The 121,896-nt window shown below is 35.9% G+C and overlaps 1 protein-coding gene, 1 long non-coding RNA gene and 1 pseudogene across 3 annotated transcripts; 2 read left to right on the top strand and 1 right to left on the bottom strand.

Annotated features, from left to right (window-relative positions):
- Positions 1-7,286: 7,286 nt before the first annotated feature.
- Positions 7,287-78,497, top strand: GCLC (glutamate-cysteine ligase catalytic subunit). 2 transcript variants are annotated; one of them, XM_074237209.1, is made up of 16 exons: positions 7,287-7,462; positions 43,294-43,406; positions 44,875-45,057; positions 49,675-49,788; positions 52,905-52,963; positions 53,100-53,233; positions 64,835-64,909; positions 65,467-65,583; positions 66,931-67,069; positions 69,591-69,703; positions 70,834-70,926; positions 71,589-71,693; positions 73,070-73,151; positions 73,250-73,353; positions 73,441-73,561; positions 76,634-78,497. In XM_074237209.1, the coding sequence occupies exons 1-16, from the start codon at positions 7,313-7,315 to the stop codon at positions 76,843-76,845; spliced, it is 1,914 nt and encodes a 637-aa protein (XP_074093310.1). In that variant the 5' UTR covers positions 7,287-7,312; the 3' UTR covers positions 76,846-78,497. The 2 variants fall into 2 exon arrangements, with proteins under 2 accessions (XP_074093310.1, XP_074093309.1); XM_074237208.1 differs by having other exon boundaries at positions 73,070-73,169.
- Positions 7,469-20,880, top strand: LOC141523763 (uncharacterized). The gene is made up of 2 exons (XR_012478580.1): positions 7,469-16,817; positions 19,868-20,880. It is a non-coding gene; the product is annotated as an uncharacterized LOC141523763 (long non-coding RNA).
- Positions 78,498-101,973: 23,476 nt separating the features above from the next.
- On the bottom strand, positions 101,974-102,794 carry LOC141489669 (peroxisomal 2,4-dienoyl-CoA reductase [(3E)-enoyl-CoA-producing] pseudogene; annotated as a pseudogene).
- Positions 102,795-121,896: the final 19,102 nt, after the last annotated feature.

Here is a 121,896-nt window from a genome sequence, read left to right as displayed (position 1 = left end):
CAATACCCATTGTACATATGAAGTCACCAAAACTTATTTCCTCATTAGCTATATTGCTGTGGAGTGGAAGGAGAAGGGAGAGAGGAAGAAAGCAAGAAAAATAAAGTGAAAGAAAATGTGCTTCAATATGTACTTGAAGTTCATTAGTTTTCTCTCTGGAGGTAAATAGCATTACTTAATGTAAGGCCTTTGAAATTTTTATGGATTATTATATCGATCAGAGTAACTAAGTCTTTCACAGTTGATTATTATTACAATATTTCTGTTTAATGTCCTCCAGGTCTACTCCCTTCACTTTACATCAGCTCTCATAGGTCTTCTCAGATTTTTCTCAGGCTCTCCCTTTTGTCATTTTTATATGTCACAACTTGTTCAACCATTCCCCAATTGGTGGGTTTCCCATCAGTTTCAATTTCTTTGCTATGACAAATGAAAATAATTTTTCCATACTTATTTTTCTACATGAGTCCTTTTTTTTTTTTGATTGCTTTGGGGATAAGACCTAGTAGTGGTATTGCTGGATCATAAAATAAAAATAATTTTCTAAAAGACAAACTATATAATAAACTTTAAGTCCACCATCCAGTTCTTTTTTTCAGTCCTTTTTTATTCTACTTCCAGAAGGAAGAGGTGAGGGAAGGAGGCTGACTGGGTAACAACTGGAGGGAGGGCCTATTAATTGGACTTGGATTTGGGCCTTACCTTTCATTCCTTCACTCAATAAATATCTATTAAGGCTCCTCCTTTGTCCAGAGTACTGGGTTGACTCAGGGAGAAATAAAAAGTTCAGATAAGGTTCATTCCCTACACTCAAGGAGTCCTTAGATAACATAACTACAATACACAACATTCCTTGTGATGATGTATTAGAAAATTACAAAAAAAAAAAGAAATATAGGAAATGTGGGATGAGAATGTTATTTCTCCACTAATCTTGTTTACTTTGAGTTCTGAATCCAATAAAAACTTAAAATTAACTTCTTGAACCTCATTTTCCTCATCTGTAAAAATGTAAAAGAAAAACCCAACACAACAATTTATATACTTCATAGGATTACATAGGAGAAAAATCAGTGTATATATTTGACAGTATTGTGAAAAATATAAAATGCTATAGAAATTTAATATGTAACATAATATATATAAATGATACATTATATAAATATAATATTTAAAAATATAGAAATATGTAGGGAACTTTCTCTACCAATCCAATATACTTAGAAGCTTCCTAAGGAACAAAGAGATTGAGGGATTTTTCTGTCTTGAAATTCAAGTGTCCAAGGTAGGATTTGAATCAACTTCTTTAGGTTAAATAAAGTTTGTCAAGCATTATACCATAGCACCTCTCCTGTAACAAAGAACAAAAATTAAAATCACCACTAGCATAGTTCCTCCACTCTTTTTATCCCTATCACCAAGTACTTACTCTCTAAGAGAATAATATTATTATGCTCCAGGCATGCATGAATGAAAAATGCAGTAAACTTTAGAATATGAGACCCAATTGTTGGTTAATGTCATTAATATATATGGAAAATTTCTGCATCTTAGACTTGATACCCCCAGAAGCTCCAAATAGGTATATGACATAGACATAAGGGATGACAACATAAACAAATTGGAAGAAAAAGAAAGCAATTACCTGTCAGATCTATGGATGGGGAAGAATTCATGACCAAACAAGGGATAGAATGGATCAAAGAAGATAAAATGGACAACTTTGGTTACATAAAATTTAAAACAAAATCAATACAGCTAAAATTAGAAAGCAGGTAAATGGAGGGGGGAGATATTTGCAGCAAGTTTCTCTGATAAATATCTCATTTCTAAGGCAAAAAGGGAAATGATTTAAATGTATAAAAATAAAAGTCATTCCATAATTAAAAAATGATCAAATTATATGAACAAATAATTTTTGGAGGAAGAAATACAAGCTACCAATAGTCAATATCAACAGAGAAAGCTAAGCCATACAGTGGATAGAATGGTGGGCCTAGAGTAAGGAAGACCAGAGTTCATTTAAGCCTCATTAGCTATGTGACCCTGAGCAAGTCATTTGTTTTCTATTTGCCTGTTTCCTTATTCCTTTCCCTATACAAAAAGTGCTGTAAATCATTAACAATAAGAAAAATGAAAATTAATAGAGTTCTAAGGTTCTAGATCATATCCATCAGATTGGCAAAATTGACAAAAAAGGAACATGACACATGATGGTGGGGCTGAAATCTGGTCCAGACATTTTGGAAAGCAATTTGAAACTTTGTTCCCCAAATTACTCAATTTTGCATATCCTTTGATACAGTGATGATATTTTGGGATCTATGCCCCAGAGAGAACAATGAGAGAGGAAAGGGTACTAGCTGTACATTTATCCTAGTTCTATTTATGTTAGCAAAGAACTTGAAACTGAGGGAGTGTTTATCAATCTAGGAATAGCTAAACAAGTTTATGGTATATGAGTTAGATGTAATATTATTAGAGCTATAAAAAAATTAAAGGAATGGTTTCAGGAAAACCTGGGAAGATTTATATGAATTGAAATAGAGTGAGGCAAGCAAAAAACCAAGAGAACAATTAATATAATAACAACAATACTATATAGACCAACAATTTTGAAAGACCTAAGAATTCTGATCAACATAGAAACCAATCAGGATTTCAGAGGACTCATGATGATAGAGAGGTGATGTATTCAAAATGTAAATTGAGACATATTTTGGGGGAGACATACTCAATGCAAGAATTTGTTTTTCTTTACCTGATATATTTGCAATACAGATCTTGTTTTTTTGTTGCTTTTTCAATGGGGCAGGAAAGGTCAGGGGGAGAAAGAAAACTTCATTGAAAAAATGAAACTGAATTTTTCTTAAAAATTTCTGTCATTGGGGCAGCTAGGTGGCACAGTGGATAGAGCACCGGCCCTGGAGTCAGGAGGACCTGAGTTCAAATCCGGCCTCAGACGCTTAATAATTACCTAGCTGTGTGGCCTTGGGCAGGCCACTTAACCCTATCTGCCTTGCAGAAAAGAAAAATTTCTGTCATTAATTCAGTCAACATATTTAGGGATTACCCAATATGTGTGGCTAGAATTGTACAAAATGTTTTGCGAGATACAAAAATTTAAAGCATTGAGTATTCACTCTCTTCTCCCTGACCCAAAACTGAGAGAAGGCAAATGGGTGTTGAAAATATGAACATTCCTGAAACTTAAAAAAAAAAGCATGCAAGTATGTCCTTGTTTCCACACACACTCTCCCCATGTTGTACGTCAAGGAATAACTGCCATGACTCTTATATGATCATGTCTTTTCTTGTTAGCCAGGAGGCTAACTGATCTGTTAGGAGATCACCAAAACTCAGGTACTAGTCAGGATTTCAAGGAACATAGGAAAAGCTAGATATTAGGGTGATCACTTTAGCTATCTTTGGGGCTTATTGAATAATACACAAACAATATCAATATATTTCCTTATGCAAGATGTATACCAGAAAACTTTTGTCTGACCCTGGAAACTTTAATGTACCTACAAGGTAAATTTTTTTTTTAGGTTTTTGCAAGGCAAATGGGGTTAAGTAGCCTGCCCAAGGCCACACAGCTAGGTAATTATTAAGCTGTCTGAGGCCGGATTTGAACCCAGGTCCTCCTGACTCCAGGGCCGGTGCTTTATCCACTGCGCCACCTAGCCGCCCCACAAGGTAAATTTTATCTATAACAAATAGTTAAAACTTCTGAGGTTCCACAGGGTCTAGGGGCTACAAGATTTTATATTGAACTAAACAGAGAGAGCTGATTGTCTTTATAAATGTACCAAACTAGAGTAAGCAGATAAAGTAAATAGGGATTGTTAGCATTCCTTTGGAGCAAAGGGTTTTACATATTCATCAATCATTCTAGCTGTCTCCATCAGAATTACCCACCCAATCCACCCTCTACTCCCACCCCTTACCCCTCCCCGCCCCGGGGAAGGGTTTGATTTAAGTAGCTTGCAGCAACCCTCTCCCTAATGTAAGGGGACAGTTTCAGAAAAGGGAGGTGTCACCCTAAAGTAACCTTTATCAGGGAACAAATTTAAGTTCTAATCATGAGTTAGTCTAAACATGTCATTTTTGGATGAATGATAGATTTCCTTTCTACTGGTCATGGAGTGAAAAAGACTTGAGTTACATTTAAATCAAACAGCAGCTTGGTTCCTAAAATGCTTCCCTGAAGACCTTTTTTAAGTCAAAAACATCAGCATATTTCCTTTTTCTCTCCTTAATCTCTTACACTTTTGTGCATTGACCATCCTCTGGTTTCATTCATACACAAGGCCGAACAATGAATGCAGCACAAATAGGAGTGAGAAGCTGCTGCCACATAGTTTCTGACTGTGTTACCAATCTCAGGCATCCAGGATATCAGTACAAAATAATACTTTGAAGTGCATCTATTGGAGAACCAAACTGATTTGCATATAATATTTAGAAATGCTTTTAAAGTTGGATTAATCTTTTATCTCTGAACGATATGACTGTTGAAACTTTTTTTACAGTACTCATGTTTATTTTATGACTTGACATTTTTACATTTCTGAGGCATGTGCTTTGGAGTCCTTTTAATGCCCTCTCACTCCTGGCCTATATTACATATTTTATAGTTTACTGGTAAAATCTCAGGCCCCATGTCTAATAGAAAAACTAACTTTACTGTGGGAATAAATAGTATTTGTAATCTTATGGGCTGGCTACATTTTTTAAGGGCTTTGTGGTCCCCTTAGCTAACAAGGTGCTATTTTTTAGCAAATGTGTTAGTGTTCCAAATCTTGTACATATTGATAATATTAGTGAATTTCTGTATTTCACCTTCACTTAAAACCTAAAGATCATATATTAAAATTAAATATACAGGAGCACAGACCTGAATTGTTTTCTCTGGTGCAAAATATTTTTTAATACCAAAAAAAAAGCCGAAAAAAAAAAAGACTTGAGTTCAAAATCCTGTCTCAAATATTTACTACCTGGGTAACCTTGGGCAAGTCACTTTATTTCCATCAGTTTATATAAACATTGACCAATATTGTTTTGAGACTTTGCTCTCTCTGAATAAATCCACCATTGATGGTAGCAATGAAATCTGTATATGGTGGAGATGGCACTGATGTGATACAAAGAAGGGGATATTAAATTTATTCCACGTCACCAAAAGATTCTAAAATGAAAAATGCTTTTAAATTAGGGGAGAAGGTGGGTCACAAGAAATGATAAAAATGGAAAATTCAGAGAGGCATGAAAAGATTTACTTGAACTGATACATCATGAATCAAGAAAACATTATTACACAATGAGTACAGTATAAACAAAAAGAACATCAACAAAAAAAAACAGCTCTGTGTAATTTTAGTTGTTAACATTGGCTCTGAGGAAGAGAGGAAATAATGAATCTCCTTCTTTGCAGAGGAAAAGGTGTATAATATTGCATATTACAGTCAGACTTGATGGTTAATTTTTGCCAAAGTGCTTTTTTTCTTTATTTTTTATTCTTTGTTAAAAGGGGTGAGTCTCTGGGGAAGAAATGGAGAACATATAAGAAAATAAAGGCAATATGAAAAATCATATTAAAATACTTATGAGGAACGGTAATACATGACATCTCAGTGGGTCTATGATTTTAATTGTAGGTATTTTCCCAATGTGAAGATGATAACTCAGTCTTACTTTCTCATTTTATGCAATTTTTGTTCATGTCCTCCCAGAATTTTCTATAGAGGATATTTTTATTTTTTATCACATTATAAGTTTTACAAAGAACACTGGTGCTAAAGTCAAAGGACCTGAGTTCAAATTCTAACTTTCTTTATATTCCTGAGCAAGCCTCAACATCCCTGATGTTTATGTGTCTTCATTTATGAAATTAAAGGGTTGGACTCCATATCCAGATCTATGATTCCACAAATTTCTTGCATAAAATAATCTTCTAGTAAATTCTTTAGCAACTTAACTAAACATTCCCTCCAGTCCTCTATCAGAAAGCTATCTCTAGACTATAATGAGGAGCGGTGGGTTCTGGTCTCAAATTCTGCTATGACTTTGGACAAATCACTTAAATGCTCTTGGCAGGGTGCCTCCCACCCCCATTTTGAAATAGATACTATTGACTCATGTAACACCCACTTCCAAGGTTGTTGTGAAGACAAAATGAGTTAGTGTTTGTAAATAGTTTTGCAAACCTTAAAGTAAATGTCTATTATTATTATTATTAGTGCCGTACATATGTTCCCAGCCATCTGTAGTGTGGTAGAGAGGCAGCTGAACTCTAAGTCGGGTGGTGTCAAATCCTAGTTCAACCATTACCTATGAAATCGTGGCTACCCAGGAAAATTCAGCTCAAAAGTTTCCTCATTTGAAGATAAGATGAATTAAATGGTGGAACTGAGAAATAGCATGGGGTGGCTAGATGGCTCAGTGGCTAGAGCACCCCAAAGGCTTCAAGTTCAGATCTCAATCATTTATTAGCTGAGTTACCCCGGAGGCAAAACACTTAACCACAGCTTGCTTTAGTTTCCTTTTCTGTAAAGTAAGGCTAATAATGCACCTGCCTCCCAGGATTGTGGAGAGGATAAAATATGATCCTATTGGTAAAGGGCCTGGTGCATGGGTAGGGCTGCATCTCACAAGGCTGCCATCTGCATTTAGGTGTCCAGACTGCGGGTTCTGGGGCAATTCTCACTTTAGCTCATTTAGCTCGAGATATTCTGGATTAGTTTTTCCTCCGTTTGTTTGCTTTGTGCTTTCATAATTTGGGTTTGCTCGGGCCAGGGGGAGGGCTGCCCTTCTTCCCGGGCAGACCCTCACCACCCCCGCCCATTTCCTAACCACGCCTCCCCTCTTTTTTTTTTTCCTTTTTGAAGTCAGTTTCAGGCTCCGGCGCTCCTGTCCCCGCCCTCCCTAGGCCCCGCCCCTTCGCCGCCTCCCGCCGCCTTTAAAACCCGGACCGGCGGATCCCGCACGGGAGCCTCGGGCCCGCCGGAGTCGGCTACTGGGCATGCTCCGCGGCGCCGCAGGTTTTGGTCACAAGTAGGAAGCGGCTTGTGCTCCACAACCGGCAAAGGGGAGAGGTTGCTCCTGCAGCCGCCGGCGTCGGGACGCGGGAGGACCGGGAGGCGGAGGAGGCGCCGGCAAGCCGCGCAGCGAGCCTCCCCTTCCGCTTCGCGCCCTCGGCCCCGTGGGCGGCCGGACGCCGCGGTCCCATCCCCTGGCCGGGAGGGCGCGCGCAGACAGGGTCCGCGGGGCGCCCCTGCCCGGGTCGGCGGCCGCAGCACCCGGGGCGGCCATGGGACTCCTGTCCCAGGGCTCGCCGCTGAGCTGGGAAGAGACCAAGCGCCACGCGGACCATGTGCGGCGGCACGGGATCCTCCAGTTTCTGCACATCTACCACGCCGTCAAGGAGCGGCACAAAGACGTGCTCAAGTGGGGCGACGAGGTGAGCGCCGCCGGGAACCCGCGGGAGGGGTCGGAAGTGGGGGTACCCCGACCCGGAGCCCCGCGCCCCGCCTCCTGCCTCCCCAACGCCTACCTATTGCAGTGCGGTGCAGCAAGCATTTCTTAAGCTCCTACTATATGCACGGTGGTTGAGGGGCGAGGGGAGACACAAAGACCCCCCCCAAACCCCAGCCCAGCCCTGAAGAGGGTGGAGGAAAAGGGGCCCCGGGAGCTCCGGTCCTCTGCCGCCACCTCCCCTACCCGGCCCTGGCCTCGGCTTCTTTGTTCTGTTGGCCCAACTCTTCTAGGACACCTCGGAAGGTGTCACCTTGGGGCTGGGCATCCTGGGCAGCCTGTCGTAGGCGAGCCCAGCCCCTCTTCTGGCCTGTGGCATCTCATCCTCCTTGGCGTCTCCGTGCTTGCATGATGAGTGTCTGTGTGTGTGTGTGTGTGTGCGCGCGCGCTCACATGTCCGCACACTCCCCTAAAGAGGGGTAGGTCGGATCTGCCCCCCCCCCCCCGCCCTTCTTCGGGCTGCCCTCCCACCCGGTCCCTTAGCGCCAGTCTTGAAAGGGTTAAGTCATCCACATCAGAGCCGGGTTGTGCAAGGTGATTCGCTTTTTCTGAATGTGAACACCGGTGTCCGTAGTAAAAACCAAGTGACTGCGGGGACGTGCCCCGGGGGTTGCCCCTCACTCTTTACAGCCTGCGTTCAAAATTAAAATAGAGACAAACGCCTAGCTTGGCTTCCTTGGGAAGGAGAGCTGACCACAAGATTATTACAGGCGTCACCCCTGAATACAACCAAACGGGGCATGACTTATGGGTATCACAGTGATGCCATGGGGCAGGGGGGCTAAAGGTTCTTCAATGCCTTCCTTCAATTTTGTGCCCCTTTGTGACAAAAACTCCACTCTCCCGTCCTTCAGAAGCCCCTCCCCTGCCTTCTTGCCTCCCTCTTTATTAATTTACCATCGGTTATGCACTGATAGAAACCAACTTCAGATTTCAAAGAAGTTTAAAAAAAATTCTAAGAAAGATGACTCACACGGGAAGACATGACTATGTGACTTTTGGCTTATCTGTAGAGATTGGGGCTTTTTCTGTCTTTAAGGCTTATTGACAGCGCTTTGTAAACATCAAATTGAGCGCAGACTCCATATATTTATTTATCTGTCAATAGTATAATTCACCTAATGGAACATTGGGAACTAATTTGCCATTCTCAGAAACTTGACTGGGTTCATCAGTCACTTAACCACAAGACGGGAATCGCTCTCTTAACAAATAGACATGGTTTGCTGTTCTCCTTGAATTGTAAAATCCACGTTTAGGTTTGGAGTGAAGTTATGTCTTGGAGCTGATCCACTTGAAGTAAAAAAAAAAACCACAAACCCTTTAATTAGCTGTTTTTGTTTTTAACAACCAAATGATGAAACCTGCTTTTATAGTCTATTGGAAATGCAGTCTAGAGTCCACCAAAAAACAGGCAACAAATCTTCCATTTGGCTTACCCTTGGGATTTTTTTAAAAAGTGCTAATGTTGCCTAGTTTATGTTGAAAGGAATGGTTGAGAACTCCTGCTGCATCTATAATCTCTTGTAACAACTGTTCCCGACTAAACCAAAAAAATGGCCACTTATAACTATTTGATGCCCTCACCTACCCTAACCTTGTGAAACTGGCAGTTTTTAGTCAGTTTGCTGCAGAGCTATAGAAGTTTAATTGTTAAGAAATTTAATGTTTTGATCTATTCTTTTTTTGCTCTGAAGAGAAAAAAGTATGCATTGCCAACGTAAGCAACATAGTCATTTGCTTTTATTTGTGTGATGTTCCTTCTGAATTGAGGTCTTGTGAACGATAACAATGGAAAAATCGATTTTTTTTTCTTTGAGGATCAGAGGGAGAGACAATGTTGGAGTAATTTGAAATACTTTAAGAGCCTTAAAAATGAGGAATATCAGTTATTGATAAATGCTAAAGTAATAGACAATAAAAACCAAACTTGTAAAAATTGTAAATTTATAAGTTTCCTCAAAAAACATAATTTGTAATATGTGATACCAGTTTTGGGGGAAACATAACAAGATATTGCAGATGGACTTGGAATTTATTGATTTATGATAGACTCTTTAGTATTGTCATCAAATGGGGGGGGAAGAGTAGATTTATGCTCTTTGTATAAGAAATAGCTACTCCAGTATCTGTTGACATCATTCCCTTTCCTATCCTTATTTCCCCCACCCACTCCCATAGTGCTTTTTCTATTAACCAATTTCCTTAGAGTAGTAAGGCTAGAAATGAATATAAATAACTTGGGGGAAGAAAGAAAATCTTTATTTTAATTTAATGGGCTCTTTTACTCATTGCCAACAATGTAGTATTGTTTCAATTTCAAAATGTTATTTTGTCATTTGAACTTTCAGATTTGGAGATTTAGTGCAACTTACACACTATATATAACTTCTATAACTTCTCTCACACAAGGAGTATTTTCTGAAGACCTTCAGCTACAAGAAACACATTTGTTCTGCTCTTTTTTGGACATCTACAAGTTAGAAAACTTAGTTGAGATGAAATGCCTTCTATAATTTCTCTATACATTGGTCCTGGTTCTTCCTGGAATCAGACAGAATTTTTAATTGAGACAACCCTTCAAGCATTATCTGCTTCCCTCTGCATCTCTTTCTTTGCTTTCCCCAGGTTAAACATGTTTCAGTTTCTTCATGTGACCTGGTTTTCAGACCCTCTTATCTTCTTGGTTGCCCTCTTCTGGCCATATTTCTTCCAGTTTGTCAATATTTATAGAGTACAATGTCTGAAATTGTATGTACTGCTTTCAGATGTTTTCATCAGTATTACTTTGCCCATGGGACTCTCAGCTTCTCTTCTGGGCATTTTATTACAAGAGTATAATAAAGTCTAATTCAATTAAAAATACATAGATTTCTTTAAACTATATGAAATGTAGTAAAGCAATTGACATTTTTTAATGAATAAATAAGTGGATTTGTTCTTATAAAAAAATTTCCAGAAAATGTACTATAGGAAGCTAAATAGCTTTAATGATAGAAGAAAAAAGTAGGTTGTGTTCTAGTAAACTAAGTTAGTCTATAAGGGTGTTACGACTGTTTAACAACCTGTTAAAAACTAAAATATACTTATAAAAACCTTGCTCTTTGAATGAACTTTGTGCAAGAATTTGTGGTGTGACCAGTGCCAAAGCTGAGGGATGACTTCAGAATATGTTCATTATAATTTAATATTTTCAACTGCATATGGATTTTATGCAACCTAATACTACATCTGTTGATTCACATTGCTTTTATAGTCAACTCTCAAGTCCTTCTCTGCTATAATCCAATTAGAGCATTTTCCTTCCCTTTTCTTTCCATTGTCATACTTGTACAATTGAATTTGAAACTCAGTAGATGACCTTATCTTAATTGAGGCATTGAGGGTGCTGCAGTGAATAGATAGACAGCTGGTCCTGGAATTAGGAAGACCCACATTCAAATCCTGCCTCAAACACTTAGCATCGGGTCCCTGGACAAGTTTCTTGCTCTTGGTTGCCTCATAACATCTATCTCCCATGCTTGTTTTGAGGATCAAATGAGATAATGCTTGTTAAGAACTTCTCAAACTTTAAAGTTCTATATAAATATTAGCTATATTAAATTTTATATTAGAAGGAAATTATTTCCATTTTTCAATGCTATTAAGACCTTTTTAGATTTTGAATCTCTCATTCTGTATATTTGTGATCCCTCCTTGTCTGTACCATCCAGCAATTTGATAAGCATGCCATGTCTATTTTAAGTTATTGATGAAACAGTAGTCAAAACATTATCTAAGGCTTACACTCTGTTTAGAAAATATGCTAGTTGGAGTTTAGAGGCTAAAGAATTAGTTCTAGAAATTCTTGCTCTAATTGAAAAAATAAAGCTTTACTTAAATTAGCTGAGGCAAGAAAGATATATCCTTTTTTTTTCCTGGTAAGTCTAGAATGGAAATCCCCCATTTCCACAGTATCTAATTATTACTCTTCCTTTCAACTCTATTACATACTGCCCTTCATCTATATGATAGAAACATTTTACTGTCTTCATGTAATGGTTTAATTCTTCCTGTTCAGTGTATCTTGTACTTTTGTTTTCTTGATTATAAATTGTACAGAAGGTGTCATAAAGTAAATGTAATTCTCTCTGGCAGTAGCACAAGCAAGAAGTCATCACTTATGGAACATGCCATCTATATCCAGAGAAAAAACTATGGAGTCTGATTGCAGAACAAAAGATAACATTTTCATTTTGTAAAACTTATTTTTTTTTTCCTTTTGCATGGTTCCCCCCCCCCCCCCCCTTTAGTTCTGAGTCTTCTTTCACAACATAACTAATCTGGAAATGTGTTAAACATGATGCTACATGTATACCTATATCAGATTGCTCACTGTCATGGGGAAGGGGGGGGAGGAAGGAGGAATAATGCGGAACTCAAAAGCTTACAAAAAGATGAATGTTGAAAACTATTTTTGCATGTAATTGGAAAAAATAGAAATGTTAAAAAAAGTCATCACTTAGGCAATTTCTGGTAGATGGAAATATCTGTATATAGGTGTAAATATCTACATTGGAAAGAGATTTGATCTGAAGTCATAGAATCTGAACTTGAATCCAGGCTCTGATTCTTATTACTTGTATGATCTTAGTGTCGGCATCTGTAAAATGCAAGAATTATATTATTAGGTATTTTTAGCCCAGAACCTGCAAACTTGTGACACACTAGACTTGGAATCAGGAAGCTTGATCATGAAATCAAATACAGTCTCTGATACTAGCTGTGTGAGCTTGGACTAGTCATTTAATTCTCTTTGTCTTAGTTTACAGCTGGAGAAGGAAATGCAAACCATTATTTTTTCCAAGAATACCCCAAATGAGATCACAACTGAACTTGAACAGTTTTGATGACTGCATTTCAATGTAATTGACTTGTTTTGTAATCTATGTATTTAATTTTATGTATTTTAAAGCAATATTCTAAGAAGAGATCTGTGACAATTATAAATTTTGTGATTATATGCTTTGTCCATTTTCTATTCATGATTCAGAGTTAAATGAGGAAGACTTCCTAGTTAAGGCGGTTTTTATGGAGAAGAAAATATTTCAAAGGTAGCCAAAAATTGAAGATGTGGGCAGTAATTCAGGCTTAAAAATTTGGAGTTCAGTCATTTGCTTGATTGGGAGGAGCCACTGTTCTGAAGTAATGAGAAAGGAGGTTGGTGAGATAAAGAAAGACAGGTGGAGTGTTGGGGAGACTGGAGACAAGTGTTCAGTGTTGATATGTTCAGCTGACTCTAGATGAAAACAAGATGATTTCCACTAACTTTTTTTTTAGTAACTGTGTTTATAAGACCATAAAAATCATAAGCAAAAATGAATATTAATATGATCAACCTCTGGTAGAAAGGGAAGACCTACATCTTTCACTCTTAGTATCAAGACAACATAACAGAGAATTTTATCTTCTGCACATTTGATAGGTGATGATTAATTAAAGTCTGATATAACCAGAATAAAGTGTTATTAAAATCTAAACTCATAATAATTGGTTATTAGCAGCTGCTAATCTTAAAAGATGATATTCAGGCAGTCCTCAACTTAGAAACAGGTTATATAAGTCAAGGTTTTTGTCTTTTTTTTTTGGAAGTGGGGACTTTTTCCCCCATAGCAACTATATTATAAAGAAGTGAGGGGTGGCTAGGTGGGTGGTGTAGGGGATGAAGTACCAGCCTTGGAGTCAGGAGTACCTGGGCTCAAATCTGGTCTCAGACACTTAATAATTACCTAGCTGTGTGGCCTTGGGCAAGCCACTTAACCCCATTTGCCTTGTAAAAACCTAAAAAGAACAACCCATAAAAGCCTTATCCAGTATACTCTAAAAATTGGCAAACCTGGGTTTTAGTTGACTAAAAGAATGTAAACTTCTTGAGGGAACAACCTATATTTTTTTCTTTGAATGCTTAGTTTACAAAGTTGCTTAAAAAATGTTTATTCATTTGATCTATTCACTCTTTCATTTGCTAGACTAGTGACCTTGAACAGGTTAACTTTTTATCTTTTTCCATACCTCTATCAGAAGTAGTAGTACTAGTATTAGTAGTACTGATAATAATGATTAAGATGATGGTAATATTTGTATAGCCAGGACACTGCTAAGTTTCATTTGAGCTTCACAACTCTTGCAAGGTAGGGCTATTGATATCCCCATTTTACAAATGGGGAAACCAAGACAAACAAACAAGGGTCACATATATAGTAAGGGTCTGAAGCTAGCTTTGAACTGGTCTGCCTGATTCCAGGCCCCTTATTGTATCTGCTTACCTGTCCTTTTTGAAGATAAGAATAAATGCTATTTAGGAAAAGAGTTCTAATGTTATCCAAATCTAAGGTATTATGGTTTATTAACAAGAATGGTATTGATAAATTAACTATTATTAATCACCCTCTATGGAAGTGCATTGGGCTTATATTTAGAAAGACCTAGGTTTAAATCCTGCCTCAGATAACTTAAAAGTCATGTGAATCTGAGCAAATTGCTTAACTTTTCTCAGCCTCATTTCCTTATCTGTAAAGTGAGGATAATAATTCCTCAGGGCATTGTGGTGTGACTTCTAAGGAACATAAAAATGTTTTATTAAACATTGAAATGAAATGCTTGTTATTATAATAACAAATAACATTTTCTATGGGAAAATATGTTTGGTTATTGAAATCAGAAAGTCAAAACATCCCTTTTCCCCCATGTCACTTGGGAAAGATAAGACTTTTTTCCCCCAGGCTAATGGAGATTTTATAACTTGGAACCTTTCTAAAACACATTATTCATTATCTTTCATTAATATTCATAAAGATATATTATTGCATCTTTACTGTGTATATATATATATGCATATATATATATGTATATATATATATATATATTCTACATTTTGCTTTTGAGTTTGTCTTTCAGAGCTGTCCAGATGACAAGCTGCTGTTTTCACTATTATTATACTCGCCTTCCCTCTTTAAAAATCTACTTCTTAAATCACAGAATGACAGAATTTTGAGTTGGAAGGGACCAGAGAGACAAAAAGAATTCTGTATTATAACATACCTAACAAGTATTCTGGCCTTTGCTTGAAGACATCCAATGAGTAGGGGGCCTTCTGTCTTCCAGGGCAGCCCTTAATTATCAGAAAGACTGGGTGACATTAAGCCTCTATACACTCTTTGCCACATCCACTAATTGTTCTTGGTTTTGCTTTCTGGCATCAAACAGAACCTGTTTAATCATTTTCATGAAAAGCCTTCAACTATTAGAATTCTATTTTTCCTTTAATTGTATATATTTGTTTGCAGTGTCTTCCCAATTAGATTGTAAGCTCCTTTAGGGCAGGGGACTGTCTTTTGTCTCAATTTGTATCCCCAGCTCTTAGGATAGAGCCTGGCAATATAGTAGGAGTTTAATAAAGATTGCTTCATTTATTGATAGTTATGCTAATTCCTCCTTTTCTTCTCCTTTATGTAATCCAGGTTTAATACTCCTACTTCCTCATTCTCCAGTTTAAGACACTTTTCCATTCTGATGGCCCTCTTCTAAGATGTTCTCCAATGTCTTTCCTATACTGTTGCCTCAAACCAGTACAGTGCTACAGAACTGCATCTCTTACAATGTAATTCACTATCACTTTGGCTTACAGTTTACTGAAATCTCGATCTTCAGGCAAATTGCTTTCTACCTTTCCATTCTTTACACTTGAGAAGATGTCTTTTTTGAAGTTAAGATCTAATTTTTTTTATCATTTTATTAGATTCAACCCTGTAATTTAGCTTGTCAGTAATTTTTTGGGTCCTGACTGGCTCTTCCAATGTGTTAGATACTTCTTCTAGCTTTGTTTTTTTTTTTTTTGTACTTTGATTAGAACACTGCCCTATTCCTTTATCCAAATCACTGACATGTTGTTAAATGTTGGGCTAAGCACATTCTCTGAACATTCCACTAGAGACCTCCTTCCAGGTTGACATAGAATTATTAATAACTTTGCATTCAGCAAGTTCCACATCTAATATGGATTATTATTTAGAGCAGTAGTATCAAACTCAAATAGAAATGGAGGCCACTAAACCCTCTGAGGATCCCTGTGGACTGTACATTATCATATACTAACATCTATATTCTATTGAATTTTTATTTAGTTTGTTATATATCTCCTTGTTATATGTTTTAATCTGATTTGAGAGTGGTCATGTTTGACACCTGATTTAAACTGCATCACTATACTTTTGTTTTTTTCCTCATAAAAACAGGAGTTTTTTTTTTTTTTTACCAAATTCTTTGCTAAAATTTGGGTAAGCTATGTCATACAGAGAGGCTAGATGGCATGTTGGACATAGCAGTAGACCCAGAGTCAGTGAGGATAATTTTAAATCTTATCTCTCAGACACTCAGTAGCTGCGAACCATGTGGCTAATCATTTAACCTTTGTCCAACTTAGTTTCATATTTAAAACAAAGACACTGATAGTAGTTTCACATATATAAAACCAAGAATACTGATAGTTTTATATATAAAAAATAAGGATACTGATAGTGTTTATTTTTCAGTATTATTGAAAGACTCGAATGAGATAATACTTGTATTTTGTAAACCTCCCATTGTGTATATAGATTTTATATATATATATATGTTTATACACACACATATATATATTCTCCTTGTTCTTTTTTCCTTCTATGGTCATTCTTTTTTTTTTTTGCACAGAAAACCTGCAGTATGAAAATAGAAAGGCTCTGCCTTCTCTTTGTTGTCCTTTTTGATCCTCCCCCAATATATCTTTTTAAAAAATCTTTTTTGTTGTACTTAGCTTTTCTCACCAGCCTCAGCTGATTTCAAAGTTTAGCACCTCTGACACTATTCTTAAAAAGGACTATGCCATACTTTTATATTCACCCTCTATTTGGAAGTCTTTGCTAACATACTTTTTTATTTTTTTAATCTTGTTAGTTGACAGTTTTTGGTGTTTCTTCAAAATCTTCAGACAACTCCAGACAACTCTTCATTATATTCTTTTCGATTATTCCTGGGGTGATTTTTAAGAATTTTAGCCCTATCTTATCTTTTCTTCTGAATGCTTTGACAGAGTTTTTTCCCAAATAAAAAGTCCATGTGTAATTCTGCTTCTCTGTTACAGGTTCTTGAGTGAACTAGTCACTTTTGCCTTAGTCGTGTGCTCTTAAACTCGAAATGAGAATCTGATCCAGAATAGGATTTCTTCAAAGACTCTTGACATGACTGAAACGGCTGAATAACAACAGGTTCACAAAAATTAGACAGTCCCTCAAGGAACTTAAATGCTAATGAAGGAAGTCAGTACATAAAGAACATGTGGGGAAGGGAGAGAGGTACCCAAGTGGGACCTTGGTAAAGAAAACATCCTGAAGGGTAGGAGTGATGGCTACAGAGAAACACAGGAATAAATAGACCTGGTTGACCTGGACACTTCAGAGTTCAGAGTCAGGAGTGTGCTATGGAGAGGAATATCAGAGTTCTGAGTTTTTCTACTTTCAAAGAGTAAAATTAAGTCGTTATTAGGCCATTTTACTTTTGAAAGAGAGAGAGAGAGAGAGAGAGAGAGAGGGGGAGGGAGGAGTGGCTAGGTGGCACAGTGGATAGAGCACTAGCCATGAAGTCAGGAGTACCTGAGTTCAAATCCGGCCTCAGACACTTAATTATTACCTAGCAGTGTGGCCTTGGGCAAGCCACTTAACCCCATTGCCTTGCAGAGAGAGAGAGAGAGAGATGGCTCCAGATGATGGAAAGTCCTTCAGTGAGTCTGTATCAAGCTTATAATCCATTTCCCAAGTGAGATTGTATCATCCCCATTTTACAGTTGAGGAGAATGAGGCAAACAGGATGACTGACTTGCCCAAGATCATAGGTAGTTAAGTGTGTGAGGTCAAATTGGAATTCAGGTTTTTCTGACTCCAGATCCAGTCCTCTACTTCGTGTGCTATCTAGGTGCCTATTATTTTCCAGTGATAAGATTCCTTCTATTCTTCCTGCCTTGATTTTTTTTTTCCATCTAAAAGCTGCCCTGTCATGCTTTTCTTCCTGGTACTCTATTTCCTCCCACAAGTATAATTTTACCTTTTACCTTTTACCCTTTTACCTGTCCTATTCCTTATGAATATGATAGACTCATCTAGAGCTACATTTCAGTTTTGCATTTGAGCAAAATCTACAAGGTCAAATTCTCCCCTTTCTGTTAGGACATCAGATTAATTTGCTCATCTAAACTTTGGGTATTTGTGTATAGTTTAATTATCTACTTATTTTTGGAAGCTGGTCGTTTTTGTTCACTTTGTTTTCATAAACTTTGTTCACATAGTTACTGCTCTCCTTTATTCATAGCTTCTTAGCAGGAGGTTCTTAACCATTTTTTGTGTGTTAGGACCTCTGTGGCAGTGTGAGGAAGGAAGCCTGGGGATTGATTCATTCTGAGAGTGTTTTAAAATGTATCAATATAAACATATAGGCTTTATATGATATAGACATAGCCTTTAAAAGGAAACTAATTATATTAAAATGAAATTTTTTTTATCAATCTTATTGAAAAAATGATGATATCCAAAAAGAAAGAAAGAACTTAGAACAGAATGTCTCTGTTTATATTTTAGTTATATAGAATAAGTGGTGACCTGTCCAGGAAGATCTAGGTTTGAACCCTACCTGTGATCTGTACTGGCTCATTGTGCTCTAGACAACTCCCTAAGGTTATAAGTTATAGAGAAGGTGCCAACCTGCATTGGTAAAGGCAGTTCCTCTATGGGAGTTACTTTGCCATGTTACACGTTATCCCACTAAAACAGGGCTTCCCAACTTTTTTTTTTTTGCAAGGCAAATGGGGTTAAAGTGGCTTGCCCAAGGCCACACAGCTAGGTAATTATTAAGTGTCTGAGACCAGATTTGAAGCCCCAGGTACTCCTAAACCAGGTACTCCTGACTCCAGGGCTGGTGCTTTATCCACTGCACCACCTAGCTGCTCCTTCCCAACTTTTTTGTTCCACAAACTCCAATAACAATAATTTGTTATGAGCCCCCAGGGTTATTTAAATATTACACTACTCTTCATGTTCTTTTAGATTTATTCATAAAATGCTTATGATAAGTATAGCAATAACTTTCTAGAAAAGTTCCAAATTAAAATTTATATAATTACAAAATTCAAAATCATATTCTACTTAAAATTATGAAAACTCTAAATATAAAATCACAAAATGATTATGAGTATTTCATGTGGGACAGTCTATGAAAATTAAAAGAAGTAATCCAGTAAGAACTCCATATGCTTATGGTTTTCTGCAAGATTGTATATTACATTTGTTTTGCAAATTTTGTTGAATAATATTTTAGTGAAATAGGATGCTTAATAAATATAAATCTAATTTCAACATTGGACATTTTTATTTGAAGTTTTATGCTATTTGGCTCAATATCAGAGAGACATAGTCTTAAACCTAGTTCTGGATTGAATTTATTTCTATATCTTGATTTAAAGCGAGAATAAAGTGAAAATGCTTGCTCACAGAAATATTTGGTATAAAACAATAGATGAGTTTTACAAGTTCTCTTCCTAAGAAGAAAAAATTTCTAAAAATTAATGTTCTTTTCTTTGTCAGCTAGTACCAGCTACAGTATTAGAGAAACTACTGAATGAAGGACTGGTGTTGCCTACCAGTTAATTTGAAAATCTGCCAGGTAGAAGAATTGGTAATATAAGTAGAAGAATAAGTTTAAATCAGAAAGTAAACTTAATAGTGCAATGAGAAGCAATGTGTAAGATTTGTTTCTCCAAAAGTTTATGGTTTTTAATGTACATGCATAACAGTCATGGTTTTTCAAAATGCCTGGCATCTGTGCTGCAGGATTAAAAGTTTTGGAACATCTTGATTATGTGACTATCTAAATAATGAGATACCATTACAATTACAGGTAACAGGACTAAGGGAGCCACTCTGGTACAGTATACAGAATTCAAATGAGAATTCTGTTCAAGTGCTCTAAGCATTTTTTTTCAGCTTAAATGGTATTCTTTGAAACCCAATTTTAGTGGCAATTAAAAAACTATAGAAACTATGGAAATTTCTTGAGCAGAAAAGCGACATACATGGCCAAACTGGTGGCCTAGGCACCATACTTAACAATACTTCATCAAAGTGGAAATTAAAATGTATTTTTAGAGATTTAGATGTATCATTGGTGATTGTTAGACATTATTGAAAGCACCAAAGGATTTGTCTAAACTTGTTGAACTTGAAAGAATTATTCACAAAATACTAAAGGCATTTCTGTTTACTTCATACAGGTTTGATTATACAAATGTATTCCTTATTCTCCATAAAAACGCTTATTGATGTTGTTCCTAAGGACTTGACTTTCCTAACATATGAAGTTTTGATGATAAAGAATTTTAGGTTGGTAGCAGAACTAAGTGTTATGTTAAGACACTATAAATACCCTACACAATTCTGTGTGCTGCTTCCAATTGGTGGAATTCATGATCAAGAATACATGAGGATTTAAAAAGTAAGGTGATGGAATGTCAGTGTCTGGGCCTGATGGCAGGGAGACTGCTAGCAGAAGGTTCACTGCTTATTAATAAATAGTTGTTGGATTAGTGAAAAAAATTCGACTTTGGAAAGGTGAAGTGAAGAAGAAAAGTGAAGGCAAAATGCCAGCTTAGATTTTTGTAGCACTTTGTAAACATACTTTTTTTTCAAAAATGAGCTTTTGATATAAGTGGAATATTATCTTCATTTTACAATTGAAGGTAATAATTAGAGAGATTAAGTCACTTGTTCAAGTTTACCTTGATAATAAGTGGCCAAGAGTGCCAGGATTTAAACCTGGATTTTAACATGTTCTTGCTCTGTTAGAGGAATTTAATTTTTTGGCAAATTAATCTCTCAGCTGATATAATTCAAGTCAACAAGTATTTTGTGTTAAATGCTAAACTTTTATGCTAAACATGAAGAAAGGTTCAAGGGGAGACCCTAGTCCCTGCCATATCTCTTTTCAAATGTTTTTAAGTTGCTATCCCCATTTTTCAAAAAGGTGACAGCCACTGGATAAAATAGTATTGATTTGAACAAAATTGGCCTAAAAGCTCCAGGATGTATCAAATTAATCATATGCTTCATGTCAAACTTTGCAAACTGTTTTAAATAAACATGCCATGCTATGGGTACAATGGTCATGGAGATCAGGTCCCTTCCAGAGTGCCACTTGAAGAAAGAGAAGGAGCTGGTATACCTCTTCTGAGTAAGGAAGATAATAGACCTCTAAATTATTGGATTGTGAAATTCTTTTTTTTTTTTTAAGACATACTTGAACTAGCAACACCTCCCTGAATCTGGATGTCATTCATCTGGTCACACAATTAAGAAACATGATATAGAAAACAAAATGTCCTGAGCAAAGGAAGATGTCATAAAGTATCCATGCCCTGGAAGCTCATATACTTGAGTCACAGTAGAGCACTCTGTTCAAGTTCCTAACGAATCTGTTTATTCTTCTCTCCCACAGTTATTACAAGCTTTATTGTTGAGTTTATTAATGCTCAGCAAATTAGGGGAGAGAGTGCTGCAGGGTTGGTACTGGGGTGTGGCGGGATGAGACATAGCTAAAGGGAGATCTTGTAGCTCTAAGAAGAATCATCTGTTTTCACCAGCAAAGGAAGAAACAGAACTATTAGGGAATCTTGGAAAGAATTTAATCTGATTCTGTATCCCTCCAAATGGCCATCCAGCTATCACTGGAAAACCTCTAGGGGTAAAAGGACCTTGCCACTTTATGAGACAGATGATTCTACAAATCCATTGGATATGTTCTCCCTACATCCAAGCTCCAGTCTACTTTATTTTTGACATTTATCTCAGGAAAGGAGATTCCAGGACATGTTGATATATATTTCACTTTCAAATTAGATTTATTTACAAAGGCCAAATGAATAGCCTGTACATAAAAGAGAAACTTAGTTGTATTAAACACTTTGGTTCTTCTCAGCCTTGGGCACCATATGTGCACATCCACACACACACACACACACACACACACAGACCCTATTTAAAAATTTCCAACAGCTATGATTGGAAATCTGCATTTTTCACCCATTATTGCTAGCCCCTATTCTCAAGAGAACAAAGCTGATTACTCTGTATTCTACCTGTCGGTCCTCCAAATACAAGACTTAGCCTCTGTAAATCTTTATGTACCTTTGAGCATTGTGCTTGAGCTCTCAGGATTCAAAAGCAGGCAAAAGACAGCCCTGCCCTCAAAGAGTTTACAGTCTAACATACAAATAAAGATAAACAGAGCAAGCTCCACAGGCTAAGTAGAAAGTAATTAACAGAGGGAAAGCACTAAGAGGGTTAGGTGAGGGCAGCTAGGTGGCGCAGTGAATAGAGCACCGGCCTTGGAGTCAGGAGTATCTGGGTTCAAATCCGACCTCAGACACTTAATAATTACTTAGCCACGTGGCCTTGGGCAAGCCACTTAGCCCCATTGCCTTGAAAAATCTAAAAAAAAGAGAGGAAAAAAAAGAAAAAGGGTAAGGTGAAGACTTCCTGTTAAAAGTTGGAAGCCAGGGAAGTCAGACAGTAGAACATTTCATGCATGAGGGACAGCTAGAGAAAATGCCAAGAGCTGGACTTTCTTGTTCAAGGAACAGCCAGGGGGTGGCTAGGTGGTGCAGTGGATAAAGCACTGGCTTTGGAGTCAGGAGTACCTGGGTTCGCATCTGGTCTCAGACACTTAATAATTACCTAACTGTGTGGCTTTGGGCAAGCCACTTAACCCCATTTGCCTTGCAAAAACTTAAAAAAAAAGTCTAAACTCAAGGAACAGCCATAAACTCATGGAACAGCCAGGAGTCCCAGGTCAGGACCCCATGTCTTCTCTAAGCTAAACATCTCTACTTCTTTCAGACCATCTTTGCAAAGTCTTTTACCAGGTCTTTCACCAAAGCAGATATAATTAGAAAAAGGACAATCAACCCTACACATATCCAAAGTGTGTGGGGGGGGGGGTTAAAAAAAATTTTCAATTAACCAGAATGTTAAGCCCTGAGGAATCTGGCTTGTCAAGGGTATTTGCTAGGACAAAACCCTCTCATTTGGATTACAGGCTTTCTGTCTTTGCTACATTTATTTGGCAGGATTCAAAGGCACCCAAGGGTGCCCTGGACTCTCCTTTCCTGGGGTTATAGGCCAAGAATAAGATAGATGAAATTAATAGTAATCTGTTATAGGAACATCATAACCATATTTACAGTTACAACAGACCAAGAGAGCCATGCAGATTCTGTGGTTTGTATTGTTTATTATGGTGTGACATTTTAATACAGGAAGTGAAGGTCCAAGAAAACTGGACTTTGCACAAAGGTGAGCTTATCGATAAATAGCTGTGATGTTAGTAATAAAAAGCTTGACTTTTCCCCCTCCTTATTTATCTTTAAAAAAACAAACAACTAAGCTCCAGTAATCTTTGACATTCATACGTGTTCTTAGTCATTTCTATTGTTCTTTGGTACAGTATACTTTTGTGTTTTTATAAAAACCTTTTTGAACCCTAAGATTAAAAGGAGTCTAAAAAGAGTCATTTGAGGGCCTTTGGTTTCCCATTCTCAGGATTCCAAACACTGACTTTGTGAAAAAAGAGAAAGGAGCAACATTTAAAATCTAATCCACTTCCTATGATTTCTCTCCCATCACATTCAACTGAGATCAGTGTATACCATGGAAACAATGTAAATACTAAGAGACTGCCTTCTGTGTGGGGTGGGGGGAGGGAGGCAAGAATAGGGGGGAAAATTGTAAAACTCGAAATAAATAAAATCTTTCTTTAAAAAAAATCTAATCCACTTCCCAATGGAATCATTCACATAAGTTTATATTTATATAACTGCGTGTGTGTGTGTGTGTGTGTGTGTGTGTGTATGTTATGTATGTATGTGTGGATACACACACAAACACACACAAAAAACCCTAATTAATCCTAACTCATGTTCCCTCCCCCCCATTAATACTGTGATGGCCCCTCCCTTATCCTTTTGATTTCTGGCAACTTCTGAATGTAACTGGGAGCCAGCAAGACTTAAAAGGTTTGAACAAACTAGATATTACAGAGTTCATATATTGACTGCAAAGAAAAGCGCTCCTTAGACTTGCCCATAGTATTAGCTATACTCTCAGAATGAGGGCTTGAGGAATTGTCTCTGATTTCTTAATCCATGGCAAAAGAAACTCAGCAAGATTATATAGGCAGGCATAAATTTGGGGTTTTCTTGACAAAGATATTGGAGTGGTTTGCCATTTCCTTCTCCAACTCATTTACAGATGAGAAACTAGGTTAAGTGACTTACCCAGGGTCACACAGCTAATAAATTCTGAGACCAGATTATTTGAATTGAGAGAAAATGAATCTTCCCAATTTCGGGCCTGGCATAATACCCATTGTTCCACCTAGAGGTTTCACTTATTTACAGTCATCTCTAGAAACTTCAGTAAGTGCTGAGAATATTACTATATTACATGTTCACATTTGATGTTTATGAAGAATAAATCATTAAAAAAATCTTAAGTTTTATTCTGACTAAATTGATAAAGGTGGGGAAGTAATTGAACTCATTTTCCTTTTTTTTAAATTGATATTTTATTTTTCCAATTACATGTTATGAAAGTTTTTTTTTTTAACATTCATCCATTTGCTAATTTATAAGTTACACAATTTTCTTACCCCCCTCCACAGTGGCAAACAGTCTAGTGAATGCTGTACATGTGCTTTTGTGTTTACATATTAATCATTTTTTTTGCATGAAGAATTAGTTCTAAGGGGGGGAAAAAAGAAAATCATGGGATAGGAAGGAAAAATTTAAGAATTTTTAAAAAGCTTTAACTCATTTTTCAAAGACTTCATCTGCAGTATTTTGTCAAATATAGTAGAGTTTTAGTTTCTTAGATAATTGACTTGTTAACTACCTAATTTTCTGAAGATGCTGACTCAGTAAACTCTACTATATTTGAGAAGTGGGGGGGAAAAGAAGATAAGTCAAGTATTCTGTTTCTGGGATAGTTCAGTTATATAGTACTGTGATCTTGAACCAAGTAGGATCTTTGAGACTATCTAGTTCCAGACTCTCTTCTTAACATGGGAGGGAAATTGACAAAGAATTGATTGACTTGATCAGCATAACAGAACTTCAGAGAAAGAAAAATGGTAAGGGATCATTTAAATCATACTCAGATTTCATAACTACAGCGATGGTGATGACCCCTAGTCTCCAAGACTAGGTCAACAGACTACAATTTAGATAGGTCCTACTAGACTGGAAAGGCTAGCCACCAGGTAATGTTTTTGCCAAAGATAGGTCATGAAGACTCTTTTTAGTTTTTTGGGGGGTTTTTTTGCAAGGCAAATGGGGTTAAGTGGCTTGCCCAAGGCCACACAGCTAGGTAATTATTAAGTGTCTTGAGGCCGGATTTGAATTCAGGTACTCCTGACTCCAGGGCCAGTGCTCTATCCACTGTACTACCTAGCTGTCCCATGAAGACTCTATTAAAACATGGAAAGCTTTTGATCTTTCTGGATAAATGGAGGAGAGTACCCATATTGAAATCATAGCTTTTTTAAAGTATTGAAAGAAATTCCAATTGAGATATGGAGGGAAGAAAGGAAGTATCATTATTCTGTTCTGTCCTTTGGAGGGAGGGGAAGGAAAGAAGGAATCACAAATTTAAGCACTTAACTAAGGAGAATTTTATAATTAGATTAAAGAAAAATGCCAGCCCCTTCCCTCCAGAAACTCCCATTCTAGTAGGGAAGACTCCACATAAAAGGGAATTGAAAAGGCAGATGGGAAATGCAGTGATAGGGCAGGAGGATATTTGAGGTTCACAAATTCTGGAGCATATCCAAGAAAGAAATGAATAGTAGCTGGCCTCCACAAAATGGAAGTCCCAGGAAAAGCTTGCCAATGGGTAAAGAGGATAGATGTGACAGAAGAATGTTCCAGGATGAGAAAACCTCAGAGGATAATAATATATACCAGGGCAAGAGACCCTGAGTGCTGAGGTAAGAGCTGGGAAATAGGTAGCAGCTAAGATTTAGTTTTGAAGTTTGGGAAGTTAGTAATAGAGTATGAAAGGGGAAGATGGTGAATTTTTGACAGAGGACCTAGTTTCAAATCTGGTTTCTCTGCCTTTTATTATCTAGGTGATCTCCGTCTCTGTGAGTCTTGGGTTCTACAACTATAAAATGGGATGTTGGATTAGACTAGATGACCTAGGATCCTATCACCCTTTGAATCTGCATTTCTGATTCCTATTCCCTATTTTCCCTAGGGTCTGTTAAACCAATTATAGTGCTTGACTGCAGGTGCCAGGAGAATGAGAAAAATAGGGAAGGTTGAAGTTCCCAAAGCAGTTGTGAATTATCAAAAGGGGAATGGGTTTGAATCTAGATACGCAACTTTTTTTTATTAAAATCAGGAAATGCCTTTTTCGAATCTTAAAGAATAAACCTTAGAATTTGAAGTGTCACTCCTTCATGGCTGCCCCTTCTTAACAATAACAATCTTTTTCTAGTGAAATCCTGGATTTTCAGCACTGAGCATTGCTCCATAAGCTTTTCTTGGTCAGCAGGCCAACTTGAATAATCTGACTGAATTGCCTTGACACTATTAATCTGATGTTGGCAAGCGAGCCCTGGAGAAAAGAGCCTTGCATTTTTTGCGACCATGGATGAGGCTTTTAAATGAAAATCTAGTTGATATCACTTGATGGTTATGCAGTCTTTATGAAAACTCATTCTCTGGTTGGCATCACAGCTTTATCTGCCATTAGTTTTCATTCACAACCCTGAGCTTGGGATCCAGGAGAACATTTACTTCAGATGGTGTAGGAAGGGGGCACTTCAAATCAAAAGTCTTACTTTGGACAAAATTGAATGGATTTTGCACTAGCATTCATTTTAGTTGGATGCTTAACATTAAATCTGTCTTCTATGTATTTTAATTGAAACTGAAAAGCACTTTTAGAGGTTGTAAAGGCAACTGGATGCTGAAATGGGTAGAGTATTGAAGACTTCTTCCTCAGGCCAACTGTAGTTTCAGACCCTGGACAAGTCATTTAACCATGTTGGCCTCTGTTCCTCTTCTTTAAAATGAACTGCAGAAGGAAATGGAAAATCTCTCTCCAGTATCTTTGCCAAAAAAGCCCCAGATGGAGTCACAAAGAGACAGACCTTAGTGATCTACCACAAAAAAAACAATTAGTATAGACTTGGCTTAAGGATGCTGTACATGTCAAATGCTAAATTCTTGGAGATTTTATTTCACCTGATTGAAATCTAGAATAAGCCTTTTTTTTTTTTTCAGCCAAACTATTCCTAGTCTAACCCTCACGTTGTATCTTGGTTATGCTACTTGTAATAATAAGAGAAAATGCAAAATGTAATTAATCCAGGAGCTCAAGGTCAGCTTCCTATCAAGCTCTAGTGTATACATTTTGTGATTCATAGTTTTTCAAAGGAGGCATGTTGACTTCACACTTCTAGTTGCCATCCTTTGCACAGTTCCTAACATGATGATAACCTCAACACTCTCAGGAAAAATGTTTAAATCTCTGTTTGAATAAAAGAGCCAGATCATTAATTGTGCTTTTAAAAATGATCTGTTTACATAATTATAGTGCATTTTAAACTTTTAACTTTTTGTTTTACTGCATTTAAATGCTTGGTATCTTTAGTTTTACAAATATTCAAGAAATCATATCTTTTGTGATGGTACGTGAATAGAAGTAATGCTAGTTTGCAGCATTTGATGACAAGAAATCAGTAAATTTGTTTTATGGAAACTTTGTAGTGTCTATTTCAAAGTTGACCCCCTAGGACCCTTTAAGTTCTGTGGCCCCATTCTTATAGGACCTGAATGAATAGTAGCCATACCTGCTTATTATCGTATCTTTTTCTTTAGAGGTCCATTCATTGTTCCTATTTCTTAATGTAATATTTTCATGTCCTAGTTCTAGACCAGGAAGAAACTCAGTCTATAGAGTCCTTTTAAGCTAAAAATGAGATAACAAAGACCCAAAGAGTGACTTATAACACAAGGGTTAACCTGGATTCAAACTTCAGTGCTCTTGAATACAATGTTCTTTCAGCTACCTAAAAAGGCAATTGATTTTAATATCACATATGACCTATCTTCTCTAAAAAGGCACTGATTTCTTTGAATTTTAAATCTCTCCCCATTTAAAGATCTAGTTTATGTTTTCCTACAGTGGAAAGCCCCCAGGGTCTTTTCAGTGTGTAAGGCATATTCATATTCTGTTGATAACTTTAACTCCATCTCTGGTTGGTTTGACTGCAAAAACTCTTCATTTTTTACAAATGAAATTGTTCCTCATTTTGCCTGTACTGATGAAGAAGATTCAATCTAATTCCCCTTCCACATGTAGCCTTCCCACTTCCTCTTCTCACTAGAAATAAATGTCTGGGTGTGTGGGGGGGGTTCTTTACACCTCTTCCTCTCCTTCCCTCCCCCCAGTTAACCATTTACCTTGTCTTCTCCACCTGATGCTGAAGCTACCATTTCTGCTGTCTCATTGTTCATCAGCTACTCTCTGAATAAGGATTCCCCCACCCACTTACCTTGGAAGCTTCAATCCCCACATCCTAGAGCCCCAGTTTCACAGCCTTCCAACTGCCTCTTTAACAACCCCTTGCCCTTTGATGTGTAAGGGAGAAAGAGTAATTTCCTAGTACACATATCAGAAGAAAAATGGGGTAGAGAAAAGAAGAAGGGACATGTTTGTTCCCTTTTTCTAAGTATACTGTTTTTAATGTCTTAAGATGTTATACCCCTTTCTTATCCTTTTTTTGGTAATGGAATACTTCAAATGGGGGTTCCCGTCAAGCATAGCTACTTCAGTTCTCGATGGTAAAAATAAAAAGTAAGGATAAGGTCAAATAATTGTGGTGATTCTAAAATTTCTTCTTGGGTCCTATACACATCTGTTTAATTTTTTTTTTTAAATAGCCTTTCCCCTTGAATGTTTAAACTGTAGATGGCAAGATGTTTAATAAAAAAGATATGGAGAGATGTGTATATAACTTGATTAACCTTAAGTGCTGTATTTTTATCTTTTATCTTCTGTCAAAAGTTTTAATATGAAGTTTAAATAAGATGATGTCTGTAAAATACTTGATATAGAGATGTTATTAGGTTTTTAAATTTTTTTTCCAGTATATCCATTGGGTGGGTAGGACAACCACTTCTTACCTTTCTTTCACTATTTCTGATAAGCTTTACAGTTAGTTATTTAGTGAGTATACCTTGCCAGTGCTCCTTGAAGCATTGCATTGGAGTAGAGAGGACTCTGGATTTTGAGTAAAAAGAACTGGGTTTGAATCCTGGCTTTGGGCAGTGTGACCTTGGGCATGTAGCTTTTACCTTGGGCCCAGGCCCAGTTTCCTTTTCTGAAAATCAGGGAATTGGGTCAGATGACTTCCTCTCCCCTCAAAAACCCTACAGTCCTATGTTTCTGCCTTCTTGACTTCCAACAAAGCTCACTTGACTTTAGAAACAATGAATAGCTATAGTCAAGATGAGCTATGTGTCAAATGGACCAGAAGGGAGCCTGAGCACTATAAGTAGCTCAGTGACAGTAATATTCATTTCTATGGAAAGATGTGTTCAGGGTACCAGAAAACTGACCTATACTCCAGATTTTGGATATAAATTGAGACTTTTTCTTGAATGCATTATAAAATAGAAAGAACACTTGGCTCTCGAGGCAAGAGGACCAGGGTTCCCATCCCACCTCCAATGCTTGCTTGCCGTATGGCCTTGGACAAGGTCACTTTAACTTGCTTGAGCATCCTGTCCTTCCTCCCTTAAAATGAGAGGATTGAATTAGATCACCTCTGGTTCCTTCCAATTCACTTATAGGTGATTTAAAATCTGCTCTTAGCACTTTACCTCCCTAGCTATTTATCTTCTATTGACAGTTTTAGATGATCAGAGTATTTTTAAGGTAAGTGCATTCAGGACTCTCAGAGATTTATGAGTTTAGGTTAGCACAGTTGTGAGATTCATCACAGCATCTTAATACAGCAGCCTGGTATGTGGCAGAAGATTTGGGGGTGGGGAGATAGACCCCAGGAGTGTAATTGCCTGATAATAGGAACTTATGTTTATGTAGGCTTTTAAGGCTTAAAAGGCACTTTCATGATAACAGCCATGAAGTTATTCCAGTATAGGCTAAAAGATTAATTGACCTCCCCTGATAGTTAATTTTTGTTGTTTAAAAGCAGGATTTAAATCAAGATATCTTGACTCTGTGCTCAGCACTTGTTCCAGTAGGGCATAATGTTTATATCTAGTATTGTAAATAAAAAATAGTTCAAAGGAAATTAATTCCATCAATCTACTCAGAAAATAACTTTTTTTCTTTTATCTGGAAATGAGAGCCCCTGCTTTGAAAGAATATTTGTAGCTAGCTTCTCAAACAGGTGGGACTGGCTTGATGATCTTAGTAGTGTACACTGGACTTGGCCACATCCAGGACAGTGAGTTACTTTCTGATAAATTTAAATTGGTATATAAAGTATCTCATGAAGATTTACTCATGATAAATATCCATTTCACTTGGGATTCATATTTTCTAATTTATTTTGAATTTTGCAATTTTTTCCCCCTAATCTTGCTTCCCACCCCCCACAGAAGGCAGTCTGTTAGTCTTACATTGTTCCCATGGTATACATTGATCTAAGTTGAATGTGATGAGAGAGAAAACATATCCTTAAGGAAGAAAAATAAAGTATAAGAAATAGCAAAATTACATAATAAGATATATATATATATATATATATATATATATATAGTTTTTTTTTAATGAAAGATAATAGTCTTTGGTCTTTGCTCAAACTCTACAATTCTTTCTCTGGATACAGATGGTATTCATTGTTAATGCAATTTATGGCTGCCTTTTTTCTTCAATTTTTTTTCTTAAGAATTTTCAGCTAGGCTTTTTATTTTTCAATAATCTAGACATCTAAAAACATTTTATCTTCCCCCAATTTTGAGTTCATGTAATTAAAAATCATAGATTTTTTCAAATATTAAACTTTGTTCTGAATTTCACAGAACTTTTTAGAACTCTTAAGGAATCACAGGATCTCCTGTTCCCCTTTTCATAATTAGCAAAGTGAGGCTCAAAAGATTAGATGACTTACCAAAAATCACTTGGTTATTTAGTGGCAGAATTGGACTTAGAAATCTGTTCTTGCAGTGTTTTTGCCAAATAAACTGCTAAAAAAGTCTTAACATTTTTTCTTTTTTGTTATAGAATTAATATTCAACACACATACATTTCAGTGTGCAAAGAACAAGAGTACTGTGTATGAAACTGAGAATTTCTGTAATAGACAGCTTTTTTTAGTGTATATTAAATTTAGCAAAGTAGTCCCAAAATTACTTTGTTTCTTTTTTGCTCTCTTATATGTTTTATGCTTTATTGATCCTCTTTTTGCATTTTTATCATGTACCACTAATACTCTCTCAAAATAGAAGTCCTCCTCTTCTAATCAACAAAAATCAAAATCTTGATCATGACCTGAAAATGTATGCTTTTTTCTGTACCTCAAGCCTATCTCATCTTTCCCAGGAGGTGGGAGGCAGGCTTATCAGCTTTCTTCTGACATCATAGGATAGGGAGAATTATAATTCATCAAGGCAAACACATACATAGCAGCCCAGGCTAACTGGAGTGTGCATACCTGAGTCCCCCACCTCTGCCACAAAGGGAGAGAGGTGGTTCTTTGTTCATTTCCTATTTGGGACCAAAATGTATCATTGTAATCATACATCCTTAAGAAGGAAAATATCACAAGCCAATCTATTTTGTCACCTAATTTTCTCAAACTAATTATTAGACTGTGGCACATTCAGTTTTGAAACATTAAAAATAATAATATCACCTCACATTTGTATCATGCTCTAAGGTTTGCAAAATATGTCAGTTGATTTGCTCGTTAGAACAGTCCATACAGGAACTGAGGCAGAAAGAGGCTAAGTGACTTGCCCAGGGTCACACAGTGAGTCTAACACCATATTTACTTGGGTTTTCTTGACTCTAGGAGTGGGTCCTGTATTTATCTACTCTGCCACCTAGCTGCTTCCTAAGAGGTACCAGCTGATTTGGGGGAGGATGGACTGGCATACCTTTGTTTTATTTTAAAATTTTTTCCCCAATGACATGTATTAATTTTCAACATTCTTTTTCTGTAAGATTTTGAGTTTCACATTTTTCTACTTCCCTCCCTCCCTTCCTTCCTCCCTTCTCTTGTCAGTAAGTAATCTGGTATAGGTTGTACAGGTACAACTATGTTAAATATATTTCCATATTAGTAATGTTGTAAATGAAGAATCAGAACAAAAAGAAAAAACTGAGAAGTAAAAATATAAAACATTTTAAGAAGTGGAAATAGCATGCTTTGGCCTGCATTTAGACTCCATAGTTCTTTTCCTGGATGTGGTTGGTATCTATCATCACAAGTCTTTTAGAATTAGCTGCTCGAGAATTGTCCTGCTAAGAGCTAAGTCAATCATAGTTGACCATCACACAATGTTGCTGTTAATGGTTTTGCTTACTTCTCTCAGCATCAATTCATGTAAGTCTTTTCTAGATTTTTCTGAAATGATCATGTTTGTGATAAAGAATGGTTGCAAAAGACTTGGGAGCAAAATGCTAGGAAGCACATCTGATAGGATATTGAAAATTAGTAAAAAATTTTGATATGTACAATTGATTGCTTCTTGTCCTTCATTATGGAAGAAGACCAAAGTGATCTCACTATGTTTGAGACAAGCAGAACTTAGTTGGCATACCATGATTGTAACTGGAATACTATGGAAGAAATAATTAAAAGTCATGTTATAGAGTCTAGGTAAATCCCAATGGTGTCACTTAATACTATATACCTGTGTACTTTGAATCAAGACTTTTCACTTTGGATTGTGTGATATTCAAGGCTTAAATCTTACAAACCTACTTCTGATTACTAGACAGAAGAGTTCTAGAACAAATCCATTGATATGTTGGTTTAAGAAAAATATCAAAAAAAATTCACATTCATATCGTATCTCTAATCTTGGTAAGAGACCTGACTGTGAAGTTAGGGTTCTGCTCTGCTATTTATTACCAAATAAAATGACTGAACAACTGCTGCTTATTACATGAGACTTTGGTCAGGTGGTTTTGCTTTTCTCATCTGTAAAAAGAAGTTGCTAGACTACCTGGCTAGTTTCTTTTAGTTCAAATTCTAAGGTCTAAAGACTCTAAAGAACTATATATGAGCTGTAATTTTCCACACAAAGGGAGAATTTTCTTTAAGATTCTTGTGAAAAGTTGGAAATTGTGTGTGTGTGTGTGTGTGTGTTTTGGAGTCAGCATTTTGGATGGGATTTTTTTAAAATCTTCAATTAAGTAATCATGGGGGGGTAATTTGAGGCAAACTTCTAGAACTAACCCATTCCATTTATGTCATTTTGAATATTCTCATTGTCTTCCATACAGTTATGCCTGGTTTATTTTGTTCATTTGTTCAATTATGATCAACTTTTTGTAATCTCGTAATGGAGTTTTCTTGGCAAAGATACTGGAGTAGTTTTTACCATTTCCTTCTCCTGTGGATAAGACAAACAGGTAAATGACTTGCCCGGGGTCACACTAGTGTGTGAAGGCAGATTTAAACACAGGTCTTTTTGATTCTAGGTCCCAGTGTTCTATCCACTAAACCATTTAGCTGTTTCGAACCTGGCACATGGAAGTTGTTTATTTTTTTAAATACTGGGACTTTGGCTTACTTTAATTCAACAGTTTATTAAATCAAGGGCATAGCACTATTTCAAGTTCATCCAAATCTTTCTTTTTTTTTTTTTTTGCAAAGCAAACGGGGTTAAGTGGCTTGCCCAAGGCCACATGGCTAGGTAATTATTAAGTGTCTGAGACCGGATTTGAACCCAGGTACTCCTGACTCCAGGGCCGGTGCTTTATCCACTACACCACCTAGCCGCCCCCATCCAAATCTTTCAACAAGTAGACCCTTGCTATGAATCCTGTCCAAGCCACCTCCTGGTGGAGGTAGTGATAGGTGGCTAGCACTTATAGAACTGCTTGAATTAAGATAAAGATGTGTAGAAGTACAGTATTGCAACTTCCTTGAAGGCAAGAATTAACTTGCTTTTCTTGTTTATAGTTTCAGTGCCACACATGTGTGTTTTGTATACATATACAAATCTATACACACATTCACATGCACACTGTTTCTTAATGGGAAAGGGAAAGGGTATATATATAGCAAGGTGGGAAATCAAGATTCCATTCATTGGGGCTAGAATAGGAAACAGACCAGTGGCTAAAGCATAAGGGAACAGTGGGAGTTTAGAAAAATAGGTTTAAAAATTAATCTGGTGTTCTGGCAGATTAATGAATCATCTGGGTTTTAAGGTGTTAAGGTTCTGTCCTAAGGATAATAGGAATAGGAATAAGAAGACAAGCAAATTCTGTATTTATGTTATACCAAGACTGGTCCTTCCCTAAGCTCTAACCCTCTAAAAGGGAAATCTACATTGACTTTCTTCCATCTTGATCTGTTCGTGAAAAACAGTGGATATTAAATTAATTTATGGTATGCAATATTCCAGGTATCCTTGATTCCTTAGGTTTAGATCCTCCCTATCAATTTACAAATTACAGCTCCACTACAGGTTAGTAAATGATATTTGAGAAGAGCTGTAGCTTTAAGGGAAAAAAAAACAAACCTTTATCATCAACTAGCCTCTCCAAATTTAACTAAACTTATCCTTGTAAGACACACATACAATTTTCCCTTGGGCCCATGCTTAGACTTTTTTGCTTTGGTAGAACAAACCAAGACATTACTGGCAGCCCTCCTTTTTTCATGTCTGCTTCCCTAATGAGGCAATGAAATTGGATGGTGCAGCAAAAAAGATTTGGATTCCTAGAACTTGGATTAGAATCCTGGTTCTTCTGGGATACATCACTTTGCTTTTCTAGGCTTCGGTTTTTATGATCTGCAAAATGAGGAAGTTGGACTAGCTGACCTCTGAGGTCCCTTCAATTTTAGATGTGTGAGAGTAAAATTTCAATCTTGAATAGTTAAATGATGAGCTGTCTTGAACTTTGTCCTGAATTCAGCCAGTATATTTTTAGCATCTGCTGAATCCCTAACACCCTTCTAGGCACTATGATCCTGAATTTAAAAGCATACTTTAAATTTAATCTTATTGGCTAGTTTTATAGCGAGGATGAAGTTCTTCATGCTTGTCCAAGCATGCATTTAATTACCTTAGCTGTACTGGATGTCCAGGTTGCTGCTCCCAGCAACAGTATAATTTGAGGAGCAAAGCTGGAGAGGAATTGACTTTGTGTTTGTTTAGTGTCTTTTAATCCTGCCAGCATATCTCTGAGGTTTAAGCCCTACCGTCATTAAAACAAAAATCTAGTTCTTATCTCAGGTTGCATATGATATTACATAGCTATTGTATCATATGATAGTTTCACTTTTAAAAAAAAGTCAAGACTGAGCTCTTAAAATGTCACATTCTTTGTTAACCCAATTATTGGGAATTTTGGTGGGGAAGGATGAGGAATTAGGAATAGAGTTTTGGGGTAGGATGAGGGATTAAGGTAAAGTCTGCCCCTCCCCTTTACAGGTGAGTTGGGTGCTTCAAGAATTAGAATGTTTGTTTAACTATTTTTCTTTGTTATAAAGCAAGTTCCTATGGATACCAGGAAGAGTTAATAGGATTTTAAAAATGAAGTTAAAAACATAAAGCATTTAATTAAAAAATTAAGCCATTAAAGGAATAACATTTTATTTTTTCCTTGTATAAAGGGAATGGGAAGATTGAATGTAGCAAGCTAAGTGACTTTTGTGTTGGAAATTGGACTAGACCCAAAATAATTTTATTCCTCCAAGAGTTTACATCATAAAGGAGTATAAATAAAAAAAAAAAAGACATAGCCCCTGGCTATTGTTTTGAAGGATTTAACATTATTTTGGTAGAAGACTAATAAGTAGTTGGGTGACTTACCTAAAACTACATAACTTGTAGGTAGCAAAACAACCTTAAATCTGTTTCTTATAGCCTCCTAAAACCAGCCTTTTTTTGATAAGGCAGGATAATCTGAGAAAGGAAGAGATGTCTGTCAGAATGAAGGATCAGGAAGGTGACACCCCCAGCTTGGTTGTTGGAAGCCAAAGATTTCAGTAGTCAAGAAATAGATATGGAAAATCTGTTATGGAGATAAATGGAAAGAAGAAAGGGCAGAATAAGAGCAGGGAACCAAGGGAGTAGTCCAGTTTGGCAGGAAGGTGGAAAAGCATAATAAAATCAAGGAATTTTTGGTTAGAGCCAAACTGTGGAGGATGTGGGATGACAGGCTGAATTTGTATTTTATTTGGTGACAGGCTGAATTTGTATTTTATTTGGTGGGGAATAGAAAGTTACTCAGTGTTTTCTGAGCTGAGGAGTGGTCAGATTTGCACATTAGGAAATTACCTTTAACAGTAGTGTGAAGGATAGATGGCAGAGAGAGAGAGTCTAGATTCTAAAAGACCAACTAGGAAGTAAGGGATGCTGAACAAGGCAAGGAACAGGGAGAGAAACAAATCATTCAAGCCTTTATTTATTAAGGATCTATAATGCTCTTGAAGCTATGAAACAAAGACACATGAAACTTACTCCCCTCAAGAAGCTAATTCACCTTAGACGGCAATATCAACATCCAGGTTCTGAGGTACTGAAGAAGGGTAGTGCTTGAGTCGTGTCTTGAAGGAAGCCAAGGTTTCTCAGAGGCAGAGGTGATGAGGAGATAGGGGATAGTCTAAGGGATGACCAGTGCTACAGCCCCAAGATGGATAGGGGATGTTATATGGGAGCAGCAATCAACAAATGAGAGCAAACCAACAGAGCGAAGTAATGTGTAGGAAACTAGAAAGGTAGGTTGCCAAACAGGGGAGTTTATTATATCTAATTCTAAAAGCAATGAAAAGGAAAGAGAGATCTAAGAAGTAAAAAAAAAAAAGAAAGAAACCCCAAAACCCCACGATTTACAATTAGTTGAATAGAATAGGTGAAATGAAAATCAGTAGGAAAAGTGTCAAGGGTGACAAAGTTTTCAATATAGTTTATTAGCAAAGTGGAAGAAATGAAGAAGTTAGAATGAGGAAGAAATTTAGGAAGGCACCCAAATTGTGTTTTGTTCATGTTGAGTTTGAGGTGACAGTGGGAGCTCCAGGTGGAGCCTCAAGAGTATTGAGGCAGGGAAAGGACAGAAGGTGATACTTTTGGGATCGTCAATTGGGAAAGGGATTAGGATTAGGTGCAAGAGGTCAGAATCCCAAGCAATGAGTAGAAACTGCTAAGAAGCAGATTTAGATGGTAAGAAACACTTTCCTTCTAATTAGAGTTGTCCAGAAGTATCTTCAGGTGGGGGCTAGAGGGCCACTTGTCCTGGTGTATTATATTATAGTGAGGATTTCTTTTATGTGTACGATGAACAAGGTGGATGCTCAGATCCTTTTCAACTCTGAAATTTGACATTGATGCGATATAGGCTCCAATAACTTGAAGATTTAAAGTCGATTCTAAAGGAACTATGTAGTCTTCACAGTAAAGACATAGTTGAGGTTCTCTGTAAGCCAAGATGTGCCCTTGAGAGAAGCTTTGTAATAACCACTTTGAGGAATGTGAAGAGGGAAGGAACACATCATCCTGTGATAATATAGTATCCTTTAAAATTAATACACTTAATTTACTACTGGGAGGTAATGCCGTTGGGGAAAGGTGCTTCTTTTAGGATAACTGGGATGGCTGATAGATATAGAGAGATCTCATTGTGCCATTTGATTCCATTTCTGACCAAAGAATGTAATGTTGGTGTTCAGAGATGGGCCTATTGTCTACCATTTTTCCTTATTAGATTTAGTTGTTTAGGTGAATTCCAATATTCTCTTCTTCCTGCAATGTCAATTAACAAGTATTTGTTTTCTCTCCCTCCAAAATGAGACCTTTGTAGTATATATACATAGATAAGCAAAACAAATTCTGATGTTTGACTTGACCAAAAATACTTCTCATTCTATACCTTAAAGCTGATCTCTTCACAGAGAAATGTAGCATAAGTATAGTATGTGTCACTAAGGGACCATGCTGAGTCATTGCAGTAATCAGAATCCTTAAATCTTTCAAATTTGTTTGCTTTTACAGTGTCATTGTATAAATTGTTCTCCTAGTTCACTTTATCAGTTCATTCAAGTCTGAAACCATTTCTTTCATTTATTTGTTTAGCCATTACCCCATTGATAGGCACACCCATCTTTTCCAGTTCTTTATCACTACAATAGTAACTGCAACAGATATCTGTACATGTGTTTTTTACTTCTTTGCTCCCTTTGTGACATTAAGAAATACTAATACTTTGTTCTTGCAAAATCACATCAAAGGCAATGGAGAAATCTTTGAGCTTTGAGAGAATGAAATATGTTGTAGACAGGGTTACAAAGGAGTAGTGGAATAAAGGTTGACATCAAAGATTCATATGAATGACGAAGATGATGGACTGGTCACGTGGCAAGAGTGAGGGATAAAGATAGGCAAACCTGAGTGTGTTTCATTGATACCCTTGCATTGTCAAGAGAAATCAGGAAAGACCTACAAGTACAGGGAGGTAGACGCTCCCTCCCTCTCTTTATGGGTGGATATAAAATCACACATCAGGGGCTGGCATGGATGGGCTGGAGGAGAATATCCCATCAATGAGGTCATGTGATGGTTGGGGGTAATAATTTTGTTTTATTGAATTAATGAGGAGTTCCCTTTAATTTGTTCTGCTCTTAAATTTCTCTTTGTGCACTTAATCTAGCTAGATTGTCAAGGTAAATTAATTTTGGAAATTTAATGCCTTAGAGAAATAATCTTAGTTACAAAGGACCTCTTCTTTTGAGGAAACTTTGTTTCAGGTCTGCCCTTTATTGTTAAACTGGTACTTTGTGGGGGATTTTTCTTTTCTTAATTGGTGAGGAAAGGGAGAAAGGGCCATGAAAAGTGGTAGCAAGACAGACTTACAGTTTCTTCATTGAAGCTGAGGAGTCAAGCCCTTTTTTTGCCCCATCTTAGTTCTAAAATTGTTTTATGGGTGTGGCAACACAGACCCAAGGTCATCTTGTCCAGTATCCCATAGTTAGCATGTATCAGAGGTGGGATTTCAATCTGAATCCTTTACTTTGAGAGTCAATACTTTTTTTTTTAGGATTTTGCAAGGCAATGGAGTTAAGTGGCTTACCCAAGGTCACACAGCTAGGTAATTATTAAGTTTCTGAGCCTGGATTTGAACCCAGGTACTCCTGACTCCAGGGCCCGTGCTTTATCCACTGAGCCACCTAGGCACCCCAAGCCAATACTTTTTTTCACATACTTGTCTTTCTTTCTTTTTCTTTTTCTGCAAGGCAGTGGGATTATAAGTGGCTTGCCCAAGGCCACACAACTAAGTAATTACTAAGTGTCTGAGGTCAAATTTGAACTCGGGTCCTCCTGACTCCAGGACTGCTCTATCCACTGTGCCACTTAGCTGTCCCCATACTTGTGTTTCTTAAGTAGGGATCTGGAGAAGTATCTTGAGTTCTTAAAAATTTGAATGCTACAGAGAAGATGAGCGTGACTCCTTCCCCAGTCACTTAGCATTGGGGGCAGCTAGGTGGTGTAGGGGATAGAGCATCAGTCCTGGAGTCACGAGGACCTGAGTTCAAATGCAGCCTCAGACACTTGACAGTAGATGTGTGACCTTGAGCAAGTCACTTAACTCTGATTACCTCACATCCAGGACCATCTCCAGTCTTTCTGGCCACTGGACCCAGATGACTCTGGAGGAGAGTGAGGCTGATGACTTAGCACAGCACCCCCTCACTCAAATCCAATTCACATACTTGTCATGGTGTCACCTTCCTTGATGATCCCTTCTTTGAGAATGAAGGACAAACATCATCATCATCATCATCATCATCAAACAAAGGCATACCAAAGTACAAATACCTAAAACATTTAAATTACAGTTCCAGATGAATGCCAAGAAAAGAGCTTTTTATTATTATAGAAGGCAATTAATTCTGTGCTTCCTTTGTTAAAAGTGGAATATTTAATAATGTCAAGCAGATTTCCAAAAAGTATTAAGCTATCTTCATGTCTATTTATCTGTATGAATTTGTCTTTATTTTTTGAAATACTGAGTTTTTAATATTAACTGTTCTGAAATTAAAATTGATTTTGCTTTGTGTCATAATTATAAGTAATGTCTTTCAACACATTTTTAAAAACTTGTAAGCATCTCCCAAACATTACCTTCCTTGAACTTTATTTCAACCATTTGAAGTATGTAATGCAGGTATAATTTATTCCCCTTTTTGATAGATGAGGAAACTGAGGCTCATAAAAAGAAAAGTAATTTACCAGGAGACACATCTAGTAAATGGTGAAATTTAAACACAGATTTTTCTTGATTTGGAGGCCAAAACGATCCACATTATTCAACACCATTTGATTTGTGTTTTGACTAAATGAGCCAAGTTTTGAGAAGGGTTTAAAAAACAGATGAGTTCTCATTCCCACCCAGTCTAACATTGAACTTTGGGCCAGAATGATTTGGGAAAATAAAAAATATTTCAGAAGGCTAACAAAATAGGAAACTCTCCAACATTAGAATTAAGGCAAGTTCTTCCTCCTAGGGAACACAATGAAGCCACATAAAATAATTTGCATGATAAATGAGAGCCTTGTGACCTACCATTCAGAGTAATTTTGGCTGGGTTACAGACTATTGAAATCCTCCTTCCCCTGCTCATTTATTGCCTGTTTTATGTACAGGAATTTATTTTATTTTATATTTTATTTGGGTGGGGGGATGGGGGGGATAGGGCAGAAACGAAGATAAAGAGTACAGGCAAAAACCTTTTTTTTTCTCCCCAAGAGTTTTGACAAGATAAAGTTACCTGCCAGAGCAGTGATTACATGCCTTTCATAGGAGTGGTATTTTCTATAAATGAATCCTACAACAATAAAGAACTTAATAGTAGGTTTGGGTTTGGAGTTAGATTGGTCTTTAAATTATTTCACCATCCAGTTTCAATTAAAAGCAATATAGTGGGAAAAGTACTAGATTAGAGATTTTTGACAGGGTTTCAAATCCATAACAATTTATCTTTGTTATCCAGGGTATCTTCTCAGTGCCTCAGTTTCATCCTCTGTTAAAAGAAAAGGGGGGGATGGGGGAAATGAACTAGGTGATTTCTAAAATCCCTTCTACTTCCCAAACTCAATCGTCCAATATTACACAAGCTAACTGGACAAAACTGAGAAAAACTCTTTAAGCCAGCATTAAGATAGTTAGCTAAATGCTACATGTTCCAAGAGTACACTGTCTCCTGTATTCTTAGGACCGCTTTTTTCCTTTGTGCTGTACCTTTTCTAGACAAATAAACACTTTCTTCCATTTTAAAAAATTGTTCCATTTATATTGTTACATTTACTCTCATCTATATCTCATTTTCAATTGGATTTCACCTATTAGAAAGAATTATAATTCTTATAAAGATGACCTATAAAGAGGTACTATTAAAGTATTCTGGCTCAGCAGGGACCTAACTTGGATAGAATTAGATTATTTATTCAATTACTATTCTTGTGATGTCTTATTGCATTACTATTTTTGGACTTCTGTAAAGTTCAGCTATTGTTTTGAGTATATTTGGTAATTTTTCATATGGAATATGTATTGATATATTCTTTGCACACACAGTTTTACTACTCTATTAAATAAATTAAGCCTGTAGATGGCACAATGAATAGAGTGCAGGTCCTATGGTCAGGAACTCTTTGTTTTTCTAAGTTCAAATCTGGTCCCAGATACTTATTAACTGTGTGACCTGAGACAAGTTACTTCACCTCTTTTTGCCTTAGTTTTCTCATATGTAAAATGACCTGGAGAAGGAAATGGCAAACTACTTCAATTTCTTCGTCAAGAAAACCCCAAATGGAATCACACAGAGTTAAAGGTGACTGAACAACAGCAATTGAACATTTCTCCTCTTGGGGAAAAGTTTTTTTGTTTTCTTATTCGATTTATAGTTTAATTTGGCCTGGGGTCATGCATATTTGTCAGAGGTAGAACTTGATTTTGAATCTTGCCCTTTAAGCATTATGTCATAAGTCATTTAGGAAAATATTTTTGGTCAATATTTCAGACTGCCTGTCTAAGAACCAACTTGTGTAAATAGAGAGATCATTATAGCATATTGGTCTACTAGGTGATGGATTTTTTGACTTATGACAGCCCACACTAGGGAAAAAATACAAAATGGTCCTTAGCTTTGCGTAAGCCTTTTTTGCTGTGCCTGAATGATAAAAAATGGATTTGAATGATGGAATATGGGTTTGGGAGACATGTCCATAAATTAACTACTGATCCTCTAAATGTGAGCCCTTTGTCTAGAGGCATACATAGAGATTAGACTATTGGAGGAAATGAACTATATCAATAACCATATCAGACATTCATGTTACAAAAGAAACTGTAAGGCAAGGAAACTCTAGGCAAGTGGGAGGTATTTCTTGGTGAGGCAGATAAACTAGATGGTAGATAGGGTTTCATCATGCACCTAAGATATACAGAAAAAAAAATTCCATGACAGACTTTGGTTATCTCATCTTGGAAATCCCTAGATATACAGAAGATGAAAGATTGCCATAAAAACTTACACAACTTACTGTTTAAAATCTTTTGCAAAAAATGAAGTGACAAGATTATCTAAATCAAGGCAACATCTGCCTTGATACTCAGTGACGTTAATGTGAAAATAGACATAGGTGAGGAGGACATTTAAAAAAAAGGCATGTTTTTAAAAACAAAAAGTATACAATTTAGGATTAAAAGCTACTAGGACCCCCAAATTCTAAAACATAGTATAATTAAGTGCACAGGGAGAGTTTGGTTTGATGTTTCAAAAATTTCAATATTACTGTAAAGAAAATAACTGCCTAGCCAGGTTTGCTGCAAGTAATTATTTTGAAGGCCTTACCTTAATACTCTTGCCAGTAGCATTTTTATCTAAAAGGCTCCTAAAAGGTAAATTCTGTTGTTAGGATTATCAACTTTACCTGACCATCAGTTTCCTAACATTTAAAGCAATTTTAGAACATGTTATAAGATAAAAGATGATTATTCTTTGCATGGCCACTTTCTGAAGTAGGCTAGTTTGGAGCACATCTGCCAAAACTAATATTCTGAGTAGAATATATAATTCTTTACCCTCACTGTTTTCACTATGATAGGATTGAGTGGAATGAGAAAAATGTATAATAAAGAATACAATTTTTGAGTATTATTCAGGGTTTTCTAAAGAATAATACCCAGAGGATATTTTAGTCTCAAAATTTTACCTTTTTTTTTACATTTTTATAATATGAAAATCAATAGGCATTGTCACAGTATAAATAAATGGAAAATCCTGACTTTGAGCAAAGTAGTCTATGCCTCTCAAACCACTATATCCTCCTGCTATTTTCTTTAATCTATTAGTTGAAAAAGTAAGAGTACACAGTGACTAATTTGAAAGGATGTTAATTGATGTCTTTCTTTTCTTTATTTCAAATAGGTGGAATACATGTTGGTAGCTTTTGATCACCAAAATAAAAAAGTACGGCTGGTCCTGAAAGGAGAGGAAGTCCTTGAAGCATTGCAAGAAAAAGGGGAAAGAAAAAACCCAAAGTAAGCAGTATACAATTGACTTGCTGTGTGCTCACAGTCCTGCAATTGAATTGAGTTCATTGACTGCTCAGCACATTTGACTAATAAGTTACTTTAGGTCATATTCTTTTTCTTTCCTTTTCCTTTTTTGTTAATGGATACAATTGCATAGGACAGAGCTTGATTTCTAAGGATTGATGATAAAACAGACCTCCCTCTTTGTAATCAGGAACAAAGGTATATAAGTACAAAGTCAGGCATATATTGTCACACCTGTTGAAAAGGTGATGACTGCAGAGAGAAATAGTCACCGAGAAGCAGCAGTTGTTATGGGAGAAATATCTCTTTTTTGAGTTGATGTGTTAGATTATTGCTGCTGAATAAACCTATCAAATCACAGAAATTGTAAAGGTAAAAACTTATGATTTAATTATGCATAAGCACAGATTCAGGAAGGGGGGGGGGGAACCAAACAAATTTTGAGCCTAGATTGGAGTTTCTGACAAGCTTTTGTAGAGAAAATAACATCAGAGAGAAAGATAATTCTTTTGCATGCTATAATTTCATCATTTCTTTTAGGCTATAAAAGTTAAAACATAAATTTGTAATTTCACGTTTCCTTTGTTGTCATTAAGATTGAATAAACAAGTTAAAACAAATTAGTGAATGGGCAAGTTGCAGATTTAAACACTGAATTTGCACAAAAGAGCAACAACTGCATTTACAGAACTACAGAGCTATATTTTAAAGAAATCACAATTGGGCTAATTGGAGGGAAAGAATTTAACATGTCACAGAGATAACCAAAAAGCTCAGAGTCAGGGAAATAACTTTGGAAACTCAAAACTTCCTTTTGGCATCTTATCTGAGGAATGTCAGAGTCTTCCCCTTTATTCCATGAATCAGATTTTAGCCAGGTGATTTTAATATTAATAAAAAATTAATAAAAAATAGACTAATAAAAAGATAGACTAAAAAAAGTACATTGCAGGAAAAAAGTAAATTGCAGGAAAAATGGCATAATGAAAATTAATAAAAGGTAAGTAAACATATCACAGTGATGTTTATCATATTTGGTATTGAAGCTCACTTTGGGTTTGTTTTTGTTTTTGTTTTTGTTTTGATGTTTTGTTTTGTTTTTTAGTTTTTGCAAGGCAATGGCTTGCCCAAGGCCACACAGCTAGGTAATTATTAAGTGTCTGAGACTGGATTTGAACTCAGATACTCCTGACTCCAGGGCCAGTGCTCTATCTACTGTGCCACCTAGCTGCCCCTATTGTTTTTTAGTGATGAGCATTTTTAGAATTTTAATATTTCTGAATTACAAGTTTCAAACTTTTGCATAATTAAAGATCTCTGGAAAAGATATAAATTTTTTTATTCTCTTTTCCTTTTGTGGCATAGAATAATCCACTAGAAATATTTCTGATAAAATCAAGCAGGTTGTACCACAGGAATAAAAACTAAACAAGTTTTCTCCGTCAATTAGCCATCCAACACTTTGGAGACCAGAATATGGAAGCTATATGATTGAAGGGACACCAGGACAGCCTTATGGTGGAACGATGTCAGAATTTAACACAGTTGAAGACAATATGAGAAAACGTAGGCAGGAGGCTTCATCTCTTTTAAAAGAAAATGAGGCCGTATGTACTATAACGTCATTTCCCAGGTAAGTTAATGGCTTAAGAGATCTATTGGTCAATAGCTAAAAATCAAGCAATAGAATCATTTTAGAAAGTGGTTTTTTTCATTGTGGGATCATGATAATTAGAGTCCCTCCTCATTTTCTGTACATTTTTATAAAGTCATAAATCACATTCTTGTAAAGTGGGTTGTATTTTCTCATAGGAATACTGTTATAGTTGGGGCTTTTATCCTTGACTAAGAAATCTGCTTTAAATAAATTATAGGTGATAATCATAATATGCCATTAAAGCTAAGATGTAATAATATCTCTACAATTGCATTTAGAATGTAAATTTCTTGAGGGCAAGAATTTTTCATGTTTTACTTTGTGTAACAACACCTAGAACATAGTAGTCACTTAATAAATGCTTTTTTGAAGATAATAATAATAACAATAATAATAATAATTTGAATGAGACTTATGACTTTATGACCATAGGTAATTCCCAGTGAAAAAAGCTCCTTTAACAGGTAGGCATTTGTGCTGGTACTTTTAGTCTTAGGAACTGAGAATTTAAATGACTTCTTTCCCAGGGTCATAACCAAGATGAGAGGTGGAGTTTAAATACGTGATATTGACATATACCACAACATTATATAATACAGATGTGTGTGTGTGATATCATTTTGATTAGATAATGAGTTCGGGTATAAAGTTTTAGTATAATACTAAAAAATTGAGTTTTTTGAACAGCACTAAGGACAGCAACCTGAGATTTTCCAATACTTGTAAATATTAAAAAAAAATTCAACAAGATTTTATGAAATGCTTTTTGTGTAGAAAAATACCGTGCTGAAGACTAGAGAGGCAAAAGTAAACGTTTTTACATAGACTCTGCATTTAAGGAATTTTTAGCTTGACACAAAGAGTGGATCAAGTTGCCACTTAGAGAAAATCCTCTTCATTCACTCTGTGATCTCATAATCTCCCACCTACATACTTTTTCAAAGGCCTTCTCTTAATTCCTGGCATAAACAAGTTAAATCAGCCTTGCCTATCCAGTTAAACATTTTAATCAATGATTTGGATGAAGACAGAAAGTATTCCTCCCCTCCAAAAATAATTGCAGATGACACAAATTTGAAGGGAGTTATTAAATCGATTAGAAGAAAGAATCAGAATAGATTAGAAGGAGTTAATGGATTAGAAGTGAAAAGATTAGGAGATTAATAGATTATAAATTAATACATTAGATTAATTAATAAGTTAGATTAATAAATTAGGAGTTAATAGATAAGAAGAAAGAATCAGAATTTCCAAATAACTTATTAGATAGAATTGTGGTCCAAATTTAATGAAAAATATAGATCTATACTAATTTTAAAAAAATAAACTATAAGTACAGGTTTAAACAGATTTAGTTATATAGTAAAAAGTCTGAATTTTTAAATTGAACACAAGCACAGCAGTGTTGTGTGCCTAGCCAAAGAATTAATTTAGTCTTTGACTAGTTTAAGAGATAGAGTATCCAATCAACTCTGGAACAATACTTTAGGGAGTCTCTCTCTGCAAACTGGACTATAATTAAAGAAAGTAGTCCTTTGAGGTTAGGAACTCTTTTTTTCTTTGTTTCTCCAATTCCTTGCACAGAGCAAGCCCTTGATAAATGCCTAGTGATTGGAAAAATGAAGAATAGTTGGAGAAATGGAGATGTTTATCCTGGAAAATAGAAGACTTGGTATACACCTGATAACTTCAAGTGTCTAAAGAGTTGTCTTTTGAACAGAATTCAGACCAAAGGAAGATTTTTGTTCCATATAAGGAAAAGTTTTGTGACAAACCTATTCCTGGAATAGATTGCTTTATAGCAGCTTTGTAGTGACCAGGACTTAAATATTGTAAATATTCAGCTTGTCTTGTTGACCACATCCCAAGGAATATGTAGAGGAAATTCTGGTATTAAGAAAGAAGTTAGATTAAGAAATCTCAACAGTCTCTTTGAATTCTAAGGGCCTATAATTCTGTGCAATTGAACTTAAGATCTTAATATATTTATTATAATAGCTATTAATTGAGCATATAATAATTGTTTCCCACCTTAAAAATTTAGGACATTTTGATTATGGTTTGATAAATTGTCCATATGTGTTTATCTTTTTCTCTCTGTTAATTTCTTTTCCTCTCCCTCCTTTCCCCACCTCTCTTTCTTTGTTCTGCCATTCTTTACCAAAACACTAAAACATTTTAGGAAGTTTCAGCAAATATTTGTTTTTCCCTGAGTAGTTTCTTTGGAGCAAGCAAAGACTTTCAGAGTCACCCCTTTGCTTTGAGTCATTTCAAAGTAATACTTGAAGGCCCTTCCTGAATAATAAAGATGATTCTCCTAAAAATTTAGGCACTTTTGAAAGTCAAGGTCAACTCAACCTTTCTCCTCTTTAGCCTATTCTTGTACTTTCTCTTTATTCAACAGGCTAGTAACAAACAATGGGGAAATTCCCTGGGATTGTTTTTACATTTAATTGGGAAGCCATGAAACAGTTACTAATGGGCTTTTTATTTTTAAAAGGAATTTGGAAGTTGCTTTTACAGAATAGTAAAGTGAAAAGTTGAACTCCATGGAATTTGCATTATTAATTGTGACCATTTCAACATTTTAGCATTTTGGGTGGTTATACAAAAATACTTTAAATGGTTAAAGTGGGGTAGCAGAGACAGGCAGCAAGTGTGAGCATCTGCTATGTGACAAGAATGAAAGAATCACCTGAGAACCTCTTCAAGGAGGTTATATTCTCAAGCCGCTGAGTAATGAGAAATTAGCATTCTTAAATTTAGAAGAGGATCTCTTTGATTCACTATTTGGGGACATTTCACTAAAAGGATTAAGGTTTCCCTCAAAGTCAATAGAAGTTCCAGAAGAACCTAATTAAACTCTCCTTTTAATGCACTTCTAAAGAGTGTTAAAGCATAGTGTTAAATAGACCACAAAAATGGTCTGTGGGGAAGTCGATGCCTCCAGGGCTGTGGAGAAAGTTGGGACAAAGATTAAATTTCTCTGTTATCTTCCCACCCTTCCTAAGTCCTTCCCTTTTAATCATTTCCCCAGTTCATCATAACTGCTGCCCTCTAGCTGTGCAGAGACCCACCGCTACCACCTGTGGTCAGGCCTTCTCTGGAACTGCCCGGGTTTCAGAATTCTCTCATGACTGTTGCCCTCCCCAATAGTCAAAAACTCTTAATTCTTCCAAGTTTATTCCAGCTAAGAAGAAAGGAGTTTGTTCATACTAAGATGTGAATGGTCAATCATCAAGCATTTATTTATTTATTCATTCATTTATTTGCTTGTTTGTTTTTTGCAAGGCAAATGGGGTTAAGTGGCTTGCCCAAGGCCACACAGCTAGGTAATTATTAAGTATTTGAGGTTGGATTTGAACTCCTGACTCTAGGGCCGATGCTCTATCCACTGCACCACCTAGCCACCCCCATTAAGCATTTATTAAGCACCTACTATGTACTGACACTTGTCTGTGCCAAGTCCTGAGAATACAAAAAAGAAGCAAAAGACAGTGCCTTCCTTCAAGGAGTTTGCAAAGTAATTGGGGATATATATATATATATATATATATATATATATATATATATATGTATATATATGTATATATATATATATACATATTATACATATATATATACATACAATTATATAACTTAGATAAGGAGGAAATAACTAAAAGAGGGAAGGCATTGGGGATTCTTGAAGGCTGCCTGTAAAAGATGGACTTTAGTCCCCACTCTGAGCTTTAGTTCCTTCATCTATAAGAAGTGGCAGAGGAGGATGGTAATGGTCTTAGACTACATAATTTCTAGGACCTGTGCTAAGCACTGAACAATGGTGATCTCATTTGATCCTCCCAACAACCCTCCAAGGATATTCAGGCATCTTTTGTTTTGCCAAACCCACTTCCTGCCACAGATTCTCATTTCCTTGTTCCGTAAAGAGAGCCAGGAAGATTTAATTAACCTTGGGATTATTTCATTTTAGAAGATCTTGAATATGTAAATGAGGATTATTTTTTATTTTTTAGCTTCCTCCTCCATCCTCAGATCTGAGTGATATCTTTTTCTTGTTTTCTGTTGTGGTTGTGGTGTAGTAAATAATTTGTCAGATGTGCCAAGCCATTGGTGGGATACCAGGGCAGGGCACAAGAGCGAATAGTGCAATCTTCTAGGAGTTTCCATTCTGCTTAGGGCAGACATACACCAACATAGAACAGATGCCCCTCCAGTTAGACAGTGATTGGGAGGCCTCTTCCAGGCACCTAATGCTCTGCTTTGAGGGGACCTCAGGATTCTAACAGTTGTTGGTGACTTACCTCCAGGTATGTTAGAGGTAGGGGATGGAACACTATCCAGGGTTAGCAAGCAGGCAGTTTGTCAGGATTGCAGACTGTATGAATTAAAGCCACCTATAATCAATTTAGAAGGATAGACTGAAGCTTTAAATTCCAGATGGTAATTTATATCTTAATCTAAAGGCAACAAGGGAACCCCAGATGCTTCTTGTATTACTTGACCACTTCTTGATCACATTATTGTTTTTCTTTTTAAAGGATAACCTGAAATTCAGATGCTGTAATTATTTAACTCTCCAATCTTTTGTAGATCAGGCTGTCCTGGGTTCACACTACCTGAGTACAAACCTACACCTGTTGAAGGAGGTGCTTCAAAGTCCCTGTTCTTTCCAGATGAGGCAATCAACAAACATCCCAGATTTGGGTCTGTATACCTTTGTATTTCCAGAAGTTTGATATTCTGGTATATTTATGATCCCTCTTAGTCATTCACACCTTATCCAGTGTGACCCTTGTCCAGGTGTCTTCTAAATAACATGATGGTGGTACCAGGGTGACATCCATACTGTCAACCTGCTCCCTCACTCATTCTTGTTCTATGACCAGTCTGCCTCCTTTGAGAAGATTTTTGCGTTATTCCTCTTGTAAAATTCATTATTGATAATATAGTCTATTTAATGTTCACTATCCAGCTTTCCTCTGTGAACTTTAAAAATCTATGATCATATGCAGTTGGACAATCCCTCCCACCCAAGAGGTTGTCCTACTGCCTGTGATCATAGTTTCAGAACTGGAAAGGATTTTAAAGGTCATCAAATCCATCTGCCTCATTCCACAGAAGGGGAATTTGAGGTTCAAGAGAAGTTAAATGATTTTCTAGGATATATATATATATATGTATATATATATCTGAGCCCAGATTTCAATTGAGTCTTTTGACTCCCAAGTCCAGGGCTCTATAATCATTGTGCCATCTAGTTGCCTTGCTTCTTCCAAGAAGTCAGTCAACACTCAAAATTTGAAATCATTTATTGAGTTATGATATACACTTTCTAACTTTCTAGTTTCTTGTTGAGCTATGTATAGGATAGTGAACAAGAACACTGAATGTAGAATCAGAAGACATGGATTCTAATCCTAGCTCTGTTGCTTGCTACTATGGGATTTAGGACAAAACTTCCCTTCTCTGTGTTTTAGCTTTCTCACCTATAAGAGTGGAGATATTGGAGGCACCACTAAATAATCACCCTGGCCTTTTAGGAACATATCCGGCTAAAGGTAAAAAGTCATTGGAAAGAGATATGGAAGTAACAAAAAGGCAATGAAGACAGAATAATTACTGGAGTAAGACTTCGGATAATAGAGAAAACCAGGATAAAATAATAGATCAAGTTGTTAAGTACCTTCTCCTTTGCACAGTTGAGACAGGAGAGAATGAATGAAGAGCTACGTTTCAGTGAAAAAACAGACATAAGGGCTCAAGTTGGATGACAGTTGAGGATCCCCTTCTGAGAAATGAGGAAGGTGGAGAAGAGATTGGGAACTCTAAGATACTCAGATGATTCAGCTACCTTAGACTCTTAAGATACTGAGAAAAGTATGAGACACAATAATAATAGCTTAAACTCACATAGAATGTTAAGAGTTGCAAAGTATTTTATATAGAATGGCTCATTTGAACCTGTGAAGTAGGTTCTGTAAGACAGGACAAGACAACTTAGAAGCTTTCTTAGGGTCCCACAGATAGTATTTTCAACCAGGATTTGAACTCATGTCTTCCTGATTGCAGAGCTCTTTCCCCTGGCACTCATTTGCTTCTTTAGTCTGAGAGAGTGGTTTCCTAACTCTGCAGGAGTGCCCTGTAAATAGAAGCAGCCTGGAGAAGGCATCTACCATGGTAGCTCATCTCCACAGGGTCAGCCTGGACTCTGAGAGTGGCTTAGTAATGACCCTGGAGTCATTCCCAGGGTCCCAGCAGGCCAGAGTATCCGGATACAGGCTTCCTGCTCAGTTGGCTTTTATTGTATCCTTTCATATTTCCAAGCTATGATGCTAAACCTCAATGAAATGGTCCTGTCTCTGTTTACCTTTCCTTGATGTGTACCCAAATTCCAAATCCAGTACAACATGTACAGTAGAGTAAATTGGAGGAAGTGATGTCAAAAATTTTGTGGGAGGTTATTTCTTCTCCAAGAACCTGAACTTTCCCATCAGTGATTTCTTTTTGTTTGTTGATTCTGTGATTAAGTCTATGGCCCTTTAGTTCAAGAACTCTTTCTGAAAGACAAAAACAGAATTTCAGCCTTACTGTTGAAAAACCTAGAGCTCAGTGTCAGGCAGATACTGACCTTTTCCTCATCTTCTCAAGAAGTTCTTGGAGCACCAGTGTATTGATTATAGACTAGAACTGAGAGCAGAGAGGATGTTAGAGCCAATCAGCAATGTCTTGGTAGGATAAAGGAGACCATGTACACCGAGATGCTTAGAAGCCTTGTCTTCATGAGAAGACTGGCAAATCTAAAGACTCCCTCACATAATTTTTGATGCTATTTGTTCTTATCCATGTTTTTTCCTGTAGTAAGTAGAATCTGTGTTTTTGGAAGGGACCTCAAGTCCAATCTAGTCTAAAGCCATACCTTCCTGGAAGATAGACATCTATTCCTTGCTTTAAAATGTCTAATGAAGAGAATCTACTTTTTTGTCTATTGAAGGGAACCACCTCCTGTGGCAGCTCTAGCCCACTTTGGGATCTCTCTGATTGCTAATAATGTTTTTCCTAACATGGAAACTCAAGCTTGCCTTTCTACAGCTTTTACCAGTTATTCCTGGTTCTGCCAAACAGAACTAGAAAGCCATTTAAGTACTTGGAGGCAGTCATACTACCCTAAGTCCTCTATTCTCCAGTTTAAATATCCTTAACTATTTTCCTCTGGACATTCCCCAGCTATTTGTTTCTGAAAATATGGCAGTAGTTGCCATTCTGTTGAACTATATTGGAATATTAATTTATATTAAAAACTTTATATACCCATTTTTAAAACCTTATAATAACCACCTATGAAACATATACTTCTTTCTCTCTGTTTATTTTTTGACTTTCTTGTAGAAAGTTGAAAATTAATTTCCATTCAACCATTGACTTAGTCAAAAACTCAAATGAGTCAGAGGAAACATGAATTTGCACTATGTTCTATGGGCACAGTTTACATTTATTGGTGCAAAGGAACAAATGTTATTGATGCATTTTATTTCCTGCAAAAGATATTCCTGTAGTGCTTTATGTCGAAAACCTGATCTCCCTGAAGTATTCTAGGAAGATATTAATGCCCTTGGGTGGAGTTTTAGGAACTTGACAAACCTAACCAATTTTAGTCTAATCTGACAATGCATTTACACATAAGCCCTAAACTTGCAAATGATGGGAGAAGGTGTGTTTTCTCTTCTTCTGGAACAATATAAGGACTGTTGGTTTTAAATTTGGCCTAATGCTTTACCTTTGTGTTGAATTTGCCCAATCAAATATTTTTCTTTCCATTTTAGTACCTTAACAAGGAATATCCGACATAGGAGAGGAGAAAAAGTTGTTATCAATGTACCAAGTAAGTGATAAGGGGTGGGTGTGTGTCTTTATTAAGGAGGGCCAGAGAGAGGTGGGAATGAATTAAGGGAAGAGTTTTTTCATTAGGTTCATATTTATTTTTCTTAACTCTCAATTCTCTTCCTTTTTAAATGCAGTTTTTAAGGACAAGAATACTCCATTTCCATTTATAGAAACATTTCCTCAGGATGATGAAGCCACACAAGCAGCTAAACCAAATCATATTTATATGGATGCTATGGGATTTGGAATGGGGAATTGCTGCCTTCAGGTATTGTTTTAAAAGTATCTGAAATATAAATGCATTACACATGTCTGTCTTAATCTGTTTGTATTTACTTTCCAACCAAATATCTTTACTCATGCTTTCTTCTAAAAGTTTTTTGTTCGGGGATGAATCTAAAATAGTAGTGTGCCTTTCCACAAAGAAATTTCAAAATGTATTTTTTTCATTAAAAGTAATTTTTTTATTGCCTTAATTTGTATAGAAACTGAAGTCAGCCATAAACTTAGCTAGTGAATTCTTAATCAAAAACAAGTCATTTACAACTTTCTCTTCTTTGCTTTTCCTTTTCTGGACTTCTAAACTTTTATCTTTTGTTGCTTTGTAGTTAGAAATTCATTTCCCACAATGAAAAGAACTTGGATTTGGAATGGGGTGATGTTGTGAGTTGAAATCCTTGTTCTGCCATTTATTACTTGTTTGATCTTGATCAAGTCTTCTAACCTCTCAGAATCTCAGTCTTTATTTGTAAAATGAGGGGCATTGAACTTAGAATTCTGAACTTCCTTTTAGCCCTAAATTGATGATCCTAGAGTCAGTCTGAATCAGTAGTAACCTTTCTTGGACTTAGTTACAGATATGTCTTAGCCCCTTCTTGTCCATGCATCCCTTAAAACCACAAAGCTTCCTTGCCCAGCTGAACTATCTGATACACATTTTCTTTCCAGTGGAAAAACATAATATCTTGAAAAACTTATTTTAAAATATTTTCCCCCCTTTTGACTGGATCATTCTATTGACCCAGGCTACAAATGCAATGATCACTTCATTGTCCTGATTCCACTATAGATTGGCCAGAAACTTTGAACTGCTCTGTTTATAACCTGAGTCAGTTCACCCCCTCCTTAGGCAACCCAGTGGCCCCCCCAACTTCTAGAGATTTATAAATTGAAGCTGGAATTAGTCAACTAATCACCATTCAACATGATCAACATTAATTCTTCTCTTGAGCTCAGATGATTCAGCTACCTTAGACTCCCCAGCAACAGGAGCTACAGTTAGCCAGTCACTCCAACTTGAAAATGAATTCTTACCCCAAATTCCAGTGGTGGTTTGTTCCCATCCTGTCTTGACTGGCAGGGCTTTCTGAGACAAAGGGGAAAGGATTCTTTATGATTTGTGCCTAGAAAATGTGACCTATAAAAATGTGAAGTTTTAAACCTTACAGATTTATAGATTAATATTTTTAGATGTTTGTAAACACATTAAAATTCTTTACCCTCCTCTCCCCACTGCCCCCCTGAATAGTTACACTCTGAGCCTCAATATGAATTATTACTGTACCTGAAGGGACCCAAGTATCTTAATTATTAGTGCTCATACCTATAAAGTTGATAGAACTACAGAGTAGTTCTACTTAAGTCAGAAAGGTCTAGGTTCAAATCCTGCCTCAGGCACAGTAGCTGTTGTCTCTCTCTGGGCAAGTCACTTAATCCCAGAAGGCCTCAATTTCTCTAGCTTCAAAATACTTGATGACCTCTGAGGTCCCTTCTAGATCTGAATCTAAGATACTATCTTAGCAATTAAGAAGCATCATTTTATTTAATTCTAAAGACCCCAGTTCTAGATCTGGGACCCATCATTGATTATTTGAGTGAATTTGGACAAATCATTTTTAATGCCATGAGCTTCAGTTTTCTCATTGATAAAACTCAACTTAATCTCTAAAGTCTCTTCCAGATATTAAATTTTATGAATGTAATTGGCATTCATTTTGTATTGCTAGGAATACTGGCTCAATTACTTAACAGTTTGATCCATCTCCAAAAGATTAAAATGAGAGTAAAATTGCCCAGGTTGTCTTTTTCTTTTTCTTTTGGTCAAATATTGAAGGTTGAATGAAATTGTTCAAGTGATTAAGAAATCATCCCTCAGGCTGTTTTCACTCAGTTCTAGTCATTTTAATTGGATAGAAATGTCTGGAATCATGGTGATATTGTCTCTTCATCACCCCCATCCCCCTCAAAAGACCATTAACCTGTCTTCCTACCTAGAGCTGCCAAATTGTCACTGCCAACACATAAGACTGTACTTATGCCCTTGAATATATGACTTAGTTTCCTATTTAAAAACAGTTCTATCCTATTAAATGTATAAGAATTGTCTTTGCTATCAGGATTTCCCCAGGATCTTTCTCTTTAAGAAGATTGTTAGGAGATGGGGAGACAGTTTGAGAATCATATTGGACTTAGTGACTGATCTGGGCAAATTATTTGTGAAACTTTCTAAACACAAAACATTGGTGAACAGAGTACCTTTTAAGTAAGTACTCACTTCAGAAAATAGGACCTTTTTAGGACAGGAAAATTGGAATTTCAATTGCCTTTCTAAATTTTCGTATATGAGTTAGAGAACAGTTAAGCCCTTGGAGCTTATTAGTTTTCAAATTAATTCCATGATACTGACAAAGATCTCATTGCTGTTTCTTGGTTTACCATTAACTATTCTAAGGCCTTTGGTCAGTGGCAACAGAGTTTGGACCTCCAACAGGTAGAGTAGAAGTCCAAAGAAAATGCAAATAAGCTTACTCTAAGTATAATGGAGGAACATTTGGCTACTTACAGGGAGACAATTTTCCATTCAGCTTAAACTTTAACATGGACTTACAACTAATTGTTTCTTCAATCCCTTTCCCCTTCTGCAAATATGCTCATTGAAAAAGTATTTATTAGGCATAGTTAATGTGTAGACTATATGAAAGAAGAAAATAAATGCAACAACTTGTAATCACATCTCAAAAGTAAAGTTTTTGCCCTTTCTTAGTAAGACTTAAGGGAATTTAAGTCCCTAGTCTTACTCAGATTGATTTAGTACAGGAATTCATACCCTTTTATGTGTATTATAGACACCTGGCAGTCTAGTGAAGCCTACAGATCTTTTCTCAGAATAATACTTTTAAATACATCAAGTAAAATATGTAGGATTACAAAGGAAACAAATTATTACAGAGTGTCTCAAAAGTCAAGTTTTTTTTTTAACAAAAACACAAAGCTCTTGACTTTGATTTCCTCTTGCCCTTGATTTCTTCATCTTTCTCACATCTTTCTTGGTGAGCATCATCATTTTCTTGCCTTGTCTGCTATATCCTTTTAAAAGCATCAGCGATATCCAAAATTGTTCTGACCTTTTTAAGATTCAGACACTTTTCTCCTTCCCCTACCAATGACATGATCAACAGTGATGCTTCAGCTTGTCTTGGCTTGGTGAACTCTACATCAGCACTGGAGTAAGGAGTTCACTTTTTATTGGATAGTGGAAAGGTAAAATGCCATTTTTCAGTTTTGACTCACCTTCAGCTTATTTTATATAATAAATACTCTCAAGAATTTAATTAAAATGGACTTGCTTATATTCAGATGGTATGTACTGGAGTATATCTTATTAGTACACGTGTGACTGCTGTACAGCATATGCAATATATATCTAAAAATACAGTTTATTTTAAGTCATAAAATGGATTGTTGAATGAAATACATATAGGGAAATACTGACTGTAAAAGCTGCCTCATGCCAGCGATCACTTTTTTTTGCAGAATTTTGTGTTATTTCTAGGGAGTTACTTGACAATATTTACTTTCCCTTTAACGTTTATAACCCTCTTTGATTTACCTATTCTTTATTTTAATTCCTTGCTATTTTTTGGGGTCCATGTAGTTTTTTTCTCATTTCATAGTACTTTTTTAATTGAACTTGAAAGGTATGTTATGTCATATTTTAAAAACAATTAACTGTTAGTAACTGTTAACAAGTCTTTGGAGTCAGTAATTAAAAAGTAGAGTTTTAATCTACTTGCCTCTCGTTTATGGGTTTGTAAATTTCATTTGTCTTCATTTTACTTTCATTATAGAAACTAGAAGTGTGAGGGTTGAGGGTCAGTAGAGGATTTATCATTGTATGTGAGCCCTCTAGTATCTTTTGTTTTGATTTCTCTTGAGATTGTTATTATAACCATCCAGATAATTTTTTTAAATTGACATTTAACATCTGAAGATAGAAATAATAGTAAGCAGAGAGCGGAGAGCAGGTTCACCAGCATGCTCTGTAGATCCTTTATAAAAGCAAATCTTAGAAGCAGGGAGGCAGGGGGAATCTTAACTGGATCTCCTGCTGCAAGTGAGGGAGGCATATGAGTGGAGAGAAGAGCAAATTAGGCAGTACCTTATGAAATCTCATAAAAAATCAACAAATAATATTGATAACCATAAATAGGAGAGTGAGTGATCTGATATTTGCTAATCACTAGGAAAATATAACCATGTAATTTTCCACATTCATCGTCAATCACATTCACTATTAAGGGTTCAATAGATGCCAGGTCATTTGTAGACTTGATAGTAATTGAAGGTTTAGAAATTATCCAGTGAATTTGGGACAGTATATATAACTGGAGGGAAGAGAGGGAGATGTTAGGAATAGATAGGTTGGGCCTCACTTAACTTGGTAATTCTAATTGCTTAATCCTGATCAGTTTTGGCTGGGAATCAAGGGTCATAATTCTCTAAGCTTCCTTGTTCCCCAAATCCACTGGGAAATTGTCAGAGTTCTACCTTGTTAGAACCTATGCTCTCTATCCCTTTCCTCTCTCACTGTTTTCATTAAAAAAAAGAGGGGGGAAGGGGATGAGGGCAACCAAAGCAGCCACAAAATTTGGGTGGTGCTAAAGAATAAATTATATTTAGTGGACAGAATTTTGAAGCCTTGATTGAGAGTATCACTGTTTAGGTAAAGTTGATGGTGAAAAAAAACCATTTTAATACCATAAAACTAGTTTAACAATAATAGTTTAATTCATAAATCAAAGCTTTTAAACAATCCAACTTAATTAAAATAGATATTTAAGCTTGAGAAAGAGGTCAATAAGAATAGGAGGAAGACTGTTGTATTCTTGATTATTTTGAATAAACAATGACCATTCCTATTAGAAAAGAATGAACAAGATGACTTAGTCCTTAGTTTCCTGCCTGTTGCCCCCACCCCCACCATGTGGTTCTATTTAGTTCTGATTCTTGGGTACAGACACTAGATTCACGTTAAGGCTCAGGTCATTTAGTATAGAAAAGGGCATTGGAACAAGTCCTACAATACATTCATTATCACTTCAGTTAACATTCTGGCAAGTGAGTTCTTTTGAGAAAAAGAGATGGTAGATGTCAATGACTCAAGACAATCTTACCACTTCCTTTGGAGAAAGGAAAAATCACTTATCCAGATTTTCTATACACAACATACCAGAAGCATAAATGTTACAGTCAGTGGTCTTTTTCTGCACTTAGGGAGGCTAACCCAATGACATCTTATGCTTAATCTTGACCTCTTCTTCTATCTTCTCTTTGCCCTGAGGAAGTGATAGCATCTCCCCCTCCCCTGCCCCCATCAAAACCCCTCAAAAACAGGTCCTTATTTTTGTATTAGGTATCAGGAGATATCAACCCAAGTGGAACAAGTGGCCTTTCCACTGATTTCAGAAATTCACGCCAGGGGCAGCTAGGTGACACAGTGGATAGAGCACTGACCTGGCATCAGGAGTATCTGAGTTCAAATGCAACCTCAGACACTTTAATTACTTCACTGTGTGACCTTGAGCATGTCACTTAACTCCATTGCCTAAGAATAAAACAAAACCAAAAAAAAATTCTCTAAATTCTGTTTGCCACTGCACTTGGAACTTATGAAAATTGTGTATTATAGTATAAACTTGTAAAATTGTATACTAAGGAAAATGTCTCTTTGGTACCCATGCTTCCTTTTTTAATAACCTGTCCCCCTAGTCATTGTTCCTTGCTTTTTGCCAGTTTCTAGTAGCCCTTGTATTCTGTTCCTAAAATCTAATCTCATGAACAGATCTGTGTGTGTGTGTGTGCACGTGTGTGTGTGTGCGTGTGCATGTGCGCATGCGCACACACACACACAAAGGGAGAAGGAAAAGAGGAAGAAGGAAATTAGAATCAGAATTCCAAAAGTATATAAGGAAGGGAAAAATCTGTGTTTTGTTAACTATATACTCAACAATTTATCTCCCACAGTATCTTTTTATACCTGCCTTTCATATTTAAAATTAGAATTTAATCTTAACCCTCATAGCCAGATCACAATCGAAAGGAGATTCAAAATATGATCTGATTTCTTTCTATCCAGTCTCATAAACAGATCCAATAAATTTCCATTGTAATTGTGGTGCACATGGCTTGGAAAGCCTGGTATGAAGCCTATTCCAGGGGGATTTGCATTTTAACATTATGATAGAGCCTTAAACTCAAGATAGAAATGATAGAATTTCAAGCATCATCAGTCTTTGTGTGAGCAATCTTTTTTTTTTTTAAATTGGATCAAGCCAACCCCAGCTGCAACTAAAAATAGTAAACTTGAGTGAACCTTTCACTCATGGTTATCAATTATGCTTGCTAACTCTTGGGTATTACAAATAAACTAGCCAACTTATTGTCCTACTTTCAAAGGATAACTTGTTGGGGTCTTGGTATTGAAAAGAAATAATCTTCAAAAATATTAATATAATATTTATATTTATATATTATATAATAATTCAAAAATATTAAAATCCACTTCAAATTACAAGCAATAGAGAGAAATCAGATCATATTTTGAATCCCTTTTCAATTTCAATCTGGCTATGAAGATTAAAGTTAAATTCTGATTTTAAAGATAAATGGCAGGTATAAAAAGATATTGTGGGAGATAAATTGTTGAGTTTGTAGCAACAAAATAGATGTTTTTCCCCCTTCTATACTTGTGATCCTAACTTCCTTCTTCCTCTCTTCCTTCTCCCTTTGTATGTGTGTACATACATATGTATATGCACATATATGCATAGGTCTTTTTAAAATTTGTGTGTGTATGTATGTGTATACCTAATTTTTCAATTAAGAATAACTGTATGATTCTTAAACAAAATGAAAATTAGACAATAAAGTTGAAAGAAAACTTACAGGTCTTCAACCCCTACATAAAAGATCAATATCTGATGACTAATCATGTAGTATTCTCTTAAAGCCCTTTAGTAAGGGGGGGAATCCACTAACTCTAGGGTACAACTCCCATTATGTTATTGGATAACTAATTGTTAGGAATTTTTTTCCTAATTGGGCTGCACAGATTTATTTCTTTGAAGATTACTCCTGTCCTAGCTCTTCTCTCTGAACCAATCAGAACAAATATGTTCCCTCTTCTAAAGGATAGCACTTTAAATTCTTGAAGATAACAATCAACATATCTACCCTGAGTCTTTTATCCGGGTTAAATGTCCTTAAATCCTTCAGCCAGTTCTCATATGGAATGAAATATAAAGGTCTTTTGCCATCCTTGTTGCCTTGCTCTGGATACTTTTTAACTTACTATTGTCTTTTAAAATGTGGTACTCAGTATTCTAGATGTCATCAGATTTAGGTAGAGGACAACAAGACTGCAAACTCCTTTGTCTTGGATCCTATACCTCACAATGGAACCCATGATTGCATTCTTGATTCCTCCTACCAAACACCATCTTTTTTTACCTTCTCCTATCTTGTACTTGTGAAGTTTACTTTTTGAGCCCATATTTAAAACATACATCCTTACTATTACCTATCTTAAATTTACCTAAAAAAATTAGCTTGTCAAGATCTTTTTGAATCTAGCCTGATAAGTCACCTTTGAATGTAGGCATTCAATCTCCATGGCATTAGCTATCTTTTGTGTCAAATACATATTTGAAGAGCATTCCATTTATGCCTTTGTCTAAGTTATCAATAAAAAGTTAAGCCACATAAGACCAAGAATAGATCCCTGATGCACCTTGTTGTACCATTAGTGATTACTCTTTGGAGATTAGTCATTTAACCACTGAGGACTCTCCCCCACCCCACCCAGTCTACCTCCAGTTGCACTATCTTCTGATTTAAATCTCTCCATCTTTTATAGGAGTAGGGTTTTTATCAGATGCTTTTGCTGTAACCTGAGGAAACCATATTTTCCCAGATCTACCTATCTAGTGACACTGTCCAAGAAAAGGAAGTAAAGTTAAACTGGTATTAACTCTCATGCCTGAAGACATCTGTACCCTTTGTTCCCCCTACCCCCATGTTCTTTTCTAGACATTCATTCTCTTCAGAAAGTTCTAGAATTTTCTCAGGAATCAGTTAAGCTTCCAGACTTGCAGACTCTTCCATTCTCTTCTCTTTAAAAAAAAAATAAAGACCCCTACCATTCTTCATGACTGTAGTTCCTTCTCTCATTTTCTTTTTTTTTAGAGTGAGAGAAAATTGTACATTTTATTCACGAACCTTGCAAGATACACCTTACAAGGTACAGGCAGCTCACAGCTAGGCGTGAAGTACCTCCTTTTCATTTTCAGAGACAATACATGTTGACTCAGTGTTCATATCTACCAGTTCTTTTAGTGCACTAGAATTTAGTTCTTCTGGCTCTGGTGACTTGGATTCCTCTTTACTGTTCTTACCCTTTCTAATCAAAGGTCATTTTTCTTGACAGAAAACAAGCAAAATAAGGATGAAGTTGCTCAGCCTTCTCTGTAGTTGATTATCTGCTTCAAGCATATCAGTTCTTTCTCTTTTATCCTTTTCCCTCCTGTCACATTTTTCTTTGGGGGGGCAAGGCAGTGGGGTTAAGTGACTTACCCAGGTTCACACAACTTGTAAGTATTAAGTGTCTGAGGTTTGAACTCAGAAAGAAGTGGTTAAGTGACTTGCCCAGGTTCACACAAATTGTAAGTATTAAGTGCCTGAGGTTTGAACTTAGAAAGAAGTGTCAAATTTTAACTCAGTTTTTCCTGACTCTAGGGCCAGTACTCTACAGGGCTCTTTTCTTAAAGAAAAACAATTCTTTTTTGTTTCTCGTGGATTTTTTTTTTTACCAGCTTCAAATTGTTCTGAATTGTAACTTGACATTATATCAATGCTTTTATGTTCATTCTCTTTTACTAAAGAGACTTTTCAAAATTTGAGTAGAGCAGTAAAGTCTTCTGAGCATCTACTCCGTGTCTTTAGACAACACCTCCTTTTCCCTCTTAATGAGAATTGTTTTTCATTGTGTTCTCAGAATTTTATTTTTGAGTTTCCCATTTCTTGTGGACTGACCTACCTTCTCTGTAAAATCTTGGTCCAGGACTTCCACAAAGACCATACAAGTCCTGGACCAAGATTTTCTCCCTCCTATCCCTACTCTGCAATCTAGGGAATGAGTCAGTTCATGTCTCTCCTTTGCATCTTAATGACAAATTCAAAGATAGCAATTTCCTTCCAAGTTTCCTATCTTTCCCCCCCTGCCCACCAGGTCTCCCTTCTCTTACTAAGAATCTACTCTAGACAAGAATGCTTCCTTATAATTTGCCTACCTATTTAAGGTATATGAAGAAGGTATTTCCTGTTTTGATTTGAGAGAAAGTCTTCCTGCAAATATTGGTCTGATTAAAGTCCACCATTATTATGTTGTGCTACTTGCAGTTGTTAGCCTGGACTCTTAGATTTTTTATTTTTGTTCAGTTGATCCAAAATAATCTAGTGACTGTTCATCTTTGATTTTTTTTTGCCTCAGATATTCACCCTTATCTCTCTGGTTACTAGTTTTCTTCACATATTCTATTTAATATACCAGGGTAATGTGTGCTGCCTTCCCTTCCCTTTTATTTCTCTGATTCCTTTTAAAAAGGGTATATTCTTTTCAGTTTTCCTGTTCTGATCATAGGTCTCAACCCACCAAGTCTCAGGGGTATCAATGAGATCAAATTTTCTTCCTTGTGTTATAAGGAAATCCTTGTGGCTTTGTGGCACATGCTAAAAGCTTAAGAATAGCACAAGGATAATTACCCTCTAGAGTCAATTTGGGAAGATTGGAAAGAAATCAAAAGACCCAGGCTTTTGAATCCTTATTTTATTCCCTGCTGGTTGAATGTAAGTGAGCTAATGGGTCTCTCCTGACCTCACTTTCTTCATATGTAAAGAACAATGTATGACCTTCCTCACCCAAGTGGGGAGGATAAAGAGGGGAATGATATCATCAACTATCTCTTAGGGTTGGTGTGTGGATCAAATGAGGTAATAATTGTAAAGTGATTCATATCTGGCCTCTGGACCCAGATGACTCTGGAGAAGAAAATGAAGCTAGTGGCTTAGCACAGTACCCCCTCCTCAAATCTAATTAATGTGCTTGTCATAGCATCACCTCCCTGATGTCATGGTCTTCTTCAAGAATGAAGGACAATCTAAAAAAAAAAATAAAGAATGAAGGACAAACATTAATAAGCACGATGTAAACGTTTGCTGTTTTGTTATTACCATCATCATCATTATTTAAAGTCATTGTAAGGATCGAATTAGTAATAGATGTTACGCATAGGTGCAGAGCCAGCGATTTCATTGGTTTAAAGAGAACTCTCAGGGGAAAGCTCTTTCTCTGGATGCAGGATAGCACCTCCATGTAGGTGTTTTTTACAGGTAATATTAAATCTTAGGGAATAGTCTAAGGCACTGAGAGGATAAGTAATCTGCAATCATTGAGAGGAAGGCAGAATTGAAGCAACTCAAAGGAAACATGATATACTAGAGTACACATCCAGGTGTTCTCCTGGACCATTTCTGCCCAGCCTATGGTGAAGCATCCAAGCTCATTGGTCTGATCAGCCACAGTCACACACTGTCATTTGTCTGAGTGATGTCATTTTGGTCTTCTTCAATAATGAAGGACAAGAACCAATCTGCATAGGGTCCTACAGCCCAGAGTATGTGTCAGAGACAGTCCTCGAACTCTGATCTTCTTGCTTCTGGACCAGCTCTATCCACTGTTTGGCAAATCCTTAATAATTGAAAATAAGTACAAGAGGGAAATATTCTTGGTTAATGTACTACTGTAGATAGTATCAGTAACATAGGGAGTCTTGAGATTTGAAATCCTGCCAAGAATAAAAAAATGATTTATAGAGGGCAGGCAGATATAACCTTCAACCCTCTAAATCTTAAAGCCTCTACTTTGTGGTTGAAGGAATGGATTTTAGGCTATCCTAATAGGATACAAAACAAGTTTAAGGGATCAATTATTCTTTATATGTGAATCAAAATAACTAGTTTGACTTTGACTGACTGAACTAATTTGGTATTTTCTACTACCAAATGGCCAGTGATTTCCATTACTCTGGGAACAGGGGGTGAGAGGCAAGTATTGTATCTATCTTGTGTATATATGTGTTCAAAAATGAAATTTAACTGCCTTTTGTTTCACAAATATGTACCATCTAAATATCTTCAAATCCCTTGGAGAACAGAATTTTCATTGCACTTTAACTGAAAAGAGGATCCATTTGCTAATATTTGTTGGTAGAAGAGAATTTTCCTGAGCAGTCTAACCTAATTATATTTCTGAAAATTCCACACTCTTGGTTCAGCTTAGGTGAAATGACAGATTATTAGGACATGGGCACACCTGCTTTTCTATCTAGTCTTTTAAGTTAATGTTAAAATACTAACTGATCTCCATGATTTTTGCTTAATTCTAAGACATTACACCAATCCCTTGTCTCTCCTTCCCTTCATTATGATACCTTTTGGGTTTGAGGATATTAGTAATTTTCTGCTTTCCTAACAGGTGACATTCCAGGCTTGCAGTATATCTGAAGCTAGATACCTTTATGATCAGCTGGCTACAATTTGTCCAATTGTGGTAAGTATAAAATAGATTTTCCTGAAATATATTTCTTTGAGTTTATCAAACAGATTTTGCATGGGCAAAACCACTGTCAGTGTGTTTTTTGTCCACTCTTGGCCTCAGTCAAAACTGGATTCACACAAATCAAATACAGCCAATAGATTGATATTTAGAGTTAATGGGCTATGGGAAAGAGAAGTTAAATGAATTGGTACCACTAAGATTTGTTGGTGATGCCATCACATGGTTTTTGACTTATCCTATTCTGATATCTTGCTCACTTCACTCCATTACACCTTTATAGAAAAGTAAGTTCATCTGAATGAAAGCAAAATTACAAGGTTTGCCCATCTGTCTCTTATTTCAAGATTTGGATGACTTCAGGTCATTTTTCCCAGAGAGGGAGGGTATGAAGGATGAGTTGAGAAGTTAATCAACCTCAAAGGGGTTAGAAAAGCATTATTTCCATCTTTTAACTTTGTTGACCAAAAACCAAATTGTATGAGGCTTCTAAGTATGTTAGAAAAAATATAAAACATTATCTGCAAAAACTAACTTTTGTTTGTTTTTAGATGGCTTTGAGTGCTTCATCTCCTTTTTACCGTGGCTATGTGTCAGACATTGATTGTCGCTGGGGAGTCATATCTGCGTCTGTAGATGATAGAACTCGGGAGGAGAGAGGATTGGAGGTGTGAATGCTTTTTTTAATAGCCTATTTAAATTAAGAAGGTAAAATGGGGATATTGTTTCAAGCAATATTCAAAATTTGTTTGAATTTTTCTGTCTTGGGCAGTCAATGACAAGTCTCATTTTTTTATAGGTAGAACCTTCTATGTACCTTTGGGCTCTCTGATTTTAAAATAGGCATTTGATACTAAGGGGAGGGAGATTCAGGACTGTCACTAATGTCCAAAGTTGGAGTTTCCTTAGTGACAGCAAAATAATGCCAAATTGATTAAGTTCTAGTGGAGAGAAGGGAGGGAGATGACTTTCTAATCTTGTTAATAACTTAGTAAAACCTACACTTGTCTTAGCTACTTATCTACTCAAGATATTTATCAATTTTTAACATTTTTTAACCAAATGTCTTTATGACACCCAATCATTGTGTGATATTTGCTTATGTGATGACATTTGCTTTAAAAGAAACATAATTTCTTAACAAGGTTTTACCATCATTATTTTAACTACATTTTTATTTTGTTAAATATATTCAATTATGTTAAAAGAAATTTTTAGTATTTTTTAAAATTTTGAATTTTAAATTTTTACCTACTGCCTTCCATACCTCCCCCATCCCTTGAAAAGGCATATAATATGATATTGATTATACATATCTTCACCATTATTATTGATGAATACTAACATCTAGAAGATTGTGAATTTTATGGCATGGTTGTGGGCTTTTTTTGTTTTGAATGATGATTTACATTGGAAAGTTGTCCTTGCCTCCAAATAGGCTCTTTTCCCTCTTCTGGTTTCATAAAAACAAGGATTTTGGGGAGTTACTTTATGATAAACTTTTCAGAAAGCATTCATCTGCCATTGTTTTTTTCTTTAAAATTTCTAGAAGATTTCATGATTCCCCCTTAGAAATGTTTCTCAACATCTTTGAGTTTCTCAACAGCTTTTAATTTCTCAAGTTTTTTAAAAATTAAATTTATTTTTTTGTTGCCTCTTAAGTTTCAAACACTTTCCCTTTCTCCCCATCTCACACTAGAGAAGGACCATTATTTGACACAGATCAGATAGAGAAATCTGTATCTATGTATATCTGTAATGTAAAATCCATGTAATGTAAAACCATACTAACTTCTATTTATCATTTCATTCTCTGGAAGTGAATAACATCTTCTTTCATGCATCCTCTGTCATTGATTTGCATGTTTTTTAATACTCAGAACAACCTAGTTGTTCACAGTTGTTCTTTGTATAATATTGTTCTTATCCCTTAAGTTTTAATACTACCTTTTTAGTTAGATTATTTTAAGAGTTTTATGTGACACTATTAGTAATTAAATATATTCTTTTTTTAGCCTCTGAAGAACAACAGCTATAGGATTAGCAAATCTCGCTATGATTCCATAGACAGTTACCTCTCTAAATGTGGTGAAAAATATAATGACATTGATTTGACAAAAGATAAAGAAATCTATGACCGCCTATTAAAGGAAGGTGAGTAACTGATCCTAGTATTGAAATTTAATGCTCAATTTTTAGCTCTTCACAACTCATTTTTACTATATTTTCTAACTGGTTTTTCATCAGTAGTATGAAGTTTATGGTAACTCTTAAATTTAAGAGTGTTTGATTGATTCAGATACTGGGCATCTATGAAATCCTTTTGATTTTTAATACAAAACATTCTACTAAAAGAAATACAAACATTCTGAAATTTTTTTCCCTTCCCAGATGGAACATTTTCCATATGCAAAATAGAGTAGAAAAAATAAGTTCATATGTGGCACTATGGATCTATTATGTACAGCTTGCTTTAAACACACACACACACACACACACACACACACACACACACAATAAAAAGTATATAATCTTCAAGCTATGCTGGCTAGGCCAGCTGTCCCCACAGACTGAGTGGATAAAAGTTTGCCATTATGTCAGAAGTACCAAGATTTATAGAAGAGGAAAGAGAGAACCCAATCACAGAAAACAAAATTGAGCAAGTTATAAATGAACTCTTAAAGAAAAAAAAATCAGGAATTTCCAAGTGAATTCCATCAAATATTTAAAGAAAAGTTAATTATAGTATCATACAAACTATTTTCAAAAAATAGGAACAGGAAGGAATTTAGAAAATTCCTTCTATGATACAAATACAGTCTTGATGCCTAAACCAAAGAGAACTGAAACAGAGAAAGACAACAATATACTTATATCCCTGTTGAAGAGCAACACAGCCTTCAAATAAAAATATCAAAAGACTTATAGCAAAATATTAAAAAGATTACACACACAATAACCAGGTTAGAGTTATAGCAGACATTCAGGATTGGTTAATAAGAAAAACACAAATAGATCATTTTAGTAAAAAGAACTTGGGGTTGGGGACCCATGATTATTTCAATAGATTCGGAAAAATACTAATTTATATTTTCTTTTTAAACCACTAAAAATAGGAGTAAATGTACCCTTCTTTAAAATGGAAAAGAGTATCTTTCTAAAAATAGATGCTGTCATTGTACATCATGAAAATAAACTAGACACCTTTCCAGTAGGGTGAGAGCAGAACAAAATCACAGATGTCCATTATCATCATTATTATTTAATATAATGCTAGAAATGTTTGCTACAGTAATAAGACAAAAAGAAACTGAGAAATTAAGTATGAGTAGAGAGGAAATAAAATTACTTGTTACAGATGATATAATGGTTTATTTAGAGAACCAATTAAAACTTATTTGGAAATAATAATAAGCAGAGTTGCAGGACATAAATCATTAATATTTTCTATATATTACCAATAAACCCTGCAGGAAAGAAAAGAAAAGAAGAAATTCTATTCAAAATCACTACACAATGCTTAAAATATTTGAGTCCAGGATATCCATGGAAATTATATGAATGTAACTATACAAAAGGTTACAAAGAGTACAAATATGAGAATTTAGTATATACCTTGACCAAAATAAACCTAAAGGATTGGAAAAACATTAACTTCCCCTAGATAAGATGAACCAATAAAATTAAAATGACAATACTACCTAAATTAATTTTTTCAAGATCATACAAATTAAATTACCAAATAAATATTTTATAGAGCCAGGGGAAAAATAATTCATTTGGAGGAATGAAAGGTCAAGAAACTGAAGTAAAATAGTGGTAAAATAAAGTGGATTTAGCAGTACTAGTTCTCAAAACTGTTATAGAACAGTAAGTATCAAAGTAATAATTAAGAAGCAGTTTAAAAATAAAGGTTTATCAGTGGAAGAGATCAGATTAATTACAGAAACAAAGATCTCTAGTTAGCCTAGTGATTGATAAGCCTGAAGAACCCCAGGTTCTGAGGTAAGAACTCACTCTTTAAGTAAAACTGCTGGGAAAACTAGAGAAATTAGATGCAGATGAGCATCTCACACCATATACCACAAGCTTCAAGTAGATATGTGATTTAGAGATGCAGAATCAGATACATGATGTTGACCATGGCCTTTTTGGGAAAAAGTTTTGCTTGCTTATTCATATTGATTACAAACTCCACCCCATCTCACTTTCCATCATGGGATAGAATTAGGAGAGGAATTAAGAGATTAGGGCTTCCCTTTTAGAGGGTGAAGAGAAAGAATCACAGGCAACCAGAAGAGTTCTGAAAGTCCCATGTCAAATTTATTCTCTGTACCTAAAAAGACAAGGTGTACATGGTAGAAGTTCAGTTTTTTTTTGTGTGTGTGTGCAATGTCCATTTCTATAGTATATATGGAATGAATCACTTCATTTGTTGTTTGTTAAATTCAGAAGAAAAGGGAAAGAGAAAAAGAACCCTAATAGTAGAAAGAAAACCAGGACAAATAGGAACATAGAAAAAATTAGCTCTTTTCAGAAAGAAGGGGTTACTCTCAGTAGTTTGGCTATCAGAATAACTCTCCTCCATGCTTGTGGAGTTGTTTCATTCTCTGACAGGCTGGTAAAATAAGTGTTAATACATTTGGAGTGAACTTCTGGTGCTGTTCTTCTGCAGGTATCGATCACCTCCTGGCCCAACATATTGCCCATCTCTTTATTCGAGACCCACTGACATTGTTTGAAGAGAAGATACACCTGGATGATGCCAATGAATCGGACCACTTTGAGGTATCACCTTTCATTCTTTTTTTGTTTTCATTCTGTTTTGTTTTGCAACGCAATGGGGTTAAGTAGCTCACCCAAGGCCACACAGCTAGGTAATTATTAAGTCTGAGGCCAGATTTGAACTCAGGTACTCCTGACCCCAGGACCAGTGCTCTATCCACTGTGCCACCTAGCCACCCCATCCCCTTTCATTCTTAATGTGTTTACTAGTGCAGGCTTATTTTCTCTGTAATTGCTGTGAGAGAGTAACAGAAATTCCTGTTGCAATGGTGATAGGTATTTGTTATTTGTTAACCAGCATAGTAAGAGACCACAGAATGTAAAGTCTGAAATTTCCTGATAATGATTATGATGCACCTGTGCCACATTTAGTAAGTCAGTTTTCCATTGTCCTCACAATTCTTTAACCAGCAATCACATCATTCAGTTTTTACCCTGATTGACCCTGTGAAATAAGTTCACAGGGCAGTAGTTCCAAAGGTTTATAATAATATAGCCTAATAGTGCAGATTTTGTAATCTGTATTGATTGATTAACATTATATAATGGATGTAGACATACAAAAATATACATATATTCATATATGACATTGTGTATTAAACTATTTTTCACCATGCATCTTAATCCAACAAGTATTAACCACCCACTATGTGTACATTTAGAAACACAAAGACAAAAATGAAAAGCAATCTCTGCCTTATGTTCTACAGGGGGAATATAACATATCAACAGGTAGATAGACTTAATAACTATGCAACCAGGAGACTTTAGACAAAGTGATTCTTACAGGAAAAAAAAAGGAGATTGTAAGAAGTGAAGAGAAGAACGGAATACATTGCTGGCACAAGATATTTGTGAAATGAATAAATAACAGACAAATTTAATCATAGAGTTTCTTCTAAATCTTATATTTTATTTTTCTATAAATAACTAGTTCTAGGTGTGGATACATATCTATATCTATAAATCTGCTTGTTTTCAGGGATTAGCTGCTAATGTCAGTGTATTAAAATAGAGCTTCTTAAAGCTTTTATATACTTATATTTTATATACTTATCATGCAAATGAATAATTGTGGTTCTTTCATAAATTGTTGATTTCATGTTCTATTTGTCATGTGTTGATTCTTACAGAATATTCAGTCTACAAATTGGCAGACCATGAGGTTTAAACCCCCTCCTCCAAATTCGGATATTGGATGGAGAGTAGAATTTCGGCCCATGGAGGTAATAAGATTGTGTTACCAAATTATGTTACTGAGTTCAACACTTGAATAATATCCAGGATTTAATTTTGGAGGCTTAAATAAATCAATTTAAGATTAAGGTTTTTGGAACCTAAAAGATCAAGGGGTTCTTACTCTAAGGATTTTTTAAAGAGTAATGTTCATAACTAGATTCCAGTATGATAGATTTCTTTTATAATCCTGTTTTTTTTGTTTTTTCACTTAGTAGCATTATTTTGGGAAGGACTCTTAAGACTCTGTTTTAGATAATATTCAACCACATGAGATTTTTTAGAAAACCTAATTGTTGCTAACTAGGTCTCCCAACCACAAAACTACAATGGTTTGCGAGAGTACAGAATTAGGGGTCTGACCTGAGTCTGACATCCTCCTGACTCCACTTCTATCTTTGTGAACTCTAGGCTAGCCAGGTACTCTCTATGCCTCAGCTTTTGAAGAGAATACAGTCTACTACTTACTCTCAGAATAAAATGAAGTATCCTAAAGTACTTTTAAAAGTTAAAATGTCATGCAAACGTGAGGTGGAATTGTGTGAGTTATGATTATTTTGGAATGATTATTGTCTCCATGATTTTTTCAGGGGGGCATATTTGTGTCTGGAAGTGTACCAAAATTTTTAAACTCTGACATTTCATTGTCTAGGTTCAATTAACAGACTTTGAGAACTCTGCCTATGTGGTGTTTGTGGTCCTGCTAACCAGAGTAATCCTTTCATACAAACTGGATTTTCTCATTCCTCTGTCAAAGGTAAGAGTGAATTTCTTGACATGTGGATTGTTAATCTACTTCTGTCCAAGTCTGAGGATTATTTAATACTTGGTAGTTTGCAAAAGAAAAGAACTTGTTAGAATTCCTTAGAAAGGAAGTGTTTTTCTCTTCCTGAATATAAAGTTTTCCTGAATAGTGCCTTCTTGTCAGCATTTTCTGGTCTGACACCTCATCATTGGAAGGTTTTTGAGCAAAAACTATTCTGTTTCTCACATAATTTTTTGGAAAGTCTTGAGTCAAATGTGAAGCAAGTTAGATTTGCTTTTTAGAAATATTATTTATTTTGGGGCATCTTTTATTCCTTTTCTTCTAAAACATTGAAACTTCAGAGATGGGAAGATGAGGGATATAGAGAAGGTTATTAGTCTTGTAAATTTTTCCTTTAAGAAGAATTTTATTTGGGAAATTAGTATATTTTTCAGAATTTTATTTAATAAAAGTTGAGGTACGGGGGGCAATCTAGGAAGACACGTTCTGGTTGTTTGACCCTGAGCAAGTCCCTTAGTACTCTAGGAAACTCTCAAAAAGATTTTTTAGTTTTAAAGGGATTGCCTCATCCAGGAGTTTCCTTTCAGGTTTTCTTTTTGTTTTTGATTTTTTGCAAGGCAATGGGGTTAAGTGGCTTGCTCAAGGCCACACAGCTAGGTAATTATTAAGTGTCTGAGGCTGGATTTGAACTCAGATATTCCTAACTCCAGGGCCAGTGCTCCATCCACTGTGCCACCTAGCTGTGCCCCCAGGAGTTTCCTTTTACTCCTTTTATCTCAGGCCCAGTCCCCATTCAGTAGGTTCTGAGAAGTTTCTTTCATTTGAGATGTTTTTGTAGTAAATCTCATATGACTGTAATGTGGTGATCCTATTTTCCGGGTAGCAGAGGCATGCACAAGTCACCTAATAAATAATGGACACTAAAATTATATGTATTTGTTGAATTAGCTAGAAAACAATAACAAATGCAAAATTGTTTTTAATTTTTTTGCAAACTTTCTAATTTTTAAATTTTATTTTTAACATCTTTTAAAAAAAATTTTGAGTTCTATATTCTCCCTTCTGCCATCCCTTCCCCCACTCCTTTAGAAAACAAGTATTATGATAGCAGTTATATGTGTGAAATCATGTAAAATGTTTCTATATGAATAAACCAAGTTGCCAGAAAAAAAAGGCAAGAAAATAAAATGAAAAAATTTACATTCAATTTGACCTCAGAGTTCATCAGTTCCCTCTCTGAAAATAGCATTTTTCATCATAAAAGAACCCTGAAATTGACTTATATCATGATACTGACCAAAGTAGCACAATCTTTCCAGATGATCATTGTTATGCTCTTGCTTACTATTTTTTTCCTTTTCTCTTAGGTTGATGAAAACATGAAAGTGGCTCAGAAACGAGATGCTGTATTGCATGGACTGTTTTATTTCAGGAAAGATATTTGCAAAGGTTCAAAACCTCTTTCCAGTAAGTTTAGACTTTTTTAGATGTAGTTTACAATAAGAATGAGTTACTTAATTTTCTCCTTTTGCCATCCTTTTCCATAGGTGGTACTGCTGTGGTAGATGGTTGTAGTACAACCCAGAATGGTACAGAAACAGACACTGAAGAATTCACACTGATGAGCATAGATACGATCATCAATGGGAAGGTAGAGTTGGTTGACTCAGTCATAAATTCTGTGTTGATATAAATTATTAAGAAGAAAAATGAAAGCCATAACTTTTTTTTTTAATAGGAAGGTGCTTTTCCTGGCTTGATACCAATTCTAAACTCTTACCTGGAAAATATGGAAGTAGATGTAGACACACGATGCAGCATACTTAATTACTTGAAGCTAATTAAGAAGAGAGCATCAGGTATGTATGGTATTCTTTATTTTTTTTAACCTGCCATATCACAGAAGAATTTGGTAATAATGTTTTGGGTTTTGGGAGGGTTTTTGGTAGTATTCATCTTCTAAAACTAGTCATGCTTGAAAATCGCAAATCTGTTGGTAATCTTTAAATAGGTTGTTAATATGTAGTTTTAAATAACCTATGCCAGTTCCAACATATATTGTATCAATTTAGTTGATTTTTTTCCCCCTGCGAATGTGTAGTGAACAAATATGCTTTTGATTAATAAGTTAAGTGAGAAATGTTGTACTTTTAGGACATAAAATTATAAATTTTCCCACACATTTTTCAGATTATTACATAAGTCATGTATTAAACATCTGGATTCTATTTGGGGAGATTTGGATTTGTTTCTTTTCTTCTCTTCTTGGGGCATAAAATTTAAAAATGATCGATTATAGACTTACCTTCTAATTAAATCAATCCGTAAACTTTTATTAAGCTATATCAGACACTGTGCTGAGTGCTGAGGATACAAAAAAAAAAGGCAAAAGAGAATCCCTTGTACTTAAGGAGCTTACAATCTAATGGGGGATTCAACATGTAAACAAATGTATAGAAAGTTAACTATGAATAAATAGGAAATAGTAAAATAGAAAAATTAAATATAATATAGGAATAAATAGGAAAAATTTAATAAACTAAATACGAAAAATTAAGAAAGGGAAGACACTGAAAGGATTGGGGATTGGGGAAGGCTTTCAGAAAGTACAAGTTAGGATTTTTTGGTGTGTGGGAGGTCAAGGGTTAAGTGGTTTGCCCAAGGTCACACAGCTAGTAAGTATCAAACATCTGAGACCCGATTTGAACTCAGGTCTTCTTGACTTCAGGGATGGTGCTGTGTCTACTGTACCAACTAGCTGCCCTAAGGGCAAGATTTTCGTAAGGATTTGAAGGAAGCCAGGACGGTCAGGAGTCAGGAGTTAAGAGCTGAGGAGGGTGAGCATCCCAGCATGGGAGCCAGCCAGAGAAAATGCCTGGGCCCACGAGGGTGTCTCATCTCACAGTTCCAGGAGACCAGCATCACTGGATCCGAGGTTAGGAAGGTCTTGGATTGCCAAGCATAACAGTTTGCATTTGCTCCTGGAGATACTAGCCTCTGGACTTTATTGAGTAGGGGCTAGTGGCACTATTGGACCTGCTAGGTTATATTCTGGGAGGTTATATTCAGTCCTCATTACCAGAAACTTTGGTGATTCTCCAGACTTTGCTAGGACTCAGATCCAGGCAATTTTCTTTTCAGAAGTTAAGAACTTGATACACTTTCACGTATGGGGTCAAATGAGTGTGAATTCCAGGTGACTGAATTTTCAGGTTATTGTCACTTGTACTCTCGTTGATAAAAGGGAAAAGATCTTGTGCCTTCTATTGAATTAAGCTCTGAATTAAAAGCAGATAAGTTGGATTACCCACTGAATGAGCCACGCCTCCAGGTTTCCTCAATAAGTGTGGATTTGATACTCGGCTTATTCTGCATTCTTCATAGAAACTCGCATCCTCCTCTCCTTGGCACCTTGATTGGAACTCTGTTTCGAGGGCCTAATAATTGGGCAGCATCTTGCAGGGATGGTGAGGAGAGCCAGGTAAAAGTGGATCATTGGTGCTAAGCTTCAACCTCACCTGGGAAAAATCCTGGCAGAGTAGTACAGCCACTTTTTCATCTTTTCTGTGGCTTCTAGTAAACCGAGACCTGTCTTGGCCCATTTGCTTGTGTTTCAGATCCTCTTTTAGGGCCAAATGTCTGTTCTGCCCCTGATCTAATTCTGTAAAGTGTAACTATCAATAGGTGTATCTGCCTTCAGACCTCTGCTTCTTCCGATTTCATCATGGTTATAATGCTTTCTGTTCTCCAGTTCCCTTGGTCAAAAATCAGTCATCGAAAAAATACCTTCCGTTGTTCTTTTGAAGGAAACTCTCATTTCCCCAGGGATCTGCTTTTCCCATGACAACAATAAAGAAAAATAAGTTTTTATTGAGCCTTTACTATGTGATAATAATTAGTATTGAAGATTGAGACAGCCCTTCATCTCAAGGTGGTCACATTCTAATTGAGGGAGGCAATACATAAACAAGAGTTTTATGTTTACCTCCATAATAATGGAAATACCAAGTCATACTGGTTCTGCAGGGAAAATAGCTGGAGAAATGGCAAGGCTTCAAGGACTTTGGGGGGCAAGGGTTCCCCTACCAAGATGCTTGTCTAGCAAGAGGATAAATGGTACAAGGGTAGATTGGGGGGGGGGGGTGTCTGAGATGCTTCTGGCAAAGGAGGGGGTGGATGAGTATCAGTATCCAACCTTAGTACTCCCTTATTTTTTTGTTTTTTGTTTTTTTAGTTTTTGCTAGGCAATGGGGTTAAGTGGCTTGCCCAAGGCCACACAGCTAGGTAATTATTAAGTGTCTGAGGTGGGATATGAACTCAGGTACTCCTGACTCCAGGGCTGGTGCTCTATCCACTGTGCCATCTAGCTGCCCCAGTACTCCCTTTAAAAAAAAAACTAACACATTTTGTATCTTAAGTCTCTTTTCCCCCACTTCATAGAATCATAAATTTATAACCAAAAGGGATCTTGGAGGCCATCTAGCTTATTTTATGTAGAAGGAAACTGAGGCCCAGGGAAATAAAATAAATTTGTCCATTATCTCACAAGTAGTAAAATGGCAACAGCAGTATTTGAACCCAGAATCTCTTGACACCATTCCTGATAACGTATTCCATTGATCGGTGTTTCAGTGTACCTTTCCCTATTCCTTCCTTGTTTTAAAGGAAAACATTTAACCCAAACCAACCCACATGGAGAGTAAGTCTTAATAATATGTATCACATTGCACAACTAAAGTCTCCCACCTTGTTTGGATGAGGGTGTGTTTCATCATGTGTTCGATTAATTTTGCAGTATTTAGCTTTAGCTGCTTTTTAATGTTTTCCTTTGCCTCAAACCATGTTAACTATTGATGCTTCAACCTAATTAATTGGATCTAAATGACCCCTTTTGTGTAATTTCTCTTCTTTGTTTTATAATCTTTTTTCAGGAGAATTGATGACAGCTGCCAGATGGATGAGGGAGTTTGTGGCAAAGCATCCCGACTACAAGCAGGACAGTGTCATCACTGATGAAATCAATTATAGTCTTCTTCTGGAATGTAACAAGATTGCAAATGAATTAAGTGAATGCCCTGAGTTGCTTGGCTCAGGTTTTAAGAAAGCAAAATACAGTGGGAATAAAACTGGCTCTTCCAGTTAAGTATTTTGCAGCCTGTCCCCCTTCCCCATGCTCCAGTCCCTTCTCCAACCCCCCCAAAGTAGAATATCTGAATTATGGTATTTGAGAACTAGCTGCAGGACCAAGACCCTTAGCCCACTGGCATGGTGTGGAGACCAAAACAATGGTCCTGTGCTCTCAGATGGGCTAGTGAGCCTGAAATTCACCTAAAGGTTTCCCAAATGGATATATAGAGTTTATATAGTATACGTGTACATAGTGAAATATTTTTATGATCAACAATGTATTTTAATAACATTATATCTAAAGTCTTTGTGAACTGGCTTGTACATTTTTTTTTAAATCCTGACTCTGGGAGGAGCTGCTGTCCAAAACAGTTTTGTAAATGTAATGTACTGGTCTCCATCCATTAGACATTCATTCCAGAGATTGAGATGTTTACTGTACATTTTGTTGTTGTTATTCTAAAGACTACCTTGTTTTTAAAAAGAAAAAGAAAAACTAATTTCATCTTTAGGACCTGATTCACTGAAATAAACCCGTGTCACTTTATTGGAGTCCAGACTACCCTTCATGATTGCTTTTGAATCAGCTCTTTTGTTGTGCACATTAAATCATTTTTATAATTCCAAAAGGTTTTTACTTTGTAATCTTGCTTTCTAGCACCTTATGTACTATGCTTCTTTTTAAAGGGAATAGTTAAGCAGGTAGTCACCTTTGACCTGAACATTTGAGTCTAAACAAAATCTCACTGTGGTCTAATGGTATTTATAAAGGAACTCATCCAATTGTTGGGTTTTTTTAAGCTTGCCAATCATTAAAGGCTGTTACAAATTGAAATTACATAAACAAAAGGCATCAACTTGGTTTTATCTGGGTAATAAAACTTCCTTTGAAAATTATCCTCAAGCTTTTTTTCTTCTTTTTTTGTCATTCTAAGAAGACTGGAATTTAAAGTTGGGGTTGCCAAATAATACTGCACCTGAAAGGGCTTGGATTGTTTTTCTCTGTGTGTTCACTTCAGTTATTACTTTCTATAGATTTGCCAATCAAATAAAGTATACAATCCAGCTGAAGGCCCAGACATTATCATTTGTCACTGGAGTTCTTGAAGTTTGTCTCCTTCTCTCCCCCTCCAAACCAAACTAGCCCTATTTTGCAGTAAGCATGTAGACAGAGCTTTGCTTTCTAAAAGCCATTTACCCCACATTTTAGCTGGGGAATCATACTATGCACTGCTTACTTTCTAGAGGAAACTTCAAAGGAAATCATGGAATGCACTAAGTTTTGTGAATCAGGACCCTAAATATTAAATTGTAAATAATTAAAATTTAAGATAATTGTTAGTTGTCACTAGTTTGTGGGGATTTTTAAAAAAATAGTTAAATTCATAATTGCTTCTAAAAATGACAATGTATTGTAGATTTATGAAAACTTTAATACAAGCCTAACTATTTAAACTGTAATGCTAATTTTAAAAGAAATTGCAGTGAAGCTGCTCCTGGTAAAGCTGTTTATGTATAAATATTTGAGTCTGTGCTCTATCCATAGGTATAATGTAGAGGATTAATGAAGTTCTCATTTTCTTTTGCAATTGGCTTGTGCTAATCAGGTTGTAAATGAGAGATAAGTTTGTGGTACAAAAAAAAAATAAAAGAATGGAATTTGCATAATGTTGTGTGATTCTTTAAATAAGACTCTGAATGACTTCTAGGACTTTTGATGGATCATGGGCTAAAGGAGAAAATTACTAGCTCCTTAAAAACCATTATCCAACCAGTAAGAAAACAACTCCCATTTTACTTAAAGGAAAATTAGATAAAATGTTTTATCAAAGTGGGAATTGTTTGAGAAATTTATTACAATGTATATTGTCACATGGAAATCTGTCATATACAAAAATGGAACCAAAAAGTTATTCCAGACTTGAGGTTTTTCACACTATACATAAGCAGTCAACATTTACTAAAAATTTTAGATAATACAGGTACACTTTAACACTTAAAATTAATTTAAATTTAAACACTTTAAAAATTACTAACTCATTTGATCCATACAACAACCCTGGGAGGCAGGTACTATTATTGTCCTCATTTTACAGATGAGGAAACTGAGGCACACAGCTAGTAAACGTCTGAGGCTGGATTTGAACTCAGATCTTCCTGAGTCCTGGATCCTGGACCCTTACTCTGCCAGTAAATACCCCAGTAAATTTATCCCAGTAAATAAGAAAGTAAATATAGAAAAACTTGGGCACCTGTAGCTTTGTCAAAATGGAATTCCATTAGTTAAGAACATTGGCTAAAAACAAGAACCTACCAGTTATTCTGACAGTATTGGGTTGTTGGATTCTGAGACAAAAATCTGAATTAAAGTAATCAGCAGGATGATGGAAGTAAGAACAAGACTTAGTTTCTTTTGTGACCAAGTAGAGTTTTTTAAAGCCTTGTTTGTTTTTTAAATTTATTTACTTTTGAATTTTACAATTTTTCCCCTAATCTCGCTCCCCCCACCCCAGAAGGCAGTCTGTTAGTCTTTACATTGTTTCTATGGTATACATTGATCTAAGTTGAATGTGTTGGGAGAGAAATCACATCCCCAAGGAAAAGATAAAATATGAGATAGCAAAATTACATAATAAGATTATGACTTTTTTTTTAATTAAAGGTGATAGTCTTTGGTCTTTGTTCAAACTCCACAATTCTTTCTCAGGATACAGATGGTATTCTCCATCTCAGATACCCCCAAATTGTCCCTGATTGTTGCACTGATGGAATGAGCAAGTCCATTAAGATTGATCATCAACCCTATATATTGCTATTATGGTGTACAATGTTCTTCTGGTTCTGTAAAGCCTTGTTTTACAGGATGTCTATTATAATAACCACTAGCATTTCTGTTTTAGACCTCTTACATTAGCAGCCTTTGCAAAAAGAGCTTTATGAATAGTATTTTATTTATTCCTCACAAGACCTCTTGTTACTTTAAATCTCATTTGACCTTTGAAGAAATAGATGAACTGAGTGACTTATCCAGGGTACCCAAGAACTCAAGTCAGATTTTTAATTTGTGTCTTTCAGACCTTGTGCCCTTCATTACCATTTATTAAAGACTGTATTATTTTGTTCCTATAGAGAACTCCTGTAAGAAAGTTTTCTGTTGATGTTAAGTCAGTGCCTTCTCAGTGTTTCTTAATGCAAAGCAATGGGGTTAAGCCCAAGGTCACACAGCTAAATAAGTATTAAGTGTCTGAGGTCACATTTGAACTCGGGTCTTCCTAACACCAGATACTATCCAGTGTACCACCTACCTACTTCTGCACTATATAGTCTTAAGAGAGTTAACCTAAAGCTCCAGAAAGTCTTTTTCCCCCTGCAAGGCAATGGGGTTAAGTGACTTATCCAAGGTCACACAGCTAAGTGTCTGAGGTCACATTTGAACTCAGATTCTCCTGACTGCAGGCCCAGTGCTCCATCCACTGCACCACCTAGCTGCCCGTGCACTATATAGTCTCAGAGTTGCCTGGAGCCCTAAGAGATTAAGGGACTTCTCCAGGGAATTGGGATTGTGTCAAAAACAAGACTTGAACCCAACTCTTGGCTTTCTATCAACTACACCATGTTACTTCCATATATTTGATACAGTTCTAAAGATGCTTGCCAAACAACAAGGTTAGGAAAACAAGCTGAGGGAATAAGCATAGGCAAAAAAGGAAACAATTATCATTTTTGCAACTGTAGTGATCTACTTAGGGAACCCTAGGGATCCAACTAAAAATTAATTGGAAGGAAGGAAGCAAGCATTTATTTATTAGCACTATGCAAAGCTCTTTCTAAATATCTCATTTGATCCTCAGCAACCTTACAAGGTAGGTGCTTCATTATCTCCATCCTACAATAAGGAAATGGGAAACCGGCGGCTAGATAGCCTAGAGTCAGGAGAACCTGAGTTTAAATTTGACCTTAGATATTTAATAATTACCTAGTTGTGTGACTTTGGGCAAGTCACTTAACCCCATTGCCTTGCAAAAACCACCAAAAAAAAAAGGATAAGAAAACTGAGGCAGACAGAATTTAAATAACTTTCCCAGAATCACAGTTGGAAAGAACCTCAGCCCTATTGGTACTCAGGTTTTTCTGCCTCAAAATCGAGGATTCTATCAACTGCATCACAGTTATCCAATGTAAAGTAGCAGGATAAGAGATGAACTGCACACATAACACTTTATTATGAGGGTTAAAAGAGATATGTAAATGTCACATGATGATGATGATGATGATGATGATGATGATGATGATGGCTGGTCTCAGAGGCCAAGAAAGATTAGGAGATTAGGAAAGGCAGCCTATTGAAAGTAGTGGCTGGGGTTAGTTTTAAAGGAAACTTGGAATTCACTTTTCCTTTTATTAACTAAGTTGAGTTCTTACCCAATATTGAAAATTATTTTGTCTTATGAAAAACATCATGTAATAGAATTTAAAATGGATGTTTTCACTAACTTCATTATTGACTCAGAAAAAGTAGAAAAGGTATTTGAGTAAATAATTGAAACAAATACTTTTGGATGGATTCAAAGGTAAATCTTAGAGAAATCTAAGTAAGGAAATGAAGCACAAGTCAAAAAATGGTCCAATGTGCACACACACACATGTATGAGCACACACACACACACACACACACACACACACATATATCCAAAAACAAATCTAAACTGCAAAAAAACTTTTTTGACTTTCCTTTGGTTTGCTGCATAAGTGCATTTCTGATATGTTACATTACATTTCCTCTTAGGAAAGGTAAAACAGGTGCCTCCCAAAGGATGAATTCTGTTCTCAAATTCCTCAGGGTTTGGAAGATTGTTTTACATAGGAGAAGAGGGACTATCCAGTGTTCCTTGGTGAAATGAATGCTCACTTTTGGGTTTTTTTTTTTTAAGGAAAGAGAAAGGAGGAGATGTCTCTGAGTGTTCCTTTGTCAGATTCCCAGGAAGATGCTGTTATAAGAATGGATGCAGGAGTAGTTAGTTGATAGAATGGGTACAGCACCAGACCTGGAGTCAAGAGGATCTGAGTTCAAATCCAGCCTTAGATATTTATTAGCTCTGTGATCCTTAACCCCAGTTGCCTAAAAAAAAAGAAAGAAAAATGGCCCACAGCCCCATCTATGTATTATAAGCCTCTATAGATTGACTAGAACTAAATCTAGAAACAGAGTTAACATTACCTATTTCAGAAAGCAGTGCAAGGCCATAAAAGTCATACTATTGAGACTGTTTTATTTTATTTTTTTGAAAACTTGGTGCATATATACTAAATGAAGCTTGTCACTGGAGCTTAATCCCTCAAATTTTCATAGTAAAATCTGAGATTTCCCTGTATTATTGTTCATCATTTTTGAAGAGGACCAGTGACGTCACAAGGGTGATGTCTTGACCTGAACAGGAAGTGGATTTTAGTGAGGCAGAGCAGAACATAGGTGGAAATCTCACTCTTTTCTTCAGAATCATCAAAGTCTGGGGCAGCTTCGTGGCGCAGTGGATAGAGCACTGGCCCTGGAGTCAGGAGGACCTGAGTCCAAATCCGACCTCAGACATTAATAATTACCTAGCTGTGTGACCTTGGGCAAGCCACTTAACTCCATTAACAGAATCATCGCAGTCCAGTTGCAAGACAGGGCTTGATGGTCCCATATTGTTTTCTCAGAAGCTATCTGATCATTAGGTAATAGTCCCTCCTAGTGGCCTGTATCGTAATTGCTTATTCCCCCTATGACTGATAGTATTATTTTTATAGATTAGAACTAGAAAGAGACTCTTAAAATTGTAATATTCTGCCTTTTTTTTGGCTATCCAGTAAAATTACAAAGTGAAATACTGTATTTTTAAACACACTTTCCATGGATTCCCAATCTAAAAAGAGAATATAAGTTAATTATCCATTACTTATTAAACACCTATTATGTACCAGTTATTATGTGGTATCAGAACCACAAAGTAAAAGTACTGATTTGACATTTGTTTTTGACAAGGCAGTGGGAGTTAAGTGACTTGTCCAAGGTTACACAGCTACCAACCTTACATTCTGATAAGGGAAGAAAGCATGTACATATACACACATATAGAAAAAGTCAAGAGCAACTAATGACTACAAGGTAGTTTTTTTGGGGGGGGGGTGTCACTAGCCAGTATAGAGATTAGGAAAAGTTGCCTATAAAAAGTAGTGGCTGGGGTTAGTTTTAAGGAAACTTGGAATTCTAAGAAGCTGAAGAAAATTCCAGATATGGGACCAGCCTTGGAAGAGCATGGTTCTGTTGAAGATGGACTGAGGAGCCAGTGGAGCTAAGATTGTATTTGTAAGAAAACTGGAAAGTAGGAAAGTACCAGGTTCTTAAGAGCTTGAAATACAAGAGGGATTTTTATTTGATCCTAGATGTTTAAAGGGAGCCAATGAAGTCAAGTGAGGAGAAAGATGATATGGTCAGACCAGCCCTTTAGAAATATTATTTTGGTGACTGTGTAGAGGATGGATTGAAATCGAATAGCACAGATATCTAAAATTTTTATCTTATTTTTTCCAATTAGTTAAATCAATTTTTACTCCTACCTTTTCACATCCTCTCTTACTGAAAAAAAAGAAACACAAAATTCTTGGTTTTGAATATTTTATTTCTTCCCAATTACACATAAATACAATTTTGAACATACATTTTAACCATTCTTTTTGGGGGGAATTTGCAAGGCAGTGGGGTTAAGTGACTTGCCCAAGATCACACAGCTACGCAATTATTGAGTATCTGAGGCTGGATTTGAACTCAGGTCCTCTTGACTTCAGGGCCAGTACTCTATCCACTGCACTACCTAGCTGCCTGCCCCTTGAACACACATTTTTAAAAATTTTGAGTTCCAAATTCTCTCTTTCCTTTCTTCCTTCCTTCCTTCCCTCCACCCCCACCTTGATATGCTAAACAAATTGATATAGGTTATACAAGAGCAATAGTGCAAAACATATTTCCATATTAATCTTAGATATTATGAAAGAAGAAACATAAAAAAGTAAGGGAAAAGTAAAAAAATATTTACCTATTTCTCCACCAGTTTCACATATACTACCTGTTTCTCCACCAGTTCTTTTTCTGAGGTAGATAGGTTTTTTCCCCATCATGAGTCCTTTGGAATTGTCTTGGGCTAATTTTATTACTGAAAAAGCTCAGTCATTTACAATTGATCACTGGACTATATTACTGTTACTGTGCACAATGTTCTCCTGGTTTTCCTCACTTACTTTCCATCAGTTTTTTTTTTTAGGTTTTTGCAAGGCAAATGGGGTTAAGTGGCTTGCCCAAGGCCACACAGCTAGGTAATTATTAAGTGTCTGAGAACGGATTTGAACCCAGGTACTCCTGACTCCAGAGCTGGTTCTTTATCCACTACGCCACCTAGCCGCCCCCATCAGTTTGTTTAAGAATATCCATTTTCAAGTTTTTCAGAAAACATCCTGCTCATCATTTCTTATAGCACAATAAAATTCCATTATAATCATATATCCTAATTTATTCAATCATTTCCCAACTGTATATATTTCTTCAGTTTCTAATTCAGTTTCTTTGTCCCCACAAAAAGATCTACTATAAATATTTTTGTACAAATAGGTGTTAAAAATCCCTAGATTAACCCCAGGTTAAAAACCCCTAGGATTGCTAAAATGCCTTCTAGCTTTAGCAAACCATGCATAATTTATATACTCAGGGATTCACTCACCCAACTCATATTTGGGCTAACTAGTTAGGTCCCCAAAGCAAAACTACTGCTCCCCTCAGAATTTTAAGACTCCTTTCTAGTCTATAGTTAAACATGCTATAGTTTTGGTTTTTTGCCTACCCCCACCACATATTATCACCAATTTATATTTCCCCAACATCATCTAACTAGTGATTAGTATTGACCCAATATCAATTAATCAGTAACCATCTTCTCAATATCATCTTCTCAATTAATATCAACTAGTTTTAACAAAGGAATATTTACTGAGCATTATAGTAATACAAAAAAAAAATAATCCTCCTTTTCCTCCTCCCCAAAACAAAACTCTCTCCTCTGCATACCCAATCTTTAAGAGAGTGGGCTAAATCTGAAAGAGGTTTCTAAAAATTATTTCCTTCATTCATTTCCTCTTTTCCTACCTCCTACTCTGATTTTGGCATAATCAATGGATCAGTAACTCTCTTGCTTGCTGGGCACATTGTACCAGATGCCAGGCTAATTCATCACTGGCCTGAGAGAAGCATGTCGCTATTCACGGCTAACTTTTTCCCAGCCTTTAGAAACTTATATAATCTGATCCATTACCTCTGTCTTTTTTTTTAAATAGTATTTTATTTCTTTTTTCCAATTGTATCCTGACAATTTTTAGCATTCTTTTTTTTTTTTTTTTTTTAGTTTTTGCAAGGCAATGGGGTTAAGTGGCTTGCCCAAGGCCACACAGCTAGGGAATTATTAAGTGTCTGAGGTCAGATTTGAACTCAGATCCTCCTGACTCCAGGGCTGATGATCTATCCACTATGCCACCTAGCCACCCCTTTAGCATTCATTTTTGCAAGATTTTGAGTTCCAAATTTTTGTCCTTCTCTCCCCTTCCCTCTTCCTAAAATGGTAAGAAAATTGAGATAGTTATGCTTGCGCTAACATGTAAAACATATTCTATATTAGTCACAATTGTGGAAGAAGAAACAGAAGAAGAAGGGAAAGGGAAGAAAAGGGAAAAAAACCATGAGAAAATAAAGTAGGTAAAAATGGATATTTCCTTCTGCATTCAGAGTCCATTCATTTTCTATCTGGATGTGGTTAGTAGCCTCCCTTGGGATCCTTTGTACTTGTTTTGGGTCTCTGTGCTGCTGAGGAGAGTGTTCTCATTCGTAGTTGATCATTATACAATGTTGCTGATATTATGTGCAATATTTTCTTGGTTCTACTAATTTCACTTTGAATCAGTTCATACAAATCTTTTTTTTAGTTTTTTTTTTTTTTGCAAGGCAATGGGGTTAAATGGCTTGCCCAAGGCCACACAGCTAGACAGCTAGGTAATTATTAAGTGTCTTAGGTCAGATTTGAACTCAGGTACTCCTGACTCCAAGGCCAGTGCTCTATCCACTGTGCCACCTAGCTGCCCCAGTTCATACAAATCTTTCCAGGTTTTTCTGAAATCTGCCTGGTCATCATTTTTTATTACACAATGGTATTCCATTATATTTATATACCACAGTTTCTTCAGCCATTTTCCAATTGATGAGAACCCCCCTCAATCTCCAATTCTTTGCCTATACAAAAAAAGCTGCTATAAATATTTTTGCACATGTAAGTCCTTTCCCCCATTTTATGATCTCCTTGAGATACCGACCTAGTAGTGGTTTTACTGAGTCAAAGAATATGCACAATTTGGTTGCCTTTTGAGCACAATTCCCAATTGCTCTTCAGAATGAATGGATCAGTTCACAACTCTATCAACAGTATATTAGTGTTACAATTTTCCCACATGCTCTCCAACCTTTATCATTTTCCTTTTTTTGTCCTATTGATCAATCTGATGACTGTGAAGTGATACCTCAAATTTGTTTTAATTTGCATTTTTCTAACCAAAAGTGATTTAGAGAATTTCTTCATATGCCTATAGATAATTTTGATTTCTTCATCTGAAAACTACCCATTCATATCCTTTGACCATTTATCAATTGACTTATAAATTTGACTCATGTAGGAACACTTCAACTCCACTGAACCCTTTATGTATTCTTTTCCCTTTTTAGACTTCCTTTGGGTTTTGATATTGGAGATAAAAATTTTTTGTTTAATTCTGGTCTTCTCTTAAAGAAGCTTGAAATCCTTTTTTTTTCATTAAATGACCATTTTTCTCTTGAAGTATTATGCTTATTTTTACCAGGCAGGTGATTCTTGGTTGTAGTCCTAATGCCTTTGTAATCCTGATTATAGTTCCCCAATATTTGAATGGGTTTTTTTCTGGCCATTTGAAGTAATTTTTCCTTGACCTAATAGTTCTGAAGTTAGTCTATAATGTTCCTTGGAGTTTTTGTTTGGGGATTTCTTTACTGAGGTGATTGATGAATTCTTTCAAAGCCTATTTTACCCACTGGTCACCAGGTTCTCTTTTTTTGATTTTGGCTTTCAGGTAGTCTAGTGATTCTGACATTATCTCTCCTGGATCTATTTTTCCAGATCAGTTGTTATTCAAATTAGGCATTTTGTATTTTCTTCAATTTTTTCATTCTTTTGAAATTGTTTGATTGAATTCTTGATGTCTCATAGAGTTATTAGCTTCCACTTGCCCAATTATTTAAGGCAATGGGATGAAGTGACTTGCTCAAGGTCACATAGTTAGGCAATTATTAAGTATCTGAGACCAGATTTGAACTCAGGTCCTTTGGACTCCAGGGCCAGTTCTCCTTTCACTGCACTACCTAGTTACCTCTCCACTAGCCCAACTCTAACAAAAGTTAATTTTTGTTCTTCCTTTTCTATTTGGTCAGTTTTACTTTTTAAAGAGTTGTTTCCATCAGTGAACTTTTGTATCTCCTTTTCTATTTGACCAATTCAACTTTTTTAAGCAATTGTTTTCTTTTTTCAAACTGTTGACTCTTTTTTTTTATATTTCTATTTCATTACTTTCACTTCTTTTACCAATTTTTCTTATACTTCTAGTATGTGATTTTTTTTTTTGCAAGGCAATAGGGTTAAGTGGCTTGCCCAAGTCCACACAGCTAGGTAATTATTAAGTGTCTGAGGTCAGATTTGAACTCAGGTACTCCTGACTACAGGGCCAGTACTCTGGTACTCTATCCACTGCGCCACCTAGTTGCCCCTTAGTATGATTTTTAATCTCCTTTTTGAGCCCTTTCATTGTTCTTTCTGGGCTTGAAATCGCTTCCCCTTTTTTATTTAGCACTTTTCCCATAATAAGTGTTTTGACATTGTTGTCCTATTCTGAGATTGTGTTTTGATCCTTCTCTGCCACCATAATAATTTTTCATGGTCAGATTTCTTTTTCTTTGTTTCTTTGTTTCTTTGTTTCTTTCTTCCTTCCTTCCTTCTTCCCTCCCCTCTTCCTTTCTTGCTGCTTCTGCTCATCTTTTTTGGCCTTTACCCTTTCTTTTAAATTTGAATTCTAGTCTTGGGGTGAAAGGATTACTGTTTCAGGTTTCTTGTGCTGGGGTTTCAGGTCCTAGTTTGTTTACCTGGAAATGTGCTGATGCTGACCTGAAGTCCACTGGGACTCTCCAGTATGTGGTGCTGAGTTGAGGGAGTAAGGCTGGGAGGGGGGATGGTTAGCTGGTTGACACTGCTAGAGGCTATAGGGGTCTGGCAGCTCACCTAGTGCTGAGCCGGTGTCTCCAGAGGCTGAGGCCAGCAGAGTGTGTCTGTTTTTTCCCCAAGGACATACTGAAGCAGTTGGTAGTCTGCCCTGGAGGCTATTTCCCTGGGGCTAGACTGAAGCACATGTGGTTTTTTCTAGAGCTGGAGTCTGCCCATTCCACTGGTTATGCTGAAATACATGGTAAATCCTGGTATTGGCCTTTGTCTGCTCCACCTCACTGGACTTCAGAATTCCCTGCTCTTGTTGGAATGATTCCTGTCATTCCTCTTTTACCCGAATGATACAGACCTTTCTTACCGATCTTCCAAATTTCATGGGTTAAAAGATTGTTTACCCCATCTTTTTTGCTAGTTGTGATCTTGTTTTGGGGTATGATTTTATGTTTGTTTGGAGATAAATATGGGAGAATTATGATAATTCACTGCTTACTCTGTCACCTTGGCTCCTGGAAATTCTCCATTGCCTTTCAGATACTCATTTTCAGAAAAGAATAGACACAACAGGGACAGAAAAAACAGTCAGCCATAGGTTGCCAATCTGAATTGAGAGATGAGGCAACCAGTAATATCTCCTGCTACCTTTCTCACTTGCCATCAGGAAAGAGAGAGTTGTTTGGTCTGTTCAATACTTTTGTTTATACACTCAATTCCAGATGAACAGACAATTAAAGGGAAGTAAGCTGACAGGAAACAGAAACTACAGGGGCATACTAAGAATTGGGGACTGAACTTCCATCACATCACACATTTTCAGAAGTAGACTACGTTAGATTGAGACAGGCAGAACATAGTGTTCAAACTCTATAGATTATTCCTTCAGAGGACAGCTTGCCCAGTTATATACAAACTTAAGTGCAATCCCCAGGTTAGATCTGAAAGCATTTATTTATATTCTTAGTCTGGTGCAAGTGTTTTTTGTTGTTGTTGTTGAGTCTTGGCAAAGATATTGGAGTAGTTAAACATTTCTTTCTTCAAATAATTTTACAGATGGAAAAAAAAAGGCAAACAGAGTGACATGATCTGCCCAGGGTCACATAGCTACTAAGTGTCTCAGTTAAAATTTGAACTTGGTCTTTCTAAACAGTAGACCCAGAGCTCTATCCACTACAACCTAGCTATTCCCATACACATGCATGCTTTTGTATTTGTGTGTGTCTACATTTGCATGTGGGGTGTCTGCATGCGTGTGTGCATGTGTGTGTGTGTGTGTGTGTGTGTGTGTGTGTGTGTGTGTACCTGGACTCGAAAAAGCAATGGAATGAGAGAAAAAACAATCAAATCCTTGGGATGTTGCTAGTTCCCCAAAAGAATGAAAGCTTCCTGAGAAGAGGGACTATTTAAAAAGTAATGTGCTAGAGTGGAAATAACTACTGACTTTAGAGTCAAAGAACCTGGGTTCAAATTCTGCCCTGGTGACTCACTAGTCTATGTGATTGTGGACAAGTAAGTCATTTAACGTTTCAAGGTCTTAGTTTTTCTAGATATGAAGATGAGGAGTTGAACTAAGTGGCTTCTAAGATGCCTTAAATCAATGAATGCCTAAAATTTTAAAAAGATTAAACAAACAACTTTTATTTAGTGATTACTATAAGTCAGGTACTGTATTAGAAGCTGAGGTTATAGATATAAAAAACAAGGCAATACCTTTCCTCAGGGAATTTACATTCTAATAGATGACAACATATATAATGGAGGGGTGACCTGGTAGAGTTGTTTTGGTAAAGGAAAAGGAAGGGATTGCTGCTAAGTGGAATCAAAGAATAATTTACTGACATGTCCTTTCCTATATTAAAATTTTTTAAATCATGTTTATAGTAAAACTAAAAATATTAAGAAACATGAGTTTTTCCTAAACTTCCTCTGAAAAGTTGGTGATGGGTCGCAACAAAAGAAGGGAGGGGAATGGGCCATTCTTTAAATTAATGGATTAAAGACAAATCTCTTTATTAAATGTAGGAAGACTCCATATCACTTTCTATTTCCATTTTCCCAGTGAAGGATGTTACCTTATGCTTTATTGAAAAAAAAGAGATTCTATTTGTCATAAACTTATTATTCTCCTCTGACATCATCCCCAATCAATAATCCTTTACTGTAGTTATAACTCATGCATATTGAGCTGGAAGTGGTTTAGAAAGAAAGTCCAACCCCATTTTTTAAACATTTCAGTAAATGTGGAATATTGCTCAAGAAAGTTTAACTGTTTCTAATTCCTAATCAATGATACCTTCATTGTGTATGTGGATTATTCTTATATTGACTTTATATAGATTTGAAAATAAGAATTTGAGCCAATAGTATTTGATGTTCACGAAATTGTCTTTTTTTTTTTGGTTGTAAAAACATCTGTAATTTTTATAGTTAGAAAATGAGATAACATAGAAAATATTTTGTAAAACTTAAATTACTATATAAATACTATCACCATTATTATATTTTACTAGCAATAAGCATTCTGATTTTTTCCATGTTTTTATTTGAAATTGTTTTTGTTTGCTGTTCAATCTTTTTTTCAGCCATATCTAACTTTTCATGACTCCATTTCAGTTGTGTCCAACTTTTCACGACCATTTTGGGGGTTTTCTTGGCAAAGATATGAGAGTAGTGCCATTTCCTTCTCCAACTCATTTTACAGATAAGGTAAGTGAGGCCAACAGGGTTAAGTGACTTACCCAAGATCACACAACTAGTAAGTGTCTGAGACCTAATTTGAACTCAGGTCTTCCTGGTTCTAGATCCAGCACTATATTAACCTGCCCATATTATCTAACTGCTATATTAGCAAATGCTTTTTTGCTAAGAACTAATTGTTTTTTGATGACTATTAATAGGAAGCATACATGTGGGGCTCATGAATTATAGTAGTAGTAGTAGTAGTAGCAGTAGTAGTAATATTTGCATCAGATTATCCCTAGAACCTGAGAGTCCTAACCCACAAATTGAGTGTCAAATTGGAGAGTACAGATAGTTTTATTAAAGAAAATGATGATGATGAGACAGTATGCCAGAACTTTTGAGATATAGTCAAAATAGTCTTTCAGGAGAAATTTATATCTCTTAAACATTTTAATTAACAAAAAGAGAGAAAGAATAGGTAGATGAACGTAGCATGTAATTAATTTAAAAAACTAGAAAAGCAATAAAATTTAAATCTTCCTCCTAAAGACAAAAATAGTAATTCTATAAATTAAAAGATATTAAATTGAAAACACAAATATTTAATTGATAATGAAACTAGGAACTGTTTTTTTAAAAAACTAATCAAAAAATAAACCATTAGCTACATTGACTTTTTATTTTTTATTTTTAATTTTTGCAAGGCAATGGGGTTAAGTGGCTTGCCCAAGGCCACACAGCTAGGTAATTATTAAGTGTCTGAGGTCAGATTTGAACTCAGGTACTCCTGACTCCAAGGCCAGTGCTCTATCCACTGCACCACTACATTGACTTTTTAAAAGAAGAAAATTCAATTGCTCAAAAATGGGGGGGGGGATTCATAATATTTGAAGAGGAAATAAAAGAAGTTACAAAAAATAATTTTGCTTAATTATATACCAACAAAACAAGTAACAAACTAAATGGATGAATATTTACAAAAATAGAAAATATTCAGCTCAACAAAACAAACATTGAAATTTAAAATAAGCTTTAAAAAAAACTGATGTTTTCAAAGAAATATTTGAGAAAATTAGGGTTGGTCACATGTCAGGAGTGAAGGACAAACAATGAAAAAAAATCTGCTATCCTTTGAATATGAGGAGAATTTGAGGAAAATTTTGAACATATTGTCTGAATTCCTTGAAGCAAACATAGGGGAGATGTTTGACAAGAATCACCCAAGATGGGAAGGTACGGAGGGGTAAGATCTACACTGTAAAAGAGAATATCCACATTCATGGAATCTCAGATTAAATTTTAGCATTTCAGGAATTCAATAACATAGTTATGGGAAGCTAGGCTTAAAAATCAGCATGAAACAATTATAGGGTTCATCAGGTATTCATTGCATACATGGAGGAAAGGGATAGTAATTGAGAAGGAAAATAGCAGCTGAAAAAATATAATGATGCCAAATTTAGGAGAGCCTTGAATACCAAACTAAGGAATTTTGGCTTTGCTTGGTAGGCAAATGAAAGTCATTACAGGATTTTAAGTAGAAAAAACCAACCTGATCATATCTTTTCATAAACACCCTAATTTTCTCAGTGGAGGTTGACAACAGGAAATTCTCAGCCTTTGAACAAACTCTCTAGTCAAAGAAATTACTATTTTCTTCTCCCCCCCACTATCTCTTCCTTCTATTAGATTCATTCAGTCCTCTTTCTCTCATGATCTCCTCCCTTCCTTCTTAAATCATCAGAAGCCCATTTCTCTTCTGAACATCTCCATGGGAGTTAAACCAGCCTTAGATAGCTTTAAACAACCTGTGTCCATCTATCTCATCCCTTAGTGTCAGAACAGGAATTAGGATGACAGAGGGAAAAAAAGGGGTTTAAAGGTTAAGGCTCAAGGACTCTAAGCAGAATCAAGGTTCAGGGTTACTCTTAGTACTGTTTCTTAGTACTGTTTACTGTACATCTTGGGTTACATAGCTTTTGTGAACTTGTTTTGGAAATTATTCAGCATTTATATGACATTGTTTCTACAGAAGGAAATATTCAAAATTCCAAGTAACTGAGTGTTGAATGACCTTTGGGACAGAATTGTTACTAACTTGGAGATTAATTGTATTATTGTTATTATTATTATTATTATTATTATTATTATTATTATTATTATTATTATTATTTGAATGTGGTAAGGAAATAATGTCTTGAAAGACCCTCTAGAGCTGCTGTTTCCAAAGTGTGATTCAAGGATACATGAGGGTTCTGAAACCCCTTCAGGGGCATCCATATTTCCTCTACACATCTTTATGAAGGCACAATTTCTTCATATACACTAACCAAATAGGATGAATGGATAAGACATTATGAGACTCTATCTTCTATTAGAATCAAAGGAGAAAATATATGTGCAGTACCTCACAAACTTTATTGTATAAATGTAGTTATCATTATTTTATTAAACAATACACTAAAAAGATTTGAAAAATATAAAAAACAATGCCTCCTTCTTGATTTTTTTCAATGAGCAAATGGAGGAAGAAAATTTGGAACAGAAAACTGAAAGAAAACAAAAGAAAAAATCGGATATCACTCTTCTCACTAATTTTTTTGTTTTGGAAAAGATAGCAATTTTTTACAAAATATTTATATTATTATTTAATGAGTTTAGCATTGTTATTTTAAATGAATTAATATTTCCAATTTTTTTCAGTTTTTATTTCTAATGCAATAATTATCAATAGTTATAACCCATATAAAAAATGTCTTGGTAGAAGTCTTCAATAGTTTTTAAGAGTGTAAAAGAGACCTTGAAAAATGCTGCTCTAAAATAGAGCCTTCTGGGCACCAAAGTGCTGTACTGTAATTGTTTTAATTTTCTGAATTTTCTTTTTTTAAAAAAATCTTAAAACTTCCATTTCCCACTTCACAAAATGACCCCACTTTGGTTACAATTACCAAAATTTCCGTGAGGTGGCAGTATAAGATCACTGGTACAGTGGGAAGTACTTCTCAAGGACTTTTGCACCCATTTCAGAATTATGTAAAATAAAAAAAGGAAGGAAGGAAGGAAGGAAGGAAGGAAGGAAGGAAGGAAGGAAGGAAGGAAGGAAGGAAGGAAGGAAGGAAGGAAGGAAGGAAGGAAGGAAGGAAGGAAGAAAAACAGGGAGGGAAGGAAGGAAGGAAGGAAGGAAGAAAGAAAGAAAGAAAGAGAGAGAGAGAGAAAGAAAGAAAGAAAGAAAGAAAGAAAGAAAGAAAGAGAGAAAGAGAGAAAGAAGAAAGAAAGAAGAGAGAAAGAGAGAGAAAGAAAGAAAGAAAGGAAGGAAGGAAGGAAGGAAGGAAGGAAGGAAGGAAGGAAGGAAGGAAGGAAGGAAGGAAGGAAGGAAGGAAGGAAGAAAGAAAGAAAGGAAGGAAGGAAGGAAGAAAGGAAGAAAGAAATGACCAAATTATTTACAAAAATAATACTTTATTGTTTTCCATCAGTCAACATTAGAACCTGAATATATTCCCAAAAAAGACTCTAATGCTCTCTACAGATTCTTTTCTGTCCGCATGTTTCATACGAAAGTAAAATATTCATCCCTCTTTCTTCCTCTATTATTCAATAGAGCTATATGCATATTTTGCTCAGGTGTTTCAGTAATGTTTGATTTTTCATTGAACCCATTTGGTGTTCTCTTGGCAGAGATACTGGAATGGTTTGCTGTTTCCTTCTCTGGCTTATTTTACAGATGAGGAAACTGAGGCAAACAAGGTTAAGTGACTTGCCTAGGAGCACACAGCTAGGAAGTGTCTGAGACTAGAATTGAACTCAGTAAGATGAATACCAGGCACAGCATTCTATCTACAGTGCCACCTAGCTGCCCAGCTCTATACATATGCCTTGCTAACACAAGGGGCATCATGCCACCCTATCCTTTTTAGAAAGCACCAGGAGAAGGAGTAGCTAGGTGGTGCAGTGGATACAGCGCCAGCCCTGGAATCAGGAGGACCTGAGTTCACATCTGGCCTCAGACACTTACTGGCTCTGTGACTCTGGACAAGCCATTTAACCTTGATTGCCTTCACACAAAAAAGGAGACAAAATTGTATATAAAAATAATGAAATCAATAACAACAACAATGATCTCTCTCTCTCTCTCTCTCTCTCTCTCTCTCTCTCTCTCTCTCTCTCTCTCGTTGGTTTTTGCAAGGCAATGGGATTAAGTATTAAGTGGTTTGCCCAAGGTCACACAGCTAGGTAATTATTAAGTGTCTGAGGCCGGATTTGAACTCAGGTACTCCTGACTCCAAGACGGTACTGTATCCACTGTGCCACTAGCTGCCCTGACAGTGATCTCTTAAATGTCAAATCCAATGACCTTTTCACAATCCTTATTCTTCTTAATCAACATTGGGCCTTTGGTACTGCTCATAATCACTGGGAAACTCTCTCCTTTCTGGGTTTTCACAATATTTCATGACATAAATGTCCTGTTCTCTTAATCTCCTTTGCTTGCTCTTTATTCTTGTCATGTTCCCTAATTTTTGTACTCTCAAATGGTTGTCTTCGACTCTCTTCTCTTTTATCTCTATATTATCTCATTTGGTAATCTCTTTTCCAGGGGTTCAATTATCATTTCTATTCTCAGATCTATTAAAAATTTATTTCCATTTTAAATTTTAAATTCTTTCTCCCTCTAATCCCTTCCCCATCCACTGAGAAGACAAGAAAAATGATATCCATTTTGCAATGAAATCATACAAAATATATTTTCATATCTGCCATATTGCAAATGAACAAACAAAAATACAATAAATAAAGATGAGGGGAAAAAAGCATCCTTCAATCTACTCAGTTCATCATTTGTCTCTCATTTTGAGAGTGGAATGCATTTTTCTTCATGAATCCTTTAGAATTGTTTTGGATTCAATTTGGATCATTATTTGCATCACAGCTGATTATTGTTACAATATCAGGAGGTTGAGAGTTAGAATCTGGTCTCAGACACTTGACTTACTAGCTGTGTGACCTTGGACAAGTCATTTAACCCTGATTGCCTTGCATTCAGGGCCATCTCCACTCATCCTGATTCATATCTGACCACTGGATCCAGATAGTTCTGGAGACTGGTGACTTAGCACAGTACCTCCTCACTCAAATACAATTCATGTGATGGTCATGATTTCACCTCTCTGATGTCATAATCTTCTTTGAAAAATGAAGGATAGGGGTGGCTAGGTGGTGCAATGGATAGAGCACTGGCCCTGGAGTCAGGAGTACCTGAGTTCAAATCTGGCCTCAGACACTAAATAATTACCTAGCTGTGTGGCCTTGAGCAAGCTACTTAACCCCATTGCCGTGTAAAAACCTTAAAAAAAAAAAGAAGAAAATGAAGGTTAAACATGTACAGTGTTCTCCTGTTTCTATTCACTTCCCTTTGCATCAGTTCATATGAGTTCTCCCAGGTTTTTCTGAAACCTTTTCCTTAATCATTTCTTAGAGCAAAGTAGTATTGCATTATATATATATATATATATATATATATATATATATATATATATATATATATACACATATATAGATAGATAGATAGATTTATATAACATATACACATATACATATACTTATCATATACAACAACTTGTTCAATTCCTAAGTTGATAGGCATCCCCTAAGTCTCTATTTGCCATCACAAAAGGAGATGCTATAAATATTTTTATACATATGGGTTCTTTTCCTTTTTCTTTGATCTCTTTGAATGGTGTTTCTGGATTAAAGAGAATGCACAGTTTTATAGCCCTTTGGGATATAATGGTTGAACTAGTTCATAGCTCCATCACTGTTGTACCTATTTCTCAAGTCAACATTTGTCATTTTCTTTTTCTGTCATGTTAACCAATCTAATAGGTATGAGATGGTACTTCAGAATTGTTTTAATTTGCATTTCTCTAATTACTAGTCATTTAGAGAATTTTTCATATGACTATGAATGGCTTTAATTTTTTTCTTCTGAAAACTGTTCATATCCTTTGATTATTTATCAATTGGGAAATGGTTCTTTTTTATACAAATATGACTGTTTCATATATATTTGAGAAATTAGACCTTTATGAGAGAAACTTACTGTAACAATTTCCCTCAATTTTACATTTTCCTTCTAACTTTATCTATTTTGGTTTTGTTTATACAAACCCTTTTTAATTTAAAGTAATAAAAATTATCTATTTTACTTCCCATGTTACTCTATCTCTTGTTTGGTCATGAACTCTTTCCTTATTAATAGATCTGAAAGATGATTTTTTTCTTGCTCCCTTAATTTGCTTATAATATCACTCTTTATATCTAAATCATATACACATTTTAAGCTCATTTTGGTAAATGGTGTGAGATGTTGCTCTATGCCTAGTACATGAAAGACGGCTTTCCAGTTTTCCCAGAATTTTTTGTCAAATGAGTTTTTGTCCTGGGATCATTGAATTTATCAAATACTATGTTACTATGATCATTTAGTTCTGCATATTATGTACCTGATCTATTCCATTATTCAAGAGCAGATGATTTTGATGATTTTCTTTTTTTGTAACATATTTTGAGACCTGAGATTCCTAGGTCATTTTCCTTTACATTTTTTCTATGATTCCTTTGATATTCCTGTCCTTTTGTTCCTCTAGATGTGTTTTGTTATTTTTTTAGCTATATAAAAATAATTCTTTGTTAGTTTGATTGATATGGCACTGAATAAATAAATTAATTCTGATAGAATCTTCATTTTTATTATATTGGTTCAGTTTACTCTTGAGCAATTAATATTTTTCAAATTGTGTGTAGTTGTTGCATTGTTTTAGCAACATTCAGCTCTATGACTTCACTGATATTTTCTTGGCAAAGATACTGGAGTGATTTAGCATTTCCTTTTTCAACACATTTTACAGATGAAGAAATTGAAGTAAACAGGGTTAAGTGACTTATCCAGGGTCACACAGCTAGGACATGTCTGAGGTCAGATTTGAACTCAAGAATATTCATCTTCCTGACTCCAGGCTCAATACTATTCACTATATCATCTAGCTGCTCTTAGATTATTTAGATTTATCTTTATACATTTGAAAAAGTGTTTTATTAGTGTGCTCCTATTGTTCTTGTATGGATGATGGCAGGTAGACTCCTAAGTACTTTTTGCTGTCTACAATTATTTCAAATGCTATTTTTTTCTACCTTTTTCTTCTGAGTTTTGTATATAGAATTGCTGATGGGTCCTTCAACTTGTTAAAATTGTTAATTGTTTCAACTAGATTTTTAGTTGATTCTCTAGGGTTCTTTATATCATCATATCAACCAAAATTTGTTTCTTAGTTATCTATTCTGTCTTTAAATTTTTTTTATTTTTTATAACTATTACTAGCATTTCTAATATAATATTGAATAATGATGATGGTGACATTGCTTCATGCCTTATCTAATTGGAAAGCCTTTTAGTTTATTCACATCATATAATTTAATGCTTGCTCTTGGCTCTAGATACTACTCATTAAAGAAAAGCTCCATTTATTCCTATGCTTTCTAGGGGTTTTTTAAAATACAGATTGGTATTGTATTTTGTCAAAAGTCTTTTCTGCAGAATCTATTGATATAATTGAATATTTTTGTTGTTTTTATTATCAATATGGACAATTTTGTTTATAATTTTCCCAATATTGATCCAGCACTGTATTCCCTGTATAAATTCCAACCTGGTCATAGTGTATAATCTTAGTGAAAAATTGCTATAATCTGAATGCTATTATTACTTGCATCAATATTCATTAAGGAAATTGGTCTACAGTTTTTTTTTGTCTGTTTTCTTTCCCCTTTCCCCTGGTTTAGGCATTAAGCAATGCCATTACTAGGTCTCTATCCCAAATAGATTTTTAAAAAAAAAAGGATGTGGGGAGGGAAGGACCTATTTATACAAAAGTATTTATAATAGCTTTTTGTGGGGGCAAAGAATTGGAAATTGAAGGGATGCCCACCAATTGGGAACGACTGAACAAGTTATAGTAGAGGATTATTATGGAATACTATTGTTCTATAAGAATTAATGAGCATAGGAGCAGCTAGGTGGCTCAGTGGATAGAACACTGGCCCTGGAGTCAGAAGGACCTGAGTTCAAATCCAGCCTCAGACACTTAATAATTACCTGGTTCTGTGACCTTGGACAAGTCATTTTAACCCCATTGCCTTGTAAAAACCTAAAAAAAAAATAATGAGCATGATGCTTTCAAAAGAGCCTAGAAAGACTTAGTGAATTGATGCAAAGTGAAGTGAACAGAACCAGGAGAACATGATCCACTTCTTTTTTTCAAATATTTTATTTGTTTTTTCAACTACATGCAATGGTAGTTTTTATCAGTCGTTTGTTTTTTTTTTTTGCAAGGTTTTGAGTTTTACAGTTTTTCTCCCTTCCTTCCCCGCTTCCCCTGACAGAAAGTGAGCTGACATAGGCTCTATATTTAAAACCATGGTAAACACAGTTTGAACATGTTGTGAGAGGAGAATCAGATCCAAATGGAAGAAAGAAAACAGAGAGAAAAAATGATGTAATATGTAAGACAACTTTTTTTTTTTTTGCAAGGCAATGGGGTTAAGTGGCTAGGTAATTATTAAGTATCTGAGTCTGGATTTGAACTCAGGTCCTCCTGACTCCAGGGCTGGTGTTCTATCCACAACACTTCCTAGTCACCCCTCATAAGACAACTTTTAAAATTTGAAGATAATAAGCTTTGTTCTTCATTTTCCTCCTCTGGATATGGATGACATTTTCTATCACAAGTCTTTTAAAATTGTCTTTGATTATTGTACTGCTAAAATGAACAAGTCCATCATGGTTGATCATCACTCCATGTTATTGTTAATGCATATAATGTTCTTCTGGTTCTGCTCATTTCACTCAGCATCAATTCATGCAAGTCTTTCCAGGCTTTGATCCAAGACAATTCTAAATGACTTAGGATAAAAAATGCTGTCCACCTTCAAAATAAGAACTGTTGGTGTCTGAATGCAGATCAAAGCATACTTTTAAATCTTTTTTAGGGTTAGCTTCTTTTTTGCTGATGTCTACTCATTTTTTCTTTTTTTCATTAAATAACTTCAAGAACAAAATTTTATTCTTTTTCAGGTGATTATTAAACAAATAAGATTAAGTTTCAAGGTCTTTGTAAATTCCCCTCTCCATCTATAATCAGGATACAAAGAGAAAAACAGAATTTTCAATCATTTATATTTATGTTCCTTATCCAGCATTTTTGATCTTTCCTAAACAAAACATCAAATCCCAGGGAGATTTCATAATTCAGTCTTGCACCATAAAGAGAAGAAGATGTATTTTCCACTAACAGAATGTCCTATACTTGGAAAGGGAAAACAATCTATGAAAAATAAGTTTCTAGGTAAAATATGGATTAATTTAGCAAAGATTAATGATACACAGTAGATAAAACCCATTACCTGTTTGCAGCTGCTAGCACTGGCTACCCCCAATGGTTCTGAGGATAGTGGGTATGAGGGTAGAAAACAGGAAAAGAAAAATGAGGATCTGAGAAGAGGATGGTAGAACAGGCTAATAATCCAGAGGGTAAAAGGGATCTGTAACTATCCCCACCCCACTATACGAGTAGCTTCATTTAAATGAATAGTATAAATTAATTTCCCCCTTTGTAAGTTTTTCATATAGGATTGTATGGTTAAAAAACTTTCAAAGTTTCTGCAATATGCCATTGTAGTCAATAATTTCAATATTAAACTACTTGCAAGTAATTAAATCAAGGGGTTATTTCCCTGATCCTTGACTAGATAATGGTAGAGGTGTTAATATGCAGGAAAATAGCAAGCACTGCAAGCTGGAAGAATCAGAAAGTATGGGTCCAGGTATCTAGCCCCTGAATAATAAATTCTATTTGAAGAGATTGTTCCTATTATGTTTGAAGCAGTCAACATCACAGGGAATTAATGAACTTACTATCCTATCCCCACACCCAGCCCTAATTAGCTTTTAGTCAAAGCAACCTCTCTGCTACTGGCATCTCCCACTTACCAAGAGCATGTAAATAAACCCTTGCAAAATCTATGTTCAACTCAGGAGGAATATCTCTGCAAATCTTCTATAAGCATGCCCAAGGAAGGGGTGGATTCTGCCCAGTAAGAGATGTCATTTTCTTCCAGCCCTTATAAAAACATCACTAAGTCTCACTTGGCCATAAGCAATTCTCGGTTGGTAGTTTATGAATGGTGGGAAAGGGCTCCCAGGTGAGTCTGGGAGGTCAGAGTAGATCCAGTCACACTTCATGCTTTTCTATTGTACTTTCCCTCTCCAAATAAAAAGCTCAAGATGACACTAAGCAAAGGGAAGCAATACTCCAAAGTTTGGACAGAAAAAGGATTTGGACCTTCCTAAACGGTAGAGGATCTCATCAGGCAGTACAGAAAAACCTGAAGATCCACTTTTTGGACTAGGGAGCAAATTCAAGAGTTGACCTTAAGTCTTTGGAATAGGGGAGTCCAAGTTATGGAAGGAACTTGAAGTTCTGATTACTTTGGCCTGACATCCTATTTATCCTGAGAGCATGAGCAAAAATGATTCAGGTTAAAATGAGGTTCTTCTCAATAAGCAAGTTTTGAACAATGTTCCCAGCAGGGTTAAGTTGGCACTCGAGGTTGGGAGAGAAAGCTAACATATTTACAAAAAGAGTTCTTTGTTCCAGGGGCATACAAAATATAAAATTAATGTGTTTCCTATCTGAGTGTCTTTTTGGAAAGGATGAGCTAGTGAATGACAAGCTTCATGTGGTCAGTACCTTAAAGTTTTTGTTTTAACCCAGTCCAGTCCTATACCCTAATAAAAGTTGATCTTATCAGAGTGCGACAAATTAGCCTCCATAACCTGCCTAGTAGCATCAGCAATGGGGCCACAAGAAAGGAGGGGATGTTTGCAGATTCACCAGCTTTTCTGCCATGAGAGGAAGGGCCAGGAAATTGGTTTGTCAGATTCAATACCCTACAAATTTGCCTCAAAATAGCTTGGCATGCCAAAAGGAATCAAGGGAAGAGGGGGACAAAAATGAGTTCCAGGAGAAAGCTGAAGCACTGGATCAAAGAATAGGTCTGAATTAGTAATCTTCTTCCATGTATCTCAGCAGGGTAGCTACCTAGAGTTTGGAAGGGAAACTTTTATTCCTCAACAACTTCATGTAATCATTGGCAGAAGTCATACAGTTCCCACCATCCACCACCAGAATTGTGCCTGTCACATAGGATGCTAAGTACAAGTACAGTGCACCATGGGTATTCCCAGTCTTGTTCCCCATTCTCTGGAGAGGGCTTCCTAAAATACTTCTTTCCATGTTGGGATTATGGCCACCAAGGTGATGTATCCCTTCAGTGTCACTAATTGGTCCTGGAGCCAGTCTATTAGCTCAAATGTTGTTAATGACCCCACTCTACAGCCAAGTGTCTTGTCATTGCATTCACAGCTGCCTTGGCAGTGCCAGCATGCACCTGGAGTACCTACCCTCTGTAGCCCAGGGTAGCAGTGATGTTAATGGTCACACCACCATGGTCCCAGAAGTACTTCTCAAACATGACTTTGCTGACATTGAAGGTGCCAACTGTACCAATATCAATTACAGTTTTGTATGCATTGAAGGACATGTTGCTGGCAGCACACAAAAAATTACCTGCTGCACCACTGATGAGAATGTCAATCTTGCCAAACTTCTTCAGAGCATTATCAACTGCAGCAGTTATACTCTGAGGCTCTGGAACATCCAGAGACAGGGAAGGCACTGCTGACCGGTAGCAGTAATCAATTTCTTGGCAGCATCGGACACTCTTTGTTGGCTTCTGCTAGCAATGACCACATGGCAGCTATGCCGCATGAAAATTTCTGCAATTTGGAACCCAATTCCTGAGCCTCCTCCAGTGATAAAGGCCACTTTTTCATGGAGGATGTCTGAGCAGAAGAGGTAGTTGTAGGTTGGAAGGCAGTTAACAGTATCGATGTCGGGGGGTGGGGGAGAGGAGACATGACAGCAGGTGGAGGTCACCTGGAAGCACCTGGGAGCTGCAGCACCTGGGAGGGAGCCTCAAGTCAGGCTGCACGAGCCCACCTTCCTTCCTTCCTCCCTATGTCTGTTCATTTTCCCAGCCTCCTTCCTAGCTCTGGCCTCTCTGCTAGAAAAGTCTCTGTTCATATCTGGGAACAGGGGACAGGGCAGGTCAACCTGAGCTTCTGTAACTTAATTTGGTGGTCTGTGGGTTTTCAGTGCTTCCAAGGTGATATGATTTAGGGAGAAATCTGAATCCTGACTTCCTGCTCTGGTCTCTGATCCTTACCCAGTAGAGTCCTTACTCCCTCATAACTGTGACAGCTCCTCTTTGCCCTGGAATTGCAACCCAGAACTGGACAATAGAGTCAGAATTTCCAAATGGTGCTGGAACCTATATATAGAGGATCCTCTTTCTTTTTTTATATTTTTAAAAATTTTAAACTTAAATACAAAATAAGAAAAAATTGTCATGTATTCAGCAAAACATGAGATTCATAATATAAAGCAATAAATTTCCATTTCAGGAAAGCCTATATAATAAATATTACATATTTTGTTCAAAATTGTCCAAATTTCCTTTGCTTCCTTGTAAGTTTTTTCTGTTTTTCTGCCATTCATTATATATATATATATATATATATATATATATATATATACATACATACATACAACTTATACATATATATTCACCTACACACATATACACCCATATATATATTTTTATATATAATATACACATGCCCACATTCATACACATACATAAACACATACATAGTCATAGATATCTATTTATTTGTTTGTGTGCATCTCTTATTTTTGTGACATTTCCTGAAAGCAACAACCCCTCCTCACTCTTCCAATTTATTTCTACTTGCTACCTTATCCTCCTATTTCTTTATCTACTACTTTTCCAAGAATCCCTCCCTTACATGCTCTTCTATACTCCCTTTCCCATTGATCTACACACCCTTCTATATACCCTTTATTCTATTGCCTCAACTTCATATCAGTACCCTTCCTATCCCCTCTTCTTATTTCTTTCTGAGTTTAAAAAGTTTTTATATACACATTTATTTCTGATGAGACTTGGTTTCCGGAACTACCAGCTCTCCTTCCCTATCTAATTCCTCTGTATCAATTCTTTCTCTCAAACCTCATCAGTAAAATTCTTTTTTACATCTTTTCCTACACCATTTTACTTTTTAAAATCCCATCCTACTCAGCTCCATCCCAATCTTTCCTTTGAACTACCCAATTACTAATAACACTCTTGGACATAAGGTTTATATTTCCATGAATAAATAGTAAATAATTTGTCCTTATTAAGTCCCTTGTATTAGTCTTTGATATTTACCTTATGTTTCTCTTGAACCTTATATGTCAAATTTTCTATTAAATTCGACAAAATCCTGAGAGTCTTTTTTTTCATTCAGGATTATATTTAACTTTGCTGGGTATGATATTTTTGGCTGCATCCTTTTTTTTTTTTTTTTGCTTTTCAATATGGGATATTTTAAGCCCTGCAGTCTTTCAATGTAGCTGTTGCTAGGTCATGGGTAATTCTAATTGTGATTCCATAATATTTGAATTACTTTTGCCTTGTGCTCTTAATATTTTCTCTTAATCTGGAGGTTTTGAAATTTGGCTATGATATATCTATAAACTTTCTGCCTATGAGTCCCTTCAGGGGTGATCAGTGAATTTTTTCTATTTCCTGTTCTAACATTTCAGAATAATTTTATTTAATTATTTCTTGTATTATTGTATCAAAGTTTTTTTTTATCAAAGCTTTCAAGTCATCTGATTATTCTTATGTTTTTTCTTCTTGATCTCTTATCCAGTTTGGTACTTTTTCTTATTAAATTTCACATTATCTTCTATTTTTTCATTCTTTATACTCATAACTTCATTGACTTCCCTTTGCCCATTTCTAATTTTCTTCCTTAAGATTCTGTATCTCCTTTTCCATTTTGTTAAACTTCTTTTCATCATTTTCTTATTTTCCTTGAATTTTTTTATATTTTTTTAGTCTTCCCTCAATCACTCTTATTTGATTTTTTTAAAGATCTTTTTTGAGTTCTGTGATTTCTTTTTGAGCAGATAGACATTTGATGTTACTCTTTGGGGTAGAAGAGGTTTTTGTTTCTTTTTTTTTAACTTCAATATCTTCCTCTGAAGATGAATTCTGGTCTTCTCTAATTCAGTGTTCATCTGTGGTGAATTTTTTCTCTTTTGCCTCCTCATTTTTAATTTTTTTTTAGAAGTTTGTTATTAGATTCACCTCTGGTCCTGGGGTGTGGGGAATGGTGTCTCAGTCCGAGGAGCTTTACCCTAGGTTCAACCCATGGATTCCTTTCCTGTTCCAAGTTACAACCAGGACCCTTCCACACACTTTAGTGGAAATGCTTTCTCTCCCTGTGAATCCTCCAGTGGCTATAACCTGCAGGTCTCCCCTATGGTTTAGACAAAGAACTTGGTCTGAACCAAAATGAATAATTCAGTTCTCCTATGTGTCCACAACCTGTAGCAACCTTGTGCCACTGCTTCTGCACTCACCAGGCAATTTCTGGTGCCTTCTTGCCCTAGTTGTTAGCAGCATAGCTGAGTCTGGCATCCTTTTATCAACAAAAGTTCCCATCAGATGCCTGACACCCACACAATCCAGAAGCTAAGAATTCCTTTGGCTGAGACGGAGGTTACCTCCCAACCTGGTTGCTCCTAGGGCTCAACTCTGGCTATTTTAGGGAGCTAGCCTGGAGGTATTTACACTTCATTCAGGCCAAATCTCAGTTCCAGATCTTTCTTTGGATCTTTTCCATTTGTCCCAGGAGGAACACTATTCTGCCCTGACTTTTGTTTATTTTTATCCTGCTCCACATTCACCCTGAGATGATTTTTTGACTTGTTTGTGGAGGAAATCTGTAGAGATTGGAATTTTCTGACCTTTTCCACTAACTTCCTACAATCCTAAAAGCATCTTCTTTCTAATCAAGAGTTCATACAGTTATCATGTAATCTCTTTGCACTGAGTCCACCCAGTATGCTGCTGATACAGCTTCTGGCTCCAAGACCCTCAGCCAGTGGGCAACTTACTCCTAGTCATCCCCCATCTTGATGTCTGTAAACCCCTTTCTCTCTCTTCCTAAACTGTCCTGGGTTGGAACAATGGAACAACTTTTACTATGATCACCTTTTTTTAATAATTAGATTTGGAGTTCTCTGTGGTCATTTTGTATGAGAGATTTGGATTTGGCAGTTATAAACTTTCACTTTACCGGGGTTTTTTTTTTTTTTGGCTTTTTGCAAGACAATGGGGTTAAGTGACATGCCCAAGGTCACGAAACTAGGTAATTATTGTCTGAGGATAGATCTGAATCCAGGTCCTCCTTACTCCAGGACCATTGCTCTATCCATTGTGCCACCTAGCTACCCCCCCCCCCCACTTCACTTTCTTAATTACACCCTTGATTCTCAGATTTATTTACCTAGCCCCAATCTCTTCCATAATCTCCAGGTTTTTATCACATTAACTTTTAGACATTTCCAATATCTCAAAAACATTTCAAACTTATCATGTCTAAAGCTGAACTCAGGATCTTTGTTAGAAAATTCTCTTCTCTTCCCAATTTTTCTATTGTGGTTGAGAGTATCATCTTTCTCTTCAACTCATCTAGTATTATAAATTTGTTTTTATTTTGACACATAGTCAATCTGCTGTCAAGTTTTGTCACAGTATTTTTCCAAAACATTTCTTCTCCACTTTCATAGATACTACACAGAGGTAGACCCTCATTATCTCACGTCTGGACTATCACAATAGCCTTTTGGCTGTTCTTTTTGCTTCAAGTCTCTTCAATTTCATGTCCATTTTCCATTCAGCTGCCAAAGTTATCTTTCTATTATTTACTCACTGGTAACCAGGAACTCCCTAATGTCTCTTGGATTGTGTATAAATTCTGTTTAACTTTTAAAGCTCTTCAACTTGTTCCCTTCCTACCTTTAGACTTTATTTTAACCCATATTACAATCTATAGTTCAGAGATGCTGGTTTACTTTCTGTTCCTTGCATACTGTTCCTTTCCATCTCTGTTCCTTTATACCCTCAAATGCCCTTCCTGCTTGCCTCTGACTTTGGAAATTGCTGGTGTACTTTTCAAAGGGCACCCCCATGTAGATAATTGCCTAGAACCAGAACCATTCTCTTGAACTGGCATTCATTGTTACCAGGTATAAGGAGACAAATTCTAGGGACAACTCATCCACTCTAAACCCTCTTGATCTCAAATGATGTTGACATACTGTGATAAAAATTATATTTGGGGTGGGTTGCAGACAGTTCTTACTGGTTTAGGGGAGTTGACTGTTAAATTTTTGGTATGAGCACTTACATCTCAGAAATCAGTAAATGTGACAAATCAGGGCTTAATTTATTATTTTATTGATTGTCTAGACATAAAGTTATGGAGGAAATATTAATAATACAGATTAAACTTAAAAGTAGGACACAGAGAGTTGGTTGTTAAAGATTTTTTTTCCACAAAGAGTAGATTGTTTAAGATTTTCCAACAAACAATTGAATATGATTTTTTATAATCTAACATGGAGCCAGAGGACATTCCATGTCCATCACAAATTGCCTGTGTGATTTTGGGCAACTCATTAACATCTCAAGTCTCAATTAGTTCCTCATTTGTAAAATGAGAGAAATGGACTAGATGATTTCTAAGGTGCCTATATTTTTTTCCTTCATTATTTCCTGGTTTTCATGCATCTGTCCACTGCTACCAGTACATTCCTAATAAGCCATATCAATAAGTATTTTTAAATTCTATTACTTACTAAGCACTGGTGATAACAACAACAACAAAAAAAGGCCTAAAACCAATCCCCTCTCTCAAGGAGCTCAGTCTAATGACGAAGACAACATAGAAATAGCTATGTACAAACAGGAATTAAACAAAGATAATCCTAGAAGAAAAATTCTAAGATTAAGGAGTCATGGGAAAATCTTTTGATGGAAGAAGTGATTTTAGCTGAGTTTTGAAGGAAATAAGAAATCCAGAATGAAAATTAGGGGGCAGCTAGGTGGTATAGTGGTTAGAGCACCCGCCTTGGAGTCAGGAGTACCTGAGTTCAAATCCAGCCTCAGACACTTAATAATTGCCTAGCTGTGTGGCCTTGGGCAAGCCACTTAACCCTGTTGCCTTGAAAAATCTAAAAAAGAAAAGAAAAGAAAAGAATGAAAATTAGGGTAGAAGCCTGTGTGACTAGAAGTCAGGAAAATAGGTATGAGGCCAATTATCAGAGGTGTGCAAATAAGAAAGGATATTCTTACCAGACTGATCTGAAATGAACTGGGTCACAGGAAGGCCCTAGATTTTTTCCTCCAAAAAACATGGAACTCATTCAAGGGAGAAGTCAGATGATTAGAGCAGGAACAAGGGGCAGAGGTCGGACTCCAGAGAAATCTCCTAGTCTGTTCCCATTGTTCCTGAAGAGTCCAGTGACCCGGTTTAAATGTCAACTGAAAAGAGCCAGGCTCTAATCTGTGAATAGCTACAGGTGAAAGACAGAAAAGTCAGATAAACAGAAATTTAATTTCAAAGTGAGGGAAATGGTTGCAAGTAAGGACCCACATACTGGAGCCCCATCTCAGTACTTGTACCTATGACTACACAATGAGCTGGGGTTAATAGCAACAATGTTTCAAGTTTGATTCAAAGCAGTACTTCATGACCAGAAACAATTCTTGGATTTTGTTGCAACTGAGATCATTCAGAGGGTATGTGCAGAGGATTGTTATGATGCCAAGCTCAGGAAACAGCTGGACCTTAACTCTGGAAAATAAGTTTTCTATTAATATCTTGACAACAGTAATAGGGAAATTAGGAAGAAGAGAAGATTTCAGGAGAAAATAATGAGTTCCAATTTGGACATATTGTATTTCAGATGTATATGGGACATTCTGTTTGTTCACTAGGCAACTGGAGACGTGAGAAAAAAAAGTCAGGCGAGACGTGTGGGCTGAATAAATAGAACTAAGACTTGTTTGCATAAATATGACCATTGAAATTATAGTAGTTGATGAGATTACTGAGCAAAATAGTACAGTAGAAATTCCAAGACAGAGCCTTTGGAAATACTCATGATTAGTAGGTGTGACTTGGATAAAGATCCAGGAAAAGAAACTGGGAAATGATGATTGGGTAGGAGGAGATTCAGGAGGGAGAAGTCACAAAAACACTAGAGAGAAACAAATATGAAGAAGAAGGTGATGAACAGTGTCAAGGGCTGGAGATAGGTCAAAAAGGATGAGGATTGAGAAAAGCACATTAGATTTTTTTTAGGTTTTTTTTTGTAAGGCAAACGGGGTTAAGTGGCTTGCCCAAGGACACACAGCTAGGTAATTATTAAGTGTCTGAGATCGGATTTGAACCCAGGTACTCCTGACTCCAGGGTCGGTGCTCTATCCACTATGCCACCTAGCTGCCGCCTAGCCGCCCCCTTAGATTTTTTAATAAAGAGATCATTGATAACTTTGGAGACACAACTTTCAATTGAATGATGACAACAGAAGTCAAACTATGTGAAATTAAGAAAATGCTTTACATACATTTACATACATTAGCCCCTGTGGAGCTCATTATCTACAGAATAAAATTCAAATTCCTTAGGTTATCATCTAAGATGAGGATTGAGAACAGGACATTAGATTTTTCAATAAAGAGATCATTGATAACTTTGGAGACAGGACTTTCAATTGAATGATGACATCAAAAGCCAAACTACATAAAATTATGACAACTCTTTACATACATTAGCTTCTCTTCAAAACCTTCAGTGGAAGACCATTATCTACAGAACAAGGTTCAAATTCTTTAGATTGTTATCTAGAACATTTGACTCCCATTTATTCTCCAGTCTTTCATTGTATTCCTTCTTCTAGAGGTAGCCAAGTGATGAAGTAGATTGAGTAGTAGAACTGAAGTAGGGAAAATCTAAGTTTAAATTCAGCCCAGGACACCTATTAGCTGTATGACACTAGGCAAGTCACTTAACCTCTGCTAGCTTCAGTTTCCTTACCTATAAAGTAATGATAATAATGACAATAATAATATATTATCTCCAAGTGTAGTTGACAGATTAAAAAATATTTGTAAAAATACTTTGCAAACTTTAAAGTGCTATGCAAAGGTAAAATTAATATTATTTCTATTTATGACCTCCAATCCAAAACAAACAAAAAACCACATTACTTATTGTCTTCCCAAATATTCCAAGATCATTCATTCTCTATTCAAACTTGATCCCTATTCCCTGTTTGATATTATCTTCCTAAGATTCAGCTTAAAACCAACCTCCTCTGAGAAACCTTCCTAATTCACAATCCTAATGATGTCTTCCTTTGAAGACCTACACTGAGATTTCACTAGATTGAGGTTATCCAAAGTTCTATTTTAAGTCCCTCTTTTCTTTCATCTTCCAAGATCCATTTTTTTCCAGAGATTCTGGAGTAGAGACTCTTTCTTCTTTCCCCTCTCCTCCTAACTAAGGCCAGTGCTTCTCCCTACCTCTTTATCCAATCTTCTCTTGAATCCTCCCAGTTCTTGTTCCATCAATCAGGCCTCTACTCTGTCTTGCATCTGCTCTGGCTTCTTTCCATCTGCTTTCAAACATAGTCAAAATCCTTTTTATTAAAAAAAAAAGTCTTCTCTTGACCTTTCAACCATATTTGGCTAATATCCCATCTCTTCTCCTTCACTGCTAACATTCCAAAGAAAGTTATCTTCAACTCAGGCCTATACTTTCTCACCACCCACTCTCTTCCCAAGGCTTTGCCATCTGGCTTCAATCCCAAGTACTCTATGAATATTGCTCTCTCAAAGGCATCAGTGAACTCAGAACCACCAAATTTATGTGCCATTTTTTCAGCCCTCATTCTCCTTGATGTTTCCATAGCAGTTAACACTGCTAACTATAAATACACTCTCCTCTCTTATTCTCATAGGATCATAGATTAAGAGCTGGAGGGGGAGGTAATGGACAATAAGACTTAAGAGTCCATCAAACCCAATAACCCTCATTTTTATAGAGAAGGAAAACAAAGATCACAGACGTCAAGTGATTTGCCCAGAGTCCTCTAAGGAAGGATTTGAACACAGATCTTCGTAACAAAGTTCCATGCTCTACTTACTATTCCATCCTACCACTCTCACTAACTACAGTTGCTTTGAATGAAATTTCTCTTTCTATCTCTTGCTCCTGGGCTTTGTTGGTAATGCATAGAAATGCTGATGATTTATGTGAATTTATTTTATATCTTGCAGCTTTACTAAAGTTGTTAATTTTTTCAAGTAGTTGAGAATCTCTAGAATTCTCAAAATATACTATAATATCATCTACAAAGAGTGATAGTTTTATCTCCTCACTGCCAATTCTAATTCTTTTAATATTTTTTTCTTCTATTATGGCTAAAGCTAGCATTTTTAGTACAACTGCTTCTCTAACCACTCCTTTTCTCATTTCCTTCACTGATTCACCATTCATTTCTACAGTCTTTAAAGTGAGTATTCTCCAATATTAACCTCTTTCCCTTTTTTTTCTCTCCTCTCCCTTGTCACCTCCCTTGTCATTTATTCTCATGGTTTCAACTACTTCTTCTATTGCCAGGGCTGTCCAAAATGTTGCAGTGTGATTTTATGAGACCCCCTGTGGTTTTACTAAATGCTTTAGTAAATGAAGTTGAGCTAAAGCAGAGCTCTCACTAAAATGGGAAATCAAAATATATTGTCTATTGTTTCAATAAAAACTTTTAAAAGCAAAGTTGGACACCCTGAGCTAAACAGATGACTTCCAAATATATATCAGTCTCTTATGAGTTTTAGAATTTCACCTCTAAGGGGCGGCTAGATGGCGCAGTGGATAGAGCACCAGCCCTGGAGTCAGGAGTACCTGAGTTCAAATCTGGCCTCAGACACTTAATAATTACCTAGCTGTGTGGCCTTGGGCAAGCCACTTAACTCCACTGCCTTACAAAAACTAAAAAATTAAAAAAATTAAAAAAAATTAAAAAAAAGAATTTCACCTCTAACTGCCTACAATATAGTAAAGTATAGCTCAGTATATATCTCTCTGCCATTACTTCATGTGAATTATCAGAGACAATGTGATGTGGTGTAGTGGAAAGAGCATTTGCCTTTGAATCAGGAAGATCTGACTTAGCAACCTGCTTCATATACCTGTCTTAGCCTCAGTTTTCTTATCTAGAAAATGAGAATAATTATAGCTCCTTCCTCAAAGGAATATGATGAAGCTCAAATAGTTTAATATATGTAAATCACTTTATAAAACTTACTGTTAAATAAATATGATTTATCAGGTACTTCAAAACCAATAGTACTTCAAACTTGCCTCCAAAGTGCTTCTCTAACTATGAAGTCACTGTCAATGATACTATCATCCAATCCCCATTTTCAAAACCCTGGGTTAGACTTTTCATTCTCTATTATTCCTCATATCTAATCAATTACTAGAACTTCTTGATTCTCTCACCTGTGATGTCTCTCAGACCCACCCTACTGTATTATCATTGACACCATTCTCATGCAGGCTTTCATGACCATGTTCCTGAACAGTTGCAATAGCTTTTAACAAGTTATCTCATCTTTAATCTCTCCTTTCTCCAATTCATACTCATCTTCCTTAAGCACAGATCTAAGCATTTTATGCTTCTGTTTAAAATTCTTCAGTGGTCCACCAGTAAAAGACAAACCTCTATACCATTCCAAGCTTATCAATCAATCAGTTTATACATCCATCAACAAACCTTTATCTAGCACTTCTTCTATGCCAGATACTGGAGGGTGGTGAGGATTAAAAAAAGTGAAGCAGTCCCTGTGGTTAAGCAGTTTACATTTATTGATTTTATCTCATGTTATTCTCCACCTTGATGTTTTTCCTTCATTCTCAAAAAAAAGACCATGGAGGTGATACCATGACAAGCAAGTGAATTGAATTTGAGTGAGGGGATGCTGTGCTAAGTCACCAGCCTCAATTTCTCCTATAGAGCCATCTGGGACCAGGGGTCAGATATGGATCAGGACAACTGGAGATGACCCTGGATGCTAGGCAATCAAGGCTAAGTGACTTTCCCAAGGTCACACAGCTAGTAAGTTTCGCCATATTTGAACTCAGGTCCTTCTGACTCCAGGACTCTTGCTCTATTCACCACACCACATAACTCTACTGAATTACATTATGTCCTCTGACAATAATACCCTGTATGCTTTCATAAGAGCATAGTTTTAGAGCTGAATGGTTATCTAATTTGTTCCTCTGTTTTCAAGGAATCAGAGTTGAATGGGGGGAGGGAAGACAATAAGTGAATAACTATGTACAAATAGGCTATGTACAAGATAAAATGGAAATAATCAATAGAATGCTCAGCTTGTGAATTTTTTAGTTCCAAATTACTGAATGGAGGGGAAGATATTTTTATTTAAAATAGAAGTTATACTAAAACCAGACTGTTTTTGGAAATGGAAAGAGTTGGGGGATGGGACAATACCGTTTGTTAGTAAGATGAAAGGTATTTCTGTTTTGATGAAGTAACCATAATTGACATTTATCTGGACTGTTATTTATCTTGTTTTTTATCTGGTGCACCAGAAATATTACTTGATAACTGAGTCAGGTTGAAAGGGGACAAAAAATGGATCAAGAGACCTGATTTGGGAACCAGACAAAGGCATATCAAGACTTCCCCTCTTTCCTTTTTTGACTCAAAAAGCCTTCGAGTAATTAGTACTCATTAAATATTGATGTTATTGGTTTCTCTACCACTAACATTAAGTGCAATGTTTCTATGGCACCTCTGGACCACACCCCCCCATGAAATGTTGCAGAGGATGGATAATGGATATGGAGACAATGCACATGAAACCTTTTTAAAAACCTCTTCATTTCTGTAATGCATTTTCCCCTTCTGATGGTGTTCTTCAGGGAGAAATGGATCTCAACTCTACCCCTCCTGGGTTCCCATATGCTCAGCCCAGTCCTGGACATTCATCACTCTTTCCTCCCTCAACTCCAAACTAAGTCCTCCCTTGTGATGAAGAAAAGCAATTAAGTAAAACAGTGATCAAAATAATAATAATATAATAGTAGAAATTATTTCCATTTTTGTATTTTTTTCTCTATCACCTAGCACAGAGCCTGGCAAAGTAACAGCATTTATTGATCGATTGACCACATTTGACAGCATATACAACATTATATAATATCTCTGCCATCAAGAGGGAGACATTTTTCATTATCTGGGTTTCATTACAATTTCATTATCTGTTTGGTCATAGTGTATAGTTTTCTTGGATATATGACTAAAGTCTTGCAAATATTTTATTTAAAATTCATTGTCTGTTTCGAAAAAGTTCTCAACTTTTCTCCCAGGTCAAGCTTATTCATTATAATTACAAAGCATACAGTTTTGTTTTACTATCCATTTACATTTACAGAATTAAAGATTTAGAGTTTAAAGGGACCTTAGAAGTTAATTCTAAAGTCTTCCTTTAGCAGATGAAGAAACTGAGGCAAGAAAGGTTAAGTGAAAGACTTAAAAACTGATTGATCAACACAAAAAGCAACTCATACTGATGAAGTATGCTTCCTGAAAGAAAGATGATGAACTCAAGATGAAGAATTAGATATGGCAAATATATGATTTGTTTTGCTTGACTATAATTATTTATTACAAAAATTATATTTTTCTTACTTAGGAATTGGATTTTTCTGGGATTAAGAGAAGGGACTTGCTAAAGAAAAGAAAGAAAAGAGGGTCATTAAAATACGTTTTAAATACATAAAAAATAAGTGAAAGAAGCACAGACAAACAGAACAGTTCTGAAAATAAGTAGAATTTCTCATTTATTATACAAGAAAGATTCACATTTTCACCTTTTTCTGTTTGACTTTGAAAATATTCTCTTTTGGTATTGCTAAATTTAGAATGAAAAAATAAGATGGGGGGGGAAAGAGGAAGAAAGAAAAGAAAACCTCAAAAACAAATATCTTCCACTTTATAACTATGTCAAACACCATATAGTGTATGTCTGATTTGCCATCTCAAATATATAGGGGGTATAGTACTCCATAATGAAGTACTCTGATATATTAGAGAGTTCTAATGGAAGAGGAACTGGGAAAACTGACTACCCTTTCTCCAAAAGGGAAAAGTATCATTTTGTCAAGTATTTGTGGAATAACAGGCCTGACTTGGGATTGACTCTTGACTCTGAAACTTGCAACAAGTGTGACTATAGTCAAGTTTCTTTGCTTCTTTCAGACTTAATTTCTTTGCCTGTAAAATGGAAATAAAAGCATTTACCCTAACTACATCAGGGGATTGTTGTAAGGAAAGTACTTGGAAAAATTTTGTGTCATAAGAATATGATGGGGTTTTTTTTCTCAGTTTTCACCATTTCCCTTTTCCCTCTCTCCCACCACCCCCCTTTCTGTAGCCTTACCCATAATTCAGAGTGTTCTGTTCTCTGATCCTGAGGAGCTGTTTATTCCTAGGCCATCTCCTTTCATATTCAGCATGGCAACATCAGAAATCATCTTTTTACTATACAACAATGACTCCTTTGTCTTGTTGATTGCACCCTTCTGAAATCTGACTACATCAATAATGGCTTTCACGATGATTTTCTCTTAGTATTATTCCATATAAGATAAAATTGCCCAAGGGCATTGATGTTGCTGTTGCCAGTTCTGCTTGCTGACTTAATCTGTCTTTTCCACAGACACAGGAAATTATTTATAATTGTTCATCCATTTCCCCCCAATTGATGGACATTCCTTTTGCTTCCAGTCCTTTGCCATTACAAAAAAAGAAAGGGAGGCAAAAAAAAACAAAAAGGCATTTGGTTAGTGGGCCTTACTCCATGAGGCCTCTTTTATGGTCAGACTAAAGAATCTGTCTGTGGAATTTAAAGGCTCCTCTGGCCATATTTCAACATGCCTTGTGTCTTCTCCTTCTGTCAAAATGCCCACACATTTCCCTTCCATCTATCAAAAACCTATTCATTCTTCAAGGCCCAGTTTGACATCCACCTTCTCTTCCATGGAACTCTCCATTCCTTGACCTACTCCTATCTCCTGAGACTTTTCATTACTTGATCTCTTCTCATTCGTTATCTGTACCACTCATTCAATAATTACCATAGCCTAGCTTACATGGCATCTCTTCCATAATTTCCTTTATTGCTTTCATTTACAGTTTTATGTGCTTATTATAATGGCCTTAATTATGCTTTGTTCACACACATACATGTACACACCTAGATTTCAAGTTCCTTGAAATTAGGAATCATGTCTTAATATTCCTTTGATTCCCTTATAATGCCCAGTGGCTCTGTTTGCTGATTGCATGATTTTTGACACAATTCTCTGATGCTCCTCCAGTCTGTATAGTGTAGACCTCTCACTAACACAGCTTTACATGGTCAACTTTGGGTAATTGTATATAAGCTCCCCACGTGACCCAGTGGATAAAGCTCCAGGCCTGGGCTCAAGAAGATCAAAGTTCAAATGCAGCCTTGGACAGTTAACTAGATGGGTGCCCATTGACAAGTTTGCCTCGGTTTTCTCATCTGTAAAATGAGCTGGAAGAAAAAATGGCAACCCCCTCTTTTATTTTTACCAAAGAAACCCCAGAAGAGGTCACAGAAAGTCAGACATGACTGAAATAACTGAAGAATAAAGCTCCTTGAGGTCTTGAACTTTAATTTTTGCTTTTTATCCACAGTGCCTGGAAAGTCTGGTATCTAATAGGTACCTAAATATTTACTGAATCATTTATTGGCATATAGAAGCATCTTTCAATTATATAGATAATTTGAAATCATTTTTAATTTGTTCCCAGAATATGTTATGTGTTTTGGTTTACTTTACATTTTCTTTTATAATTACTTTTTTGTTTCAGTTAATTTTAAAGTTAGTTTGCATTCTCTAAGTACACTCCAAATGAGAGTAGTCCAGAAGCATCCTAAGTTATAAGAAAAAGCCACCTGGGAATTCTTTCTATTATATCAATTTAATTCAGTTGGGCAAACACTTATTAAACTCCTAAGTACAAGTACAAGGCACTTGGTAAGCCATAAATAAAAACAAAGATATACAATTATATAAGCTATAAGTCAAAACTGACCTTATACAATTGAAAGAGTACACACAAGTATTTATAAGAAAGATCAAATAGAGTTCTTTCAGAAATTCAGAAAATAAAGGATAACTTCAAGTTGATAAGAAGGCTTTCATAAAGAGTTAAGGAGGAGTAGAGAATATTGCAGGATGATGGACAATTGCATAGAGCAAAGAGATTTCAGAATGAAACTGGGAAATTAATAATATAGTTTGGTGGGCATATAAGAATTTGGTAGGATTTCTTCTTTTACTAACTTTTTTTTTAGGTTTTTGCAACGCAAATGGGGTTAAGTGGCTTGCTCAAGGCCACATAGCTAGGTAATTATTAAGTGTCTAAGGCTAGATTTGAACTCAGGTACTCCTGACACCAGGGTCAGTGTTCTATCCACTGCAACATCTAGCCGCCCCTTTTACTACTTTTGCAAGCAGTTTGTAAAACATTGGAATTAATTGTTCTTTGAATTTTGGCTCAAAACAATTTCTAGATCCATCTGGTCCTGGGAATTTGGTTTCCATCTTTTTATAAGTCAAATTAACTAATAGCTTATTTTATTTTTCTCCTCAAAAATGAACACCTACAAAGAATTATAAATTGAGGGGATGCCCAATGATTGGGGAATAAATGAACAAGTTATAGTATATAAATATTACGGAGTATTATTGTTCTATAAGAAACAATGAAAGGTCAGACTTTAGAGAAGAATGGAAAAATTTACACAAACTGATGCTGAACAAAGGGAGCAGATCCAAGAGAACATTGTATGCATTAACATCAACATTGTGAATTGATCAACTATGATGATTGCAACTCATCTCAGCAGTTCAGAGATCTAGGACAATCCTGGGAGACCTGTTATGGACAATACCATCCACATTCAGAGGGATTAACAACAACCAAAAAAACCAGAATCCAAATGGATACTTTATCCATTCCCATGGTTTGCTTTCTTTTCCCTTGGTCCTAATTCCTCATACACAAAATGACTAATATGAGAGCACGTACAGCTTTTACCTGACTGTTCACTGTGGGGGTGGGAGGTGGAAAGGAAGGGTGGTGGATAAATGTGTAACCTTATGTGTATGCAGGTGGATGATTTTTGAAAGGTTTTCATGAAGTGAAGTTGGATAAAATAAAAATAAAATATCAAAAAAATGAACCCCTAGTTTATTTATTCATACAATTTTTTTATTTTCAGGATTTATATTTTGTTATTTAATTGGATTTTGAAAATTTGTTAAGTTACATGCCCAGTTCACTGATATGTACTTCATTTTGTTGATGAATGTGTTCAGAAGTATAAATATTCTACTAAGGACTTTCCTGGCAATTCCAAATATTTTGGTATTTTATCTTATTGTTGTCATTATCTTTAATGAAATTATCTGTTGTTTTTAAGATTTGTTCTTTAACTTCAATACTTTAAATTGCTTAGTCAGCAATAAATTTCCAGTCTTTCAGTGACTTTATATTGAGTAAATGTTACTGTATGGGGCCTATAATAACTTTATTACTTTTTTCCTGCTTATATTCATACATACACACACACATATATGTGTGTATATATATATACACATATATGTATATATATATACATATATGTGTATATATATATACACACACACACACACTATATGTTTCTAAAGTTTTTAATACCCCAATATATGGTCAATTTTTGCAAAGGAGCCATGTAAAGTTGAAATGTTTGTATACTTCTTTCTATAATCATTAAATTCTCACAAGATAGGTGTCATATCTACCTTTTCTTAAATTGTATTCAGCTTCTTTTTTATTTTCAAAATTAGATGTTTTTCTAATCCTGAAAGGTATATATTGAAGTACTCTGTTGTAGTTTTATTATCTTTTAATCTTTTCAAATTGTTTAAATTTTCTTTTAAGTCCTTAAATGCTATGTCATTTGATACATATATGTTAAATATTGATATTAATTTTTTCTCTGGTACCATTGAACATATTGAAGTTTATTCACTTAACCCCCCCCCTTTTTCTAGATTTTTCAAGTCAATGGGGTTAAGTGGCTTGCCCAAGGCCACATGGCTAGGTAATTATTAAGTGTCTGAGGTTGGATTTGAACCCAGGTACTCCTTACTCCAAGGCCAGTGCTCTATCCACTGCACCACCTAGCCGCCCCTACACTTAATCCCTTTTTACAAGTCTAATTTTGCTAATATTCTGTCTGAAATCATGGATTGCTATCTCTACCATTTTTACTTAAACTGAACCATAATAGATTTTGCTTCATTCTTTTATTTTAATTCTATCTCTATGATTCAAATGTGATTCTTATGAACAACATATTGTGGGATTCTGCTTTCAAGCATATTCTGCTCTCTTCTTCTATTTTATAACCTAACTAACCTCTGAGGAACTTTTTAGCTCCGAACTATGGAACTGAATTTGTGTAGCTCAATCAGATGGCGCAGGTGAGATAGACTACCCTTGAAGTCAGAAGGACAGGAAATCAAATCTGTTCTCAGACATTTGACACTTACTAGCTGTGTGACCTTGGGCAAGTCACTTCACTCTGCCTAGAATCCAGAGTCAGTTCTAGGTGTCCTGATTCATATCTGGCTGCTAGACCTATATGGCTCTGGAGGAAAAAGTGAGACCGGTGATTTAGCACAGCCCCCCCCCCCAATTCAAATCTAATTCATGAGTTTGTCATGGCATCACCTCTTTGATATCATGGTCTTCTTTGAGGATGAAGGACAAATATCATCACCATCTTTCAGCAAAGAAACTGTGAACATCAAGGAATGTTTTCTTGTTTTGATGGGATTTCTTCATGTTCATGGTTGTGATAATTAAGTGCATGTTTTCCTTTATCCTATTTTTTTTAATACTTTTTCCTCTCTTTGATCACTGACCTTCTTTATAAAAAAGAAGAAAGTGATGAAAAAGAAGCAGTGTACTTTTAATCAAAGCTATAGAGTGCAATATGTTTCTGCTCTTGATTCTCTCAAACTAATCACAGGTTTTAAACTCCTTTTCAATCAGAAGCAAAAGTTTGTTTTGTTGATGACTAATTCCTCCTTAAATCAACTGTGTCTTATTTCCACCTCTCCCTATTCAGTCCTACTTCCCTGTTGTGTTCAATTTATTTCTATGCCAAACTTTCCAATTGATTCCTGCTAGCTCTCCATTCATATCTCCTTGTTTGCCTAATATTCTATTTCTGTACCTTAATAATGTGAAATGAGTTCCCCTATTTTCCTCCATCTTTCATCTCTAGTTTATTTTCCCCCCTCCTTTTTCTTTTCTTATTTTAAAATCATTAGTAAATAACAAAATCATTCCCAGACTTTCTGTCTCATTTAGCTCCCCTTAGGGAGCTGATGACTTTAGATTTGGACAAAGGATCAACTCCACTATTAGAATGTAAACATTTCATCTTTCTATAATTCCTTCTGTTTTTCTTGATTTCTGTGTTTGTATTTCAGCATTTCAATTTATCTTTGTTCTTTTCATCAGAAATATTTGGAAGGTCTTTATTTCATTAAAGATACATTATTTTTTTCTCCCTGTAAGTTTATACTCAGTTTTGCTAGGTAAGATTTTCTTGGTTATAAGCCTTTATTTTTTGCTTGGTGGAGTAATATATTACAAGTTTTCTGCTATTTTTATGGTAGTGGATTCCAAATCTTGTGTGATCTGACTGCAGGTCTTTAATCCTTGAACTCTTTTTTTTTTTTTGGCTACTTGAAGTGGTTTTATTTAGTTTTGGGGTTTTTTTAGGTTTTTTTTTTTTGCAAGGCAAATGGGGTTAAGTGGCTTGCCCAAGGCCACACAGCTAGGTAATTATTAAGTGTCTGAGACCGGATTTGAACCCAGGTCCTCCTGACTCCAGGGCCGGTGCTCTATCCACTGCTCCACCTAGCTGCCCCTTGAAGTGTTTTTTTAACTTTAACCTGAAAGCTCTGGATTTTGGGCAAGATGTTCTTGGAAATTTTTCATTGGGGGTGTCTTTCAAATGTCTTTCTTTTAGGAGATAACTGATGAATTCATTTTAATTTTACCTTTCACTCTAATTCTAAGAGATCTTCCAATTTTTTTTCACAGTTTCTTGAATGCAAAATCCAGGGTCTTTTATTTTGGTCATGGTTATTAATGATTCTTAAATTAGCTCTTCATAATTTGTTTTCTGGATCTTTTTATGGGTCTTTTTTCTTTGTTTTATTTTTTTCTCATAACTTCATGAAATCATTAATGTTTAAATGGTCCATTTTAATCTTTAAAAGTACAATCCTGGGAGCAGCTAGGTGGCACAGTGGATAGAGCACCAGCCCTGGAGTCAGGAGGACCTGAGTTCAAATCCGATCTCAGACACTTAATAATTACCTAGCTGTGTGGTCTTGGTCAAGTCACTTAACCCCATTGCCTTGCAAAAAAAAAACTAAAAAAAGTACACTCTTTTGGTGAGGGTTTGTGCCTCTTCAGCAAAACTATTAAGCATCTTTTCAAAGTTTTTCTCTAAATTTCTCATTTGTTTGCTAATTATTTTGTCTAGTGCTCTAATTTCATTTGTAATATTTTAACTCTAAAAAAATACTAATTTCATTTCTTACAAGAATTCTAATTAACCTTGTGGTCAAGCCATGTATTTCTTTTTTTTTAATTTTATTTAAGGCAGTGGGGTTAAGTGACTTGCCCAAGGTCACCCAGCTAGGCAATTATTAAGTGTCTTAGGCCACATTTGAACTCAAGTCCTCCTGACTCCAGGGCTGGTGGTGCTCTATCCACTGTGCCACCTAGCTGCCCCAAGCCATGTGTTTCTTTAAGGCTTTGCTTATAGATTTTTTGGA

The sequence above is a fragment of the Macrotis lagotis genome, chromosome 5 (assembly GCF_037893015.1).
Source record: "Macrotis lagotis isolate mMagLag1 chromosome 5, bilby.v1.9.chrom.fasta, whole genome shotgun sequence".
Classification (NCBI taxonomy): Eukaryota; Metazoa; Chordata; class Mammalia; order Peramelemorphia; family Peramelidae; genus Macrotis; species Macrotis lagotis.
Note: the sequence above shows the minus strand (reverse complement) of the source record. Positions and strands in the feature narration are given on the sequence as shown.

Excerpts from the sequence above, each read along its gene's own strand:
- GCLC (XM_074237208.1), top strand. The coding sequence starts at position 7,313 with ATGGGACTCCTGTCCCAGGGCTCGCCGCTGAGCTGGGAAGAGACCAAG. Across the intron at positions 71,694-73,069 it reads TTCTCATTCCTCTGTCAAAG|GTTGATGAAAACATGAAAGT; the intron begins GTAAGAGTGAAT and ends CTTTTCTCTTAG. Across the intron at positions 73,170-73,249 it reads AGGTTCAAAACCTCTTTCCA|GTGGTACTGCTGTGGTAGAT; the intron begins GTAAGTTTAGAC and ends CCTTTTCCATAG.